The sequence below is a fragment of the Chenopodium quinoa genome, unplaced genomic scaffold (assembly GCF_001683475.1).
Source record: "Chenopodium quinoa cultivar QQ74 unplaced genomic scaffold, ASM168347v1, whole genome shotgun sequence".
Taxonomy (NCBI): Eukaryota; Viridiplantae; Streptophyta; class Magnoliopsida; order Caryophyllales; family Amaranthaceae; genus Chenopodium; species Chenopodium quinoa.
Genome location: NW_018742616.1, coordinates 2,211,485 through 2,344,889, shown reverse-complemented (window position 1 = coordinate 2,344,889; position 133,405 = coordinate 2,211,485). Strand labels below are relative to the sequence as shown.

The window sequence follows — 133,405 nt, the reverse complement described above, 5'->3', positions numbered from 1 at the left end:
TTCAATCAAACATTCCACTTCTCCATGCTTTGTCTCAAATGCCTACATACGCAAAGTTTTTGAAAAATATTCTTTCTAACAAGAGTAGGCTTGAGGAGAGTGATTCTATCTCTCTTCCAACGGAGATAAGTGCTATTCCTCAAAATGAGCTTCCCGAGAAGTTTGGTGACCCCGGTAGTTTTGCTATACCGGTTAAGGTTGGAGATCTTGAATCAACAAATGCTTTGTGTGATCTTGGGGCTAGTGTTAGCCTTATGCCTCTCTCTATGGCAAAAAGATTAAATCTTGGGGAGATTAGCCCCACCAAAATGTCAATCCAACTAGCCGACCGCTCGGTTAAAGTCCCATTGGGAGTCTTGAAGGACATCCCAATTCAAGTGGGGAAGGTTCTTGTGCCTTGTGATTTTGTAATCATGGAGATGGATGAGGATTTCAAAATTCCTATCATATTGGGTAGGCCCTTTTTGAAAACCGCGGGTGTTAATATTGACATGAAACAAGGGCGACTTACCTTACATGTTAGGCATGAAAGAATCTCTTTCTCATTTCCGGAAACGTTGAATGACCCCATGGTTAAACAAGTTCATCGGGTTGATGTTTTGGTTAAAATTTTGAAAGAAGACATGGAGGAGTCACAAGATGAATCGACTCATGCTCCGGAGGTGAAAAAGCAAGAGAGGGCCAAGAAGAAAAAGAAAAACAAGATCAAGTTGATAGACAAGATGTTTGGTTGCATTTCTAGTGATGATAGCAATGTGATTATTTTGCCTAAGGAAAATGGCAAGTGTGTGGGAACAATGAGATGGGTCAAAAAGGTGTGCCTTGACCCTCCCTAATTTTGGATAGCGCAATTTCGTCAAGCTAGTGACGTTAAAGAAGCGCTTCCGGGAGGCAACCCGAATATTTTTGTAGTGGATTAACTAAAAAAAAAAAAAAGAAAAAAACAAAAGAAGAAAAAAAAAAAAAAAAACAGCACAAAGTGCATGTCTTCCAACAACAACCAACAGGAACAAAGGTACCAAGGAGGTTCAAGCGTCGAAGAAGACCCGATCCTTGAGTTAGTCTTCTTTCTCCTTTTTTTTTTTTTATGAGCTTTTATTGCTTAACATTGAGGACAATGTTTATGATAACTTGGGGGGAGTCATTTGCATGCCTTCTTGACATGTTGGTTTGTTTGGTTGCGTTTGTTTTGGTTGTTTCATTTCCCTAATATGCAAAACCCTTAATCCAATTTAGCTTCCTTGAAATCCAAATCTCTTGTCATGTGAATATTAGTGTTCCCTCTCTAGTTAGTAATGTGAATATTTTCGCTTTCTCTTCAAAAAAAAAAAATGATGAAAAAATTGAAAAATGAAAAAAATTTCCCAAGGTTGAGACTCAAATGACAATGCTTATATGTTTTTCTTGCTTGACTCTTGAGCGATGAGTACTAGTTTTCTTAGAAGGGTGTATGCAAGAGATGGGGTCATTTAGAGGTCTATTAATCTTGATTGCATTAGTGTATATGAAATGAAAGCCAATGAATGCTCAATTGCACACCCAGTATAGGATATTGTCTAATTCGCTCAAGTAGGATATGTTTGAATTGAATTGCGGTCCCTTGTGCCCTTAATGTGCCTCCCTTCCTCCCCGAAATGAAACTCTATTAGGGAATTGGTTATACTTGTATTATGTGTAATAAGTGGCATAATAAGCCACACGTTTCGAATAAAGAAAGAGCCGCTCACAGTTAAAAGAGGCGAGGGCAATAATGTAAAAAAAAATTGAGAAAAAAAAAATAAAAAAAAATAAATAGAAAAGAAGGGAGAACAAAAAAAAAAAAAAACTCCCCCAAAAATTCTCAAAATTTTGATTTTCTTTTCTTTAGAGGTCAACTTGTGGATGCCTCCCACACATTGTCGAATTTGTTGCTTATTGTTTCTTGTGAAATTCCTGAGTTAGAGTGTAATTAAGGGGCCTTGGGTGTGCATTTTGGGAGGTGGACTAGCATTTTGAGATTTTATAACCGAAAGAGGGCTCATTACAACCTTGGAATATCTAGGTGTGCTCTAATGAACCAGTAAAAGGCCAAAGGAAGTATCCTAGTGCAACCTTCTTTAGTTTTCCTCTCTACCCCCAACTCATGTGTACATTTGTATGATCGGTAATTCTTGAAAGTCGTTCACTTGTCTTGCTTGTGTCTCATATCCCGATGAGTTGACTTGGGCGAAAAATTGAACTTGTGCGATTTTTGGCGATGTGCTGTGGACTGCGTGAGTTGTGGGGCAAACTCATTGGAAACCCTCACGAGATAAAAACTCGTCCTCTAAGGCGACTTAGAGGTTTAAATTGCTTCTCACTTGTGCTAAAAGTGATGATGGTTGTCACCATGCGGATTTGTTTATGTATGCTTCCCCCTTGTTGCCTCTCCTTGGATTGATGATTAGCAAGTTGTTTTCCTCCTTTGGTTTGACATTTTTGTTTTGCTCGAGGACGAGCAAAAGCTTAGCTTGGGGGGATTTGATAACTTGCTATTTGATACGATTTTAGGGTGTTTTGAACCTAGTTTACTTGATATAAATTGCGTTTTGGTTCATTTTTACTCTATTATTATGCAATTTTTGTGTATCCTATGCTTCACGGGTTGTTGGTGTTTTTGTTGAGATTTTAGGTTCAAAAGAACGACCAAATGGAGCCCATGGATACAAAGCCGAGGTTAGAAGCAAGAAGATGGATGAAAGAAGCCAAGGAAAGGAGCATTATAGAAGAAAAGATGAAAAAAAGGGGTTTAGAAGACCCTGCACGGCCGTGCCAGACCTTGCACGTCCGTGCAAGGGGTTCCAGAAAGCTTCAGCAAGCTGCCAAGGCCTGCACGGCCGTGCCAGACTTTGCACGTCCGTGCAGAAGTGCTCCAGAAACTCAGAACATTCTGCCAAGGCCTGCACGGACGTGCCAAATTAAGCACGTCCGTGCAGATGTAGCTGCACGTCCGTGCCAATATATGCACGTCCGTGCGGAACTGCTCGATTCTTAGCAGTACGTTCTGCCTCATTTCTGCCCCCTCTGCACGTCCGTGCCAAACTTGGCACGGCCGTGCTTAGCCTTGCACGTCCGTGCCAAATCTGGCACGTCCGTGCAGACCTGCAGTCGAACTCCTTCCTTGTTTTCTCCGTCCTTTTTATTTGGGGGTCATATAAATACCCCTTTAGAGCTCATTTGTATGGAGAGGCAGTTTTTCAGAGCTTTTCTCTTAGTTTGTAGTCTTAGAACATTAAATTCTCAAATCATTAGTTAGTTCTCAATTATTAGCTTGGAATTATTCAAATTCAATCATTGTAGAAGACAAATTCCACCATTGTTGCTCACCTTGAAGCTTCATAGTAACCATTTCTTACTCATCTTTTCTACTTCTCTTTACTTTGTTGTTGATTATTTGCTAGTTCTTGCATGTTTTGGATTGTTAATTAGCTTAATCTTTAGTTTGAATTTGTTCATGAATTGCTTGAAAACTTTAATTGCTTTAACCCCCATGGATTGTGAGTAGTCTAAATTCTAGGGTTTGGGCAAAACCCTCAATGTAGTCACTAATTACTTGTTGCATGTGCTAATTTGGTTGTTGTGGGATGTTAATTAGTTGAGCTTAAGTGGTTTAATTGCTTAGTTCTTGTATATGGCCATTGCTAGAACTATTTATCCAAGCTTTCTCAACGAAGGATCGAGAGATGAACTTGAGTTAGCTCCCTTATGCTTAATTGACCCGAAATGCCATGAGAATAGGGATTACCGGTCAAGGGAATGTTTATGTCATCGTGATTATGCTTTAACACTTGTTTTATGCTATGTAACCACGAGAGTAGGTTGTATTCATGATTCAAGTAATCCCTCTAGCTTGAGAGAGTAGTTGGGTGCTTTAGATGACCTCCCCTAATTTATCCCATTAATTTACCTTGATTGTTGCATGCTAATTGTGATTTGTGATGAAGTTGAGTGGTATAACCCAAGCCCTAGATTCCTCTTAATATTGTTAACCTCCTCTTAGCTTAGTTGAATTGTGTTAGAAGAAGTTACTAAAAACCAACCCAATTTAGAATTCGTTTAGCTTATTAAACGGTAGTACTCGGTGGTTGATTCAACGCCTCTCTTGGGTTCGACCCTTTCTTACCCTTACTATTGTTAGTGAGACCAAGATAGGAAATATTATCTTTGGTAGGCTCGACGACGGCCTATCAATTACATCCTTCGGGAGATCCACTTCGGCATCTGTGGAAACCACATTGGGGGGAGGACCCTGGCCCATAAGGCACTACGGGCAGGATACTATTGGCCAACTATGATCCAAGATGCCAAGGACTTGGTGCGGAAATGCGAAAAATGTCAAAAATTCGCACCCGTCATTCACAGGCCTTCAAGGGACCTTCAGCCGATACTGAATCCACTCCCCTTTGCTCAATGGGGGTTGGATATTTTAGGACCGTTCCCCGAGGCTCCCTACCAGAAAAAATGGCTGATAGTTTGAATCGACTACTTCAGCAAATGGATAGAAGCCGAAGCAGCTTCGAACATAACTGAGCAAACTGTTAGGAAATTTATCTGGCAAAATATCATCACGCGCTTCGGCATTCCAAAAGTACTTGTCTTCGATCATGGAAGACAATTTGACAATCTACCGCTGAGGCGGTACACAGATCAGTTTGGCATAAAACTGGCATATTCAGTAGTCTGCCATCCTCAAAGTAATGGCCAGGCCGAAGCTGCAAATAAACAGATACTCAACGCTCTAAAAAAGAGAGCTGAAGATCAAAAGTCCAAGTGGATGGAAGAACTTCCCGGAACTCTATGGTCACTTCGGACAACTGAAAAAGAGGCCACGGGGCATTCACCTTTTGAATTGGTGTATGGGTCCGAAGCCGTTCTGCCAGTGGAAATTGGCTCAGAAAGCCTCCGAGTCAATCAATTCTCGGCCGAAGAAAATGAGCATCTCATGAAAGAGTCCCTCGATTTCTTAGACGAGATCCGAGATTCGGCTAGGGACAGAATGGCAGCATGCAAGCAGAGAATTAGCAAGTTCTACAACCGAAGAGTCCAGTCAAGACTCCTTAAAGTTGGGGACTTGGTTCTTCGAAATGTCGCCGTTATTCAGAAAAGCCGCATCCATGGGAAACTCTCAGCTAATTGGGAAGGGCCTTATGAAATATATGATGAGCTCCAACCAGGAACTTATTGTCTTCGGCAGTTAGATGGAACTGAGTTGAAGAACCACTGGAACGCAGATGTACTTAGAAAATTTCATGTTTGAAAAAATCTGTCTAAGTGCACTTCCTTCAGATTAATGAAAGGCCTTTGAGCCACAATTATTCATAATTTTATTCTGCTTTCATTATTTCTGTCGTTGCCGATGTTTGAAAAAACTCAAGGTTTACACCCGGTGCTGTCCGAAGTATTGCATCGTGATGCACTGTGCTTCGGCAAGCCGGAGAACCTGCCAATATGAGTGGTAAATAGAACCTCGAGGTATTGCATAATGATGCACTGTACCTCGGACGGATTTGCTGCTCTCGGCGAAGAGGCCATAGGCTCATCTAGGACATAGCCGAAAATAGGAATTGATAAAATGCCCGAAGCATTGCATAGTGATGCCTTGTGCTTCGGCAAGTCAATTCCGGGAGGTGATTACACCACTAAAGTATTGCATAATTATGCCTTGTACTTCAGATGATTATTGCCCTGACATTACGTCTAAGGTAGTCGTTCCCTCGGATGGATTAAAATCAAGCAAAATACAAGGAATAAGTATATATGTGCAAGCTATAACAAAGCTTCAGCCGCATCAGAATAATCAAGAGCAGTAGCACTCAGCACCCCGAAGACATCATCTTCAAAGTTCTGGGGGAGCAGAAGGTACTCACATACTGAGCTCTTGTCCGAAGCCCTTAACACTTGGAAAAATTCCATAAAAAACCAAGTGAAGTGGACAAAACATTATCAGCTGAAGACTTCTAAGCTCCTGTCAGAAAAAAGCAATCAAGTACAAAGCTGGAAAAGCAGGCAGAAGAAGAGGAAAACAGCTAAAACTCTACTTCATCTACTCATAAACACTAAAAAATTCCAAGCAGTGAGTATAAGTTACAGAAATCAGGTTCAGAATGTTTAACTACGGAAATTCAAAGTCGGCAGCCGCCCACATAGCGGAAAACACAGCTGCCGAAAGTACACAAAAACAAATAATAAAGTTTGTACAAGGCAAGCTGAAACAAAAGAACAGGCAAAAGCTGATGCGCCGTTTACAAGTTAAGCGCATGTCGATCCGCAAGACTCAGAAGACGGCTGCCCGAGTTCCTATGCTTCAGCATTTTCTGGAACTCCAGATAGACCAGCCACAGCAGAAGAAGAGGCAGGACCAGTAGCTTCAGCTTCTCTAGCAGCTTCCTCAGCTTCTTTGGCTTCAGCTTCGGCCTGGCGGACTAGGAAGTCAATCTCAGCTTGGATAGCCTCGTTAATTCGAGGGTTGTTAGCATCCATTGACCAAGCCTCAACCTGGTCCCAGTTCATATCAGGAGCAGCGTGCAGAGCCAAACGCCGAGCTGTCTTCCAGCCATTCTCAAACCCTTCACCGTATTCAGCTTATGTGTAAACTTGGGTTTTGAGTAGTTCTTTGGCGTCCTGCAGCTCGATCTTCTGAGCCTCCAAGTCATCCTTCAGCTTTTGGTTGGCAGCACGCAGATCATCCTTTTCCTTCTTAGCTTCCTCTCGGACCTGGGTCAGCTGCTCTTCATGGGCAGAGACGAGGAGTTGTCGAGCATCGGCGTCTTCCTTTGCCTTAGCCTCGAGCCGAGCCCGGAACTCAGCAAGGGTATCAGCTTCGAACTCCTTCATGAGAGTTTTGCCCTCCTCGATCCAAGGGAAGACAATCTGCTCCAGATTTCGGGTGAAGGTGCGGAAGTTCTCTTCCATTCGCTGCATCTCTCGCTTGGTAGCTGAAGCATTGTCTTCAGCCTTTGCCTGCTTCAGTCCGGCCAGCCGCGCCAAAGCTTCAGCCTCTTCGACTTTGGCTCCTTGGCTCTAAAGCTCTTCAAACATTTCCACAGTAAGGAAATGGTTTTACACAGCCTGCAAAATAAAAACAACAGTTGCAGCTCATGTAGTTAGCCGAAGTCCGACACTTGGCAGAATTCTCAAAAAAAAAAAAAAAAAAAAAGAAAGAAAGAAGAAGCAAGTGTTGGAAAGTCACCTGCATCAGAACCCTTTGGTTCTCGAGAAGAGGATGGGGCACGCTCTCCAAAGATTCGGCAGCCCCAGCAGCGGCGCCTTACATCCATGCCTTGGCCCTTTCAACAGCCGAAAGGTTGCCCAAATTGCCGAAATAAGATAGGGCAGAATCGCGCCTATCTTCAATAATTGCGCGGGCATGCCCGGGAACAGGGACCAGAGGCGCTGAGCCGAACCCCATCGTAGCTGACTGAAATGTCCGGAACGAGGTGGCAGCTGAGCTAGAAGGGACATTTGTATGCGCATACACAGTGGCATCGTTCAGCTGCGGCTCATTCTCCATCTCAGCTAACCTAGGATCCTCATCCTGGATACCTAACACTTCCACCTCGTGCCGATCCTCCTCAGAAAATGGTTCAGATACGTGACGAGGAGGTGAAGGGTCGACCTGCAAATCGACCACTTCGATGAAAACTTCCCGAGAGGGGGAATTAACCTCAGCTGCCTTTTCCTGAGCCTCTCCTAGCCGAGGCCTCTTAACAGGAAGCTCTGGCGCCTTGAATTGACCAGGAAGAACCAGAGGCCTTCTCCTTCCGCCAGCCATATCCTCGGCAGCAGGTTCAGATGGGGAAAGGTCTTCTTTCTCTACTTCCTCTTCCTCTTCGGACTGCAGAAGCAGAGAAAGAGGGGGCAGGAAGACGAGTAAGAGGTCAAAGAAGCAAAAAAAAAAAAAAAAAAAAAAAAAAAACCAAACAACAACAACAAAGCAAACAGGTTCAAAGCGGGAGCACATAGATGTTTCAGCCGAGGCCACATACTTAACAGTTTTGGCAAAATAAACTGCAACAGTTACGCATCCGAAGATCTACACAGCAAAATAGTCATACAAATTCAAGGAAAGCTACATGTAACATGCATACTCAAGAGCTGAAGCCTATATATCTACAAGGTCAGAGAAATACTTCACAGGCTAAAAAATCAAAATGTTGAAGCCCTATACTTAGAAAATTACTAAGTGAAGAACTTACCAAAGGACCGAACAACTCTTCGGTATCTTCTGAATCTGAATCTTCCTCCCTGATAGGCTCGGAAGAAGGGGGTGGTGGTTGTACAGCGTCACCTCCTTCAGCGGCTTCAGCAGCAGCGGCAACAACAACCTCTTCTTCGGCTGAGTGCAGGAAGAAAGGGTCGAGTTTCTTGTACCAAGGCTTCTGCGCTAAGTACTCAAAAGCGCTGACCACTTCCAGCCTCCTCGGCTGCAGCGCCAATGGCCGATCCTTAACAGCTGTGATTGGAGGGGTATTGGTGATCGGCTCCCTGGTCTGGCTGATCCCCAACACCTCGTAATTGATACCAGAGTTCTCTTCGCAGATCGCTGAAAAAGTGTCATAACAAAGCATTAGCTCAGACAAAAAGCTTCGGACTATGAAAACTTAAAAACAAAAGGCAAAGGCTTCGGCCCCAGCCGAATCACTTACCACCTTGGTATCTTCGGCTGAGGCCGACAACTGCCAACATCTTCTCTTGAAAGATGTAATGGCAGCATGGCAGCTAGATAGTTGGCACAATTGCCATTCGGCCAGTTACGCCAGGGTTCGAGGATCTGCCAAATAGCTCCATCTGCAGGCGATCCGCTTCGGTGAAATCGTCATCACTGATACTTAACATAGACGGGTCTGGCTTCCTAACATAGCGAGGCCCCCGAAGTAATTAGGGTGGTCCTCATCCGAAGGAGCTCGCACCCAGATCCATTGATCCCTTCAAAATTTATCCGAGGTATCATTCGGATAGGAGGTCAGATAACCCCTCTCGTCCTCTATGTACCACCAGCCTCGACCATGTATTTTACTGGATTGGGTGTTCGGCGACAGCTTGTGTGTGCACCGAAAACAGTGAACGCTCGGCTGCAACCCATAGAAAATGCACACCCAGAGATAAGTCATGATTCTCTTGATGCTGACTAGGGTTAGCTGAGCCAAGGAAATGTTGTACCCGTTCAGAACTTTGATGACGAATGGGTGCACGGGAAACCGCAGCCCGTTCTGCAGCTGCCTAACATAAACCCCAATACCAGGAGGGGCCCGATAGATTCTCTCCAGCACTGTGGGCATTCGGCACCAATACCCATCTGCTTCCATTATGCCGTAATAAACTTCTATTTGCTCGGCAAAGCGGTACCGAGCATTATTTGCAAGCCACCATTCGGCTGGCTCGGTCTTCAGCAGACCAGAATTCTCGTACTCATCGGTCCACTCCCTCTCTTCAGGGGTCAAAGGCCGAGATCTAGAGAAAGCCCTTCGGCCAGAGGTGCTGGCTTCGACTGGCTCTCTAGGAGGGGCACTGTTTAGAGGAACAACCCTTAATCCCTCTTCACTCGAAGGCGAACCAACCATGATTCGGGCATTGGGGTTACGGCCGCTCAGAAACGGCATTACTGGCAGAGGACGGGTACGCTTCAGAATCAGCTGCAGCGCTTCTTCTTCAGAAACCTCGTCTTCAGGCTCCATTGGCCTTTTTCCAGGGTTGCCGGCCATTGTGAAATCAGCGGTGACACGAAAAAAGCAAGAAAAGGGGAATAACTAAAAGGAAGGGGAAATCCAGATGAAATTCGGAGAAAATTACCTCTATCTGACTCGGAATTCGCCGATTCAGTGATTCGGAGCAACGAATTTTACTAAGAAGCTTCGGAAAATGCGGAAATTGGTGAAGGAGAAAAGAAAATTAGCGCGAGTTCGCTGGAAAAGTGAGAGTAAAATGCGAAAAGTGTTTAATTTGGGAATGCCGGATATGATTATGCGAAATGCAAGTTGAATACCTGGTAAAATGAAACCCACTCACTTGATTTTAGCTTACAAACTCTTCAAATTCTTCTCAAACCAATTGCGAACCGCCGAAAATTAATTTTCCACTAAGTCCACTCCACTTCCCCATTATCATTAGTTAACCGTCATTAAGGTTAATTAATCATTATTAACAGTTATTATAACTGTAAAAACTCTCAAAAACATTTAAATTATTTTCATTTATTTCCCTCCAAATCTTTCAGCTGCCGAAACCCGACCCGTTATTCTCATGAATCGGGTTTGGGGGACAAGTTGTTTGGGGTCCAAATAACTTATATTTGGGCCCAGTCCATAATGAAAATAATAGAGGCCCAAAGGGCAAGGTTCAACCCTCCAATAAATTTTCCAAGTCAGGTATAGCGAGGCCCAATCAAATGGCAGCCCATTTGATTGCCCAAGCCCAGTCTAGCTAATGGGAACAAGGTATAAAAGCTTTCATTTTTATACAATTACATTCATTCACACGAAATGCCTCAAGCAACAAATACTTTCGCATAGCTTTTCTCTCATCATATCGCATCCGTACAGACTTCGGCATCGGAGGGGCCTTCCTCGGCGCACCCCCCGAGGCTAGTTTACGTTTGTTTCGCTGTGCAGGAAATCCCCAATTCGGTCATCACTCGAATTGTGCTTCATCTCCATTCATCCGAAGGGCCTGTTGAGGGCCCATTGTTTTCTAACCGAAACAATTATAATAAGCAAAAAAAAGTATAGGTGCTAATGGCACTCTAATAAATCAACCCCGTAACTATAAAAAAAAAGGACATAATTTTATGTTTTCTGTCAACACCAATTAAAAAAATTAACCGAAAACTTTGATTTGTGATAGCTTAGCTTATTAGTTGAAGACAACCAATTGCTCTTATAATAAAAATTCATGATAAGATAAACACGTCCGATAATTGACTATAGTCACTATACACCTCCCTTCCTTCCCCTAAAGCTTAGGTTTAATTTGCTGATTACAAATTGATAGAACAATGTATCCTACAAGAGGGGGGGTGAATTGTAGTCTATGTAAAATTTTGCGGAATTAAAACTTCTAGACACTCAAGATAGGCAATGAATAAATTCACTATGTATCACTAATACACTGCCTAGACTCAAGTTCCGTGAGGAACTCAAGTTTCCCAAACTACGATCCCTCAATCGTAGTTCCTCTCTTTTTGTGATTCTACTCCGAATCACTTGTACAGTATGAAGTACTCTCTCAAACCTCACACTTTACAACTCTCACAACCCCAATCCCAATTACACAGTAATTACAAGGATTTCCTAAAGAACTCAAGAGACTAAAGGATGGAAGGAACTTCTCTTTTAAACACTTTGAAACTCTATGCTCAGAATACTTAAGATTGTTTTTCCACACTTTCAAAACTTAACGTTGATCTGTTTTTATAAGGAGTTAAACCAAGCTTCCATCAAGTTCCCACTTCCCCCTTAATCCCACGTTCTCTTTGACTGAGAAGTTGGGATGTAGGCAGAGGAAATTTAGGAACATGATTTCCCTAGCTTGACTCCTAAATTCAACGTGCTCCTTAATTTAAGAAGCCAATATTTACCAAGTTAAAAATCAGTTAAAGACTTATTCAAAAGATAATTATTATTTGTTAAAAAAATAATTATTTATTTATTAATTAAAAGATAAATAATTAATTAATTTAAAACTTATCTTTTTAAATTAATGAATTATTTATTTATTTATAAAAATCTTTTTAAATCTTTTTCAAAACTGATTTTTATCACTTCCTTAAATTAAGGGTTTTGAAAACCGTTTTAAAACTTTCGTTTAAAACTTTCTGAGTCATTCGTCAAGTTCCTTCAGGAACTTCAGGTTCCTTCAGGAACTTCAGGTTCCTTCAGGAACTTCGAGTTTCTTCTTAATTCCTTCCAACACTTTTGTTTCTTAAGTTCGTACACTGAGTAACTAAGAATATAGAGTTGTGAGGACATCTTGAAAGCTTGCATTCATCATCAAGCCTTCCAAACTTTGTTGTTCCTACTCCGGAACATATTACTTCAAACCTGAATCTTCTGTATTAACCAAGACTCATAAACGTCGTTAGTCAAAGTTTGTTTTATGTAAGTCAATCATCAAAATATAAGGTGGTCAATTCAACAATATTCCCCCCTTTTGATGATGACAAACAAAAACAAACTCGGTTAAACAAAATAAACATCCAGGCAATTATAGTAACCATTAACAAAGCAAACTAATTAAATAAACAAAACGGTAAAATAAACTAAGTAGTAAGAAGTCTGCATCATTCATGAAATTAATAAATTATGAAATTTATACCTTTACTTAAATGATGAAGACTTGAAGGGAATCGGTTTGAGTCCGGCTTTCTGAGTTTGTTCTTCTCTTCCCCCTTTTGACATTATCAAAATGATAGAAAGAGCATGCTATATATAGTACTGAACTACGGAGGGAGTAGTGAATCTGAATTCATGAACGATTAAGCATGCTCACACAGTTCGTATGCAACCAGAATGAGAATATCAAATTCAAAGACAAACTTAGCCAGTTTAACACAAACCGAGTCAAAACAAAACGAAATGTGTAAAACAACCAAAAAATCCAAAATAAACTAAAGAAAACTAAACAATAAGAACATTGTTCATAAATCACAAGAAACAGTGGGGTAGGTGTGTTTGGCAAAGGCTAGGAAATGGTAGTAGCTTCATGGTAAGGGAACATCCTTGATCGCATCAAGAATGGTCTTGTAACAACTTTGCTTCACCTTAGCTTTGAATTCCTGAGTCGAGGAGTCCATATGAGCGTTTACTTTATCTTCCAGAGAAAGCATCTGAGTTTGCAGCCCCTCAACTTTAGCATCCAGGTTATCCACTTTAGAAGAAAGGTTATTTATACTCTGTGTAAGTGTAGTGGACAAAAGTTGAAGTTCCTCCTGGATTTGCAAGGAACTTGGACCAGAGCTAAAAGCACTGAAGCCGAAACCAGAAGTACGAGGCTGTGAAGCAGGTGGAGAAGGTGTGGTTTGGTGAACAGAGGAAGGAATAGGGGGTGGTGATGGAGTTCCTTCATAAACAAGGGAAGACGGACCCTGAGGAACTTGGGTGGAAGTTCCTTCAGAAACTTTAGATGTATCATCATCCAATTCAACAATAATAACAGGCTGAGATCTCAGTGTTCTGGGTTTAGAAGAAGCAAGTCTAACGCTTCTCCTTTTTCTACCTGTTACAGGGACAGTTTGTTTAACAGAGCCTCCAATTTCCTTGAGTAGCTCTTTCACTAACTCCTCTTTGTCATCTTTTTCCTCCTTCTCACTCTCTATTTCTTTCTCTTCTTCTGTTTCCCTCTCTACTGCACTTTTTCTCTCTTTTTCACTCTCTTTTTCCTCTTCTTTTTCACTCTCTGTTTCCTCTTCTTTTTCATCATTTTTCTCACTGTCTTTCTCTTTCTTTTCTTTTTCTTTCTCACTGTTTTCTTCCTCTTTTACTTCTTCCTTCTCACTGTCTTCCTCTTTTACTTCTTCCTTCTCACTGTCTTCCTCCTCATCAATGCTTTCCCTCTCATTCAGTTCCCCCTCACGTTGATCTCCCTCTTCCTCAGATTCCGAGTGTACATCGGTAATAAAACAAACTTTTCCATGAACAACTTTAAGGCTTAATTTTGAGAGGGATTTTTCATGGAGTATGTTTTCTAGTTTCAAGGGGTGGGTTTCTTCATTGGTTAGAGGAACTTTGAAGGTTGGAAGTGGCGGTTGGTGTTTTGGGGTTTTTTGAGGTGAGTGGGTGCGTGTGGTAAGTGAGGTGACAAGATAGGTGACGGTTGAGAGTTTAGTGGGATAGAGAAAAGGTTGTGATTTATTTTGACAATGATAAAAATTAAAAAAAAAATAAGATAAAATCTAATTGAGAAAAAAAAAATCTTTTTGTTGTTTTTAAATTTATAAGATAACAAAAATAATAAAAAGATAAAAATAAAAATTGAAAAATAAAGAAAAATAAAAATTACGAAAGAAAAAAAATTCCAGTATGTTACTTCAAAGTAAAATACTGGTTGACATGTACAGAGCTTTACAAAAAGGAACTTGGAAAATAATATGGCTTAATTTGTCTTCTGCATCAACATAATCATATGATCACATACTCATTAGAATTACACACTCTTTCATTGCAAGATTCGAGATTATGTTTTTCACACCAAGGTTATATATAGCAATGCTCAGTCGTTTCACTAAGACATACCTTGGGGTTCCAAGAAGAACTGCTCAATTCAGCCTTATCATTCCGAGTTCCAATCGCATCTTTTCGAATTTTTCTCTACTCAAAGGCTTTGTTAGAATGTCAGCAATTTAATATTCAGTTTGTACAAATTCTAATTTAATAGAGCCTTTTTCCACATTGTCTTTTAGAAAATGATGCCTAACATGAATATGCTTTACACGTGAATGATGTACTGGATCTTTTGATATGCAAATAGCACTTGTATTATCACAGTATATTGGAACACATTCAAGAACTATGCCAAAATCACGTAATTGTTGTTTTATCCACAACAGTTGTGAGCAACATGCAGCGGCTGCTACGTATTCTGCCTCTGCTGTGGATAGAGCAACTGTATTCTGTTTCTTGGAACTCCAAGAAACTAAACATGAACCTAGGAATTGGACCATACCTGATGTACTTTTTCTATTCACCAAATCCCCATCATAGTCGGCATCGGCAAACCCAGTAAGATCATATGTGTCACTTCTTGGGTAGAATAAACTCAAGTCGTCAGTTCCTTTGAGATATCTCAGTATTCTCTTGACGGCTGTTAGATGCGATTCTTTGGGGTTTGATTGGAACCTAGCACACAGACCAACACTAAAAGAAATGTCAGGTCTACTTGCAGTTAAGTATAGTAAGGAACCAATCATACCTCTGTACTTTTTCTGGTCCACACAAGTTCCTGAGGGATCTTCGTCTAATCTAGAGTTAGTTCCCATAGGAGTGTGGTTAGTCTTTGTGCTGTCAAGGTTATACTTTTTCAGGAGTTCCTTGACATATTTTTGCTGATGTATAAATATTCCTGATTCTGTTTGTTTGATCTGCAGTCCTAAAAAGAAATTGAGTTCCCCCATCATGCTCATTTGGAACTCACTGCACATCAAGTCAGCAAAGTACTTGCACAAAGATTCGTTAGTTGCACAAAATATAATATCATCAACATAGATCTGTACAACTAAGAGATGAGTTCCTTTAGATTTTAAAAACAAAGTTTTATCAATTTTTCCTCGTTTAAAATCATTTTCCAAAAGGAACTTAGACAATCTTTCATACCATGCTCTTGGAGCCTGTTTTAGCCCGTAGAGAGCCTTATCAAGTTTAAAAACATGGTTTGGAAAGTTTGGATTCTCGAATCCAGGGGGTTGATCGACGTAAACTGTTTCTTTTAATAAACCATTCAAAAATGCACACTTTACGTCCATCTGATACAGTTTAAAACCCATAAAAGCAGCAAAAGATATTAAATTTCTAATAGCCTCAAGTCTAGAAACAGGAGCAAATGTTTCCTCAAAATCAATGCCTTCCTGTTGGTTATATCCCTTTACAACCAACCTAGCCTTATTTCTTACAATTGTACCATATTCATCAAGTTTGTTTCGAAAGACCCATTTTAAACCTATGACCTTTTTATCTAGTGGCTTAGGTTCAAGATGTCATACCTGATTTCTTTCGAATTCATTAAGTTCCTCTTGCATGGCTATAATCCAGTCAGGGTCTTCTAAGGGTTCTTTATGGTTGCGAGGTTCCAAGGTAAATAGAAAAGCATTGAAGGCACAGAAGTTCCTCATTTGCGATCTAGTCTGAGTTCCTTTGCAAAAGTCACTGATAATTTTGTCCAGTGCGTGTGACTTTTGGTGCTTCCAAGGTTTGGCTGGAAGGTTTGGATAGTAACTCGACTATTCTGATTTTCTGAGCCAGTTGCTTCTTCTTCAGTGATTTCCTCTTGTGTTATTGGTTCCTCGGCGGGTTCTTCAATCTGAGGCTGTTCTGTCGAAGGAACTTCAGTCAGTATGTCGAGTTCCTTCTCCGGATTTTCATGATTTTCATTTACTGGAGTTGGCTGCTTATTTGGAATTACTGCATCTTCTTCTTGTTCTTGAGAACGTACTAGACCAATTTCAAAGTCATAGTCCTCATGTTCCTGTGTACATGGAAATGGATTAGTTTCATCAAATATAACATGCACACTTTCCTCAACACACATAGTACGTTTATTGTAAACTCTATACGTTTTACTGTTAGTAGCATATCCAAGAAATACAGCTTCATCACTCCTTTCATCGAATTTCCCTATGTTTCTTTTACCATTATTATGTACAAAACATTTACAACCAAATGCTCTCAGATGAGATATATTCGGTTTTCTGCCTTTCATAAGTTCATAGGGTGTCTTATTTAAAATAGGTCTTAGCATGACACGATTGATTATATAACAGGCTATATTTACGGCTTCTGCCCAGAAGTTCCTTGGAAGATCGCTGGCTATTAACATAGTTCGAGCCATGTCTTCTAAGGTCCTGTTCTTCCTTTCTACAACTCCATTTTGCTGTGGAGTTCTTGGAGCTGAGAAATTATGACTTAAGCCTTGTTCCCTGCATAAATCATCAAATTTATAATTTTCAAACTCAGTGCCATGATCGGATCTAAGATGTATCAGTTGATGACCTGTGGACTTTTGAATTCTCCTGGAAAATGTAACAAACTCGTCAAAAGTCTCATCCTTACTAGACATAAAAATAACCCATGTGAATCTAGAATAATCATCAACAATTACTAAGACATATTTCTTTCCACTTCTACTTTGAATTCTCATAGGACCACATAAATCCATATGAATTAACTCTAAAGGTTTTGTGGAACTCACCATCTTCTTGGATTTACAAAATTTCCTGACCTGCTTTCCTTTCACACAAGCATCACAAATTTTGTCACATAGGAACTTGATTGAAGGAAGTCCCTCTACCAAGTTCCTTGTTCTTATCTTATCAATCAAAGAGAAACTTGCATGACCAAAACGTTTATACCACAGTAAAGGATCATCCTCAATAATACTGAGGCAAGTTAAGTTATTCCTCGGAACTGTATTGAGATCCACTGTATAAGTGTTTCCTTTCCGAGTTCCTTCCAGCAAAACTTTCCCAGTGTCATTCTGAATGATGCTACAGTTTTCATAATCAAAACTTACAGAGTTTCCTTTATCACAAAATTGTGATATGCTTAATAAGCTGTGTTTGAGGCCCTCGACTAAAAAAACGTTATCAATAGCTTGGGAACTTGACCTTCCAACTTTTCCTATGGCAACAATGCTGCCTTTCTTATTATCACCAAAGGTCACAGTTCCTCCTGTATAGGCCGTTAGTGAGAGAAATCTTGATTCATCTCCTGTCATGTGCTTGGAACAACCACTATCGAGGTACCATTGGTTGTTCCCCCTCACTACGACTTGCAAAAGAAACTAAGGGTTAGATTCAGGAACCCCGTCTTTCATGGGTTCCTTCGTTGATACAGCAGACTCATTTTTCTTTTGCCATGCATAAGCTATATTTTTAGTGGACTTAAGTTCCTTTCTTTTGCATTCAGTATCTTTGTGTCCTGACTTGCCACAGAAGGAACACACAGTCTCACTAGGGAGTTCCACGTACTTTTTCTTTTTACCACTATTCTTCTTTTTGTGGTTGAAACCCAAACCCTCTGTCCTTCTGGTTTGAGCTTCGGATATCCACTTTGGAACTCCCATGTGGATTGCACTTTTGTTGTTTCTAGCTCTTTCTAAATCCTTTTCAAGGGATTCATTTTTGTGTTTAGTAACCTGCAATTCTTTTTTCAAATTTTCAAGATCATCATTAAAGGTTACTAAAGGCAATTGAAGAGCACTATTAGAATCAATGTTAGTGCATAACAATTTATACTGAGTCAATTCAACATTTAACATGATATTTTCATTTTTTACTCTTTCTAGTGTTTCTTTAAGCATAGTGTTTCTATCTAGCAAATCAAAGAATCTTCCCTGAACATCTGTTCTTGAACTATTCAAATATTTCATATGATCCTTATAGATTTCTAGAGCTTTTTCATTTTGTCCAAGTTTAAGACATATTTCTTTATATTCATCCAATGTTTCTATGAGCAAAGAAATTAATTTGTCTTTTGACAGGGATTTCAGAAATTTAGGTTCCAGATTTACCTCCTCTGACTTTTTAGCAGACTCACTGTGTTTAGCCATCAAACATAGGTTTGCCGTCTCTTCTTCCGTGGATTCTTCTTCATCCTCGGAACTTGTGTCTCCCCACGCAGCTATCATGGCTTTCCTGTAATCAGATTTTGAAAAGTTAGGAGTATAAGATTTTCCGTGTTCCTTCATTTTGCCTTTTCCTTTTTCTGATTCCCAGAGAGGGAATTCCTTGATGAAGTGGTCTGTGTTCCCACATTTGTGGCATCCTCCTGTTTCCTTGGAATATTGGTTCTTCTTGAAGTTCCTTTTCTTTTGGTCACCAAACCTTTTGTTGCGGTACAACCTTTTTAGCTTCTTGACTAGCATAGCAGCTTCTTCCTCTCCAGATTCGAAATCCTCTTCACTTGGTTGGGCAACTTTTAAAGCAATTCCTCGGCTCTTTGAGCTTTCTTGACTTTTGTTTGATAGGTGAAGCTCATGAGTTATCAAGGAACCTGCAAGTTGTTCAAGGTTAAAAGTTGTAAAGTCCTTTGATTCCTACAAAGCTGCCACTTTGGATCTCCACTGTTCATCTTCAGGAAGACTCCTTAGAATTTTGCGTACCTGTTCATCCATAGGAACAACTCTACCAAGAGAAACTAATTCATTAGTAATATTTTTAAAACGAGTAAACATTTCTTGAATAGTTTCTTTTGAACCCATTTCAAAACGTTCATATTTAGAAAGCAGTATATCAATTTTAGAACGTTTGAATTCATGAGTTCCTTCGTGGGTTATTTCTAGTAAATCCCATATTTCTTTTGTTGTTTTACATCCCATAACACGAGTGTGTTCATCTGGTCCTAAACCCCAAACTAGGAGTTTTTTAGCAGTAGCATTAATCTCTTTCTTCTCAAAGTCGCTTCTATCATATTCAGAGATAGGTTTAGGAATTACCTCATTTTCTGCATTTGTCTTTGTTACCTCATAATCTCCTACTTCGATAGCTCGCCAGACTTGATAATTCTCGGATTGTATGAACATCTCCATCCTCGTCTTCCAATAGGCGTAGTACTTCCCATTGAAGAGTGGAGGTCTTTGTGTAGAATAACCTTCAGCTAGTCTCTCGTCCTTAGACATTGTTCCTCCAGGAACTTGACTCGACAGGTCTTCCTGCTTTTCCGAGTTCCTTGCTCTGATACCAATTGATAGAACAATGTATCCTACAAGAGGGGGGGGGTGAATTGTAGTCTATGTAAAATTTTGCGAAATTAAAACTTCTAGACAATCAAGATAGGCAATGAATAAATTCACTATGTAAAAATGATTTACATTCACTAATACACTGCCTAGACTCAAGTTCCGTGAGGAACTCAAGTTTCCCAAACTACGATCCCTCAATCGTAGTTCCTCTCTTTTTGTGATTCTACTCCGAATCACTTGTACAGTATGAAGTACTCTCTCAAACCTCACACTTTACAACTCTCACAACCCAATCCCAATTACACAGTAATTACAAGGATTTCCTAAAGAACTCAAGAGACTAAAGGATGGAAGGAACTTCTCTTTTAAACACTTTGAAACTCTATGCTCAGAATACTTAAGATTGTTTTTCCACACTTTCAAAACTTAACGTTGATCTGTTTTTATAAGGAGTTAAACCAAGCTTCCATCAAGTTCCCACTTCCCCCTTAATCCCACGTTCTCTTTGACTGAGAAGTTGGGTTGTAGACAGAGGAAATTTAGGAACATGATTTCCCTAGCTTGACTCCTAAATTCAACGTGCTCCTTAATTTAAGCAGCCAATATTTACCAAGTTAAAAATCAGTTAAAGACTTATTCAAAAGATAATTATTATTTGTTAAAAAAAATAATTATTTATTTATTAATTAAAAGATAAATAATTAATTAATTTAAAACTTATCTTTTTAAATTAATGAATTATTTATTTATTTATAAAAATCTTTTTAAATCTTTTTCAAAACTGATTTTTATCACTTCCTTAAATTAAGGGTTTTGAAAACCGTTTTAAAACTTTCGTTTAAAACTTTCTGAGTCATTCGTCAAGTTCCTTCAGGAACTTCAGGTTCCTTCAGGAACTTCGAGTTTCTTCTTAATTCCTTCCAACACTTTTGTTTCTTAAGTTCGTACACTGAGTAACTAAGAATATAGAGTTGTGAGGACATCTTGAAAGCTTGCATTCATCATCAAGCCTTCCAAACTTTGTTGTTCCTACTCCGGAACATATTACTTCAAACCTGAATCTTCTGTATTAACCAAGACTCATAAACGTTGTTAGTCAAAGTTTGTTTTATGTAAGTCAATCATCAAAATATAAGGTGGTCAATTCAACAATACAAATTTACAATAACTCACAAATTAAATTCTAAATTAATGTGCAATTTGAAGATATAATGCCAAGAATACTAACCTACCCATTTGGAAGCTATAGTCTTTAGTTTGTTTAAAATAATACAAGTTGTGGCATATGCACACTTTAAACATTTGTTGACTACTATTTGCACATGCAAAAACTTGTACTCCGTAATTGATGAGCTTATTGTTCATTGTACTTAAATTATGTTTAATTTTCACCTTTAGCTTGTTTTAGAAAATTATTATTTATTTTGAGAATGTCTCATTTCATTCTATCTTGTCTTTGAATAAAATTTAATCTTATTTCTCTAACTTTTTTTTTTTTTTACTTTTGAATAACTAAATTTCATTATGTTATATTTATTTATTTATTTTTAAATTCACTTCTAATTTAACCGACCATACTCCAAAATCTTGTGTTAGTTTTCATATCCACCTTTTATAATCATTCTAATTAACCCTTTTTTTTTATTATTAAAATTAGATCAAATTCAAACTTGACCAAAGCAAATGTTTATTGTAGAACTTATTACGTACTATAGTGCAACTTCAAACTAGACTAGAAAAATTAGAGGAGACAACTAAAATATTCATATCAGTGCTTAGACTAGACAATCAAAATTTTTACGAATTTTCATACATAAACTCCTTATTTCATGTGAAGAAAATAATTCATTAGGATTGTCAACCACCCATGCAAATAATTTTAATAGTTAGAAATATAAAAGAAAAAAATGCTATTGATTTGAGAGAGAAGTTAATAATTAATTCTTTAAAATTAATATATAATATTACAATTTACTTCGTACTTTATATTGGAAATGTCAGAATTATCTTATGTGAAGCATAAGCTAGTAGGTTTGTAAACGTTTTTAATCACCAACTGATCAATATATAAATAAGTAAGATGGTAAGGACATTGTGTATACAGTGTTTTGTGGTACGACTTAAATTATTACAGTGACATACAATTGGTAACATGTTATAGGTTTGATATGGTTGGCCAATTTAGAAAATATCTATGAATAATCAACTAATAAAAAATGACTTATAGAGTAGTAATTAATCAAATTTCTACACCCTCTATTGTTAGATAAACAATTCAACCAAAAGTTTGAGAGCTTATGATTGATTTTTATACGCTATCACGTCCATATTATTCGGGGCTAAACATATTTCGAAGTAGGAGGCACAGTTTTACATAAGTTATCCTTATTCCTTATTTCATGGACTAGAAGCCAAAAGGAGCGACGAAAAAATGATATGGCGTGGGCAAAAGGTCGGGGAAGTTGCCTAGGCGAGATGGGCTGGCAGTGAAAAGTGGGCCGGGGTGCCGGATGGCCATAAATTGACGACGTTGGACTAATTGTGGTGGCGGTGGTAGAGGGGAAGGTGGAGTTGAGGTGATTGTGTTGTTGGCATGGAGTGTAGCTTAGGGAGAGAACGTATGAACGATTAAAGTGTACCTAGGGTAAATTAATTATTTAGATTATATTAAGGGATAACTTTTTTTTAACAGCGAGATTAACGGTAGCTTTATAATTAGATATGATCAAAATTAGAGTGTCATTTTATAATTTGGCGAAAAACATTTTTCCCAAATAAAATTTGCAAAAATAAGAGATTATCATATAGAATTTCGCAAAAAAAATGTGAGTTATGTGACATTAAAATGATAGAGGAATCTACGACAAACTTTATTAAAGGTGTGAAAGGATACTTAAAATAAAAATACGGGGTACGTTTTATTAGGAGGAAAGGACACTTTTGCTCTGGTAAGGAAAAGATAGCTAACGTAAAGGATTGTGTCATTTCTATGTTTGTCAAAAAATGCGTTAAAGATAACCAGATTCTCTTATACAAATCGGTGATAAGTGATATGGAAAAGACATTTGTTGACGTCCTCAAATTGATTACTTATCATTATTCCAGCTGTTGTTTTCATAAAGTACTTAAAAGTCAGTTGAAAATAAAATATTATTGAAGCTGGAACGCAAGAACTAATTGGACAAACTGGTTGTGAAAGTGCACCAATTAAAATCAAGCAATTTTTTTTTTTACACGATAAGATACAGGGGATGGGAGTGTCTCTCCTAATCTTCTATCAAAGGAGGGGTGGGGTGAGGATCGAATCTATAGGTCACTCTTAGGGGAGATGAAAGGACTAATTGTCCCTTCACTCCTTGATCTTCATGTATTTCCTTTCTTTAGCTCTACTTTTAATGTTTAATCTTGCAAAAAAAAAATATATTAAGGTCACAAGTTCGAGCTTCAAGCCACCAACTACATATGTTTGGGGATTAGGCCTGGGGGGTGGAGGTAAATCCCCCTCTACTTTCAAGCGATAATTTATGTACGGCTAAATTTGTTAGAAGTACTGATTCAATATTAATAGTCCCTATATATTTGCCTTTGAGTTTGATCTGTTAAATTGAATATAATTGATAGAGTACGAAAATATACGAAAGATGGTATCGATTAATCGATTCACATCTTTCTCCAAACCTACTTTAAAAATGTACGACTATATTGAGATACATTTATGAATTAGTATTACTTATGGAAAAAATTTAGTATTATGTTGCATTACTACTCTTTTCACTATGAATATTGAATAGTGAATAGGATTTTGAAATAAAATATGAGGATAAGACTGCTAATGACTAGCAACAGCTATGTTTAGTAAAATCCAAAAAATTTCATGGACTATAATATTTACTCGTACAATTGAAAATCAGATTGTCTGTAAACCAAACGTCAACTTTCACAATGCTTAGTCATTAGCGCATGGACAATTTGTATGGTTGATGAGTTAATGAAATCTTGCAACAAAATTATATTGCTTTGAATTGATAACAAGTTGCATATATGGTGACGAATAGTATATATACAAGCTTGGCGATATTTACTTCATCTTATTCCAACAACTTATGAATTAAAAATAGATAAGATTAAGACCTTATTTAGTGGTAGGATTATTTTAGTAATGGTTAGTATTTTTGGCTAGGCTACAATATTACTGGGAAAAAGTAGGAGTGTTTGAAAATAATATTTAGCTAGACATGGATATGGGTTAGGCTGGCACGAAAACCGGTTAGGCATGAGACTATAATGGTCCAACTTGACACGAGTCTATCATAAGTCCGATAAGATGATCAACAAGACATACAAAGAAGCATGTTGGTGGGTCATGACTATGCATGGACATCATTTCAAATTTGGCATGAACCTGGCCAACATGAGCACAAAGGGGCATGGGTTGGTCGTGCCAATGTCGTCCGCTTATTTTTAACCAAATTAACAAAAATAAACCAATTTTTTAAGGGGCCCACCGGTATAACACATGTGAGCGAGTTGGGTGGGCTCTAATTTTAAAAGACAAGTACGAGTCCAATACAACACGACATGACTAGTTCTTGGCTCGTCTAGGGACAACCTACTTGAATACAAGCCACGTTGACACGACATTACCCGTACCCACCTTTAACAATAATATAACACTTAACCGTAAGTAATAGTCTAATAGAGATAGCGTTTCTCAAACATCAAATATATTATCATACCAAATCCATTGCTACTTTATGCAGAGGCGAAGAATTGTTGTTGGTGAGCGCATGTGTGGTCGTAGCTTCTAAATCGACGGCTACAAGGGGGATGTTTTAAGATCGTTACAGGAAAGCCAGAAAAGGTGAACGTTGTGCTTTCTAACAACTTAACAAGGTGCATATTTTGGTGCCATGTTAAATTCATATTGATGTGAAGTTTGATTTTAACTGTTGTCAATCAGATGCATAAGGAACCTACATATGAAATAAAGTTAACATAAGAACACTTCTCAAAGGCTACTAAAAGGCTATAAGAAGCTAATTAAGAACAATCTTTGTAATACTTTTCTTTTTAAGATAGGGAGTAATTGATACGGAGTATTACGTACATGAGTTTAATTTGAGTTTGTCGAACTATTCCTAATTATTATCATCATATTCTTTCCTCATTTGCTAACATAACATATACTACATATATACTTGCGGTGTAAAAAGTTATGATTAAAATTTAATACATTTCGACTACAAAAATTAGATGATCTAACGTTTGAAGATGTCACAAAAACACATTCAAAAATCTGAAAAAAGAATAAAAAATTACCATCATCTCAGGTTTGCAACCTATTACTTGTAAATGAGAACTAGTAATGCCCATCATATGAATACATAAATATATTTATGCAATTAATAATTTAAAATTTTATTGGGGTTGTAAATTAGCATTACAATATTACATCTTGAATAATCTCAATCCTGTATCTAAATGAAGGGTACGGTTCAGGTTTTCCTCACCAGGCATGCACCAGCAAGTCAGCAACACATCACTCTCTTAGCACGAGTGCACGATTACCACTCTTTGCTACCGTCTAAATTAATATTGTCACTTAATTTGTCCCAAGAATTATAATCCCATTTAGCCAAATTTAGCATTCTATTTCACATAAAATGATGATTTTTTTTTTTTATTTATGGATTATATGTAACCATTATTCCAATATATGGTACAAATTAAAGGTCAAACCAAACTAAGGCCAAGTGTTTCCAGGTATCACGCGACACTTCAATCCCTTATTAGTGGTATTCAACATAACCAAGGGTACGGTTCAGGCCACGTACGCTCATATATTGTACCAGTGTGTCTCGTGCTTAAATGAGTCGTGTCTAAACAAGCTAAGAAATAGTCGTGTTATATTAGGTTTGCGTCGATCTTTCAAAATCGAAAGTTGGGTCTTGTCGTGCCAGCGAATCCTTTTAATATTTTTATATTTTTGTTAAATTGTTCGAAATAAAGGTGCTTGTGAAGTACATGTACAACCCATGGTCCATCAACGTATCTCTCATGTCATGCTGAACCGGTAATAAGCTCGTGTTGGATCAAATCATTTTCGTATTGTACCTAACTGACCTTCGTACTGGTCCAATCCATGTCCGTCTCTAATTCAACGTCTAATTAATCACTCTTAAACAACCTTCTCATTTCCTCGTGTAAATAATTTCCAATCATGTTATAGAATGAAGTACAAACAAATTAAAGAGGATGGCTATTACATCAAAGTAACAAAAAGTTAAACCGACATAATTATATAAGCAAAGAAAATGACAACAACACACTTGACCATTATTTTTTTTACGAGTTTGCTGTACTTTTGATAATATTCACCTTATTTAATTAAAGGTACCTTTTTTTTCATTTAATTTTACTGATGCATAACAAATCTATTAAGTAATACTAAAACAAAACGTTGCTCACATCATGTCTTCTCCAAATTGTGCACATGTTACTCTGACATAAATTTTTTTCCCGCCAATTTACTATGATGATGTCATTAGTTTTTTTTTTTTTTTTACTTATACCTTTTTTTATTTATCTAATAAACCTTTCGTATGCTTTATCCTTTGTCTCTACTCACTCCTTTTTTTTTATTAGTATGTTAATATTTCAATGTTCAAAAGTGTTCATTGTAATTTTTATTTTTTTTTATTTTACAAGTAATATGTTATAGTAGAAATTACTTATCATGTATACAAAAAATTAACAAAGTATAAAACTTTCTTTCTCCGTATTATAAACAAATCTCACAATATGTTTGCTTAAAATCGTGCATCGCACGGAAACTTAAACTAGTTATATGTATAATTATGTATTTATAAATATTAGATTTTAATATAGTAGATATTAAAATAAATTTAACAAGATTTTAGATGACTATATATTTTTCTTTAGATATAAATCACAAAGTGTTATTAAGTTGAATTTGTGAATAATGTACACTACTAAAATGTTGGTAGTACATAAAAAGTTAAAAACAGAGAGTGTACTTACTAAAGATAAACACATCCTCTTATAGTAAAATAGTCCATTTATAACAGATGTTACAAAGTAATGTTAATACATTAATGAAAGACGTCTTAGAATTGACTAGTGATGATTATAACCAAGATTTAATTATAATCCCCAGCTGTAATTATCATAAAAATTTTAATAAAGCTTGAAAATTAATTAGTAAAAAGGAAAGAAGCTGGAATGCAGGAAGTGTAGTGAAATACCAACCAAATTGGGAGTTTATATGCTACTTGGGGAGACAAGATGTGACCCCCAAGTCCCAATTCTTTGTTCTAACTTTTATGGGTTGGCTATGGTTGTGTTAGATGAAGACCTATTTATGGACCAATTAATTAATTAAGGTTTAGATGCAGTAATTAATTTTTGTATTTTATTCATGAACAAGAATTTAAATGGATAAGTTTTACGAGTATATTTAAAATTGTGAATAACGGAAGAAGTAGTTGATAGGTTTTTATTTGAATGTATTTAGTTCATCTATAATTATATATTGTCTGAAATTAGTCAAAATAAGTTAAGTATGTAGCTAACCTAAGGTCCTAATCCGCTCATTTTAACTAAAAGAATTGTTATTTAGTTAAAAATAAGTTTTATTAGATCGATAAATAAAATTTGGATTGATTACGTATATATCAGTTGGACTTATACACCTCATATCAGTGGGGTGTAAATTAAACTCCTTTTTCCGTCAACAAATAGGAGATCTAATTTGTAATATACAGACTAATTGATTAGACTTGTCCAAATAGTGTTAAGTTATCAACTTGTTGTAGTTTAAGAATGGATCGGAGTCCAGACAGTTCATATACATAAGAACTTATACAAAGTGTGAAATTATTGCAATTCTTTCTCCATAAAATTAAATAAAATGATTTTTTTACATTAAAAAAGAACAAAACCTAACTGTATATGACACGTGCCAAATAGCTAACCCATACTAAATCCCATTATTACTTTATCAAAATTCAATTAGGCTCCCTAATTATTTTGGGATCATAACTAAAAGACATCAATACTTGTACCACCTTCCAACATTATACGAGTACCATACATACATGCATGATATATACATCTAAGTAAATATCTAACTATCTACATGAGCTTATTAAGTAATTACTTAAAGTTATTAAAAACCCATAATCAAGCCAACAAAATGCTTAATGTGGCAAATAGTTTGTTAAAAATGTCATAATCAATACAGCCTAAACACACCTACTTTTAATTTAGCCAAAGTTGACAAAAAGAGAAATGAACAAGTTGTAAATAAAATTGATCCCAGGTAATCAAATCCAATAAAAACACGTCTCTTTTATTTTTTTGTGCTTCATTTAAGCATGCACAACAAATTTTCTGCTTTTTCCTCCTATCTTCCCGTGAAACTATTTGTTTCCACTAAAAGTAACCTTTTTTTTTGTTAAATTTTTTACGTCATCTAATTGAGTAGTGTCCATTAATCCTCTTTTTTTTCCCTCTATATATACCAAACTTTGCTCACTCTTTTAAGTGCACTCTTACAAGCAAACTTGTAAAGCTATTAGTTTAATTCATTCAACTTTAATCTTTTATTCATCTTCTTGTTCTTCTTCTTCAACAATACACTCAATCCCTAAATTTTGCATACATTCGATCATATACCTTTGTTCGTTTTGCATATATAACTTCTCAGACGACACCACCACCACCAACATCAACAACAATAGCAACAACAACAACGTAACAACTATGGCGTGTTTGAACGTTTGTCAAAAGGTGTGTACATGATGTTCTTAATTTCTTGATCATATCAACATATGAAAAATTATAGTACTGGTATGGTTTATTAAAAATAATTTCAATTTCGTATTGATGACTATATATGGAATTGAAGTTGATTAGGTTGGCGACGTCGTCTACTACACTTAGGCTTGTGCATGCATTTGGACGAGGTTGCGTCGTCGTCGCTCGCCAACAAATAGAGTGTTCCAAGCCTAATACACCATTCCATGCATGATGATGCCTTCCTCAAATGGATAACCATAAAACAACCTAACTTTTGATTTAAATTTGAGTTGTACTTGGTGACAAATTATGTATGTATTGTATAACCAAAAATAAATAAATAAAAATTATATCTATATATAAATAAATAAAGAGGAAAATAACTAATTTGTACACGCAAATAAATATCTCCACCAACAGCCAACAATGCTACCTCTTGATTCTTCAACTTTACATTTAAATTCAACTTGGAAATTTCCTGTACACAATCAATTCCATCGTAAACTTTTTTTTTTATCTAAATCAATTTCATTATTATCGTGATTTTTTTTTATTAATTATCAATTATCATGAATTACCCATGAATATCTTCTCAATCTTCAAATTTAAATGTGATTTAAAGCTTTGATTTTACTTATAAATAATAATCTTCCTTCCCATTGTTCTTCACATAACAATTTTCCCTATTACTATGTTATTTTAATGAGATTGGTTGCAAATTCCTTTTTTTTTTTTTTTCTTTTCGTATTTTTGTTCTTCAATTATTTTTCCTTTTAAAAAATTTGTTCCCAATTTTTAGTTTTTATCTATGAAAATACATAATTTATACTTCATCCATCCACAAATAATTAAATGTCGTGTATTCTTTTTTATGACATATATTATACCTGTTCTCGTTATAGCAAGTCGTTATTGTTAGATATATATATATATAATACGATGATGAAGTATAGTTAACCTTTTTAATGATGATTTTCAGGATAAAATAATAGACGAAAGTGAAGAAATAGAATATACTCTTGATCGAACCGTTGATCGATATGGTAAACCAGCAATACGTAACAAAACTGGAAGATGGGGGCCTGCTACTTTAATCCTAGGTATATAATTATATTATTATATATCCCTTCATATTCCTTTTTATTTAATGCATCATTTATATTTAGATATATAATTTGTGATTAATATTTTTACTAAGGTTTTTATTGCTTGATTTGGTTAATTACACAGTTAATCAAGGGCTAGCTACGTTAGCATTTTTTGGCGTAGGTGTAAACCTTGTGTTGTTCTTGACAAGAGTGGTAGGACAAAGCAACGCTGATGCTGCAAATAACGTTAGCAAATGGACAGGAACCGTGTATCTTTTCTCACTTTTTGGTGCCTTTCTTAGTGATTCGTACTGGGGTCGTTACAAAACTTGTACTATTTTTCAAGCAATTTTTGTCGTGGTAAGTTTCTAACATCATTTGAATTACTGTAACACTTTAAAAACAATTACTTTATTTTTAAAAGGTGTATTTGATTTATTACTTATGCATATATTTAACTTTGATGTTGTAGGGCTTGGCATTGTTATCACTATCATCATACTTGTTCTTACTTAAGCCTAGAGGTTGTGGAGATGAGCTAACTCCGTGCACCTCTCACTCCGGCTTCCATGTCCCGTTGTTCTACATCTCGTTATACATGGTGGCTCTAGGCAACGGCGGATACCAGCCAAACATCGCGACATTTGGGGCAGATCAATTTGATGTAGAACATCCTAAGGAAAGAGGGTCCAAAATCTCCTTCTTTAGTTTTTTCTACTTGGCTTTCAACTTAGGGTCATTATTTTCCAACACTTTATTGGCCTACTATGAAAATGATGGAAAGTGGGCAATTGGGTTCTTTGCATCAGCTATTACTGCCCTTTTGGCTTTGGCACTTTTTCTTGGTGGTACGCCTCATTATAGGCACTTTAAGTCCTTAGGAAACCCGATTTCGAGGGTTGGCAAAGTAGTTGTTGTTACTTTAAAGAAATGGAAGGTTCGTGTACCGCCTCAAGGGGATGGTTTGTATGAATTGGATGCTAACACTTACGCTAAAAATGGAAGGAAAAAGATCTTACACACCGAAGGACTAACGTAAGTTTTAACACCACATAACTTCATAAAAGTAATTGGACCTATATATATATAACAAGCACATAATTTTTTGAATTAAGTAACTAATCTTGATATGTGTTCATGATATGCCACAGGATCTTGGATAAAGCTGCGGTTATCACCTCATCGTCTTCAAACTACGACGAAAAGAGGTTATGTACCGTTACACAAGTTGAGGAAGTTAAATGCATATTAAGGCTCCTTCCGATATGGGTTTGTACAATCATGTACTCTGTAGTCTTCACTCAAATGGCCTCTCTCTTTGTGGAGCAAGGTGCCGCGATGAAAGTAACCATTGGAAGTCGTGGCTTCCGTATTCCACCAGCTAGCATGTCTGTTTTCGACATTCTTAGTGTTGCGTCTTTCATCTTCATCTATCGTCGTGTTTTAAACCCTATAGTCATTCAAATAAGGAAGAGAGGTCTTACTGAGTTGGAGAGAATGGGCATTGGCCTTATCCTTGCGTTTTTAGCCATGGTAACGGCGGGTGTTGTAGAGGTTTACAGGCTAAAGTACGCGAAAATGGACTGTAATAATGATTGTGACGAGGCTAGTTCTCTAAGCATCTTTTGGCAAATACCCCAATTCATGTTTATTGGTGCATCTGAGGTATTCATGTATGTTGGTCAGCTAGAGTTCTTCAATGGACAAGCACCCAAAGGATTAAAGAGCTTTGGAAGTGCACTATGTATGTTGTCAATGTCGTTCGGGAACTACATGAGTAGTATCATAGTTACCATACTTATGAAGATAACTGCTCGAGGTAGCAATCCAGGGTGGATACCGGAAGACCTAAACAAGGGTCATCTAGAGAGGTTTTACTTCTTGTTGGCAATTCTTACCACAATTGATTTCATGCTGTATTTGTACTTTGCTTCAACATACAAATATGTTCAATGTCAAGATCCACTACAAGGAGAAAATGATGATGATGATGAAGAAAGTGCCAAAATTCAAGTCTAGGGGATCTTTTGATATGGAGTACTATACTATCTAATGAAATGATTTTCTCCGTCAAGATAAATACTTACAAAAAAAAGGTCGTGATGGCTAACATTTAGCGAACTAACAGGGCATGAAATTACCGTCTCTTTGTTGATATTGACAACAGGCCGGGTGATGATTTCGTTCCCTGTTAGTTGGCTACTTTTTAGCCATTGGGCCCACTGCCATCGAGCCACTCTAGATCGAGAAATGATCCTAAAGATGAAGGTGTATTTGTTTGTCAATTAAAACATTGTACAACTATCGTACATGTAGAGTTGTTTTTCTCAACTGACCCGAGTATGAGATTTTGTAAAAGGGCCTTAGTAGATCAACTTGTGTAACATACTTTATGAAATAAAATTGGCTTCCTTAAATTCTTTTGTTATCCCTTTACAATAACTCCTCCAATCTATTAATAGTGCATCATTTTTTGTATTTGGTTAATTAGATTAAATGTCCTTTGGCAATCGATCAGCACCAATTTACAATAAGATAAGATAAAGACAAAAGCTAAGCTTGACCAGAATGCATTTTCTTCTTTGAATAATGTCATTGATATTTCAATCTGGCTATAAGCTCCTCGACTCGACTGTACTGTATGATATACAACTATAAGAGTACGAGTCGCATATACTACCGTGTTTACTCTTTTATCCGTCTGTTTTAGAATTCATATACTATATTTTATATTATAAAACACACTTTTTGTTTCCTACCTTTAAAACTTCAACCATACTTTGTATATATTAAGTTTTGGGTGGATGGACTCGTGATAAAATGAAATCTTCAATAATTTGTGTTTTATAGAGTTATGACTCATGAGCAACCGTCAGTTGTCAATTCTAACTTGGACTTCTTTAATAATTGTAAATTTGTACGAGTAATTGTGAATCTTATTATTTGCTTATCGCTTTACGACTGACAATTGATTTTGTTAGGATTTACAGTGGTTTCAATCAAGGAAACACTTAAAACAATGTGTGGGAACAAATCCTAAAATACGATTACAATATAATTGTAAATATCAAATACAACACAATGTATTTCAATCAAGTATAATCCAAGTCTAAGAGATTACAAAAATTTACAAAGACTATACTAATGTGAAGTTAATCAAACTTGCCTTTCCTCCAAGCCGAGAACAACCAACATGAACATTAGAATCCCGATGTCCCGTAAGACTAGTTCCTTGATACACTGTCAAAGGCGTGTATACACTTTCCTAAAGAGGTTTATTTCCCCCACACGGTACTTGGGTTAAACCGGAAATCCTCTTTGAGATACAATTGACAGTAATTTTGTTCTTAATACTAGAATCGAAATCAAGATGATCAATTCACCAAAATTGGATTAATTGCAAGAGTTTTCTCACAAAATTTTGCAAGAAATTTGAGAGAAAATTGTGGAGAAATACTTTTTGGGAGATGAAGAATAATACTTCTATATATTCTGCTTTTACGAAAATAAGCCTTTTAATAAAAGACTCAACCGTCAGGAAAAACCGCAAAACAGGGTGGTGCGGGCGCTACACCAGGAGGCGCTGGCGCGCCTCAAGGTGGAGCGGGCGCTCCTCACCAAAACTGCGAAATTATTACAAGAAGGCAGTCAGGGGCGCGGTTTATGTGCGACCAGCAGCGCGGGCGCGCCATCTCACCATTTCAATTTGCCAATTTTCAGAGAGGTGCGCGGTTTAGGCGCGCTCTATGCGCGGCCGCGCCTAACTTGCACGGGCGCTCCTTCATGGTCGCGAACGCGCAACTATCAACACTCTAAATATTCAACAGATTTTTCGCACTCCATACATATAAACGACCTTTTTCGTATCCCTTTATTTTTGTGGTTACTTTTACAAAGGCCAGGATACACTGTAAACAACTGTAGACTATATATGTAGAAAATCAAAACTAACAAATAATTCATTCATTTAAAGTGGACAACATATGATTTGGGTATAGTGAACATACATAGTTTTGTAGAACTACATATAATTTCATCAAATCTACAACACTTAGCTTGTAACTTCACAGTAATAGTGAGCTATTTAGCTCCAACTATTTAAAATTTACAAGTAATAATCTACTTACAACTACTGTGGATACTTTTTATCCGGACTTTACCAACCTATTGATAGGCTAATCATAATTCCAAACCAAAAAATTTACTTCAATTTTGGAATTTTATTATTTGCTCGAAAGCAAGATCATGACGACGAGGTCCAAAAATAAATGAGGTCGATGTGCTTTATATGGATCCCACGTGAATCTAAAGGCCAAATTAATTTGGTGCTTGCATCAATCCATTTTGCTTCTGCATGTATACTGCGGCCCTTCGCCCATTGCCACCACAAGCCTTTATGTCACTTAGCTTATTAATTGTCGTAGTATGTGATTCCAATCAACACTACATAACAATTGCGATGCATCTCTTACGTACCTTCACTTTGTCTATAAGCCTTCAAATTAGTCATCCGGATAACATTTTCGAACTTGACAAAGCTAGGCATCAAAGTGCTAGTTTCCAGAGGTTCACAAAAGACCAAGAGGTCTACTTGGTATCAAGACTAGGCCATCTAATTCATACCTTGGTCTTTCACTCTCCGACTCCCCATAACCATGTCTTAAGATATCTTGCCTAGCTTGGCACTGGCGCACTGCCCCTAAGGCAAGTCAACACGTTACCTTTTATTGTCATAAACATAAGTGTTATTTAAAGATGATGTTTTTAAAAGAGGGAAAGGATAATTTAGGATAAGATTACAATCATTACACGCTAGTATAAGTGGTATTACGATAGTAAGACAGTCTTATACTAATATTTCTCCTCATTAAGATGTTGAGAATCTATTATTGGAACGTCAAACTCAAACCCGCCCATTACTATATATATATATATATATATATATATATATATATATAAGCCCATTACTATATTTTTGGAGTATATATGGATTTTTAATATTGGTGTTACACACCTCATTATAATTGTTAATTTTGATTGTCTACAGTTGTTTACAGTAAAATAGTAAATCCTTCGGGAACCAAAAAATAATAGGCCCGAATCCCGAAATATGTCTTATTTAGTTACTCATTTATATTTACATTAAAAAATAGTGAAGGGACTTAAGGAGCCCTAGAGTCCTAGCTAGAATTGACAACTACTAATGGTTGTTCAATGACCTCAACAAAAAAAAAAAAAAAAAAAAAAAAAAAAACCTCTTTAAAATTATAAATAAAGTGTTTAAAGTACCGCAAAAAATTATCATACGAGTAACGTTTAACTCAATTGCACTGTAAAAATATTTTTAATATCAATTAAAGACAAAATCAGTTGTAAAGTTGAGGTTATGTCAATATTGGCCTTTGAGATTATCAAGAGTTGCGATTCGCTATAATAACATCCTTCTCAATTGATTTTCAGCCGACGAGCTGTTATTCTGCGTATCACCTTTATAACTTTGACTACTTCTATCATTTCAGACTTTCAGTAAAATAAGGAGTAGTAATCATCAGAAAACCTCAAAAATATCTCCCCTCTCTTATGATAGTAATATCTATCTCAATAACGGTAATATTAATTGTTTTAGTCATCATAGGTAAATTATAAAAAAAAAAAAAAGCGGTGTTTTTTCAATTTTTACTTAAGGCTATAATTTAAGGGTAATGATACATACAACTTAAAGGATTATAATAAGCATTTAATATTTTTCCTAATTTTATATAGTACAAAGTATTATAGTATAGATGTCATTTTCCAGAATTTAATACGAAGTACATTGCCTAGTACGAGTATTATTAATTTAGGCTAGAATATCACGTTGTTATTAATGCTTATTTCATGCTCAGATTATCATCGCTTTCAATTTTTTTTTTTTTTTTTTTTTTGTGTGTGTGTTTAGAGTAGGTCTGTACAAAACTATATGAGAATCCGATAATTTGTTCCGCAATCGATCCGAATTTTTGGATATCTGATCCAAGTTTCATATTCGATTCGAAAAAGCAGATATCGGATGCGGATTTGGATATTGATTTTCAAAATTTCGGATATTCGGCCGATATCCGAAATATAAAGGCTGAAATAGTGAAATATATATAAATTTTTTAAATTGTTCATATAAAATTGAACCTGTATTATTAACTTATTATAATATTCTTAATATATTTGATGAAAATATTTATTGCAAAAAGACTACTATTTTGTTAATATATATTGTACAACTTAGCGATAAAAAAGCGGTAAAATTAGTAAAATTTAGAAAGTAAACAAAATCAATTTTACTTAATATTGGATAATGGATATCCGAAGCAGATGATATTCAAGTATTCAGATATCCAATCCGTGAACATACCTAGTTTAGAGAGCCACAAGAGAGAATGATGAGAATCGATCCCAGGATCCCCAAGAATCGTAAGGAAAGCTCTAACCACTTGAGCTATCCCTCACTCTTTCGAAACTCTTAGCTTATACATACCGTAACAAGTAACATACACATATAATTAACGTATACAATCATCCTTCATTAGAATAATTATTTGGCTTGGCTTGTTGATCGCAGCTAAAGTATGTTTCTAATAATGTCGATGTTTAAACTGCTTGGAGAGGTGGCAAAAATGTCATTTACTTTAAGTTTTTTATAGGCCATTTTCATGTAGTGAGTCATTTGACTTACTTTATCAAAGAAAAAAAAATACCTAGATCATTTGCAAATTACTAGCTAATTAGTTTTGATAATTAATAATTTTGATCATTAATTTTCAGATAGTGTTGATTTCCATTTACATATTTCTAAATTCTCTATTTTTTCAATATATGGTTCTCTCCGTCTCTACAAGTAATTTTATCACGTAAAGATATAGTTAAAAGTGTCAAAATCCGACATAATCGGAAAATAACCAACTTTAAATTTTAATTTGTATAGACATAATAACAGAGCATGACAAAAATTGAAAATAACGACTCAACCCGATCTGATGACTTAACCGAATCCGACTCAAACACCCGAATCAACAACTCTAGATATGGTGAACAAGTTAAATATTTAATTTACTGGTCGAATTTAGCTCACATGAATCTTGCAAAAATTGGTGAATAGTTAGTTTTAACCTTTTCTTATGTCATCATCAAAACAACCTAGACACCTACTTTAATTATTGCCAAATTGACCTAATAATGAACAACATCTTATAAAAAAAGTTGGTTCAAATTTCTAGGTATTCAAACCAAAGAGATCCACGTTTTTTTATCACTGCACAATGTCTGCTCCTATTAAGCATGCACCACAACAAACTTCAACTATTTTTTCCTATTATCTATTTATTTTATTTTTATTTTTAAATTAATTTTTTACCCACGTCATATAAGTAGCGGTGCATTCAATAATTAATGAATTAATTAATTATTTAATTAACAATTCTAAAAAATAAAAAATAAATAAAAATTAATTAATTAACAACTTTTCTCTATATATATGGGAGGTTTTGTTCACTCTTTCAACTACACTCTCACATAATAACAGCGCAAACAAATTTACAAATTTGTTTTAAAATCTTCCTTTTTCTCTAACACCTTATTTGTAACTTTTCATCAATTTCCTTGCCTGAATAATTCGCAAGTATACATAAATTTGTTTATGTAGTTTCTTAGACGACGACAACAATATCGTAGCGTAACAATGACTTGGTTCAAGATTTTCCAAAAGGTACGGTACATGAGTTTCTTGATTTTTATGCATGATAAAGTTTTTCGTTTGGATTTAAAGCATGCATGTTTATTAATTTGATTTTGTATGGATAAAGTAATTACCTTTCTTGTTTGTTTAATGATCATTCGGAGTTTAAAGGTGCACTTTAATTTGTTTGAACTACTAGCTACTTTTGGACCGATTTTATAAGAAAAGTCGTGGAGTTTTGAAAAAGAGGTAGAACATGTGGCTACATTGAATTATAATTGTAAAAGAAGTTTATAAGTTGCGAGGATGACGTAAATTCTTTCGGTTAAGAATATGTTTTGTGAAGACAATTATCGTCTAATTAGAAATTAAATTTAAAGATAGAAGGAATAAAACCCTAAAAAAAGAGATCACATGACGCTAAGGTTTATTTAAAAAATCAAAAATAAATAAAACCCCTAGGAAAGGAAAAGATAAAAGGAATTGTGACCCGTGATGCCAGTAATTTAAGTATTTGGATATAGATATAATTTTTTGTTGTTTTCTTTTTAACATCGGAAATTTCATAGGATGGTAGAAGGTTATAGACCTTCCACGGAGATAGGACTCTGGAACACAATTCATGGACACCCTTTTTCTCCCTAAATTTCTCCAATTTTATTATGGAGTATCAAAATATCAAGCATTTTACCCTTTTAGCTTATTCTTCTATTTGGCATAAATATGGAAAAAGGACACACCCACAAACATCAACAAATATAGCTAAACTGAACAATTTTTTGTTGTATATCTCTAGCTAGGTTATGTACTTTATGAGTAATGTATCAAATGTTTAGCTAACCTTGTACTTGATGTATGTACGTCAATCAAATTTCAAGAGTGATGGTTGTTTGATGGACATAGAAAGAATTGAACCTAATTGATAGTGGTCTAGAGGTGTCAATTCGAATATTCAGGTTGTTCGGTGAAGTAGGATCAGATTTATTTAAAATAGATTCATGTTAAATTATTGTGTTCAAACAATTCGAAATCTGAATTTGATTTTTTCCCGGATCGAATCGGTATTTAACACTGCCTATCGGTCTCGAACAGAAGTCGCAGATCAACGTCTTTACTCTTTATCCTAACTTGGCAAAAAAACTTCAATAACATTTACCTTTGTTACTTAAAAATTGATTTATTCGAAGTTTTACAATCTTTAAAAATCAAATTAAACGTAAAAATCTCAATTTCTAGATATTTAAATATCGTAAGGTGTTATGACTAACCTTTTTTTTTTATAGGGTGTTATGACTAATTAAATACTCGTAGATCATACGTGAGTACGTGACTACATTATCTATAACATTAATGAATATTCATAATCAAAGTTACTAATTTTGACCCAATAAAAATAGTGTGCAATCTTTTGGGGATTTGAGGGAGTGTATTTATTTGATGAAAGTACCAAAAAAAAAAAAAAAAAAAAAAAAAAAAAGAAAAAAAAAGCAACCAATCCAAAGTACAAGTCCAAATAAATACGGAGTAATCCTAACTACCAACCATATAACTCAGTAGAAGGCTGTAATTTAATGTATGTACCTAATATTTACCTCAAATTCATCAACAAACTTTGTTCCACGTGTACTACTCAAATTGAAAAGAAGAGAATTGTTGGCCACTTGGCTTATACAATTCAACACGTTGCATATTATAAGTGTGTCGTCCTAGACTTGGTAAAAAAATATGATGTATAATAAAGGAGTTGGTTACAATACTCCATAAAACAGAGTCGAACCAAACTTAAAACTAGATACAAATTCAAAACGAATCCAACAACATTTATATGATATGATTTTGATTTTTATAGCGTTATGTATTATAGATAAAGTTATTAAACGTTGATCATCATAATAAATACTCCGTATGTAACCATAGAAAAAAGACGGATGTAGTAACTCGAAAAAGAAAAAAAAGAAAGGAAAAAGAAAAAAGACGGATGTAGTAACTCAAAAGTAATGCTAATCAAAGATATACATTGCATGTGGACATTTAGTGAATCAGTTAAAACTTAAAAGACTAACATCTCGCCAAATTAAAGATTACCCAAATTTGTTAAAAACAATATTTATGTACGAGTACCCTTTTGTATTTTTGATAGGTTTTAAAACAAAATTAAGAAGTTTAATTCTACAATCTTCCTTCGTTCTTAGCCTAGCTAGTAAATTGTCAATTTATAATCTACCTATATTTCAGTGCACAAAGAATATGCAAATAATTTAAATATAGTGGATATGTAATACCTCCGTTCCTAAAAGTTTGACTCACTTTGTATTTGTGCGGTCTCCTATGAACCTCTTTGACCATAAATATCTTCAGCTTAAGTGAAAATTATAAAAAGTTGATATTTAAAATGTTTATAATAAGGGGAATCTAATAAGATCCCTAATGCTAATTTATTTTTATTGTATAAATCATAACATGTGGTCAAAGTTATTTTATTTTGACCACATAAATAGTAATTGAATCGAAATTTCAGGAACGGATGTAGGACATATATAGGCGCATAAATCTGTGTTCCCACGGTTGTTAGATTGTTTTAATTAACCTCTAATATTGCCCGGTTCAATTATTGTATGCCTTATTTTTTTTATCTTCAAATTGATTATAACAAGTTTATTAAGAGTTAAACGGGGTCAATTGACCCTCATTTATTAAGGACGAATTCACTTATCGTAGCATATAGAATAATTTTCCACAATTAATGTCATCACATACGATGTTTCCGTATTTGTAAGTTTATGTCCGTAGACTATAATAACTCGTATTTATGTTGTTTTTGTTTATCAGGAAAAGATAAGAGATGAAAGTGAAACAGTAGAATACACTCTTGATGGAACTGTTGATTTATACGGCAAAGCAGCAGTACGTGCTAAAACTGGAAGATGGACCCTTGGTATCCTAATCTTAGGTATTATTTTTGCCATTGAGTGTTCATTTTCGCGGTCATTTAGGTGTCATATTACTAAGCTAAGATTTTTGAACGTGTGATGATTATAATTACAGTGAATCAAGGGCTTGCTACATTGGCATTTTTCGGCATAGGAGTAAACCTAGTGTTGTTTTTGACAAGAGTGGTAGGACAAAGTAATGCAGATGCAGCAAACAACGTTAGCAAATGGACTGGAACTGTTTATCTATTTTCCCTTCTTGGTGCCTTCCTTAGTGATTCCTATTGGGGTCGATACAAAACATGCACGATTTTTCAAGCAATCTTTGTCCTTGTAAGTTTCTATTGTTATATTGCACAACATACATATTGTAACACATTTAAAGATCCTTTCGTTGTTAGATGATGGTACTCAATTAAGTTCCTTTCGTTGTTAGATGAGATGGTACACAAGTATATACTGATGATGCTTTAAACTTTTATGTTGCAGGGCTTGGCATTATTGTCACTATCATCGTACTTATTTTTACTAAAGCCTAGAGGTTGTGGAGATGAGCTAACTCCATGCAACTCCCACTCTGGCTTCCATGTCGCGTTGTTCTACATCTCATTATACATGGTGGCCCTTGGGAATGGAGGATACCAGCCAAATATCGCGTCATTTGGGGCTGATCAATTTGATGTAGAACATCCTAAGGAAAGACACTCGAAAATCTCCTTCTTTAGTTATTTCTACTTGGCTTTCAACTTAGGATCTCTATTTTCTAACACTTTATTGGCCTACTATGAAGATCATGGAAAGTGGGCACTTGGGTTCTTTGTATCTGCTATTATTGCCCTTATTGCTTTGATACTTTTCCTTGGTGGTACGCCTCGTTATAGACACTACAAGTCTCTAGGAAACCCTGTTTCGAGGTTTGGCAGAGTTCTTGTGGCTTCCTTAAAGAAATGGAAAGTTCCTGTACCGGCGGAAGGGGATGGTTTGTATGAATTGGATGCAAAAACATACGCTAAAAATGGAAGGAAAAAGATAATGCACACCAAAGGATTATCGTAAGTTTTAAACCTTTACTCATTGTTATATATGCAACACCTAGAACAATTAGAGTTTGCCTGTAATCTATTTTTAGCAAATTGAACGTTTATGATTGATTCCTTGTAATGTCACAGGATCTTGGATAAAGCTGCGGTTCCCACCTCATCCAACAACGAAAGGAACTTGTGTACTGTCACTCAAGTCGAAGAAGTTAAATGCATATTAAGGCTTCTCCCAATATGGGTTTGCACTATTATGTACTCTGTAGTCTTCACTCAAATGGCTTCCCTCTTTGTGGAGCAAGGTGCCATGATGAAAGCAACCATCAAAGGTGGCTTCCGCATTCCACCAGCTAGCATGTCTGTTTTCGACATCCTAAGTGTTGCATCCTTTATCTTTATCTTTCGTCGTGTTTTGAACCCTCTTGCCATTCGATTGAGGAGTAGAGGTCTTACTGAACTTCAAAGAATGGGGATTGGCCTCATCTTTGCAATTTTATCTATGGTAGCTGCTGGCACTGTAGAGGTTTACAGGCTGAAATATGCGATAAAGGATTGTCAGGATTGTGGAGAGGCTAGTACTCTAAGCATCTTTTGGCAAATACCTCAATTCATGCTTGTTGGTGCATCCGAGGTTTTCATGTACGTCGGTCAGTTGGAATTCTTCAATGGACAAGCACCCAAAGCATTAAAGAGCTTTGGGAGTGCGCTTTGCATGTTGTCAATGTCGTTCGGGAATTACATGAGTAGCATCATAGTTACTTTACTTATGAAAATAAGTGCAAGAGGTAGCAATCCAGGGTGGATTCCGGAAGATCTAAATAAGGGTCATCTAGATAGGTTTTACTTCTTGTTGGCCATTCTTACCTTAATAGATTTCATGGTGTACTTGTACTTCGCTTCATCATACAAATATGTTCAATGTGAAGAGCCAGGAGAAAGTGATGGTGATGAAGACGGTGTCAAAATTGATGTCTAGGAGAACTTTGATGTTAACAAAAAGTGAAATGACTTTCTTCATCTGAAAACAGAAGAAATGATCAGAAGATTTTAGCACATTTCAGACTGTCATCAAGATGAAGGGAAGCAGCAGAAAGGCATGCAAAATAATGTAGAGTTGGTTTCCTGATCGATGCGTCGTTAGCTTTTGTACATAGGGTCTCTCGTGTTCTGTATGTAATCAATAAATTTGTTGTTAATGTGGACTGAAATATGGTAGGATTGTTGTGTTTAGCATAGTGCAAAATTTAATGCAATGCTTAAATCTAATCAATTCAAAATCTGCTGGCAATAGACAATGTGATTGCTTCCTTATTTTATGCATGATCAATGTCAAGTATTATCAGACATTGCAAACATGGAAAACGCAGTTCCTTGCGTATAGCTCACGATTAGGAAGATCCTTTCATATAGCTCGCAGTTAGGAAGATTGGCGGCAATCTGAGCAGTACCACCCACCCTACCACTTATAGGCAGCCTTGAATTAATACGTAATGTATTGTGTTATGAATTCATTATCGATAAAGATCTTTAATTTCAATTAAATTGCATATTCATATTCATTCACCAGGAACACCATGCACATTAGGCTCTTACGAGCACCATATCATCTTCGACAAAATAACTATTGTCTACCTCAGGCTACAACGTAAACGATTTTTTGAAGAGCACAAATGGCTTAAAAATGAATCAAGCAAAAATTTCATAAATGAATGATATCAATCTGATTATCTAAACAGGTAAATACATCAACTCTTGACACTACTTACAAAGCATCCAGTTCCAGGACTTGTGAGCCTCAATAAAACAACTCACTTGTCCAAAGAGAGAGAGAGAGAGAGAGAGAGAGAGAGAGAGAGAGAGAGAGAGAGAGAGGGGGGAGGAAGCCCAAAGCTTCCAGGGTAAATTTAAGTCGAAAGCTAACAATGCCTCACAATATGCCATCTCAAAGCTAGGCTGAGAGATGGGGGGATCTACATACATGCTCATTACAACATTCAACGGACAAGCAAAACACCTATCTTAAGAAAGGTTCTCACAGTTCACTCACAGGGGCGGGCGGGCAATGAACTACGAGAAAACTAAAGGCAACTGATAAACATTAATTTTGGTAGTGTAGATTTATAAATCTATCAACAGAGGCCGAATAAACACCCATTACTTACTGACGCCAAAATTTACAACAGGCCACATCAATGCTTGCTATTATGGACTTCAACTCTTCGAGTGTTTTCTTTGAAAAGAGACGGCAGTATATTCATGGACATACCAGATATCTTCTGGTTGTCACTTAGCTAGAAATCCATTCCAACAGAGTCTGCAAGGGTCTAACTCAAAATGTCTGATACTCTATCTTGTGCACCAGCAGGAATCTCTCTGCCTGGGACTTCGATTTTTAAAAGATTGGAATACCTGTCAAATAAATTTTATGGTCAGATACTGCAGACTTATCAGGCATCATTAAACTAGTAATAGTAGCAACATATATTTTGATCACACTTACTCCTCTGGTGTAAACAAGTTCTCGTGTTCAGTAATAAAAGCCAGCAGAGCCTGTAATGAGACCCAAAAGTCATCTTCAGGTGATTAGCACATTCAATAAATTGTTTTAAAAGAAAGAGAGGGTGAGGTGAACACCTATAATCACAAAGTTTTTTTTTTTTTTTTTTTTGATGGGTATGAATGTATGATCACAAAGATTATACAATTAAATGCAACTAATGTTAAACCCATAACTATAATGCGCTAAGAGTCTAAGACATTGTGGCAACAATTTCCAGACGGGGGAATAATTGTAATAGCAATAATCAAAGGCAAGCACCTCAAATGGCATATTTAGGAGCTCAAAGTAAGTCCGCACACGGTCCAATCTCAGTTGCACGGCTTCACTGTCAATTGATGGTATAGCTGCTAGTGCCTGCACCAAGAAATTCAGGCTATAAAGGCTTTCAGAGGAATAATAGTACATCAAATTTTTAAAAAGGTCTGTCTTCAAGGGTATTAAAACAGGATATGATCATATCTCAATTAAGCAAAAAGCTAGGAATTGCAATAGCTAGAGAGAAAGCAAAGAAAAAAATTTGATGTTAAGTTTATGGATTGAGGCCAGCTAAAAGATAATGTTAACGAAAAATCCATGTCAAATTAAAATGAAAGTTAAAATTTTGTAAGGTCAAGAAACATGATATTATGATCCCATAAGCACAGAATAAATTAAACACCACATTGTGAATAGTTGGACCTACCTGTTCCAAGGCAATCGAATTTCGGCATATCTGTTGGACTCCAAAAAGATTAATTGATTTCATATCAGCCAAAGCCTGGATAATCAATACACTAATCAGACAGAGAAACCAAGAAATGGATGGCAGGTTCAAGCAAATTAAACAATAATTAGCAATTAGGAAAAGCTGTAATCACCTTGATTGAAGTGTTTGATGTAACGCCACAAATTCCACCAAAAATGTAATTCTGCTTTATCCCCGAGACGAAGGGAGCAATTGCTTCATCTCTGCGTGTTATCTGTTAGGGTATCCAATAAGAAAATGCTGTAGAATTAGGTCAGGACTACATAATCTCATAGTCTAAGCATTTCCACACACACACACACACACCCCTCTTTTTTTTTTTTTTTCCTTATTATTCAGTCCGAGACTCTGACTCTCTGAGCATATATTTCCAGGGAAATCCAACACAATGAAGTACTGGGGGCTAGCAGAAAAGCAATCCAACCTCATAGCATCACCACATGGGATTCTTTCCCTTCCAGTGCCTTGATAAATTAAGTTTTGAACCTTTTAAACAAGACAAACCAATTCCATTGATTTTTACTGAAGAGACCAAATGTAAATCATTTTATAGTACATGATACAAAATGCCAATATGTCACATCATTGCCTATCTTTAGTTTTCTCAAAGGAACAAAAACAACTAACATATTACTTCACGAGAAAATCAGAATTCAAAAAGATATATTGCATCTAAAACAGTAAATTGTCATTGACACAATGAAAAGTAAAATAATTTGTCAAGAGAATAGTGAAAAGACACAAGATTATTATTAATCCACCTCAATCTGCTACCTAAAATACTGTGCATGTAAAATTATAAAACAAGTTTTCTCTAGTAAAAATGTCCAGGAAAAGAATTTTTCAGCCAGAAAGAGATTCAAATTATATGCCTGAAAATGACTTAAGGTGATCCCGCAATAACTTAATAGCAAGACTAGACAGAAACACACCTGAGCAGTGAGGGATATGATAAAGTCATCAGGTTCTTCTGCATCTAAGTCATCCAGATATTCTCTATTAGTCATCTCCTGTTCACAGTTTAAAATTGTCAACAAGGTCAACTACATACAGCATAAACAATTTCATATTTTCATGAGCTTTTAAATCAAACTTAAGATAAGTGAAAATATAAAGTCCTTAAGTTAAATTTATGACATGCCTGCATATGGAAGACTGTTTCCAATTGCATTTCTACACGCAAGACTTTGAGGCAATCAATAGCCAATTTTCTGTAATCATCAGCAAATGATACCAGATCCTTTGAAGGGGAGCTACTAACTTCACTACGACGGGGTGTTCTCTGGTTCTTTCCCTTCTCTTCCACTTGATTACATGCAGTGGAGAATGTTTTTCCAAGTCTGCATAACACGTGATAATTTATTAAGAATATTATTTTTCATGCTGCAACTTCTGACAATGATATCTGGGAACCACCATACGAAAATGACCAACATACACAATTCTCATTAAGCTGTTCTTGAATAAATTATAACCACAATAAAAATGAAAAAAATAATAAAAATAATAAATAAAAAAATAAAAAGATAAACAATTATAAAATGGGAATTTTTAGAGAACCATCTGTTGGAACATGTACATCATATTAAGTACATATATAATGTATATGTACATATTCCAACACAGGCAATACCATCACTTATGACGACATCTTATGAAATTATTACAATCTATAAGAAAATCACGAGAATACAAATGTGAGAGATCTTTCTAGTAATAAGTCTCAGTCTGAAAAAGATCTGCTTACACATTGGTTCCAACTCTTTTGCAAATAGCCATTATAAAACAGTCTATTGCAACTTATTTTTATACAATGCCAGAAAAAAAGGACTTGCCTTTCAATTGAATCTGCAACATACTCCAGTGAATCACTTAAAGAAGCCAGTAGAATAAGTTTATTATCATCACGAATTAGATTTTCCTGCATGAGAAAATTAATAGCAAGGGCAACTTTATCAGCAAATCTTCTAAAGACCTCTCAAAACCTATGCCAACTTCGCAAACAGATCAACAACGAACGAATTCATTCTATTTATTTATTTTTATCTTTTTACTTGAGGCTGGAGCAGTATGAGACAAAATGGGGATAGAAATGGACATAGGTTCATTACAATGCCAAGAACACAACATAGCAAAGTAGCAAACACAGAACAGCTTTTAAATAACACGATACCTGCTTGATTGGTCGCAAGCCAAGTAGCACTTCACTCATTTGTTTTTCGACTTCAATCCCATATGCATCAGAAGGATTATCATTCAGACGATTTTGAAGACATGAACTAGCAGGATCAAGCTTCATCAAGCTTTCAATATCATGCCTTCCAATCAGCATATAACTCTGTTTCTCAAGAACTGCCTGAAACAAAAGCAATAAGATAATAAGATGAGGAATGGTTGCATATATATATATATATATATATATATATATATATATATATATATATATATATATATATATATATATATATATATATATATATATATATATATATATATATAAACTGTTTTGTTGGCATTGTAAAACAATATGACAATTGACAAGAATATAGCAAGAGAAAAACAAGGGTACAAGGTGTTCACCTCCATGTATGAAGTACGACATCTTTCATATGCTCGCTCAAGGAAAGTTTGCACATATTTCACAAATTCCGCAGCAAACTTTGGCATAGCTTGAGCCCAGCCAAGTATCTAGTGGACAACACCATATATCAGAATTTACTTTACATACAATTTTATGAGTGTTTTGATTTTTTAGCTATTAGAACCAGACTAAAGAACGAGCAAGTCAAATGATCCAACCAAGAATAACAAGAACTTACAGTCTGGTTCAGCTTACTGATAGGTCTTCTAAGCCAACCACAACTACAGTTAAGTAGTGGTTTACTGTAGGGTTCATGTTTAAAAGAGCCCCCTTTGAGTTATACTCCCTCTGTCCCTATATAATAGTCCCATTTGCTTGGTTGATTGATGGTGAATTAAAAAAGAAGAAAGTGGGGTTTGGTAGATTGAAGGTAAATAAAAATAAATAAATAGAAGAGTGTGGTTTACTATAGGTGAATAAAAAAATAAGATAGTAGAGTTTCGTTGATTAAGGATGAACAAAAAGAAGATAGTGGAGAAATGAGAGATTGAAATAGGGACAGGATTTTGTAGTGAAATGGGACTTTTATTAAGGGCAAAGGGGGTATCATTATTTCATTATTTTTGAAGAATTTTCTTGGGAATGAAAAGTATTTCATGCCTTCCAAGTTCCAACACATCATCAACAGTATACATATTCTGTAAAGATCTTAGTTCTATAACTTCAAGACACATTAACCTTATATGGCTATTTTCACAGGACAAAGGAATAGCTAGTTAGTCATTGATCAACTATTGATACAAACATTCCTCATTTTTCATAACCATGTGATTTGATTAATGATAGGCCTAGGCCTCACTAGTCAAAAGCATAGAAAAATTGAAGCTAACATTACCTCTTTTGTCAAAAGATCTATAGCCAGAAGTCCCTGCAAGACTGGTCGACCCTTCTCAACAGAGGGTGTATATGAAGCAGCAGCATGTGTCCGAGGACGAAATGCAGCTGGACCTGGAACAGCACTAATACCATAAGGTTTCCATCACCAAAAGTAGCAAATGCAAACCAAGTAGCTTATGAAATGGACAAAGAAAACACATACATCCAAAAATAAAAAAAATATATATTTTAGGCACCCCCCCCCCCTTTTCTTCAATCTTACCCCTCTCACCCCACAATAATTTCACCTTTTCACACTCTTACTTTATTCACCTTTTCTTACACCCACCTTTTTACATTTTCTTACACACTCTCACCTTTTTCTAATTTTCTAAAACCATGTATCTTACAATAACCGAGTAGCACATATAAGAACAGAGGGAGTGTAACAGGGTAATAACAGCTCTCTTTCATTATTTTACACCAAAGATGAGGCTTCGAACTTATCAATGATCATACATAATAAAGATCATATCAGACAATGACAGTCTACACTCATCAATCTTAAATCCTTTTACTCCAAATGCTAATTAAGACATGGAAAAGCATAATAATCTCCATACCTGAACAATTGATTAGTACTTAATATTATCTGAAACTTATCTTACTTATCAATTATCATACATAATACAGATCAGTATCCGACACTAGCAGTCAGAGCACACATTAATCTTGAACCATTTTACTTTAGATGTTTATTAAGACTCAAAAATAGCAGCAACAATCTTCATTACTGAACAATTAAATAGCACGACGAAAAATTTAGAAAAATGCATGAACACAAGTTAAGTGTATATTTTCTAAGAAATTATTTAACAAAGATCACATCACATGAATACAATTACAGAACCATGCCAAAATCAATCTTGACTACTTCACAACCCTCATTTTATCTGGCACATCTAAAAAGCATCCAACATAGAATATTAATATTGCACAATATAACAGATAAAAATAAAACTAATAAAACAAAATAGCATTCACTGCAATGAAGTTTCTATCGCTATCAATCATTTGAGTTACTGTTAAGTCATGGAACTTGCTTGATATAGCCTGCTGTACACTTTTTCGGTAGTCCACAAACATCGTAGGTAAGAAATGTTCCTTCACAAAATTTTCAACAAAAACCAGCAATCCATCATTCCTGCACACAAAGAAAGATCAAGGCAATTATATCGTTAGACAAATAGGGAAGAAAAATGGGAAGAGCAAGAAAATGAAAGAGAGATTTTGGAAATTAAAAGAAAAGATATAGCTATGTAAAATTTGAGTACAGAATAGTAAAAGAAAAAATCTTTTAAGAAAAGACCAAAGATGAAACTTGCACGTTCGCACCCACAAAACACCCTCACTATTTAGCCAGCCCCGTCAAGAGGGGAAGAAAGGGGTGCGAATACTTAGACTTCTCTTGATAGGGAGAGGCAGTTAATAACACAACAAATTGATGTGCATCATTTTCTAGCATCACAACAGTCGAGGAAGAATCAACAAGCATTAAAAATATTAAATGATGTCTCTGATAAAGCAATCAATAAGTCAGCTTACCAGCACCAAATATCAAAGACAAATTGGTCCATACACCATAAAGTCAAGCTGGTCTACCATAAATACTGACACCATTTACATCACCTTCCAAATTACTCACAAATTAGACAACATATTCACTCATATATTACTTGTATAATGGATGATATCAAGGGATCACAATAGCTAAAATCATTTTTATAGCTTCATGCAAGCTAAGGGCTTCACAACATACCCCATTCCCCAGCCATGATCTGCATATACTGTACACGCTTTAAGTACGAGAATTTACTAAAGTATGCAAGGATTTAAGCAAGATAGGGCAGTGTACGAGAAAAAGGATACATGCATCTTTTTTGGTGGAATGAAAACTTTCAACTAATTTTGACCGACTCAAGAGAGATAAAGTCTTGGATGGTAAGCGGATAATAGGATATGTATAATACAATGAGTGATTTTCAATGTTTTCCTATGCTCTAGCTTTAATATATCAGACAAATTTTTAATAAATCAACAGAAAAGAGGTATTTAAGCCTCAAATTATATCGGACCTTCAGGAAACGCTGTTAATCTAAAATCAAATTTAAAAGATTATAGGAAAGTGAAATAACAGAAATTCCTGATGGGTAGGGGGGGGTGCTAGGGCCAATAATATAGCAAAACCTATTCATATCCTAGTGTTTTATTACACGCGTAAATTAAGTATATGATATAAATAAAGAAAAGAAAAGAGGAAAATTAAATCCTTGACATACCCAGATTGGGAATAATTCTCTGGCAACATCGAAGCAACCTTGTCTGTAAACTGCAGAGAAAATTTCATGAGAGAAAATAAAATTAACAGTATGCATTTGTCAACAGACAAAAAAAATACCAATTACCACAAACCTGAAGAACAGGACGATAAACAGCTGCTGCTAAATACATGCCTTCCTCAGGTAAGACAGCTGCAGAACCATATCCCTCTTGTGACATGCCTTGGGCCTTCTTATTCCAGCTTTGGCCTATTAAAATAGTCAATTCCAATGAGAGAAATCTAAGGTAAAAAAAAAATAAAAAAGGGTACAAAATTTCATCAACAAATCAAACTGCAAAAACCATTAAAAAAAAATAGCATTAAATCTATTCCCATTTATTAATAATTCTCACTATGGTAGATAAAATCTGGAAAAAAAATGTCAACTTTTACTAATATAACAAGGTCAAAAGGCTATATAATAACTACATGTGTCAAATTTTAAGATTAACCTTCTGCAGGTAAGGAGTAGCATGCAGAAAGAAGAGAAAAGGTGAGCCTTCTAAAGCACAAGAGAAACGAACAGATACAAAGGAACATAATACTATAAAAGACTAAAATCTATAACCCAACTAAAACATGAAGGAAGTGGACACATACTAAAAAGGATTCCTTGGTAACATTTGAGTTCTGTTAGGGCGTACAACTTAATTGCCAGATTTTGATTTAAGATTTTGAGATCAAAAGTTTGAATGCAAGAATTTGGTTAACTAACTTGAGGTAAATTACTCTAGTTCCTATTAATTGAGAACTAAAACTGACTATAATACCAACAAGCATTTAGGTCCTATTGCTTTCTCCATGCAATATTGACAAACACAAAATTGACTAAATATAACATCACATGGGTTCACAGCAACTCAATTTCTATCCAATTTATTGATATAGAAAAGAAAAATCTAATATTTAGGTCACACCTTGGTTAGGAACGGACAATGTAGCATCAGAGAAGCGAAAAGCAAATGTGAGACCATCATCTGACCCATCCCTGAGAAAAAATAGCATCAATAAGATATTTTTAAACAAATTCTATTTAAAAAAAAAAAAAAAAAAAAAAAAAAAAAAAAAAAAGATACACTGGAAAAAGATGCAGGTTTAAGTGTTAACATGCATTTGTAACATCCATGTACATGCAAATATGCAATGATGCAAGGCACCTAAGCATCCTATCCTAGAGCCATAGACCCCTTGTACAATAGCATACTCAAACTTTAGAAAGGAGGTGAGAAGCTTCTCATAACCATATAGTTGACAGCTCAACATTAACGCAGACTTAAACATATGACGTACAAAAGATAACAATTAAAAATAAATAAATAACTAAATAATAACAATAATAATATAAAAGTAAATAAATTGTCAGGCTTAATCACTCAGACTCTTAAGTTCACTATCGTATTCTTGCCAAAAATTCAAGGCATCAACTTAGATATGAACACTGGAGCAAGAAACACTTCAAATTGAGTAAAAAAACTTATAACGCTTTTATATACTAGCCAAGAACAACTATGACACCCTGTCGCATACATATGGAGGACTAGTAGCCAAATCTGAAAATATACATAGTTGACAAGAAGCAGGTATTTGCAGCCAGCCAACCACATAATTTTTACCTAGTTCAAGTACAAGGTGAACGAGGAAAATAGGATAATTTCCTTCTCTCTCATTAAAGCCAGATATAAACTCTAAGGACTTAAGGAGAAATAATTTTCATATCTGAATTAAACAATCAATCTCTTATGGACCGAGATCATAAATTGTATCAGCACCCTATCCTAAATATTTGGAAAATATATATGCCCTCGGCAGAAAACATCATTGGTATATATATATATATATATAATATATATATAATATATATATATATATATATATATATATATATATATAATATATATATATATATATATATATTGCCCTCGGCAACACTTCATACACGCATAGAAGTAAAGTGCTTGATAAAGTTTGGTAAAAATTGGCTTGCCTCTTTTCTTTTGAAGGAACCTTGCCCGCAAGTCTAGCTGTTTGAACTGCAGCATCAGCTGATGCAGCTTCAGGAGTTGCTCGCAGAATCTCACATATGAGTTGTTGGCATTCACTCTTTTACACAACCAACAAATAAACAATCAGTAATAGTTTAAAAACATTGCTCAAAACTAGGTGAGTCAGCTTCTCTCCCTAAACAGGGGCCTAAATCTTCAAAAAGTACAGAAACATGAAGTTGGATCAATACACACAAAAAGCTCATACCTGTAAAACTGTCAGAGAAAACCCAATAGAGTAGCCACCAGTCACATCAGATTCAGTGTTAAAACTTACATCCACCAAAGACCTGGGTGTATTGATGTCAGCTTGCTGACTGGCTTTTGCTTCAAGAAGCTCTCCAACAATAACATGATTCTCTGAACATTAATGATGAAAATTATGTTTCAGATTCATATATAGATACACTTTTCTATACTCTCTAGTTTTGTTTAAGATTGTAACTTGATTTCTTTGATTACAGTGACCTGGTTCTACATCTTATATTTCTGAAAAGATCTCTTATTTTCCTAAGATGAGAATAAAGGCTGCTATTTTTAGATACAGGCTATTGACAACAAAGAAAGGGTTGTGCCTCACCAAATATTTTAATGATTGCATCAAGAATTGAATTTAGAAGTTCTCTTGCAGCAGCCTGTGCTGTCCCCATAGGCGCCATCACTGGTGTTACAGGGCTAACGGCTAACAAAGTTCCACTGAGTGATACCCCATTTGCACGTTTCTGTTTGGATAACTGGTATGTTTCCAGTTGTCCCTTCAAAGTATGTAGAGTCGAAGAATATGCCGTCAAACCACTTCCAGGCCTGGATGAGCTCATGTTTTCTGCATGAGCTTTTATCTTAGAGGAAATGATCTCATGAATTGTCGATCTCAACCTCTGGCTATCACCATTTTAAGTTGCAATCCCAGAATGAAATGAAAAAACAAGTCAAGAAATTTGAAAAAGCAAAGTTCAAAAGCAACCAGATTATACATGCATTAAATTTCTGATAAAGTTGCAATCAGAACAGCAGCCAAAATCCTCATACAGTGAATATAGTAATTTCAATAAACTCTAGAGTCTAGAGTCTTGCTCACTTACAAAAATCCTTGGGAAAAACAAATATTGTCATGCAGCACAAAGATGTGGAACAAAGGTTATTACAATTTCTAAAAAATAAGGTAATCTTTATAACCATACTACAACAAGGACCAGAAATCCTGTAGAAGAAAACTGAAACTACCACAGCAAGGCAATTACACTGCATATAAAATGAAAATTTCCTAGAAAGAAACATACATAGGAGGCTAAAAACACAGCTCCATCACTATCCAATTCATTAAAGCCTTCATTTCATATCTTACACAGGCTACCATCATTCCTTACCACAAAAAAAATTTCATTCCTTTACATAATCTCCAAAGAATACTAACCACCCCCCCCCCCAAAAAAAAAAAAAAAAAAAAAAAAAAAAGCACCAAAGGAGATTAGAAACACAACCCTCTCCCACAATTTTATTTTATTTTTCCCTAATTAGCAGCTGAATTGAAAAATCATTATTTTCCAGTCAAAACCATGATGATCACCAAATTAATGTAGTGCAGGAGGATGAAACATTTCACCATAATTCCGTATCCTCCAAAATATAACACAACCAGCCGGAGTTGAAATTATATAGATAATTTACATTCACACTAACTTCAATTTATTTAGAAAATGCGCCGCCTCTTCTCTCTCCTCTCACCTCTCTCATCTAGGGTTTTAGTTTTCTTGGCCGTTTAGACCGAAGAACTAGACTATTTCCGACCCTTTTTCTTTAATTTAATTCAGTTCTTTGCTTAGTTTTGTTTTGTTTTGTTCTCTCCATTTTTGAGAATCTGTCCCAATTTCTCGGGTTTTTCCCAATTTTCTGGGATATTGATTCTCGTCTATATATGAGAATTTGATTTTTAGGGTTCTAATAATATTTGGGAAGATGATTTGGATTCATATGGGTTTAGGGTTTGTCGTCAACTCTACGATCAAAACAGTAGCACAGATTGCGAAGGTCTCCACTTGGAGAGATGCGAATACATCAAAAATCACTAATCACTGCTCGCGGTGGAGTGTGAGCTATGCCAAATGTGCAAAATAGTTATGGTTTTGATTGTAAAAGTTATGTTATTTTCTCTAGATTTGTGGTTTACAAATCTCTATTATTATTGTAGATGTCGTATGGCTATTCATTAATAATATTATTTTTCTTCCCGTCAAAAAAAAAAAAAACTTCAATTTATTTAATGTTGTGATCTATCAACTAATCTAGGTGTTTTGGACCAAGTCCAACTGCAGCACATGGAAGGATATTTTTACACTATTTTGACAATTTGATTTCTACATCCTTCCGTGTTACTAGGGTCATTACAATGTTGAAGACCAAAACCAAGCATGTACCTAGCCAGTAAGAGAAGGCTAGTTTCAGAACTTAACATCAATTGACAATACAAACAGCAACAAGTAGGTTTATCCTTATTATATGTGTTACAGTGTATAATTTAGTTTAAACAAAACAAGCCTTACATCAGAAATAATAAGCTTGTCAATGGACTTGCATAAATGACGAATTTTATATGGAAACGGAAAAGGAAAAAAGGTAAGGATAAACCTACCCGTCCTACACATATATTCATATGCAAGTACCCTAAAGTTCCTTCCCCTCTCCTCTCCCCTTAATCCCTATAGTTGGGATTGACTTCATGCCAATACAATTCAGTAACCTTTTCTAGGATATTGGTTTGCTACAAATTTACTACACTGTAGTGCATGGTCTCTGGTAGAGAATCCACTTCTCTTCTTGATACAATTCTTTCAAAAAAATAAAATAAAAATAAAGGCAAAAACAGATTCTGGAAAAACTTAAGTCAAATATATACCATATCATAGCACCAGCAGCAGCAACTTTGCCGAGCTTGCACAAGCATTCTACCATGGTCTGGAGGTACTTCACATGTAGAGGAGCATCACTCTTTTGCACAGCTTCCTGTTATTAAATGCATGATCAAATAATAAACATCATAGACCTGGAAAATATGTCAAAAATTAGATCTTAAAATGGCGTACAAGAAACTCATCAGGTGTAGCAGAAGAAAGCCACGGAGGAAGTTGGCTTGAAAAAAATCCACCCTTTTTAAGGCCATAATCCCCTCCGTTGGCCCTGACATGACCATCAACTTCTTCACCTCTCAATCCACCCTCTTCATCATGCCCATCATAAGAACTACAGAGCATATAGAAACAAAAAAACAGTAACTATAATGCTAATATGAAAGAAGGGAGCGGGGGACATTCCAGGGTACACAAAACTAAGAAGATAAAACATTCTGCTTCCCACATAAAACAAAACATCTAAAGCTACACAGATTCACTGAGACATTATGTTCACTACATAACTAGAGAATGCATTCACTGACTTCAGCAGAAAACGCATGGAAGATTAAAAGTAACAGCTCAGACAGTGTTGGTCGTTGTTTTACCCTCCATCAACTTGGTAATCAGATTTAGATGACCTTGTGCGTCGAGATACAGGTTGTGAAATACTCATAGACAATGAAAGAGTCGCTGACATTATAACTTCATCATCCTTTTCAAGCAGGCTTGAAGAGACTGAGCTGCATAGAACATAAACCTTCATGAAAATTCAATTATGTAAAAATAACCCAGAAGGTAAAAGGTACCAAAATTTATAAGAAAAGATCATTAAAACAAGCAGTAGTACAATTTTACTTGAGAGAATGATAGGAATTGGATAATAAATATATATAACCACAAAGTTGACATAAGCTCGCTAAAAAAATATACTTTGTATAAACTAAAATAGAAGAAACAAGCCCTTTCATTGTAAGGTGTAAGCTTCCAACCAGATAGCAAAATAGCAAGGAGACGAAAAAGTCTATACCTATAATCACCTTTGTTATAAAGGTGGGCATGCAAGTCTTCCAAAATCTTGTAGAAAAGGACTCCACGCAACTTGGTTAACTCAGATTTAACATCTTGGAGAGCGCCAACCTGATCAGAAAATATAATTTATGTCATGTGTGAACCAAATTAAGAACTGATAATAGGACCTAAAAACAAGATGAAATACACTTGAAAAGGAAAGAAAAACAATGGAAAACACAACAAAGAGAAGAAATATAGAAACAACATTACCAAAAGTCCAGAAACACCCAAAACTTAAGGGGAAGAAGATAAAGCACCAAAAATGTATCACCCACATCCCCAAAGAAGATCTGGTCCACTAAGGTTAAGACTTTAGACCAGATTGCCTCTTCCTGGCGTGTAAACTGTAAAAACTAAAAAGAACCCAAGTAGGCTCAAGTGTTGTACTGATGTCCTCATTCAATGATTTTGATGGCAGAAATTGGATTTGTGGAGGGCAGAAGAAGCTTAATAGATGATCTTGATGGCCGTAAAGGTGGTTTGTGATGCTAGATACAGAGGCTTAAAGACTTAAAGTGCAGCATTTTGAATTAGGTCATCATTTTTTAGCAGTTTCAAATAATGCGAGGAGTATACAGGCTTTGGCCCCACGTGGGTAAGGTGGTAGCAGAGCTTTCTGGTCAGTCTATTCCTTGGCTGTAGTGATTGGGCAGCCTAGAAGATGATAAATAGACACTTCCCTGTTTTCAAATAGGTGGTTTTTCATAGTCTCTGTCATACTTAAGAGACTATTGGTTAAAGAAATTTTTACTTTGTGATTTAGTCTATTGCAAAAGGTGAAAAATTATCTTGGTCTCCCTCAGGGCTTTGTGTTCAACTAAGAGCCAGAGATTAACCTAGGAAAGTTGAGTGTAATATAAGAAAATATATGATTCTTATTCTCTCAATAAACTTTCTCTTGCAGCAACCCATAGGCTTCTGCTTACTTATCCTGGTGTTCACCTCACTACCTCAGGTCCTCGAGACAAATTCCTCAAGGGGTCCACTGATACAATTTCTCAGCAAAACTTGAGAAGCGAATAAAAGACTATTCACTGAAGGCTACTCAACAAGTTTGTCTATAATTCTACACTATCCCTCCTCAAAAATTGTTAGAACTTCGAATACAAGAATAAGGTTTATAATTTTCAAGAGAAAAAAAGTTGTCCTAGAAATCCAAGCAATACAAAGCAAGGAAGAAAAAAGATAATAGTATAAAAACAATCCTATCATTAAAAAGAACGTGTCCTTGAAATCCAAGTGATATGAAGCACAAAAGGCATGATATAATTTACAAATAATCCTTATTGAAAAGTCTTACTTATCAAAAATAAAATATCATTGAGAAAGCTCTTAACTTACTGAGCTCAGTATTTCAATGACTGATTCTTGTTTGCATTCACGATTACAAGCCACACGCAAAATAAAGGCACTGGACATTTTCCCTGAATGGATCTAACTGAAAAGACACTATTTTTTTCCACCAAGCCTCACAGAAACTCTATCGTTCCAATTTTGTTACAGCCTCTAGAGAGAGAAGTTTGTAGGTCTCCGCCCTTTCTACTTTCTCCAAACCCTTTTCGTCAAGGAAGCCATCTCCCTTCCTGTTCCTTGACCACTCCAAAACTTGTAACCACCAAAGATGCTAAAGAGATATGAGAGTCAATTTTACTCCAATTTAAATCGTAGGGTACGTAGCACTTTTTCAATTCATTGGACTGTATGCCAACATTTCCAAGGATAGTGGAGGCTCACATATCTCAGTGTCTCACTCTCCTCAGCTCAAGGAACAAATATATCAATTATCACCATCTGTTGATATTGACATCAAATCTAGATGAAGATATTTCATTACTTTGAGAACCATAACTTTTGATATTATAGTGCCAGCAATCTAGATCGGAGGCAGCATTAAAAGTACCAGTGAATGATACAAAAGTTTGGCAACTCATGAAATTGAAATTCGATGCAACCTTCTTTTCTTTATTGAACCTTATCTAATTAAAACAAGACTCTACATTGCAAATATTGCAACCATGAACCTTTTTTTGGGGGGTGGGGGTGGGGGAGGGGGACTAAAAACAAAGGACTGATCAGTTCAGCAAAACTATAAAAGGATTACAAGTGAAAAGAAAGGAGATAAAATTGAAAGGAGCTACCGACCGTTTGGAGACCCTCTCTTTCAAGCATCAATGTAGATTGCACATGCAGTTGGACAGCAGCATAAAACTGCTTCTCAGCGATAAGCTTTTCCATGCGCGCTGGAACCTAGGTTGTGTCAAAAAATCGGAAAATACTTCACCATTCAATAGTAGAGTTCACTTTGTAAAGTGCACACAATGCCCAATTTATAAAGCATCACACAATTGCAAAATGTTTGTTTAATGCCTAAAGAAAAGGTCATGAATATTTAATTGTTCATGTGGACAATCAATCAAGATGGTGGAAAAGGGTATTGCTTTAGTGAGATTGGTCCTTTTAGGTCAACAAACAAACTTTTGAGAAACTAAAAAAGTTTATGGTGCTGGGCCTTGCACTCCAGATTTACATTCAAACGAGCAAGCATATTTTTTAACCAAATCATAAGGAAAGCACCCAATCAATTCTTTATAGATACCCTGTAATATAAAGCATAGTTCAAAAATGCAAGCTAAGACACTAAAATACGTGCACAAAAAAAACTTACACAATACAAACCATACACAAGAAGCATAATCCATCAAAGTTCACCATAAGAATATATGATAGTAAAATGTATAAAACTATCCTAATACCTAAACAATTAAGAAGAAGCTCCAAAAGTATCAAGCAAATAATGTGATCTTAACTGTATATACCTTAGATATTCCCTCAATCTGGTCCAAAAGGGAGATTATATGGCGTAGTGTAACAGAACGGTACCAGAACTGATGCAACTGCTTGTTACGAGCACCCAGGCGTTTCTTTGCCTCAGCCAAATCAACTTTTAAGACAGAAATGCTTTCTTCAGATTCACTAAATAACCGCAAGATCTGATTAAATAAAGATAAATGAAAGAGAGATTATTAAAAATTCTATTGATGATTGTGAACACATTCCAAATGACACTACAAAGAACTGCACTCCTTAATAAATAAGATCCTGAAAAATTGGGTCAGATGACTCAAATCAGTAAGGAAGAAAAACCTAGTATGGCTATCAGAAATCAGTATTTGGCTATCTAACTAAAGCTTTATGCTGTAGAATTTTGTCTTCTATTCTAGATAGTTTGAGGCCAAACCGCCAAAGGCAACCTTGCTCTCTCTAGTTAACAAAGACAATATGCCTTAGATACTAGGGAAGAAGTGCTTCAAATGACAGGACACACTAATTTTCAAAGTGTAGAGTTGGATCTAGGATGATGCACTCATTAGTGCTGTGGTCTACATTAAACTGGTTTTTTAGGCCTCTTATACTATAACTAGTAACCCAGCTTATTCATCAAATCAATATATAGGTTCAATTTTCTACTTTTGTTGATTCAAAATCCTCTTCCTTACAAAAATAAAAGGTAGGGGAAATACTCTTTTTTTTTTTTGACATATAATATGGGCTTCAATTAGATGTTCATACAAACCTGAGAGATTTTTAAATAGTTGGTTCAACCTTGCTTCATCTAGCCATTTTGTATGCACTATGGAAGTACACCCTGATTTCAACATCCATGTATAAACTGACATGAGTTGACACAACAAGTCCTCTGGCCCTTTTTTCACCAGAGCTTGGCATCTGCTAAAATTACCAAGGTAGGGATAATCCTATGGAACTGGACACAAGCCTGTTATTTCTTTTTCTTTGAGTAACAGTGACAGCGGTTGGATCTTTCTAATTGAACTTCCAAGTGGCTCTTAGTAATTCATTAAACAATAAAACAATTTTTAAAGCGAGCCAGAGAAGATGTTTTAACATCCTCTGAGGTTATGAGATACTGCTCTCAAGTAAAAACATACATGCATAGGAAGCATAGCTAACTAGACTTTGACCAGTTACACACATACACCCATTCCCCAAGCCAAATCACCCAAATTGAGAAGGAATAGGAGAGAAAGAAGGGATCACACCAGTAAAATTTTAAATCACTTCATAATGTTGGGAGTCTTGGGACAATCAACAAAAGCTCACTTTAGCTTTGCAAAAAGAGTCTCGGCATGGCAATTGGACATCTTTCCAATTCACAGTCGACTCATGCTGATAATACATCATTGACTTACATATCCAGTATCCACTTTTTAACATTCAATGTCAGATTGTTTCAGAAATTTCAAACTTGAAAGTAATATACGGTACCTGGGAATAATTTTGAATTGCTCTATTGAAGCCACTGTGATAGGCATGTACAACTTCATCAACAACATCCTCGATAACCTCACTCTGCTCCTTCAGAGCTTGTAATTCATCTTTTGCAGTCAACAAGCGGACCACATGAGGCAATGAATCAAATCGTGCTGCAGCCCAGCTTTCATCTATTCGTGCTAAATCCTCTCTTAAATGCTGCAAAACCATTGAACTAAACGTAAATGCACATAACAAATTTGGCATATTAACTCATTGTTACAAAAAATTCCGCCTTCCACGAATCCATGTACATCAGTGAAAGCCATTAAGACAAACTACATTCCAAACTTAGAAGTCTACTAGCTCAAGGAAATTTTTTTTCGTATTACAAACATTTTACTAGAAAGTAATACAAAGTGTGTCAAAGCTTTTCCGATACAAAATACGGACAGTAGCATCATCAGTCATCACATCACATTCACCGAGTAACATAAACATGAACAATAAAAAAACCAACATTCAAAACAAGGGGAAAAAAATCCAGCTCAATAAAATGTTGTATACTTACAGCTTTATCAGATGGGACAGGGAGCCCATCAAAAAGTCCCATCCTGAGCTCGAAATTTCCTCAATTGCAACTGCAAAAACGTCGAAACACCGTGAATTCAGGTACAAAATCATATTCACATCTCCAAACAAAAGCAATCCAACCAAAAAACAAACGCAAATACGAAATACGCATAATTAGAATTATTGATTAACCCCAATAAACTTTCAATTCATCCACTCCCGAAATTAGCGGTGACAAGAAATTCAATTGTATACAAAAATCAAAAAGAAAGAGTTCCAATTCATCATACAACATTCAAAATCATGATTGCTGATAAAAATTGAATCGAATTGAAAGTATAGTCATAAGAAACAGATCAAGATAATTGTTAAATAAATGCAGAAAATGAGATCGAGAAATGTACCTAGAAATCAGCAGCTGGCAAAATTGGAGAGAGAAAGAGTAGATTTTTCTCGTGAAATTATTCAATTGAGGAGAAAATTAGGGTATAGGGAATTGAAGAATTTGATTGAGAGCAAAGAAATTGAGGAATTTGACTATTGATTGAGGAGAAGCTTCATACTGTAAAATGTCGATTTAGTAGTTTTTTTTTTTTTTTTCGTGTTGAATAATATTCACTGTAATTTTATTGGATTGTTTCAACCTGAGGAACACGATTTGTAACAATAATAAACAGAAATTCTAATTCATTAATCCGCAAACTCTTGATAAAATGCAAGCTTATGAATTATGATCTAGATAAACACGACTCAATTGGCAAATTGATGTTAGCGATTTTACCCAATTTTAACAAAAAAAAAAATCAAAAATTACAATTTTAGTCTTTGATAAACCGGGACTCCTTCAAAATCTTGTAAGTTGAATCTGCGACCATTATAAATTTTTCATCCGGTCTTTTTGTTTTATCCAAATGCAGTTGAGTTACGGATTTTTTTGGTATTGATAGAATTCGAGTTGTATATTTTTTTGTTTTCTTTTAAGTGCAACATACCTCCTTCTTGGCATGCACTTTGAGGAAGAGATTAAGCAATGTAAACGGACTAATTAATACACGTAGTACCTAACCCATCTCTAATCATAGTGTTCAAACTATTTTGTTAAATTCGCTTGTTTACTTACTCTACTCAACTCCTAAAAAAACGTGTCAAAAAGAGGTGTTGCATTTAAAAGAAAATAGAGAAAATATTATACATAAATATACAGAGTAATGACTATTAATACGGAGTACTATAAGTTTGCACAATCTGATTCATAAGGTTATTCGTGGGCCAGTTGACTCCTATGCCAAACTAAACAAACAACAACACAAAGTAACATTACTATCAAATTAAGATGTAGTAACTATCATTGTTTTAGGCCAATATAGTAGTGTCTAGGTTAGCAATTAGCCAAGTTTACATTAGTTTGTAAATATGAAGTTGCCATCATTTTTATTTTGACTCATCAATATTTTTTAGATCCACCATTAGGTCATTGAAAACATCCTCACATCCAACTATATAACGTCATTTTAAATAAGTGATGCTATTCACTTTCATAAATTAAAAAATGAACCTTAGTCGAAAATAACAATTTGGTCAAAATCTAGAAGAATCATTAAAATGTTAAAACAAACAGATTGATTTAATGTTTAGGGCGCACTCTAAACAAGTGGTAATTATTCTAATCAACTCTAACGAGGTTAGCTATGTTTCGATTTGGGTTTAGGGATGACATGCTGGAGGTTTAAAAGCAGATATCTTCTTCCCCACATCCGCCTAAAATTTCTATATCCACCACTACCTACCCGCTACTCATGGAGAGTATGATCTAAATCTTCATCAATTCCACCACTTGAGAAGATATCCATTTCCCAGCTATTTTCCGCATATAATCTTCTATTATTTGCCTACTACCCATCTGAACAATTTATTTAGTTACAAAACATACAAGCATGTATATAAATTAGTTGTGATGTTGTGAATACAAAGTGGGGATTGAAGTATTGGATGGACGGGTAGATCCGAGAAAGGTTGAATGGGAATATGGGATATTCAGATTTGAAGCAAATATGATTTCAAATCCACCACCTATCCACTATTTATAACGGATATGACTTTTGATATCCATATCCATTTCCATCATACTCATACCCGCTTCAATCAAATGAATCTGGTATCCAGTGTAAATCCAAGAAAGTATACCCCATCATACTCATACCCGCTTCAATCGGATGGATCCGATGTAAGTCCATGAAAGTATACCCACATATGTAGCTATCACTACTATTTTGGCTCGTAGGACTTGGTACCCATACCACGAAGAAGTGCCAAATCTAATCTGATATATGTATATAAATAAAGTAGACATTTTTGGAGAGCATTCAGAGAGCCACGTAAGAAATATAATTATTTCGACCAATAAGAAAAAATATTTGTATTTCATTTTTGAATTAAAAAATTATATCGCCACCTAGATAAAAGTAATGAATTAGATTTGAAATATCTAAAATTTTAATGTCACGTAGATTATAATCCACGAATTAAATTATTTTAATGAAAAAAATAAAGTAAAAATATAGGAAAAGATAAATTCATTAAATCAATACTACGAGTATATAGGAATCCAAAAAAATATAGAAAAAGATAAATCTCCAAAAAGATATTTAATTGGGTTCAAATTATGAAAATATCCTACTATCCAAAAATTATCTCCACGTAACTGTACTTGGTGGAGAAATATGGTGGGTTCAAATATTAATTTTTTAAAAAATTTATGATATGGTGAAAATTATCTTCACATAACTAAGCTTGGTGGAGAAATATGGTGGTTTCAAATATTAATTTTTTTAATTTATGATATGGTGGAGAAATATGGTAGATTCAAATAGAAAAATACGTAACTATAATATGATAATTTATGAGTACATGTAGATATACATGGAATGAGAATATGACTTCATGATAACCCAATAAAATAAATAAAAAATATTCAAATGATAAACGATTATAATAAAGTTTGATACCTAACAAGATAAATTTTAATAGTATTTATGATAAGAAATAAAAATTGTTCGTTAATTATAATTAAATCAAAATTTGTGATACCTACCATTATAAATTGACACATCGTATGACATAAACAAGATTTCGTATCAATACAAAACCCCATCAAGTGAATTTTGTGTTAGTAATTTTATGTTAGTTTTTGGTCATCAGTGATTGGGTAAATTTCTAAAATCCTATGTTTAAATTTGTATTTGTAATTATTACTTACATTGTGTCGATTTGGGATACTTAACGATTATATGTTTTTGTTTTATTTCCTAAATTTTGTTTTTACATGCAGATCTAACGCATCATACAACACCAACAAAATTTCGTATCAATACAAAACCCCATCAAGCGAATTTTGTGTTATTTTTAGGTCATTAATGTCCGGGTAATTTTTAAAATCCTATGTTTAAATTTATATTTGTAACTATTACTTACATTGTATTTATTTGGGATACTTAACGATTATCTGTTTTTGTTTTGTTTACTGAATTTTGTTTTTACATGCAGATCTAATTTAATTAGAGAATTAAATTCGAGCAAAAATGATTGGAAAATCAAAGTACAAGTTTCTCGCCTATTTGACATACTAAATTTCTATAAACAACATAGCTTAATAGTTTGGATATGGTCCTAATGGAAGAGGAGATTTTTTTAATTTTTTTTTCCTTTAAACTGTTTAATTTACATTTATTATATATTTTTAGTTTTTTTATTAATTAGTTTTATTTAAAGAAATAAAATTTGTAATTTAAGTGGCTGAATTAAGATATTAAAACTTAATTTCTTATTTTTAATTATAGGGTGATTACGTTCATGCCTCAATTAACACAAGCTTTGTTCAACACTTTCATCCAAAATTGATTGAAGAAAAAATTTACTTCTTTAGATACTTTTCAATCATTCCAATCCAATGCCTTGGTTTTTGTCATGATATTGATTTAATAAAAATTCCATGCATGAATAAACACAGGGATGGACTACATTTTAATTGCAATTAGTGGTCTTGATCTCATTGATACAATTCATATCATACTACTTTTGATTAAAGATGTAATGAATGTATATTCTCCACGACATTGTAGACAAAATATAACAATGTGGAAGCTAGCTAGTTGTTGACTAACTTAGTTTAGTTACTAAGAAATTTTATGTTGAGCATTGTCAAGCATATATGGTTGAAATTAATTTGTAAAGTACTCGATTTGATGCAACTATTCAAGTTAATTTTTTTGGCTTTTATACATATATTTAATGCAACTATTTCAAATTATTTTAAAAATTGTAAGAAGAAGCTAAGGCAAATGGCACACGATTTGATGTTGTATACTTATTATATGGATGACTTTCGTTATTATTGGTGATGATGAAAAAATTCCAATGCATAGATTTGATTTTAAACAATTACAATTTTTTTTGATCAATTTCTCATTTATTAGTAAATATATTGATTTACTATATATATATATATATATATATATATATATATATATATATATATATATGTAAAGGTTTAATTTATATCAATTTTATTTTTGCTAACATAAACCATGAATAATTATTTAGGATTTAAATTATTTAAAAAATTAATTTTGTCATTGCATGTGCTTCATATAGTTTATGCTAAACTAGTCGAAGTAAAACCAATGCTCTCAAATTGACTGATCAAAGCCTCAAACAATGGCTAAACTGCTAAGAACTCTCCCTATCTTCACCCTTCGCCCCAATGTCAAACCTTTCTTCTTCTTCCCCACAACTTCTACTCTTATCCCCTTTTCTCTCTCCTCCCTCAAATTCAATCCTCACCCTTCAATTTCTCATAGAACACACTGCAATTGTGCTAATGTATCAGCTACTTTACAAGGTACAGAACAGCAAACCCGGGTACCCGACCCGTTTCAAGCGTCAAAAGATACAAACTTGGAGTGGGTTAATCGGACTGCTTTATGTGGGCATTTGGGTGAGGATGATGTGGGTAAACGGGTCACTCTTTGTGGGTGGGTCGCTCTTCATCGGGTTCATGGTGGAGTCACTTTTGTTAATCTTAGAGATCATTCTGGCATTGTTCAGGTATAATTTATCAAATTGTTAAATTTTGGTTATAATTTGGTAATAATTATGTGATATTATATGATATGTTAATCAGGTTAAATTTTGTTATATATCTATGGGAGTTGTGTTGAATAATTATGTTAGGTAGTGTGAGGAGTGAATCCTATGTAGGAGGATTATGGTGAATTGCTCTACTATGTAACCCACTTGTTTACTGATTAACTTTGTCTTCATAAATCTGAAGTGTGATGGAAGATAGGAAGCTAAGGAAACATCCTTGTGTTATTACTTATTAGTGCTCCTTATTTATCTCTTTTCAAAGAGTTATGCTAGAGTTTTGTTCAGCTTAGGCGCGCCTAGTTGAAAGACAATGTTGGTTGTTTAGGCTCTAGTTTTCACTTTTCAGTATTTCGGCCCGTTGGTGGACTTTTTGCCTATTTGGGTTTATTGGTAGTTCTCTAGAACATTGGTTGTAAGCCTTAGTTAATGTTGTAATAAGATATATACCAAAAAAAAAATGTTGTAATATGATATCGTTAAAGGATCAACTCAACCAAAAGCTTAGGCTAATGGTTTTGGCTTAAGAATATGTTTTATACTCTATCACACCCCCTCACATGAGAGCCGTTGGGCTTAAAATATGGATGCAACATGGGCCCTCCGCATACCCTGTGCAAAATATTCCACTTGAAAGTGAGGGGTGGATGAGATTTGAACCCGGTTGGCTCCGTACCATGTTAAGGACCAACTTAACAAAAAACTTAAGCTAATGGTTGAGGTCAGGAATATGTTTTATCAGTTATGTTGTAATAAGTTTTTTTGGAGTAATGAGTGTGAGTTATTACACACCAAGGCCATCATCAATTAGTTTGGGGCTGAAATCGTACTGTTTACTATATGCTTTTGTTTGTGCAAGAAACTTTCCTTTAATTTCAGCTGGTTTTTGTGCTTCAATGAACCAAGGAGGGATTAAGTTTTCTTTCTAAATTCGAGAATTGGTATGCATGCAAATTGGTTCATTCTTTATTTTAAAATGAGTCATATCTTGAAAGGAATGCTATTGGTTCATTTTGAGCAGATTACAACACTTCCCAATGATTTCCCTGAGGCACATTCTTTGGTGAACAATGTGAGGCTCGAATATGTGATTGCTGTTGAAGGAGTAGTGCGTTTAAGACCGGGAGAAGCTGCTAATAAAAAGATGAAAACTGGAATGGTGGAGGTATGTTTATGTTGTTTGTAACTTTGTAAGTAATCTTGTGCCTAAGGCTGTGATCCTCTTGAATGAATGATGTAATGAAAATCGTAATCCCTCAAAAATATAAAAAAGCTCTCATTCCTCACTCACCAGTTTGTCTGTTGCCTGAAAGGCTTGAACTTTGGTGAACTTTAAATGGAAATGACTTTTGGAAGATATTGGAACGTTGTTGACTATGAAAAGTCACCCTTGGGTACTTGTGCTCTCATATGTACGTAGAGTATAATGCACTATTTGTGTTCCAAATGTTTTACTTGATTTACTCTTCATTTGAATGTCTCAAGTTGTTTATCTTGCCAACTTCAAAATGCCAATTCATGCACTCAATGGCACTATCATTATTTGCAGGTTACTGCAGAGCATGTCAATGTTTTAAATTCTGTCAAGGTCAAATTGCCCTTTTTGGTTACTACTTCAGATGATGTGAAAGACTCGGTGAAGGAGGATATACGTTTAAGGTAGCTCTTTATGATTTGATATTACTTTGATAGGATATTGTGGTGGATGAGAAGATCTCGATAGAGTCAATACTCTGTGATTTTACCAAGCTGCTTTGTTTTAGTTGACTGTTTGATTTTGCAATTGTTGTCAGAGAAGTGAACATATTTACTGAATGTCAATTTTGAATTTCTACTTGTTAATTATTTTATATTCCTATGAGTTTGATTGATTATACCTGTTTGAACCTTGTATTGCAAGGTTCTTGTTAAGCCAAAACAGATATATACCATATTGTAGTTGTTCTAGTGAAGATAAAAATGTTTAATGCTTGACAATAATTTAATTACATACAATTTAGAGTTGTTTATCTTGTTCAGCAATACTGGGCAGAGCCTGTGTGGAAAATCAACATGTTCTGAACCCAACGATGTGTCTGTTGTTCAGGACCTACCCTAACCATCCAATTCCTCTAACCAATAGAAATAGTGAACCGCAGATCAACTCCAAAAAAGTCAAAGGAAGCTATTTGTGGCTTGATAAAAGTTTTTTCCTGGGTGAGTCAATAGAAGGAAAAAAAATAGGAAAGAGGGAAGAGATAATTATGGTTTCTGTAGTCCTCTAATACCGTGGGATGATATTTAATTTATTTTATAGAGTGATATTGGCTGGCTCAGATGTCTTTCTATTCAAGTATACAAATGTGAGGGACTCCTAGAATTTATTTTAGGGTGGTACGAAGTCACTCGTGATTCAAACCAAGACCTTGATTTTTCGTCTGGAAAATGAAGATTTCAGAGATGACCAATTCACTAAATACTTATGTTTTTCTAGATACCGGTGCTTAGATTTGCGTCGACATCAAATGAATTCAAACATATTTTTGCGGCATAGAGTGATGAAACTCATACGAAGATACCTGGAAGATGCACTTGGCTTCGTGGAGGTCTGTGCTTGCTGTCATTGTTCATATTGTAGGCTGTATCTTGCATTGTTAATTTTCACTGATGTTTACCTTATTTATCGAGCAGATTGAGACTCCAATGCTTTCTAGGTCTACCCCAGAGGGTGCTCGAGATTATTTAGTGCCTTCAAGAGTTCAGGTATTGGCTTGTTGTTTTTCTACTCTTTTTCACCTTTTGGTTATCTGATATATTCTGTTGGACTAGTTTAAGACTATGATGTATTAACTACTGGTCAACTGTGACTTAGAACTGTTTGATAACATGCAATGTATTTGTAGAATTCTTGGCTCATCTGAAGTCAAAATTTGAGAAGATGAGATCCTATGAATTTCTGTAACATTTTTCATTGTAGATGTTCTACAGTTCTACACCCCTTTGTTATAATTTGGTATGTGATACATTGATAGGTGGCTTTGTCCTACTGGTATATTCTGTTGGACTAGTTTAAGACTATGATGTATTAACTACTGGTCAACTGTGACTTAGAACTGTTTGATAACATGCAATGTATTTGTAGAATTCTTGGCTCATCTGAAGTCAAAATTTGAGAAGATGAGATCCTATGAATTTCTGTAACATTTTTCATTGTAGATGCTCTACACTTCTACACCCCTTTGTTATAATTTGGTATGTGATACATTGATAGGTGGCTTTGTCCTCCCCTACCCCCTTCCCCTCTCCCCCAAATCTCCACGAGAAACTTAGTAATATTAGTATCAACATGTTTATGCTCTTGTGATATGTCCAATGGGAGAATACAAAAATATCGGATATGAAAGTATATATATCTAGTTGAGCGATTTTAGACCTGTCCTGTTGCACATTGTATCTTTTACTGCTTATACTCACCCATATGCGTATATGAAGCCAGGAATGTTTTATGCCTTGCCTCAAAGTCCTCAGTTATTCAAGCAAATGCTAATGGTTTCAGGCTTCGACAGATATTATCAAGTAGCAAGGTAATACAGTTCTTAACTGCGGATCTTTACTTGTGTTGTTGTGATTGTGTTTAACAGTAGACTTTGTTACCTGGTTGATGTTTTAACTTGTTTCCATCTGTTACGAATTCCAGTTGTTCCCAAAATTTTGCATATCCTTTCCTCTCTCCTACAGAAGTAAAAGAGACATATATTGCAAAGAGAGAAAGATAGATTTATACTGAAAAAGATATATAATTTGAACTAATCTAGGAGATACTTTCTGGATTCTCTTGCAGATGCTTTCGGGATGAGGATCTGAGAGCTGACAGGCAGCCTGAGTTCACCCAACTAGATATGGAACTGGCATTTACTCCTTTGGAAGAAATGCTAAAGCTAAATGAAGATTTGATTAGGAAGGTCTGTATGTTGATAGAAATAGTAATAGTTCTAAAGGCTAATATCTGAAGCAAATATTAAGAATTTGAGGACGAAATTATACAATTAATGTGCACAACTCCATGCTTTCATTGTAAATCAATAAATTGCTCTCTCTCTCTTTCCTCACTTATTACTATACTGTCATAATGTCATCTACTCATGCTAAACCCTCAAATGTTAGATTCGGAAAGCTGTAAATGTTAAGTAGTTTAGGAGTTATTTTTAGGAATATAGGCAAGTTGATTACGCTAGAAATTCTGGGTATATTATCTTTCAAACTCTCTGTTCATAGGCAGAGTGAAATGTTTCATGTTCTCTTCATGTCTAAGTTGGTTTATGCTCCAAATGTTTATCTTTACTCTCAAATTTTCTCAAGGTGCCATGTAGAAGTACAAAGCTTGTAAAGCTGTAAGTCTTCTTGAAATGGGAAGATGGTGCTTTTGCCATTTGTTTACGTGTTGCATTTGTTTGTGCGAAACCTTTTTGCAATTGCATATTAAGATATTTCTTTGTTGTTTCTTTTGTTTTACTAGATTTGCTTTAATTTTTTAATTTTCTTTGTGGGGTTTAGGGCCATTAAGGGGGATAGTGGATTTTGATTGGGTGTGAATAATAATAGGCTACTTCTTGCAAATTGTGCTCATCAACAATAATTGAAGATTTCATTTTTCTTGCTTTATGATCTGATTGTTTCTTGAAGGTTAAAGCTTCCTAGGACATTTGACTGAGCTATTATTGTCTTTAGGTTTTCCGGGAAATCCAAGGTATTGAGCTTTCCAACCCTTTCCCCAGGCTTACTTATGCTGAAGCAATGAATCGATATGGAACAGACAGACCAGATCTTCGTTTTGGTCTTGAGCTAAGAGATGTAAGATTTTCTACTCCGTTAGAATTATATTGTTGGTCATCCACAGATATACCATTCACTTCATTGTAAGTTAATTACAAAAGTTGATTAAGTTGAAGGTTTTCTTAATGTAGGTCTCTGATGTATTTTCTGGGTCTACATTCAAAGTTTTTGGAGATGCATTGGCTAGTGGAGGTGTGATAAAGGCATTATGTGTACCCGCAGCTGCAAGTGTTTATTCTAACACAGCACTGAAGAAGGGTGATATCTATAAGGAAGCATTTAAATCTGGGGCTAAAGGTTTGCCTTTCCTGAAGGTCACAAGTGATGGTACGTTCGTATATGTTTTTATTAATAGTTTACATATTTAACATTAAGAATTCAGAATATATTCACTCTTCAGACTTTAACATTTTTATGGTTCTTCAGGGGAGCTTGAAGGAATTCCTTCTTTAGCATCAAGTTTGAATCAACAAAATAAAGAAAAACTATTGAGCCTCTGCTCTGCTCAATCTGGTGACCTTATCTTGTTTGCTGTGGGTATGGAGAAGTCTGTGAACAAAACTCTTGATCGACTTAGGTTACATGTGGCACATGAACTGGGTATGGCTGACCATGTAAGTTTTGTGCTTTATTTTACTCATTATGATTTTGTGATGTCCATCTATATCAGTTCGTCACCTGCTTTATCTCTCCGCCTCAGTCCAAGCATTCAATTCTTTGGGTGACTGATTTCCCGATGTTCGAGTGGAATGATGATGAACAGAGGCTTGAGGTTCGTTGCAGTATCATATTTATTTCTCTTCTATTCTGCTCAGAATAATGATGGTCTTTCTTTGTTATAATACAAACTGCACTATGGTCATACAAAATTACATACCTTTTTTTGACAAGTTCCTGATATTTTGGCGAGGGCTTCCAATCCAAGTTCTTCATTTGGCATTTGATTAACTTTTTTCATTTCTGGCAATTACATTTAAAAGCTTTAACAGTTGTCACATTGTTAATATGATCATTATACATTCAGTAAGAAGGTTCTTGGTGTATACTTTTGCGGATTATTTCATAGCTGGTATCCTGTGTCCTGGATTCTAGCTGTTTCCTGTAAAGAATTTATATCATAATGGAACTGCATGGATAATGCTAAACATTTGGGAGGAATATGGGTTATGTTCCCAAAAAACAACTAAGTGTGACAACTAACATCAATTCAAGGGGTCCTGCTGAGTGATATTCCTACTATTTCATACAAGCTCAATACCATTTCACTCTGGTAGTACCTTTGATGTTGATTGTCTGGTATGGAGGAGAAAAAAGAACCACCTTCTATCTTACTAGTCTTTTTGTGCTCCATGCTATTTCAGATGCATATGTTCTCATGAATGTACTTGTTTGCAGGCTTTGCATCATCCGTTTACTGCTCCAAACCCTGAAGACATGAAGGATCTTTCCTCTGCCCGAGCTTTGGCATATGACATGGTTTACAATGGCGTAGAGGTGCACTTTGTATTCTATCATTACATACTTTCTGCTATCTTTACCACTGATAGGAGTTTTTTTCCCTCATTTTTTCAGATTGGCGGAGGAAGTTTAAGAATATATAAGCGAGAGGTGCAAGAAAAGGTTCTGGAAATTGTAGGCATCTCATCAGAACAGGTAAGTGTTTGCCACTGCTATTAATTTGGATTTAACTATCTTTAAAGGACTTCTTGCAGTGATTAATTTTTTTTCAGTTGTTTGTGGGTGCTCCTTTTGTTTCGAGATTTGATCATGATATCTACTCTGTATTTTAGATCTGTTCAAAAGACTCCCATTAGGTTTTGATTCTGTTGTCAATTGTCACAGAGGCCTTTAGGAAGTTTATAATATATATTATCATCATTGTCTTTCTGTTCTGCATTGTAAGATTGATCCTGTAAAGTTATTCCATTGTGAACTGTACTCGTGGTCTGCTTCCTTAATAGAAATAGTTCTGCTTCTATCAAGTCCAGAAAGAAGTTGAGGTTGGCACCCATATTTATAAACTGGGAATGCAATAACAAAATACAAATATCGAAGTATGTAACTAATCTAGCAACTCTTTCTATTTTACTTGGAGTGGTGTTATTATCAAATTCTTTGAAATGGATAGATTCGTAACAAACAATTGAAAAAGTACCTGAACGTGGTCAATTGAATTATGACTATACATCCATACCCACTATTCTGATATTACAAAGTATCATGTTGGAACAGTAGATACAAGTATTATATTGGAACAGTAGATCTTCTTTACTAGTATTTCTTTGAATTCAGCATGAGTTTGTCGATTCATCCGAATAAATCTCTGTTCTTAGTTTTTCCTTTGTAAAAGGGTTAGTCTCTTTCTGCTAGAGGGGGGAAAACATTTCACTTTTATTTGATTTCAAAAGCTGTATGCAAGTATAATTTTTTCAATTAAAGGCATATTTCTTTGTGATTTTTAAGGTTAATTAAACAAGAACTTTATCAAATTTCTCATGGTCCACAGGCTGAAGCAAAATTTGGCTATCTTTTGGAGGCTTTTGACATGGGTGCTCCTCCACATGGTTTGTATAACTTCCTCAAATTATGTAGATTCAATTCTTGTTTTAACAGTACTAAAGCTAAATTCTGCATTTGCCCTCCTATGAATTGCATCTTGCTGGTTATTTGTTTTCTTCAAATTACTTTATGAATATCTTGTATTAAATGCAGGAGGCATAGCCTATGGCCTAGATAGGCTAGTGATGCTGTTGGCTGGATCAAATTCTATCAGAGATGTGATTGCTTTTCCTAAGACCTCCACCGCTCAGTGTGCCCTTACGCGAGCGCCTTCTGAAGTAGATCCTCAGCAGCTCAAAGACCTTGTCATTTCAACATAGTACTATAGTAACTAGTGCCCTGTTCAATTTTGTTCGTCAAGAGGGAGCACATACTTATAGTATGCGAACCAATGCGGTAGCTGGATCTCGTATGGTGGTGCAATAGCAAATTCTTTACCAAGGTTTATACAATTATACCTGGTGATAGAGAGATAGAGAGAGTATCCTGACCTAGAATTATTTTTTAAAAATTTTACTGTTTAATTTGTTCTATTTTTCTTCTCTTCCCCTATTTCCTTTTGTGGCAGAGAAAGGCTGGCCTTAAAACCAGTTTGGACAACAAGTATTTGTGATCAATCGGTCTTAGAAGAATAATTGAGGTCAAACGTACGGTGAAGGTTGTTCGAAATTTCAATATAATCTACTCGTATATGTTCATAGATTTAGGATGGGTTGTTAAGACTTTGCAGCAGTCATGTAGATTTTTATGTACATTAACTTTCAAGCATATTATACATTTTTTTTTAATAACCTAGACTGGCTGATAAACTATACTCCATCTCATTGGCATGTAATAATGGTTATGTATTGTTGGTGTCGTACTAAATGATGCTAAAACACTCTTAGATCACTGACACACTGAGGTACTAGTCAGTCTTTAAAGCTATACCGATGCGGCACAATGCCACGACAATATGCTGCAGCAAATTGAATTAGAACACATGCATTGTCTCATAGTAAAAAGAATTGCTTTAGTTATACAAAATCCAAAGACATAATCTGTACATACAAAACTCCAAGGAGCACCTGTAAGCGGGCAAAATGCAAACACAATACTAAGTACTAACCAAGTAATTGCCTTACAGTTATACGTGGGTGAGCTCCCAAAAAAACAGGGAGAAGAGGTAAATTCTATGAAGTTCCTGATATCTATTTCTTATTCTACCATCACATGGATAATGAGTACTCACAATTGTATTACAAGCTTTACAACTGCACATGGAAGGGAGAGCACGAGAGAGGAGGAGCCCTAGAATGCTTCAATACAGTAGGCATATGACATTAGCTTCGAGTGGCAAGATGGTGACAACTATTAATCCGAGAACGCATTAATCAATCCCCAAGCTTGAGTAAGGTTCAAATCCGACCTGAAAACCAAGGCCAGTGAGCAAAGGCAGAGGATATCTTTTTCACAAGCTATACCAATATTAAACAAAAAATAGAAAAAAAAAAAAAAAAAAAAAAAAAAAAACAGAAAGCCGACATTCAAGAAAGATTGTTTTTTGCATCATTCGTTGCAGCATGTACAGGCAACAGAAAAATTTTACAAACAGTAAGCAATCTTCATGGTGAATTCATAAATTGTCCAAGACAGTACATCAGTACCAGCCTCGAGGTATACTTAATACAAGACACCATAGTGATCACAAAAAATAAGTGAATATATTGTGCTACTGCTGCTATAATGAGACATATACAACAATGTACACAGTAATTTACTGAAATATACTACTCACTGAACAGTCATCATGTACGCGCCAAATGGTCTCGCCCAAAAGGTTTGCAACTGACAATATCGTAAGCTGAGGGAAGTAATTTTTCTCCAAGACGGGAATAGTATTTGTGATTATTACTTCTTGAAACAAACCACTGGATAACCTCTCGATTGCAGGGGGGCTGCACACGTGAAATCAACAAAGATTTTTAAGGCCTCAATCAAGAACTCAAAACCCACATATCAGTAACATAAAATAACATATATAAATACATAAATACCACATATCAGTAACATAGATTAAGCCATCAAAAACAAGTTGTAATTCCTGTCAATGGTTTTACAAACAAAGTAAATAAGTTATCATTTACCTGAAGACAGCATGTGTACTACATGCATAGACTTCCCTTGCTCCTTCTTGGTGCAAGAGGGCTGCTCCTTTGGAAATTGTACCTATAAGCCACATCAAGAGGAAAATATCAATTCCAAACTCTAATGCCAATTTCTATGATTGACATGGCGGAGGTCTAAGTAGGTTTAAGTAGGCGAGGTCAGTCCACATAAGCCCCAATAAGAGAGTGCCAACAGAAAAACAAATCATGCAGCGTCTTTGCTTACCAAGATCTAAGAATTAGAATTGCAAGAAACAGAAGAACTAACCAGCTGTGTCTATCATATCATCCACCATAACAGCCACTTTTCCCTTAACATCACCGATCAAATTCATTACCTGCAAATCTTTTAGAATATTATGAGGGGCAAAGTAGATGCATTATACAGAGTCAACAGAAGTAGAATGTGACTGCATCGTTACTATTCATTATTCCAACTGCAAATTGTTCACAGGCTTTCTAGTTGTACCAATAAAGTGAGTCAATCAACTAAGCCCAAGACCAACAATATGGAAGTACTGAAATTTCCATCTCTTAATTACCCTTTCACAAAAACAGATATTTTTTTCCCAAGGTTCAGATGAAGAAATAATGGCCACAAAGATTTACCTCCGCAACATTGTGCCCATGGCGCCTCTTATCCACTATGGCAAGTGGTGCATCAGATAATTTCTTTGCAAAAGCACGAGCTCTGGCAACTCCACCAACATCTGGTGAAACGACAACTAAGTCATCCGAGCATATGGTCTTGCTTGCCAGGTAATCAAGAATCACAGGCTGGTAAAGCAGAAATAGAGAAGCAATTAGTGTTTATAATGTTTTCCTGACAAATTTTCTATTGGTTTTGGATTCTCCCCAATTTTAAAGAGAGGTAAATCTGTGATTCATTCATTTATTGTAATGCTTATATCCCTACATCCTATAATTAACCTCCCAATGTCATTATAGGACACCCCAACACCCCCCTCCCTCCCTCTACACACACACACACAAAAATAAAAAAAAAACTACAGCATTATTCACTCTCTCAATTCCCATATAACTATTTTATCACGATCCACTACTAAGTTTTTCATTTTACCTGTAACAAATTTTCTTAAGCTACATCCCCCTCAGGTGGAAAGTTAAATTTGGGATGAAGTAATATCTTTTAAAAATAATAAAGTAATTTGGGATCTGCCATTTTACTAAACAGCTGATCTCTAATCCTTCAAAAAAAAAAAAAAAAAACAGCAGATCTCTAACAAACTTTTAGACCAATTCACATACACCCACTTCCCTCCTGCAGCTCAGGAAGGGAAAAAGAAGAAAATACTCAAAGAGACACACATCTTACCTGACCATATACATGATCTACTGGTATATCAAAATAGCCCATTGACTGCCCAGAATGAAGATCACAAGCAAGAACTCGATTGGCACCTGCTTCCGTTATCAGGTTGGCGACAAGTTTGGCTGCTATTGATTCACGTCCTTGAGTCTGAATTAGAGAAGTGTAGAAATGTAATGTAATGCAAGCAGAAATAGAGAAAGTGTAGACATGTAATGTAATGCAAGCAGTATCATGGGAGGACATTCTCGAACATCTAATAAGTTTGGATTAGTTCAAGGCTCAAGAAAGCAGTTTTTCCTTACAAAAATTAATCAGGCCAGAATGGATCTGAAATTTTAAGTATCATGATTAGCAGCAGTTCGACGATAATCCAACCAGAAACAAGAATCGTACCATAGACCAAGAGCTCAGTGTGAGAACAATAATTTTGAGATGAGAAGGACATGAACCACATTTACAAATATCTAATCTTAACATTACAGGAAAAAGACAGATCCCTTTTTTTCTTTTTCAAATATATGAGATGCTTTTCGACTGTTCATTATAAGAGCTGCCCTTTGTTCCATAAGGTTAACTAAGTTTATGGTCCTCTTAGTCCAATAAACAAGGATGTATTTCTAACCAGCGTAGAAGTCCAATACCCTCAAAACACTAAAACTAATGCTCATCAGATTAGGCAACTTACCTTTCGATCAGCCCTAGCATATCCAAAATAAGGTATAACTGCAGTGATATTTTTGGCTGATGCTCTTCGGCAAGCATCAATCATTATCAAAAGTTCCATAAGATTCTCATTAGCAGGTGGACATGTGGGTTGAACAAGAAAGACGTCACAACCTCTGACACTCTCTTGCAGTTGAACATAAATCTCACCATCAGCAAAACGTTTAATTTTTATTTTCCCAAGCTGGAGACCCATGTAACATGCAATTTCCTGTTGAGCACAACAGTCTGTCATCAAGTGCTTCAAAATCATAAAATATGGAAACAAAATGATATATAGGAGGCAGCTGAGTACACATATAAAACAAAAGGAAGAAAAGGGCATTCTGTTCATAACATACTGAGACTAATTTGGTAAAAAAAAAAAATCCTATAACAGATCGGGAGAGGGGCTTATATGTATGCAGCCTAACCCTCGAGCAATCCTGATTCCTGACCAGTAGACTAACCCTTCACTGTTAAGGGAATTAAAAAGTAAGTTGTTCTTGGAAACGAATACCTATATCATTCTCCTTGGTAGACCAGTGTAGATTAGTGTGTTTTGCTTTAAATTTCAGCATTTCATTAAACACATTTTAGCATAATTTTCTTGACAAAGAACTTCCAGTCAACCAAAACAAAGCCAAATAATCCAAGTTCTATAAAATTTTATTCATTATTAACATCATGTATCCTTGAATCAGATTTTCACCATCTGCTCCCCCAGCCTTGAAAATCCTCTACTTGAACAAATGAGAGCAAAAATCTAAAACTAAAGTATATTTAATCCAGTTGTTTATAAAGATTGGCACAGCTATATTCAAACCAACACACACTTACAAACCAAGAAATCAAACAAATTAACCCCCTCAATCGGAAAATCGAAATGTATAGACTTGATCGATAGCAATCAGTGAAAAACTAAGTTCGATTAAGCAATATACTCGCTCAGTTCAACTTTATGAATAACTTTCTGAATATATGCTTTTAATCGTATCAACTAACATTAAACAATATAAGCTAGGAATAATCAAACATTGATCCTAAACATCTTATAGACCACAGAAATTTTAATAAGAGATATTAAATAGTAGGAAAAGGGAGTATTACATACACAAAGCAAATATTCATTCAACATCATTCGCAGTCTAATTTAAGATATAAACCCAAACCCAATTCATAAAACCCAAATATTAATTCAGCATCATCATTCTTGAATTAAGCTAGAAGGGAAATGGAACCAAATTACCTGAGCAAGAGCAGGATTCGCGGTACCGGAGAAAATCCGAAGCCGCGTATCATTCCGATTGAAAGTACTATCCAAATTGGTAGAAGCCATAAAAGAAGGGTATGATTGCTGCTCCACTCCAGAAGTACGGGAATAGAGGGAAGAAGAGGGTTTCCCATTCTCCACCACTCTCAATTGCTCAGCCAAATCACATTTCTGTAAACAACAATCAAAACCCAGAAATTAAATTACAGATAAATTCAAGAAAGCAGAAGAAATGATTCAAAAATGAAAGAAAATGGAAAGAAATGAAGAATTACAATGGAGTTTCGAGCTGGGAATTTTGGAGAAGATGAATTAAAGAAGGGTATTGAAGGGGTTTGTGAGAGAGGGAGGAAAGAAGAGGAAGTTGTAGGACATGGGCACCTTAGTAAAGACGCCATTGTTGTGTTTAGAGAGAGAAAGGAGAGAGGAGTAGGGTTTAACGTGGGAAAAAATGAAGTCAATTTTTTTCTGCGACTTTGGATTGGGAGGTAATAATTTGCTAAAAAAAAAAAAAGGAAAAAATGGTAAGAGGCAAATCTTTGATTGTTATCCTAAATGAAATTATCCTAAAGTGGAAGGAAAAAAGTTATTCTCGATTGTATTCGGTTTTATCGAGTAACAATTCTGTAATAAAAATTATTTTGTGAGTCTGTTAGAGCAAAAATAAAAAAAAATAAAAATCTTCTTTTGTATTTTAACATAATTTTCACTCAATGGAAAGATGCTCATTCATTAAATGACGATAATATATTTTTAGGTCAATTCACAACATCAATATTGATATATGCAAATAGGTGTCCTATTTCTTTCCGTTTCAAACTTTCAAAGTCTTTTAATCACTGCTTTCAAGAGGCAAATTAGGCAACAGATTTTTATGGTGAATCTTGGCATGACTTATTTGTTCAATTCTTGTAAAAGTCTTCTCCTCTTTCATCCAAAAGGATGTACTTCGTAGTTCGTACTAAGATAACCTTGTAAGAAAATGTGGCCATAGAGTATGAAAAAAAGTCCCAGCCCAGAACCAGCCGAGTTCTATTGATCATGTCCTCTTCCCAACAGTTGTACTTTGTCTTTAAGTTATAAGATCACAAAGATTCAAAAACAACTTACACAAAGTGCACAACAATTGTATAATGCTTAAATTACTTTGAGCATGTTTATAAGGACTGTTGGTGTCTATGGAGTATTGCTTAAATTACCCTGAATGAGAACAAAAAATACACAAGATGTATATATTGCTCTCAGATGACAAGCATTAAGAAAGTTTTTGATTTAAAACAATGAGCTCCGTATATATATGTACAGCTGAGATTACCACCCGAACAAATAGAGCAATTTACACTATATTACTATTCTGCTTCTGAGGGTGTATGTGAAAAACGCAAATCTGCAGCAGTTAGATGCTCAGCGTTTCCATCAGTCTGATGCTTTGTAGGCTTCAGAGGGTGGTTAGATTCCCTTTTCAAGAAGTGAAAGCCCATTACATCCCTGTATTTTCCCGTTCCAAGGCAACGAGAGCAGTATCCAAGCCCACTGCCACCACATGTCTTGCACCTATAAAAAGACACTCTTTTTTCTTCAAATCAATCATTGCAAGGAAATGTCAAGGAGATGATCTGATCTACAGGAATGGGAAGAGTAAGGCAGCTCACCAATTTGGCCATTCCCCTTTTGGAAGCATGATTAAATCAGTGAAGTTTGTCCTGCCTGTACATCAAACGAAAATTAGTTCGTTAGCCAATAACCATTATTCTGGCAATATACCTACAAAATGAATGAAGTAATGGCTTTAGCAGCTTTTAGTAAGGCTCATACCAAATTTTAGCCTCAACCCATCTTACAAAATTGATACCTGGCATATTATCTCATTTAACAATAATCTCCAAGAAGCTTAATCTTCTACCTAATTGACAACAAGTCTAAGCTAATGCTCAAAAATAGTAAGATAATATAGCGTTTCTTGAATTGGAGTTCTATGGAGCAATTTGTTTTATCACAGTAAGAATATGGAGTAGATTGGTACCAAACTTAATACTCCTAAGATCTAAAATTATATCAATCACGAACACAAACATGTTACTCTGACATACCAGACAGCAAATTTTTGCACCAGTCACATGAAATGAGTTTTTTTGGCTGTGTTTAACTTTAAAAAGTACTTTGAAATATCTAAGCTACATATTGAGCTTGGGTAGCCCTGACGAGGACTAAATTTTTCTAGCTGACAAGAACAAAGTCTCATTACCTGCGCACCATTCTTTTCTTACCACGAAACGGCAAAAAGATGTAAAATTCGACTATTCTAAGCAGGCATTGTAGTACGGTACTGCCTAGCCACAGCCTTATCAAATGCCCAGAAATCAGGAAATATGCTTACCATTTATCAATAACAGCAAGCGAGGCAAAAGGCTACAGAGTATCATAAGTGCTTCTATATTGCTATTGAGTGAAAGTTTATACTAGTGTTTACCAAAAAAGAGTTACTTGTCAGCTGTTATAAGAATTCGTGTTCTAATCTATCTATGTACATCCAGCGGCCCGAAATTTCTGCTTCTAAGATTCTAGCTACTGACAATGCTGAACAATTTAATGCTTATTCAGCTCTAGATGATGATGTTCTGATTGTTCTATGATATTATCTTCATATTGACTAAAACTTAGTGTTCTTTTCATCTTAAGTCTTGTTCTCTCTCTTTCAAGTTTCAACAGCATAACAATCTTAAACTAATGTATTACATCCATCCAGATATAGTCGCAAATCAATGATTCAAATTACACTATTAACATTACAATTAACTCTGGGCAAAAGGAGCATGCTACAATCATAGGCCACTCATGAGAGAAATGTAAGGTACCTCTTCCATGACATTGATTACAACCAACTCTTCCACTTCCACCACAAACAACACACGACGGCTCCGGTTTTCTTCTTTTCTCTATCCGAACATTCGACTGCGAAACAACAACAGGGGTTTTCTCAGTCAATTCCATGATTAATTTATCTATCCACAGCCAATTAGAACCAAAAAAAGCTCATACTAATTCAATTCATCCAATATCAAATACAAAATCAACAATATAGTCTAAGTTAGTCTCATCAATTGCATTTCAACTGGGTATATTAATATGGTACAATTTTATTATTATTTTTTTAAAAAAATGGGAAAATCTAACGAAGGGTCCAAAACCCAGAAATTAAATATTAATTCTGTTAAGATTATCAATTAACAACATCATGTTCATTCAGAAAATATTACACGAATCAAGAAACTTCAAATCTAAAATTGAGTAAACTGCATAAAATACAAACTGAAATGAACCCAGAAAACAGATAGAGAGTGAAAAGGGGTTGACCTGGGTGCGGACGATGAGGGAAGGTTTGGGGATGGAAAGAAGATGGGGGTTTGCAGAGCTAGATTGTGATTTTCGAAGAAGAAAATCGTCTGAGTTTCCAGATGTTGAACTTGAAGAAGAAGAAGCTGATATCGCTACAAGCATTATTCTTGGCATTTGAAATGCACCCACCATTCTTTCTCACTCCACTCGTCAACTGCTATTACTCATTCTGCTGCATCTAATTTGTTTTTGGTTATAGCCCTTATAGGGCTCATCCCATCGTAGTTTGTTTCGGTAGAGCCGTAGCGGGATATACTTGATTACTTGCACTCCAGACATATTGAGATCTTACGTCCAAGCAAAGCTCGGCTTGTAAAAAATTTACCTTTAATTTTCGAGGGGTTTATGTTTCGAAACTGAGAATACTGAAAGGGAGGAATCCTCTAACCTCACCCTCTACTTTCAAGTATTTGACCCGCAAATATTAAGCTAAAAAAATCATGAGGGTTCAGGTATGAGTCGTATGGCTTGTAATGAAAAATTAACAGTTTGACTAGGGCATTCTTGTTAGAGTCATAGATTTGACTATCGTATGTTAGTAGGTTCAAAATTGTCTTAAAGGGCCACAATACATGCAACGATGTACAAATCGTCAAATCATGATAGTCTGTCTCACACCCTCGTGAAGAATTACATGAAAGTTTACTCAATTAGGCAAAGGAGAGTTGTGTGTTGCCAAAATTGAATTAGAATTAGTTTTAATAGTGCTCTCTCATTTTGAATTAGGTTTTCTCGGAATAACTTATCATCTTATTGGCTTATTCAACTAGTTTTCGTGTATAGGGGCAAATTGATTTTTCTTTCCCATTGAAAAGTCTAATAAATCAATTAATTCCTTCGTTTTTATTTAGTTGTATCACTTTTGTAATTGCGGACTTCTAACCCATGTGATAGGAGAGAGAATTAATTAAGAAGGGAAATTGACGCATCTAATACAAAACATGAAGGAAGTAATTTGGAAAGATATTAAAAGGTCAAGTGAACCAAAACGGCAAAACCAACTGTTAATCCATTGTCATATGCTAAAAATGACATTTTCCTTTCTTATTGCCATTTGCCATCACAAGAACTCATCTTCCTCCCCAGTCAGTAAGTCACGACCCCAAACCCCAGAAGCCCGCTGGTTTTCCTCAATTATCAGACCAATTTTTTGAAGGTAAAAGTTACCAATTTATTACAATTAAACAAATTCGCTTCATAATTTCATTCATATATAATTCTTTGGGTAGCATTCCATTTTCTTGTATTATGATTTATGTATGTCCAGTTGAAGCAACTAATTGTTATCCAAATTATGACCCCTGCTCTTTCACTGAATTATTAGTTCTTCAATTTTATACTTTGGTTAATTGCTGTTGCGTATATGTTCTCTGGTTTGAGTTTGAATTATATATTCATGAGATTGTTTAGGATGAGGTTTAGGAGGGCACTTGGGCAGCTAATTGGTTGAGAGCATTGCCCCCATTAATCCCCCGGTAGCGGGTTCGAGTTTCGTTACCCCCCTTCCCGTAAATCAATTAATTTCGAAAGATAAGGAAGAGAACCTAAAATTTTCATGCTAATTTGATTAATTCAATGTTTGCTAAAATGGCTCATTGTTAATATATCTAAGATGCAAGTTGCTTGATTATATGATATGCTAGTATGTTATGAGGTTTAACAGTGTAACCCTACATAGTTAAGTGACTGGAAAGCTTAGTCGAAAGCGCGAGCTCTTACATAGAGGCTCTTAGAGTGTATCTTAGTACAATTTTCTAGGAATGCTATATAAGGGTAGTTAAGCACGTCGAGGGAGGCACATATGATGCATCACTTCTCTTGCTACCGACCTACCATCATACTACGGATGAACACGCTAGTGCCCAGAGATGCAAGGATGGTGAACCCTGAGAGATTGTTGTATTGAACGATTGTCTTAGCAGTCTTGTTTTCCTTAGGTTGCCCTTTGGTCTCAGTATCTTGCTAGATTTGTCGTTAACTTCGTCGCTTATGAATTATGATGATTTACTTCATGGTTTCAGCCTTAAAGTTCTGCTCAGTTGTTGAAAGTCTGTGATCTTGTATAGTCCCTAACCAAGCGTGAGAAAAATGAATCTTCTCTCTCTAGGAGCTTTGATGGTGAATCATATTCTGCAATCCTTCCTGTTTTTGCCAAAACAAACTTTCTTTAATTATCTTGGTATTTTTAGCCTCAAAGAATTTCAAAAAAATCTGATGTCAAAAATAAATTTTTAAAAAAGGGGCCTTGAAAAATACCATCACTGAGGACAAGGACTAAATCACTATCAACAACTGTGTGTATTCTATGAGCTACTGTGACAATTGTTTGTTCTATGAATTCTTGGTTGATAATTTTCTGAATTACACCATCAGTAGCAGAATCGACTGATGCAGTTGCTTCATCTAAAATCAAGATACTACTGTGCTTTAGTAGTGCCCTTCCTAAGCAGAACAATTGTCTCTGTCCAACACTCCAATTTTCACCATTTTCAATCACTGAATATCACATACAATAAGTTAGATTTTTTAGCAAAAACAATATTTAACTCCATTTTTCTGAAAAAGTTTGATGTTTTCACCTGTGGAGTCCAATCTTCCTTCCTTAGCCCGTACAAGGTCTCCTAGTTGGCATTTGTCTAGTGCCTTAGAATTGCAGAACGGGGTTTTACTGATTAGTTTTCATATTTACCTATGAAAACAAAACGATAAAGCAATTTATTAAATTATATTACCTCCCATATATCATTGTCGGAATGCTGTTGGAGTGGGTCAAGGTTTATTCGAACTGTACCATCAAACATTGTTGGATCCTGTGGAATGATGCTGAGCCTTGATCTCAAGTCATGAAGACCTATCTTGCAGATATCTACATCATCAATTATAATGCTCCCTTCCGTTGGCTCCACAATGCGGAATAAAGCTTGTATTAGTGTTGATTTTCCGCTGCCTGTCCTTCCTACCACACCAATCTTCTTCTTCCCAGGTAATGTGCATGTTATGTTTTTCAGGACAGAGGGAAGATGTTCAGCATAACGTATCTGCAGCATCATGAAATTGGGCTTGACATTATTATCAAAGTAAATTGTAAAGTGCTGGCTTTAAGCTAGAGTGGGTGGGTAGAGAAAAAAAAACTAAGAGAAAGTGACTTGAGAAATAAATAGTACTCGTACTAAGAACAAGCAGCTAGAGAGAAAATGCCATAGATAGAAAGTGCAATTTGTATTCTGGGACATTCAATTAGAAACCATACAAGTTTTTGTGGGGCAGAGGAAATTTAGACTTTTAGCTACTTAATCAAACCTGCTGCAGCTTACCTGTAAATTCTGGAAAGTGATTGTTCCAGTAGTTGGCCAGTTGTTTGGTGGTCTGCAATCGTCAATGATCAGAGGTGCCTCACTATTAAGCTCTGTGTACTGAAGAACCCTTTCCACTGAAATCATCTTATTTTCCACATTGCATATATTCCATATGACTGAAGCTTGCATAACATTCAAATTTATTCCATATGTCACTGCCAGACCTGCAATGCCTGCAAAAGATTCCAAAACACATTAGCTTTTCTTCAATAATAATTTGGTGTACCTCATGTAGTTAGCTGTATAGGATGTTGTTATTTTTAACAAACAGTTAAAGTAGATCTTATTTGTCAATTCCCAATTTCTAATTAATTTGGTAAAGCGGAAGCACACTGGTAAATTGAACGAGTTTCAGATTGAGATCTCAGGTAAAGCTTCCTAGAGGCTTTTTCCTAGTATGTTATATTGCCATGCATATAAAAAAAGTCTTAATCAGCGGACAATGCAAATTTTGTATTCATCCTAGATTTGCTTATCAGATTGATCAAGAATGCTTACTTGGATTTATAATTCCATCTGGAAGAGACACTAGCAGAACCAACGAAAATGCAAACACAAAGTTAGATAATTGATTGAGTCTGAATGAAAGCCACTCCATTGCTGATACATTGTGAAACCATGCTCTTGTATATCCATCCACTAATACGAGGTTTGCATTAATAAATCGCTCCTTATGGTCAAATGCACGTATGGTTGCTGCCCCTGAAAGTGATTCTCCAAAATGATGTAGGATTGGAGCCTTCTGTATTTCAGATAATCGTGCTAACTCCCTTGCAGTTGGTATGTAGTATTGCTGCACGAAATATCATTACATTCATGATTGTAATCATCTTCTTAAGATCATCTTTGTAAATATTCTGTATTAGGTTTTAAGCATTGCTTACCTTATACCATATGCAGATTGCTGTTACTGGAATGAAGATGAGAAAGACCTCCCATGCAACCTGTGACATGACTGCAATGGTGCCAAGGAGCTGGATCATTGAGAAAGCTGCCGAAAACAATCTTTGTGCCATTTCCAAGTCCAATACACTTTGGTCAGATGATGCCTGCATATGAAAGTAAGTTTTATATTTAACATATAATTGCGTTTTTTCTTTTTGATATACAATTGCCCTTGATTGTGTTTGAACATTAATCTCTTAGTTGAATTTCATAACACAGAAGGTGGAAATGGATCAAGTAAAATGCTTATTTCATTTAATATTATAATTTTTTTTCGTATCAGTATAATTATTTGTAAACATGAGTATTCAGAATAATATTCTTGATCTGAATGATAAAGAAACATACTTTCTCTGTTTTTTTTTTTTAATCGCACCATTTAGTATAGGCACAAGATTTAAGAAAAAGAGATATAGGTGGGGGAATGTTAAATTTGCCCATGTGATACAAACTAATGAGAAAAAGAAAAGGAGGGGTAATAATGGTTGTTATCACGTGAACTAGGGTAGTTAGGGCATTTTGTGTGTGAACACAAGAAAAAGGTGAATAAAGCATACCAAATAAGGAAATGGTGCAATTAATATGCAATTTCCCAAAAAGGAAAATGGTGCACTTTAAAAAAATAAACACAGGAAGTATTTCTCAAATGATTTGAGTGCCTTCTGTTTGACAGAAGTGGGAGGTGTGTATCCAATATGTCGCTAGGGTTCATCCTTTGATAAATGTTAGCACTGTTTATGAAAAATATTTAGGTGATTGTATTGCAGCTATGAAATCACAACTGTTTAGAGTATGTAGATTAATTCTTACCCTATTCAGTATTCTTCCTGTTGGAGTTGAATCAAAAAATGACATTGGAGCTCGGAATACACTGTGTAGCATATTCTCAAAGAGTTTTTGTGCAGTAGAAAGGCCGGCGTATGCTGATACTGATGCCCGTACTAAGACAAAAAACGAGCTTACAATAGAAAGAAGGGCATACACAAGTAAGACATAGTCCATCTCAGCTATAGGTGCAGCATCACCTGAAGTTGGACAAGCCCATGCCATCCAGTAATTACTTGCTATTTGCAACACTTGAAAAGATGACTGGGCTAAAATTATCACCGGAACCAAAATACCATGTTTCACTGTGGTAAGATATGCCCAATACACTTCCTTCCCTATACTTCCTACCTTTCTTTCTTCATCCTGTATCAACCTCCCTCTCTTCTCTTTCATTTCTGGAGAAAGGTTATCCTCTTCTTCATCCCTTGTTTGAATTTGTTCAGCACTTGAATGTCCATCTTGTGGTAAAGGGCTTTGAGTTCTATCAGAAGCACCTTCAACAGTAAGAACAGATTCTAGAGCTTGACTATGAGCTCCAACCAGAACTTCAAACCCGATATTCTGTTTCAAGAGTTCCTTAAAACTTCCTGCTTCTGCAATTCTTCCATCTTGCATCACCTATTCATAAGTAATTCCCTCATGAATTGATATATCTAGCTGAGATAGTGCATAAAACATTGCTGTGATAGCGTACCAGAATGAGGTCTGCTGCTGGTAGAAATTCGACTTGGTGGGTCACATAAAATATTGTCTTGTCTCCGAGAACCTCCATCAGACATTCCTGTTTATTGGAAATCAGAACATTGTAAGAGAATGAAGTAATCCCTACGTAAGACTCAAAGAGTTAAACAGTATGTGACATTATAGTCTTACAAGTGCTTACCTGAAAAAGTTGTGTGCCTGTATGTGCGTCAACTGCACTAAAAGGGTCGTCAAGCAAATATATATCTGCATCCTGGTATACTGCACGAGCGATTTGTATCCTTTGTTTCTGGCCTCCGCTCATATTAATACCTCTTTCTCCGATATCTGTTAAGTCACCTTGTGGGAAAAGCTCAAAATCTTTTAATAAAGCACATGCTTTGACTGTTCTGTCATACTTGGCTGCATCATAATGATTCCCAAAGAGTATGTTCTCTTTAATATTTCCTGACAGTATCCACGGGGTTTGAGGAACATAAGCCTTGGAACCACTGATCTTCACCGTCCCGGAGATCTTAGGAATTTCTCCAATTAAGCCAGATAGCAAACTGGATTTTCCTGATCCCACAGTTCCACATATTGCTACTTTCTTTCCCCTTGTGACCTGCAAGTTTATTTTATCTAGGGTGGGAGTTCCTGAAGTAGGATCCCAGCTGAATTTCCCCCCTTCTAAGTCTATGGCATAGGGTGTTTTATCTTTTGAAACAAGCTCGATTGCAGCTTGCTGAATTTCTTCTCCTTGGAGGTAAGAAGAAACCCTATCTGCCGATACTTTAGCTTGTGCTACAACAATGAGCAAGTCAGGCAGACTATATATGGGATCTTGCAACATACGAAAGGTTGCTAATGCTGATAAAACGCTACCTGCTGTGAGAGGAATTCCCATTAGAAGACAAGCTCCAAAAGTTATTATAGATATAAAGGTAGGTGAACCCCAGAAAATGAAGGCTCCAACCGCCCCTAGTCGCAATGACTTCCATATACAAGAAGACTCTATATTTCGTAAGCTTTCTAGCTTATGAAGAAATTGATTGTCCCATGCTTGAAGTTTTATTGATTTTATGTTAAACAGGATTTCTGAAGTGGCTTTCATCCGAGCATCTTTTGCATCCATGATCTTTAACTGGTACTTTTTCTGTGTTTTTGTTAGAGGTATGTTGCAAGACATAACAACTAAAGTCGCAGCTAATCCTGCAAATGACCCCAACCCTAGACTTGTATGCAGAACATAGATGGCTAACGATATTTGTACCGGTAACATCCATATTGTGTTTACATGCCATGCAAAATCTGCGATTCTTTGTACGTCAACACTCATGTAGTTGATTATCTCTCCACTGGTGTGACTCTGTCTTGCTTGACATGACAAGACTAAGCCCTTTTGGTATATCTGAGTTATCAAAGCATTTCTAAGTTGAAGCCCTAGTTGACGAGCCCCAAAGATCCATTGCCTTTGTGATATTGTCTCCACCACTTTGGCCCCAAGAAAGCCTAGAGCAAGGAGATAGCCAGTTTTAAGGCTGCTGTGTTTCTTGTCACTGAGGAAAACCACAAAATCGTTGATTAGGTATGGACCAACATATGAAGAAAACGCACTTATTATCGCAAATAAGGCATTTACAGCTGCTTTTTTCCATGCTAATCGGAAAATTGCCTTATACACTGATGTGCTATTTGTGATTCCTTCTTCCTCTTTGGCTTGTTTTAGGTTTTCATCGAAGCAATGCGAGAGAAAGGCAGCAGAGTCTTTCACATCAACATCTGGGATCTCATCCTGCTCAAGTGGCTTCTTTTTCCCAATGACAAACAATGGATTGAGCCATGAGAAAGTAACAAGATCAAGAAGAGTTGCTTTGCTGTAAAGTGACTCGCCTTTTCCTTCAAATTTTTTTCCAGTTTCTCCATTGAGAAGTGGTTCAGTCAAATTGCTTCTTGCATTGTCATGCGCTATTTTCATCTTCCCTTGAATGGAAATTACCAACAGGCTGACTGATGCAAAAAAACGGAGAAAATCTGCATACTCTTGGATCCTAAGCTGCCCATGATTGTCCATTATAAAATTGAAATCAATGGCAATATGACAAGCTGAGATCAAGAAACTGCAAACCCACCAGAATCTTAGAATTCCGGGAAAAATGAGGTAATTCTTGGTTAAAATCCTGCACAATACAATTATTGCGATTATCCATGATATAACCTGCATAATTTCAGCTGAGAGACCAGGAAGATAGTGACTGCACGGAGTCTTGTTTCCTTTTACCAACAAGATTAAAGAAGCCAAGTGCAAAACCAAGAGCAAAGTGGAAGAAACAATGCTAGCTTTCGAGCAAAGGCTTAATCTTGCATTATCAGGGTACATTTCTGCATCCTTTTCTGTTTCTTTTGTAGTGTTCATGTGTACTGCATTTCCCTTTTTTCTGATGAAGTATAACAGTAGAATCCCATAGAAACCCAGCAGCAAAAATATGCTGCTCTCTTCCCACAAGCAGGGAGACTTCAGCTGTTCCCATGCTGTTGGTTTCAAGAGCTTTAACTCTGTCATACAAAACAAAAACAATTCATTGATTATGCTTGAGAATTATACTCTGAAAAGCAGTATAAATGCCTGTGAGTTAGTAACTTTGTGCTCCCCCTGTTACATAATTTAGGACATTTTAGACTGTGATGCGAGTACTTAAATTTTGAAAAAGAGAAGGTCAATTGACTATGATATACTTAGGGGCCGTTTGGTTGGGGTTAATAATCAAAGGGAATCGGAATGAACTGATATCATTCCCTTTGTTGTTGTTTGTTTGACACTTTTTTGATTCCCTTTACCCATTTTTATTTTTGAGTTCACCCATTTTTAGTCTACATTGATTCCCCACCCCCCCAGACTTTCCCATTCCCTTTCCCTAGCCACCATACCCACCACCATTGTACTTGCCGGAACTAGCCCAACCACCTCGCCACGGACCTAGTCCCCACCGCCGGACTCGCCGCACTTCCCCCACAACTCGCCGGAGCCCGCGCACCTCCCCCACCTCTCCCCTCGAAAACACCTCCCCTCCCCGGAAAAACTTCCACCACCAAGCAAAAACCCTAGAAAACACCATCCCTCCCCTTAAAAACGCCGGCCGACCTTCCCCCCACCCTCGAAACCCTAGCGGCTAGGGTTTCGAGGGCGGGGGAAGGTTGGCCGGCGTTTTTAAGGGGAGGGATGGTGTTTTCTAGGGTTTTTGCGTGGTGGTGGAAGTTTTTTCCGGGGAGGTTAGGGGCTGCGAGGGGTGGGGGAGGTGCGCCCAGGGCTGCCGATTTCCGTCGACGTTGTGGCTGGGCGATGGGGTGGCTCCTGGTGGCTGGAAAAGTGAAGAAAGGGGATGTGTGGTGGTGATGGTGATTCCCTTTGTTTATTGAAAACCAAACAACACAGTACTTGGAAAGGGTTTCATTCCATTCTCCTACATTCCCTTTGTTCATTCCATTCCGATTCCCCCGCGCGAACCAAACGGCCCCTTAGTATATACTGTATATACCTACATATTAAGGCATTGAATTTTGTATTATGCCTTAATACTCCCTCCATTTCATATTATCACATAACTTTAATGTTTTTTTATCCGGCCTCTACCATTCAACTTGAACAGAAATTTCTACCCCGACGAAACCACAAGCTGAGCACCTATTATCACCTCATCTCCAAGGAATTACTTGTGTCAACTGTTGATCCAACAGGCAATACAGCTATAAAATTTGTCACCAAACTTACATCAATTGCCAAACAATGATGCTTAAAATGACAACCTCTGTCCAGAAGTAGTTGTTAATTAGGTTGTAGTTCACCTTACACAATCAGAAACACTATCAACGTGACAATTAATTGCCAAATGAGGGATTTATTTTATCATTCCTCTGATATCTTTTTTTGAAGTTTTGCCATTTTCTATACGTATGATATATTGCCTATGTTGCAAGCAGTGGTTAAAGTGTTTATAAAAGATAGTACTCCATAATAATGATGCAAAAGATGCTTATTTGCATCTAACTTGATAAGTGATAATAAACTGTACTGACGCTATGTTATACTTGTATATTGTACCTAGAACTACTTTTAGTAGGAAAACTTATCAAATCTTTAGTGTGCTACTAGAATTAGTTTTGATAAGTATTGCTTTTTTTCCTCTTAGTTACGTTTGTTCCTTCTTTTCCATTTCATTTACCCAATTACTCCTAGATTACCATATTAAGATCAATTTTTGTTTATTTCAGGCTATCGAAAATACATGTAACCATTCGCATTATGGTGTTTCAGATAAGTATTGCTTTTGTTCCTCTTAATTACGTTTGTTCCTTCTTTTCCATTTCATTTACCCAATTACTCCTAGATTACCATATTAAGATCAATTTTTGTTTATTTCAGGCTATCGAAAATACATGTAACCATTCGCATTAAGGTGTTTCAGATGAAGGGAGTTACTCCATCAGGTAGCGCGAATCCAATTATATGAAGAGAAGTCCTCCCAACTTTGAACAATGTAGCTTGAGATGAAGTCTAACCTTTTATGGATATTAATATAATGTTTTAACCGTACTGTATATATTTTTTTTATGTACAAGCACCCTTACATACATATCATAATACAGTTTTTTGGCCACATTATCAATCAAGCAGGATGTTCGTGTTAATTCATTATCTATATTTCAGTGTTTGGCTTCTTAATCAGCGCTTTAAAGCTTTACTTAAAGACCCTTTACCATTAGAGGGAAAGCATGGATCCAAAAGCAACTGTTCTACAATTATTTTGAATATTACTTCGTATAAAGTTTTTTTTTTAAAAATAATTATTAAACAGTGATTGTGTTACAAAAACAGTTAAAATAAGAACTTTTAGAGATGAAGGGAAATTTACTTCAATACAAACGTCTGGCCTTGCCATAGTTATAACATAATAAAAGGAAGCAATTCAATGCATTCGGCAAAATTACTCAGTTTGATCACCACAAAATAACACAACTTAAAAGAGCAATAAATATAATCAATGAGAACTTACTTGCTGCAAGAAAAGAGTAGGGCATGATTTTCCCTCTCTAATTTTTCAGGCCTTTTTTGTATGTTTGCTGCAAATATTTGAATGAATGTTATAGATAGTCCTAATTCAAAGGACTAGAGAGAAGCTCAAGAGCATAGTATTGTAAGCAATATATGGTGGAAATTGGAAAGAAAAAGAAAAAAAAAAAAGGAGAGAAATTTTATATGATCAAGTGGAATCCATGTGGTATATTTATTCAATAAATGGTGGGAGTAAGTGTGTAATTAACTATGACTCCATTTTCTTTTGCTTGTCCCATTTAGAATCTTGAGAGATTCCAATGAAAATATAATAATAAAAAAAAAACTTTTAAGGTAAAATATAGTCTTGTGATATCTTGTTAGCTATTTAGCTTCGTTTTGATTACTAAATTATTTGCAATTTATATATTTTTGTAACACGTAATTTGAATAATTATGATTACAATATTTCATTGGAAAACATGAATATACCAAATGAGATAAACATTTAGAGATCGAGGTGATAAAAATAAATTCATATACTTGGTCAACTTAGGTGATTACATTAATATTCTTAGGTAATATTTTGCGTCTTCTTTATTTATCATGCTAACATTCTTAGGTGATTACGTTAATATTCTTTCTTAGTTTATAGTTTGTTATCTTTTTATAAAATAGAATCATATCAAGGATATGATTTGCTTGCATGTATATATAATATTCTCTGTGTACTCCTTGTAATCTTTTAATACAAAAATATTTTCCTTCATTCTAACTTTCATAACTAATTAATAAATGGTTTGTGTTAAATTGTTATATAATAATTAGTGCGTAATTGACCTATTGTAGTCTTATTTTGTTCAATAATTAATTAGTGTGTAATTAATTAGTGTGTAATACACTAATACGAGCACTACGTATATGGATCATTAGAGAACAAAAACTGGGCTTTGGTGGATTTCACGTGATGCAAGTAACTGTATGTGTTTGGGGTTTTATTCTTTTGTGTTTGTGTTTGGTTTTTATACTATCCTATATACTGCATTAAAATATAACCACTATACATGTTCTACTCATTTATTATTTACGGTGTCAAACTAAAGAAATTTGACTGTATTTTAGTTATATATACGGGGAGATTTCGCTGAAAATAGAGCTTATAGTGAAAACTAAAAATAGAAAATCTCAACCATCCATTATTACTAACAAGATCTAACGGTTTAGAAAAAAAAATAATGTAGAGTCACTATATATAATTATAACGTAACTATATACAAAAATAGGGTAACTATATCAATTTTTACAACATTTACATCAAGGTCACTATATACAAAAATAGGGTAACTATATCAATTTTGATCATATTCTCATAGAAGTCACTATATACAAAAATAGGGTAACTATATCAATTTTGACCACATTTACATAAATGTCACTATATACAAAGATAAGATAACTATATTAATTATAGCTTGCAATGTTGCTGAAAATCCATGAAACAGAGGCATCATCCTGCATATTCATACCGCAATTGGTCATCAACAGTTTCACACACCAAAACACTATGACTTGATAGATTAATTAACAAAGCCAAAACATTAATGAATTTCTTCCCATGCTTGATATATATATATATTCTTATTAAAATCGTTTTAAAGTGTATTAGAGACCGTGTAAAATGCAAGTGAGTAAAATAAAAAAATTAAAAAAAATTAAAAAAGGACAACTCCGTATATCACAACTCACAAGCTACGTATTACCAAAAATACATAACTTACTTATTTGGTTTATGTGTATCAACAATACTTCGCTTTATGAAATTATGAGTACTCCTCTAGATTTGTTTTATGACATTTTCTTTTGTAATACTTCCTCCTACTATGTATGTTTTTATAGATAAATCCCTTTTATTTTCACACTTATTAATGCATAACTCCAACCAATAATATCTTTATTACTTTATATTAGTACTCGTAAATATTAATGTCTTGAATATATAAATTGCAAAGAATTGTATTGTAGAGAATTTAACAAGGCCTCACGTAATTATGAATTATATTCCGTATTAGCTTTGTACAAATTAAAGCTAGTGTTTCATTTAGAAATTAGAGAAAGTAAGAGTGTTTTCTAATTTTTTGGATTTATTTGAAGTTAACCGATTATATCTAATTAATCCTAAATTCCTAATTCATTGCATATTTACACATAATTGGTCTCGAATTTAATTTAACTTAGCCACAAAACTTATTTTTATTAGGTGAACTAGGTTAGAACCCGTGCAATGCACGGTTTATATAAAATCCATATAAGAACTATGCATCTTGTACGAAAAAAAATGAGTAATTTTAAAATTTTAGATTTTCATCAAAATTATGATATAGAATCAGTTCAACGTCACCTAATACATATTTCAATGTATGAGGCAATTTATGAGTATAATGTTGAAAATTATTTCAATTTCCTGGGATAAAGTGATAGGTTTCAGTAGTAATGTAAAAGCTTCCAATATTTAAATTTCAAAAATGCTAAATATGATAGCTCTCCAAAAAAAAAAAAAAGATGACATCATCCTAGCACTTAGGCGGGATTTTTTTTTATTAAGAGAGTGATATGTAGGTAGTGGTGACGTCAGCATACTCTGTTTTAGTAATAGTTAATAGATATCACTGAAATAGAACACACTCTAATAAATAAACGAGCTAATTAGAATTTATGTGTAGATATAATAAACAAAAGGATGGTAGTAAAAATTCGAAAAAAAATTGGGCGAGTCGGACTTACGGTGATTTCAATATATTTGACATTAATAATTTAATATCTAACATTTGATTATTAGATTATTAATGTCAGATATTAGATTTCTCATGTCAAATAATAGATTTCTCATGTTAAATATTAGATTATTCACAAACTAAATTTCGTTCAACGGAGAAGATGACGATGATGACGACGACGATGCCGATGGGTGGTGTGCCGATGGTGGAGGAGGTGGTGGTGGAGTGTCGAAAAATGGATCTTGCAGGCTGCTGATGGTGGAGTGTTGATCGGAGTCCTTGGCCATGGCTGATTGGTGGTCGAACTTATGAGTTCTCGAAATGCGCAGCTTAGTGAGGTAAATGCAATTGATAAAAGTCAAAAAGAAGAACTAGAGCACTATTGGTTGTGCATGAATTCGGTGAGGAAAACAAGAAATTAGAGAAGAATAATTAATACATGAATTAATTATAACTAGTAGAAATTAAAAAATTTGCGGAAATTAGATCGAAAAACTAAGTTAGATGATATCATCTATAAGTTGGATGATATCTTTTATAACTGAATGTGATATCATATGTGTATATCAACCAACAACATATACATATAAGCCTACGGGACATAACAAACTTTAATAAAAACGTATTAGTCAATACAAGGAACATATCAGCCAACAAATGAAAATATCGGCCAACAGAAGGAACATATTAGCCAGCAAATAAAGCATATAAGCCAACAAAAGGATGAAATCAGCAAACAAAAGCAACAAGTAAGCCAACAAAATAAACATATCAGTCAACAAAATGAAACATATAAGCCAACAATTAAAATATACATATAAGTCAACAAGACAAAGATATCAGCCAACTAAAAATATATATAAGCCAACTGATGTCTGGTAGCCGCCAACAAAAGGAACATGTAAAAAAAATAAAAATAAATAAATAAATCAACCAACAAAAGGAATATATTAGCCAACACAAAAATCATATCAGCCACCAAATGAAATATATCAGCCAACACATAAAACATATCAGTTAACTAGTAAAATATATCAGCCAGCCTTTGCGTGCGGCAGTCCGCATCCAATACCTTTTCTAAATTATTAATGTCAAATATTAGATTATTAATATCAGATATATTGGACTCACGGTGAATCCGGTCTTACGCAAAACATTTTCTTAAAAATTACATATAGGGTTAAACACTCTTAAATCATTACATGAAGGTGTAACATTACACGCATCAATCACTATGCATGGTAGTTTATCTCATACCTTCACGAAGATTTACATGAAAGTTTCTTTGGTTAGGCAGGTTAGGCGTAGTAGAGGCACGTGTTTCAACGACAGAATTAGGACTCGATTTTCATAGTGTTCTCTTCTCTTGGGTTAGATTTCTCTTTTTCCTTTTTTTCTTTCTTTTTTTTTTTTTAAAGTCAAGTTTTATTCTACAAGTTAATTCAAACTTGTGTTATGTATTTCTTGTCTAGACACAACTTAAGTTTGCTTTCCTACCGTATAGAAAGAGATTTATCAAGTTTCTGAACGCAAGAAAGAAACTATATTTCTCAAATAGCAAAGTCGTATAAATACATGTATTTTTTTTTTCAGTTTATCGGCAAAATTGCCTTAACCTTTACTTCTAGTGACGCTGTAGCAGGTTTGTACGGAGTTAGGCCATTTTTTTTTAAAATTATATTTGCACGAACTAAAATTATTTTTTACTAAACTGAAGTTATTTTTGTTGAACTTAAATTATTTTTAGTGGACTGAAATTATTTTTACTGATTTTCTATTATGTTTCTCTTTAAAGTTACTAATGTTTACTAAACTGAATTTATTTTTACTGAACTTAACTTATTTTTACTGAAATGAATATTATTTTTTTAAGGAGATGTGAACAGAGCCTAAGGCCATGTTCACTTCACCTTTAAAAAAAATTCAGTAGAAATAATTTTAGTTCAGTAAAAATAAGTTTAGTACAGTAAAAATAAGTTCAGTTCAGCAAAAATAATTTCAGTTCTGTAAAAATCAGTAACTTTGAAGAAGAAATATAACATAGAATCAGTAAAAATAATTCCAGTTCAGCATAAATAATTTCAGTTCAGTATAATTAATTTCAGTTCAATAAAAATAATTTAAGTTCAGCAAAAATAATTTCAGTTCAGTAAAAATAATTTCAGTTCAGCAAAAATGAAATAAAGTGAACGGAGCCTTAAATAAGTCAAATGAATCAAAACCATACTACTCCCTCAGTCCCTAATTGTTTGCCCTAAACCAAAAAATTTACTTTATTAAGGCTTGGGCAAAAAATGGTTCACATAGATTGACACAAATATCAATGAGGAGAGAGATAGAGAGAGCACAAGTGGGACAATCTTTTGGGGACAACTAAAAAAGACAAGTGGAGTAAACAATTGATGACGGATGGAGTAATACGCAACTCATTGCCATTTGCCAAACATGACATCTCTCTCATCACAAATTCTCAAGAAATCATCTTCCTCCAAGTTACTCAAAAAGTCACAACCTGAAATCCCAAAAGCCCGCAAATTTTCCACAATTATCAGACCAATTTATTGAGGTAAGCCACCAATTTCTTTACAGTTAACTAAATTCGTTTTATACTTTCATGATTTCATACATATAATTCTTTAAGTAGCATGCCATTTTCTTGTATTATGTCCACTTAAAGTAACTAATTTAATGATTTTTTCCTTAAAAAAAAAAATAATAATTTTATCCAAAATTACGAGACCCCAGTTTTTTCCTATGAAAAATTAGCTATTCAATTATATGTTTGATTAACATCAAATTTTGATGTATAACTATGTTCACTGGATTTTGAGTTTGATTATATACTTATATTTATATAATTAAAAGGATGAGATTGGGAGGGTACTGGGCAGCTAATGGGTTAGAGTTTGCCCCTTGTAGGTTGGAAAACTGTAAAATCAGAAAAGAAATTGTAATGTAGGCTGAGTTTGTTTAATGTATGTATAACGCTGTTACGTGTTAGGAACACTGTCTTAGAAGCAAAATTTGCCCCGACCGACTATGGTGCAATCGGAGATGGCGTTGCCCCTTAAGATTTAACACAGCGATCTCCCTTAATGTGCACTCAAAAAGGGAGATTAGGAACTCACAACAATGCTCAGAACAATCGCAGAGGAAAACTGAAACAAAAGAGGAAGAAGATGAAAGAATGTTTTCTGTGTTTCAAAAGCCACGAAAAACCAGAATATATAGAAGAAGTAATCTGTAACTGCCGCAAATAACCGTGGAGGAAAGTAGGCACACCACACCGCACACGTGCCACGAACACGAACCGGATGGCGGCGCTGCGCGTGGGGATGCCCCCTTCTAGCCCACAACAATAAGAAAAACACTTCAAACATCAAAGTAATAACTCTCACATTTAAACTATGTAAAATATACCTTTCCCACCAACGTGGGGCAAAACACTTTTCCTCCAATATATAAACAAGTAAATCCTTCCTTATCCCACCAATGTGGGACAAGGGTTTTCCTCCAAAACAACAAAACAATTTTCCTAAGCATTAAATTCCAACACCCCTTTGATCCCCGGTCTCGGGTTTGAGTTTCGTAACCCCACTTACCCCTTATACAAGAAGGGAGAGCCCAAATCTTAATTTAGTTTGTTCATTTCAATGTTAGGGAAGAGAACCCAAAATTTCCATACAAATTTGATTATTTCAATGTTTGCCAAAATGGCTCATTGAGTCATTGTTATCTAAGATGCAAGTTGATTGATTATATGTTTTGCTAGTATGCTGAGAGGCCTAATAGTGTAACCCTACATAGTTAAGTGACCGGAAGAGCTGAAAGTGTAAGCTCTTACAATAGGGCTCATAGAGTGTATCTTAGTACAATTTTCTAGGGATGCTATATAAGGGTAGTTGAGCATGGCGAGGGAGGCACATATGATGTATCACTTCTCTTGTTGCTGTCGTACTATGGATGGACACACTAGTGCCCGGAGATGCAAGGATGGAGAACCTTGAGATTGTTGTATTACATGACTAGCAGTCTTGTTTTCCTTAGGTTGCTCTTTGGTTTATACATCTTGCTAGATGTGTCGCCAACTCCATTGCTTATGCTTATTTACTTCATGGTTTCAACCTTCAAGTTTTGCTGAGCTGTTGAAAGTCTGTGATCTTGTAGAGTACTCCCTAACCAAGCGTGAGAAAAATGAATCTTCTCTCTCTAGGAGCTTTGATGGTGAATCATATTCTGCAATCCTTCCTGTTTTTGCCAAACAAACTTTCTAGTTAATAATCTCAGTATTTTTAGCTTCAAAGAATTCTACAAAATCTGGTGTCAAATTTTTAAAAAAAAAAAATAGCATTTGAAAAAGGGGCCTTCAAAAATACCATCACTGAGGACAAGGACTAGATCACTATCAACAACTGTGTGTATTCTGTGAGCTATTGTGACAATTGTTCGTTCTCGAAATTCCTGGTTAATAATTTTCTGAATTACACCATCAGTAGCAGAATCGACTGATGCAGTTGCTTCGTCTAAAACCAAGATACTACTGTGCTTTAGTAGTGCCCTTCCTAAGCAGAACAATTGTCTTTGTCCAACACTCCAATTTTCACCATTTTCAACCACTACATATCACATACAATAAGTTAGATTCTTTAGCAAAAACAATCTTACTCCATATTTCTGAAAAAGTTTTGATGTATTCACCTGTGGATTCCATTCTTCCTTCCTTGGCTCGTACAAGGTCTCCTAGTTGGCATTTGTCTAATGCCTAAAAAATGCAAAGCAGTGTATTACTGATTTGTTTTCATTTCTAGCTACAAAAAAGCAATGGTATAGTAATTAATTAAATTATTTTACCTCCCATATATCATTGTCAGAATGCTGTTGGAGTGGGTCAAGGTTTATTCGAACTGTACCATCAAACATTGTTGGATCCTGTGGAATGATGCTGAGCCGTGATCTCAAGTCATGAAGACCTATCTTGCAGATATCTACATCATCAATTATAATGCTCCCCTCCCTTGGCTCCACAATGCGGAATAGAGCTTGTATAAGTGTTGATTTTCCGCTGCCTGTCCTTCCTACCACACCAATCTTTTTCTTCCCAGGTAATGTGCATGTTATGTTTTTCAGGACGGAGGGAAGATGTTCAGCATAACGTATCTGCAGAATCATGAAATTAAGACTGACATTATTATCAGAGTCCTTTGTTTTCTGCTAATTATTGCCATAAGAATGTCAATGAAGTGTGATAGTTGCTCCTTTTGTTTCGCAACTCTTGCATGATTGCTTTTGACCCAGAGATTAAGATTTGAACATTGAAAGTTGGGTTAGAAACAAACAAAAGTATTTGAAAGTGTTGGCTTAAAGTTAGGGTGGGTAGAGCCGTAGAGAAAAATATAGTAAGAGAAAGTGGATTGAGATATAAATAGTACTCGACTACTCGTACTAAGAAAAAGCAGGTAGAGAGAAAATGCCATAGTTGGAAAGTGCAATGTGTATTTTGGAACATTTAATTAAAAAAACATTCAAGTTTTTGTGGGGCAGAGGTTTAGAATTTTAGCTTCTTATTAATCAAAGCTGCAGCTGCTTACCTGTAAATTCTGGAAAGTAATTGTTCCAGTAGTTGGCCAGTTGTTTGGTGGTCTACAATCGTCAATGATAAGAGGTGCCTCACTATTAAGCTCTGTGTACTGAAGAACCCTTTCCACTGAAATCATCTTATTTTCCGCATTGCAAATATTCCATATAACTGAAGCTTGCAAAACATTCAAATTAATTCCATATGTCACTGCCAGACCTGCAATGCCTGCAAAAGATTCGAAACACATTAGGTTTCTTCAACAATAATTCGGTGTGCCTAAGGCTATAGTAAGCTGTATAGAATGATGATGACAATGCAAATATTGTATTCATTCTAGTTTTACTCATCAGTTCTAGAGAGCTTACTTGGATTTATAATTCCATCTGGAAGAGACACTAACAGAACCAATGAAAATGCAAACACAAAGTTTGATAATTGATTGAGTCTGAATGAAAGCCACTCCATTGCTGATACATTGTGAAACCACGGTCTTGAAAATCCATCTACTAATACAAGGTTTGCATTGATAAATCGATCCTTTTGGTCAAATGCACGTATTGTTGCTGCCCCTGAAAGTGATTCTCCAAAATGATGTAGGATTGGAGCCTTCTGTATTTCAGATAATCGTGCTAGCTCCCTTGCAGTTGGTATGTAGTATTGCTGCGCGAAATATCATTATATTCATGATTGTAATTTTCTTCTTTAAATCTTCTTTACAATGATCCTTAAGTAGGTTTGAAGCACAATTTGCTTACCTTATACCATATGCAGATTGCTGTTACTGGAATGAAGATGAGAAAGACCTCCCATGCGACCTGTGACATGACTGCAATGGTGCCGAGAAGCTGGATCATTGAGAAAGCTGCCCAGCCCAATCTTTGTGCCATTTCCAAGTCCAATACACTTTGGTCAGATGATGCCTGTATATGAAGTAAGTGTTTAATTTAACTTATTATTGCGTTTTTTTTCTTTTTTATATACAAATTCCCTTGATTGTTTTTGAAGTGTAGAAGCTGGGAAATTCTTTCCCTGAAACATAAATCTTTCTTACTTGCATTTCGTAACACAGGTGGAAATGGATTAAGTAAATTGCTTAATGAATTTAGTGTTTAGAAAGTCTTTTATGCCGAGATGAGTACTCTGATTAATATTCTTGATCTGACTGATAAATTAACATAAATCTCAGATGATTTGAGTGCCTTCTGTAGTTCTGTTTGACAGAAGTGGGAAGTATGTTTCTGATATGTAGATAGGGTTCATCCTTAGATATGTTTATGAAATTATGAGTTATATTTAGATGATTGTATTGCACATATGGAATTACTGCAGTTTAAAGTATTTAGACTAACTCTTACCCGATTCAGTATTCTTCCAGTTGGAGTTGAATCAAAAAATGACATTGGAGCTCGTAATACACTGTGTAGCATATTCTCAAAGAGTTTTTGTGCAGTAGAAAGGCCGGCGTATGCTAATACTGATGCCCGTACTAAGACACAAAGTGAGCTTATGATAGAAAGAAGGGCATATACAAGTAAGACATAGTCCATCTCAGCTATAGGTGCTGCATCACCTGAAGTTGGACAAGCCCATGCCATCCAGTAATTACTTGCTATTTGTAACACTTGAAATGATGATTGGGCTAAAACTATCACCGGAACCAAAATACCACGTTTCACTATGGTAAGATAAGCCCAATATACTTCCTTCCCTATACTTCCTTTCTCTCTTTCTTCATCTTGTATCAACCTCCCTTCCTTCTCTTTCATTTCAGGAGAAAGTTTTTCCTCTTCTTCATCTCTTGTTTGAATTTGTTCAGCACTTGATTGGACATTTTGTGGTAAGGAACTTTTAGAAGTTCTACCAGAAGCACCTTCAACTTTAAGAACAGAATCTAGAGCTTGACTATGAGCTCCAACCAGAACTTCAAACCCAATATTCTGCTTCAAAAGTTCATTAAAAGTCCCTGCTTCTGATATATTCCCATCTTGCATAACCTGTTTATAAGAAGTTCCCTCATGAATGATATATCTAGCTAAGCTAGTGCATAAAACATTGCTGTGAATTTGTGATTACATACCAGAATGAGGTCTGCTGCTGGTAGAAATTCTACTTGGTGGGTCACATAAAAGATTGTCTTGTCTCCGAGAACCTCCATCAGACATTCCTGTTTATTGGAAATCAGAACATTGTAAGAGAATGAACTATGTAAGACTCAGAGTTTAATATGACATTTAAGTCTTAAAAGTTACAAGTGCTTACCTGAAATAGTTGTGTGCCTGTATGTGCATCAACTGCACTAAAAGGATCATCGAGCAAATATATATCTGCGTCCTGGTATACTGCACGAGCAATTTGTATCCTTTGTTTCTGGCCTCCACTCATATTAATACCTCTTTCTCCGATCTCTGTTAAGTCACCTTGTGGGAAAAGTTCAAAATCTTTCAATAAAGCACATGCTTTAACTGTTCTATCATACTTTGCTGCATCATAAGGGCTCCCAAAGAGTATATTCTCTTTAATATTTCCTGTCAGTATCCACGGGGTTTGAGGAACATAAGCCTTAGAACCGCTAATCTTCACAGTCCCGGAATTCTTAGGAATTTCTCCAATTAAGCCAGAAAGCAAACTGGATTTTCCTGATCCCACAGTTCCACATATTGCCACCTTCATTCCCCTTGTGACCTGCAAGTTTATTTTATCTAAGGTGGGAGTTCCTGAATTAGGATCCCAGCTGAATTTCCCCCCTTCTATGTCTATGGCATAGGGTGTATCATCTTTTGAAACAAACTCGACTGCATCTTGCTGAATTTCTTCTCCTTGTAGGTAAGAAGAAACCCTATCAGCCGATACTTTAGCTTGTGCTACAACGTTGAGTAAGTCTGGCAGACTAAATATGGGATCCTGCAACATACGAAAGGTTGCTAACGCAGATAATACACTACCTGCTGTGAGCGGAATTCCCATTAGAAGACAAGCTCCAAATGTTATTATAGAAATAAAGGTAGGTGAGCCCCAGAAAATGAAGGCTCCAACAGCCCCTAGTCTCAATGACTTCCATATCCAAGAAGACTCTGTATTTCTTAAACTTTCTAACTTATGTCGAAACTGATCGTCCCATGCTTGAAGTTTTATCGACTTCATGTTACGCAGGATTTCTGAGGTGGCTTTCATCCGAGCATCTTTAGCATCCATGATCTTTGACTGGTATTTTTTCTGCGTTCTTGTTAGAGGTATATTGCAAGACATAACAACTAAAGTGGCAGCTAATCCTGCAAGTGATCCCAAACCTAGACTTGTATGCAGAACATAGATTGCTAACGATATTTGTACCGGTAACATCCATAGTGTATTTACATACCATACAAAATCTGAGATTCTTTGAACATCTACACTCATGTAGTTCATTATCTCTCCGCTGGTGTGACTCTGTCTTGCTTGACATGACAACATTAAGCCCTTTCGATATATCTGAGATATCATAGCAGCTCTGAGGCGGAGCCCTAATTGACGAGCCCCAAAGATCCATTGCCTTTGTGCAATTGTTTCAACCACTTTGGCCCCTAGAAATCCAAGAGCAAGGAGGTAGCCAGTTTTTAGGCTGCTGTGTTTCTTTTCACTGAGGAAAACCACAAAATCGTTGATTAGATACGGACCAACATATGAAGAAATCGCACTTATTACTGCAAATAATGCATTTACAGCTGCTTTTTTCCATGCTAATTGGAAAATTGCCTTATACACTGATGTGCTATTTGTTATTCCTTCTTCCTCTTTGGCTTGTTTTAGGTTTTCATCGAAGCAATGCGAGAGAAAGGCAGCAGAGTCTTTCACATCAACATCTGGGATCTCTTCCTGCTCAAGTGGCTTCTTTTTCCCAATGACAAACAATGGATTGAGCCATGAGAAAGTAACGAGATCAAGAAGAGTTGCTTTGCTGTAAAGTGACTCGCCTTTTCCTTTAATTTTTTTTCCAGTTTCTCCATTGAGAAGTGGTTCAGTCATATTGCTTCTTGCATTGTCATGCGCTATTTTCATCTTCCCTTGAATGGAAATTACCAACAGGCTGACTGATGCAAAAAAACCGAGAAAATCTGCATACTCTTGGATCCTAAGCTGCCCATGATTGTCCATTATAAAGTTAAAAGCAATGGCAATATGACAAGCTGTGATCAAGAAGCTGCAAACCCACCAGAATCTTAGAATTCCGGGGAAAATGAGGTAATTCTTGGTTAGAATTCTGCACAATACAATTATCGTGATCATCCATGACATAACCTGCATAATTTCAGCTGAGAGAGCAGGAACATAGTGATCGCACGAAATCTTGTTTCCTTTTACCAGCAAGCATAAAGAAGTCAAATGCACACTCAAAAGCAAAGTGGAAGAAACAATGCTGACTTTCGAGCAAAGGCTTAATCTTGCACTATCAGGGTACATTTCTGCATCCTTTTCTGTTGCTTTTGTAGTGTACATGTGTACTGCATATGCCATTTTTCTGATGAAGTATAACAGTAGAATCCCATAGAACCCCAGCAGCAAAAATATGCTGATCTCTTCCCACAAGCAGGGAGACTTCAGCTGTTCCCATGCTGTTGGTTTCAATAGCTTTATATCTGCCATACGAAACAAAAACAATTCAATGATTATACTTGAACAATATAATTTGAAAACGAGCTTAATTGCCTGCGAGTTAGGAGGACAATTTAAGTTGTAGCAATAGACTGATCATGAGTTCACAGATTGACTACTATATACAGTGCACAGTATGGCATCGACTTTTGTACAATGCCATGATACTCCCTCCGTTCCATACTAAACTTATTTATTCAACCTTATCTGTCATTTAACATATCTGTACACTACTATTTGTCACTTTAGATGCCATTGCAACAACATTTATTTTCTTAATCTGTATGTTGATGAAAGTAGTTTTCATACTGAACATATCTCCAAGTCCTAACTCAGCAAAAATTTCAACCCCGCTGAAACAACAAGCTTAGCATCTATTGTGAATAAGGTGACATTATCACCTCATCTCCAAGAAATTTTGTGTCAACTGTATCAAACAGGCAATATAGCTATAGCTTTGTCACCAAACAAACATTAATTGCCGAACAACGAAGCCTTGGAATGACTACCTCTGTCCAGAATTAGTTGTCGATATAGTTAGTAGTTCAGCTAACACTATCAACACACTATCAACATGACAATTGATTGCAGACTGAGGGAATTATTTTATCTGATATCTTTTTCGAAGTTTTGCCATGTTGAAAATTGTAAGATATAGCCTACGGCGCAAGTAATGATGAAAGTGTTCATAAAAGATACTCCTAGTAATAAAGATGGCAAGGAGATGCTTTTTGTATATAACTTGATAAATGATAATAGAATATACTGATGCTACTTTCTATTGTAGAGCCATTTTTAGTAGGAAAGCTTGTCAATTTTTTTAACAGTGTGCCACTAGAATTAATGTTAATGAAAGGTATTGCTTTTGTTCTTCAGAGTTATGTTTATTCCTTCTTTTCCATTACATATACCCAAATACTCCTAGATTACTATAAAATGATCGACTTTTGTTTATTTCAGGCTATTAAACATGTTACTTCTTGCTGTTTTACATGAATAATGTTACCTCATCACATACCGTGAAGTCAAGAATATGAAGAGCAGTACTCCCCACTTCAAACAATGTAGCAAGAGATGAAGTTTAAGGAAATCTTTAAAATGTTTTAATCTAATTGTAAACGGTACAAATTATGATATACACGTATCCGTCCATACATATCATAATGCAGTTTTCAGGCCTTATTCATCGTCTTTATTTTTAGCTTCATCATCGGCGTGTTAAACCTTACTTAAAACCATTAGATATGAAACAAATAGCATTAACCCAGCTAAGTCAGTTTGACCATTGTGTTTAACGCTTTGGTAATGTAAAGTACAACAACGCAGTCTTAGAGGGTGCTTAAATACAACCTCCCGGCCTTGCCATAACATAATCATAGGAAACAATATAATGCATTTAGCAAAACTACCAAAAACACAACATAAAAGAGCAATCAACATAATTTAATTTAAAGAGAACTTACTTGCTGCAAGAAAAGAATAGGGCATGATTATCCCCCTCCAATTTTCAGCCCTTTTTTTGTATGTTTGTTGAAAATATGTGAATAAATAGTCCTAATACAAAGGACTACAGAGAAGCTCAAAAGCATAGTATTGTAGGCAATATATAATAGTGGAGAAAAACAGAGAAATCTATCTGATCAAGTGGGACCCACATATATATTATAAGATAATTGGTGGGGGTGTTAAACTGTTAATTATGAATTAGTGTGTAATTAACTTTTTCTTGGCTTAAACAGGGTTTTATTAGAGAACAAAAACTGGGTTTTGAAGAATTTCACGTGATGCAAGTAAAGGTTAAATTTGCAGGGGATTGATTCTTTTTTGGATTTTAGGGCATTTGTTTGTGTTCGTGGTTTTATGATAATAAAAATAATTATGAAATGTTTTTTTTTTTTTCTTGGAGATTATAATTGAGAGATAGAAAAGATTAGAAATAGTGAATTTAAGGTAGGCCTCAACAACCCCTAGTATTTTGGCTGTGTTGTTTTTTTGGGGTTTCTGACGTTTTAAATGATGGGGCTTTAAAAGGAGAGAAATTTACAAATTACAATAGGATTATTTCAATCAATTGTATAAAAGTGTGAAATAAATAATTAAGAATATACAAATGGTATTCGAACGGCCCATAAATTAGCGATTATATATATTAACTTCCCTAAAGTAGTGTGGTATTGAAAAATCGCAACAATCTATGATTTTTAATCTTCCTTGAGACAATTCACTATATTTGTGCTAACAACATAAAAATAGCTAGATTGCCCCCAATACCATTAATGAACTGATTTTCGGACTTTTCCAATGTTTTGATCATAAATTTACTTGTCTTTCTAATTGCTCTAAGCATTTACTTGCCCTCTTAAACTCTTTAAAAAAATTGAGGTTGTTCTTTTGGAATATCAAGAACCATTGATTTTTTAAAGGTTAATGACTTGTAAAAAACTTGAATGTGCATTTTGGTTTGTTCTCAAATTCGGGAAATGGGGTATATTTTTAAGAGTTATGGCTTTATGGATGTCTATTTAGATTGCGTGATACAAATTTTAACTATAGACCATTCTAATCACATTACTTTCACTTATTTTAGAAAAAATAAACTACGAAGTAATAAAATAAGTTTAGTATACGACTTAAATAAGTTTGAACAATTTATATGAGTTTACATATATTTAATTGGCAAAATCTAACAAGCGCCTCGGGGATTTAGATAGGTAAACTAAAAGTGCAAATAAGAAATTAACATTAATTACACCGATTGACGCGTGTTTTTGTCATGTATTCTTAACTTAATACTCCGTGCTATTTTAAGTAATCAATATATTATTTACTTATCTAACGATCCGAGATGCTCGTCAGCAAGATCCTTTTTAATTAAGTGAAAATCAAAAAATTAGAACATACATTGAAATCTTTACAGTGATTTGCGGTAATTTTTAGCCACTATAGAATCCTTCAAAGTACAAATGATCCCCCTATTCCCTAAATGGACCATATACCAAAAGGAAAGGAAAAAAGAAAGTGAGCAATTTGGTTTTGTTAGTTTAGAATGCAAGCAAAAGTCCCTTTCAAGTTTTGAGGCTTTCCAGGCCATTAAACAAAGATCTTGCCAAAGTTGAAGAAGTGATCCCAAATGGCATTTGCCCACCCATTTCAGCAAGGTGTTTCCCACTCTAGGATAGCAACATACATCATACTTAAACAAAGATCTTGCCAAAGTTGAAGAAGTGATCCCAAATGGCATTTGCCCACCCATTTCAGCAAGGTGTTTCCCACTCTAGGGATAGCAACATACATCATACTAGTGGTGTCAACATTGAATATACATCATAATGCTTTATTGTTTTTTTTTTCTTTCAATTGTTAAAAATTTACAATATGCCTTGAATATGTTTGCTCCACACAAATAAAGTGATAACACACCTATGATTCTAAATTCGGGCTTATTTTTAAGGCTTTTTCCGTTTATGTTTTGAGAGTACGTATTATGTCAACCCCTTAAATTTTCTCTAATTATTTTTAAACGTAACTAACATATTGTACTTAAACCACGTAAATCTGCGTGCTCTGATTTGATGTCCATGAATTTTTTTTATTTTATAAATTATTGACATGATATTGCTCACATATAAGTTCGTCAAAAGGCAAAAAGTTGCTAGCCAAATTATTAGCTTTATAAGCGGCTATGAAAAAAACTTATAAAATGGTATAGATCATCATCAACTTATAAGCGGCTATGGTGGTAAAGTTGTCAATAAAGTTAGTGGCTCTACTAGAGTGTGAGTTGCGGAGTGTCCTTTTGTTGTTGAGACTATTGTATTTGTAAATGGTTTTGTCAATCATTTATTAATAATTGATTACCTAAAAGAAAATTTTAGTGGCCGATAAATATCATTAATAGTTAGATGGACTTGAGCCGCACCTATTATTAATAAAAAGAAAATGTTATACATAGTCCTTATGGCTACATTTAAGCATTATATACACACTAGAAAATCGTATAAATTTAAGAAATTATAAAAATATAAACACTAATTATACTGATTCACGCGTGTTTTTGTTATAAATTCCTAAATTTGTACAATTTTCAAGAGTGTATTTAATGCTTATATGTTGCCCTTAGAACTACATGTAGTATTATCCTTAATAAAAAGTGAAATAACAATAAGAATTAAACTACATACAAACATCAAATATATTTCATCTTAAAACCAATAGGTAACAGAACAAGCTATTTGAATATGCGGTTTGAATGTTTGATCCTATCTCATTGTCCAAATTATTCTTCCCATGGGTCTCGAGTGTTCTTAATTATGAAAGCAAATGCACTCTTTTGACTTCTAGTTTCCCACTCTGTTGATGAATCTGTTATCTTTGTCTTTTGCTCTTATAAAAGTCCCGCACATTAGTGGTACTCTGTTTTTCCAATTCACCATTTTGTAAATGTAGACATAGTACAGCGTACTTGTTAAAATGATCTAGAATAATAGTTTCCCAAACCATCAACTATTTATATTTATACTTATATTGATAATTGAATACGAAGTTCTACATATATTATTGGTCAACATCTCGCATTGACATAAGTATTGTTAAAATGGGGCATATAAAAGAATAAAGGAAATACATAGCGCTATTTAAGCTGGTTAAATGAGTTCAGTTTAGGGCATGCTTGGATTGAGGATAATATATTAAGGGGGTAATAAAAGTTAAACTTGAAAAAATATAAGTAATTAGTGGTGTTGTTGTAGGAGGTATGGTGTCTGCAAATGAAATAAGATGGTTGTGTCATGAGGAAAAGAGAGAGATGAAAGAATTATTACCCTCATAATGAAAGTAATAATTACCCACCCTCCCCTAGTGTAACTATTATCCCTAAAATGAGGGAATTAGTTCTTCTTTCTTTACCTCATACCTCACCATCACTACATAATTTTTCTTACAAGCACACAATCACTATCTCTTCCTTCCCTATTTACTTTCATTTTGCTTAGTTTGACTTTTATTACCCTAATAATACATTTCCCTCAATCCAACATGAACGGATGAACCTGACTCGAAAAGTTTTACGGACTGGGTGGATTAACTCTAAGTTAAGGTTTCCAATATTAGCCTAACGGCCTAACCCTTTTATGTTTTAGGTCGGGTTTTAAAAAAAAAAATCCACTTTTTAAGCGTATTGAAAATTACAATTAATTTTGTTTGTTTTGAGTTAAATTCAAGTTAGATTATTGAGTCTAGTTAGGCTTAATTTGAAAGTGGAAAACCTAATTTGTTCGAGTTAAGAACCAAGCATAATCATTACCTCGTCATGTACATGTCGTAAAGATTGAATTGCATTGTACATTCAAGGTGAATCTAGAGATGATTGGGCCAAAAACCTAGCTAAGGCAACTAGCTACTTTTAATAATGATCATTTACGCTTTTGGGAAGATCATATGTGGAGCGGCTTTCCAATTGAACAAAAAGTAGCACTATCCCTTACCCTTGGTAGGTTCAAGTTTATTGTGAAAATCTAATGCAAGAAGCACCCAAATATATAAAAGAGTTTAATTCACGATGAAATATCAATAGTGCTTTTTTTTTTTTTTAATAAATGGGAAAGACATTGCTAACTTATAGTGTTTGGCAAAGTAAAGGAAAACAATAGGTATTAACCTTAATTTTGAGGTACTTTTCTTATTGTTACAAATCAAAGCTACTAAAATTAATAAGCTTTAAAAATAGTACTCTAAAGACTAAACACATGTGCTCTCTTTTGTCCAAAAAAAAAAAACAAGAAAAAAAAAACATGTGCTCTCATTAATGCATATTTTCAGCCATATAAATCTTTAATTATCAATAAATATAAATTGATTTAAATTTAACAAGATTTTATATAATTGTAAGTTGTAAATAAGTACATTAAAAAAAATCAAAGTGTTTCATCTAAAAAAAGGAATTATAACAATTAATTAACGAGGTTTTTTTTTATTAGTATTTATCAGTAGACTTAATAATTAAAAGAATGGTGTTTTAAGATTAAAAATAGGGTTAAACACTCAAAAATCATAATGATAGGATTGGACCACATACAAAAAGCTATAAGGATTTGATGATTGATTCTTAAAATTGATAGCAAGAGTTTTTATGATCACCACATGTTTTAATTTGGTTGATTACATACAAAATGGAAATTGTTTTGATTTTGACAACAATTTGTTGGTGACATGCATTTCAAGAAATAAATGCCCTTTTATTTTGTTTATTGTTCTATTGATACCATTACTTTTTAGCTTTTTGTCCCTTTCAATTCTATGGCGTGACGACCATCTTTAATCATTAAGTACTAGTCCTTGAAATATATAGATCATTCATTAATAAATAATAGAAATAATTAATTAGGACATGATAGTTATTGATTGAGATTTGAGCTTACACATCTTTTATTTGTTTGTTCTCTATGATAAGAATCATTGTCAATTTTAGTAAGCAAGCTTTATCAAGGCTACATAAACATATACGAAGTACTAGAAGGGAGAAATTACCCGATAATAAAAATGGACGTGAAGAAACTAGGTAGGAAGAAATTACCCGATAATAAAAATGGACGTGAAGAAACTAGGTATGTGGGGTGTTTTCGTCGGAAATTTTCATTTAAGGCACGCGTCGCACCTAACACCATAATCGGTGGTGTTTTGGCTACTATGCATAGTTCAGGGTGCTCAATGCACCTAAGCCATACTTCAGGATGTTGCGGCCAATTTTGCCTTTAAGATATTTGAATATTTGATTAACCGTTAGTAAAAGGAAAACAAGAATCAAGCACATCACTAAAAACGAATAGTGATGATGATCATGCGAGTAAGTGACCTTTACGTACCAAAAGCAATTAATTTAGATCGCGTAAACAAAACTTTACTCGTACTAAGTAAGAGTTTCCAATTAAGGGGTAGGATATCAAATACACTTCAAGGGATATAAAGAATGCTTAAAAAGCCATTTAATCCAAGAAAATTGTACCGATTTGCAGGTTTGAAGATCAAGAAACCAAGTCCAATCCTAATTTTCTTTTTCATCATATCGTCATACTAAATTACGAGGAACAACAATCTACATTGAAAAATATAAATTGTCATCAGTGATAAATCCGTGATATAGGATTACACAATTAGTACGACTATGACTTTGACTCGTGATGATCAGAAGGATCCGAGTAATTTCTATAAGGAATTCTAGTATTCTACGACCTCAATTAAAGAACCGTTTTGATGGATCGATCTTATTGTCCTTATGTGATGTGTTACATGCGTAGGGACATGGGGGGACTCCTAATTTTAACATTTTCTACTTAAACGTCAACTTTTTTTACTTAGTGCTCAAGGACAACTTTAAAAGTGATGAGCTACTCTTTCACTGACATCTCCTCTCACTTTACTAGTAGCATGCAATATATCTAGCCCCTCAATAGCATGTTGGGACATTGTAATATTGTGTCATCAACTTATGTACAACATATATGTCATTTTCATATGACCAGGCCATAATATGCCAAAAAATAAAAAATAAAATAAATAAATAAATAAAAAAGAAGTCATGAATACTTGTATTATGAATTACCTTTGTGACCAATAGATGAAGTTCATGGAAAATTCTCAACCTCTAGAGTGGTTACCAAAAGGTGTGAGGAGTTGTTATATTGGACCATGTATAACATTATATAATGAATTTTCATTGACGTTTAACATGTTATTTAGAATTGGTTTAATCGAAAGAATGGATTACGTAAGAGAGAAAGTCCATTTTACACACTTAGGGATGTATTTCATCCCAAAACCATATAACAATATATATGAGAATTCATATCACCTTAGTATTATAAAGTGTTTAACCATATCTCCTTTTATCAATGTAAAATACTCACATTAGCTGTTTGATAAGGCTTAACTTAGTCCTAAAATCAAGAGGATACAACCATAAGTAGAGTCATAAATTAAATACTCTCGTAAGTAGAGACTAGAGAGTCATAAAAGACAAAGTGATTTATTTGAAATTTGAGCTCATCTTTTAGTATTATCGATCCTTTTTTTTTTTAATATTTTACAATTAATTAAGATAAATGACAATTGATAATCCAACGACATCCACATTAAACCATATATATATATATATATATATATATATATAGACATTATACACACTATTGTCTATTGTCCATATATATAGACATTATACACACTATTGTCTATTGTCCATGCATAGTGGTTGGAAGAGGACTTGTCGAGCATGCCTAAGTAAGGTACCAAAAGGTCCAAATAAAAAAAGCTCCCACAATGCTTATTGCTTATAGTCAATAAAATGGTTTGTCTCATAATTAAAAACACAAAAAACTCAGAAAATACAGATAACTATGACTCAATCCAACGTTTCTAGGAGTAATTTTTAAAATTCCATTTTGATTGGATGTAAGGTGTCAGTCTTAGTCAGCAAGATCAACTATCAAGTCAATTGCTAATCAACTCTGAAGTAAACATCTCAAGGTTGATTGATTATAAACGAAGTAATTGTTGCATGGACAGCATGGTGCATGGTATTTTTACGGTGTCAATTGGGATGATAGGATCGGATCTAATGAGGTCGGGTCGAGTCGGGTCAATTTTTAAAATTAAGTCATATTAGAGTGTCCACACGGATTGAAAACAGAATCAGATCTTTTTTGAGTCGGTTTCAGATCGGATCAGGTCGGGTGTGGTTTTAACACCTCTAATTTTTACTACAAGATTTGAATATTATTAATTACAGTATATGTTATCTTCTTCCAGCAAATCATTTGTTTTAATTTGGGTACTACTGTACCAACCAAAGACAACCATATGTTACCAAAACTAGAGCCTCGGATCAGTAAATTTTGAGCTTGTCAAATTGGCCTGGATCTCCCTTTTGGTCTGCCTACACAACTTGTAAGTCAGTGTGATCAATTTGACAATTTGCAATTGACCAACAAGCAGTGTCGTCCTAAATATTTTGGAGTGCCTATTTTATATTTAAAAATTAGACCCGGATTTAAATAAATGTAAGAGATTATTATCATTTATTTACCAAATTAAGTACTAAAACTCAAATAACTTGTAACACTCTGCAAGAAATTTCAACCATCTAGGGGCCCTGCCAACAAGTACTTTGTAATATTATAATTAGCTTAGTTGGTTAAAGTATTGAATAGTAGTACTCGAATTCGATCTTAAATAACATATTATCTACACTATAATTAAGTAAAGACGCATCTAGTTTGTTTATCTATGTTTAATTTGAGATAAATTCAAATTGGGTCATATTCGAGATAATAATCAATAACTTCCAATCTTATAATTAAACTTGTAATTGTTACTAACCTATTGTAAACTAAACTGCAGGAACGAAAACAGTAAGAACAATGTTACCGGAATGAGATTGAGTCGCGGACTATGTCGCTCTCTTTAGAACATTCACGGTACTGCCTCGAAGTTGTGCAAGCAGCTCTACGTAACCGGATGTCCCCCAGGATAAAACAGTGTCTGAAAACTATAAATTATCGGTGGATTTGCACTGAACCACCGGGCAACTAAACACCGAAAAATGTATGAAACTGGTCGAATATTTTAAGAAGAAGAGAGATTAAAAAATTCTGTTATTTTTGTTGTGTAAAAAACCGAGAACAAAGAGGCCTTTTATAGGCAAAAATTGCAGCATAACGGTTCAGCCATTAAATCCGCCCATGACCAACATTTACCAAAACCGAAAATTAAACGGCTATGGTGTTTAATAAACCCGACCCGACCCAACTCTGCCCGGCGCGCGTGTGTGGGTGATAGGTAAGTCCTCCCTCTCCACAAAATGTGGGTAGCCCGAGGGCCACACCCAAATATTCCACACTCTACTTTATAAAAGAGGAAAACCTTGCATTTCTCATCAATGTGGGACTTTTGTTTTTCACAAAATTCACACACCAAAGCACTTTGTTCCAACATAACCTTACGGTGTTTGATTGATTATAATAATGTAAAAAACAAGTAAAAAGGACAAAGACATAAAGCTAAATGTTTGGACATATAATACTCACAAAAAATTGGAATCAACCAAAGGCATCAAAATGTAATTCCAAGAGTGGGTAGTAAAAGGGAATTTTGGTTTTGCATATTCCCAAGGAGAATCCACTATCTTACTGCACTCTCTTGGATCTCATCCCATGTTTATTAAATCAAGGAGAATGTATAGGTTGGAGGAAGAAGACATGCTAACTTTGCAGCAATCTGTATGTAAAATCAATTTTTAAATACGAGTAGGTAATTTGTTCTTAGTGTACAAGTGTATTTCCCAATGAGGAATAAGTAATTGATTGTATGAGTTTATGTAATGCTAAAAGATTTAACACGCGATGAATGATGTTCCGTTGAGTACGTTCCACTCTGTATGTGTTTTATAGGCTTTTTAAGTTGTCATTACTGAGTAGAGGTTTAGTCCATGTGTTTTTCCGGTTTTATCAGATTCCTTCAAAGAAACAAGCTTGAACTATGACTACATTGAAGATGAGTAACTTGTAAACAACCCAAGTCACTATTACTCCTGGACTCCTGGTTGAGCATCACTCAGACACTCAGAACCTCAGAAGTTTACCGCTGTTATGTTTGTACAAAAAATGTGAGCCATTTGAGTAAAGGGGGATCTTAAAATGAGGTAAAACACAATGACAATTGAATGATTAGATTTTAAATTAGCAAAGCTACTGTCATTTCTGAAATCTGACATCTTGATCTTATGATTCGCATCACCATGAAGCTTAAGATCCTGATAAAAAGGATTATGTTGCAGCAGATTTTGTTCTTCCTGTCTATATGAAGTTTACTTTGGTAAATCAAGAGGCACTTCAGGAAAACAAACAAAGTTAATACGTAGTAGTTGGAAGTTCATAGCAAAAAAAAATGCATTTCCTTATATTTCACTTCCAAAATTTAGTTTCAACTTGACTGTTGTTTCCTAATTACTATACACAATTTATTTGTTACAAAACACCGCTCCACTTCCCAATTCCTTATATGATACAAAATCTGGGACTGGAGGGTCTCTATACAGATTTCCAAAAATCATATAAAAAATTGGAAATTTCAATAACCTGTCAAAATTGATACATGCACGTGTGCTTAAATATGTACACTCATCTAATGTGAGAGCATCGCTTCAACTCTGTCTTGGGCTCAAAATCCTTCCTGGTGATACAAAAAATCCCTGACTGTTCTTCAACTTTCTCAATGAGAAGCTTTAGAAGTGGAACTGTTGAAAGAGTTTTGCACGAACCCACCATTATTAGCTTCTTCTGCAAAAACACAAACGTTGATAATTTTAGGATGAGTTATATGATGGCAAATCACAAGCTTGCAGGTATGCTGGGCATTGCCATAGGCCTAGCCGCCTAGGTTTTGAAGTCTGTATAAATCAGGAGTCCCTCTATAATGTAATATTAGCACAAAATAGTGTTGAACTCGGATATTTTACCATGTACTTGAGGTTAGTCCAGGTAAGATGAGTTTGCCTGCCTAATGCCTACACAATATCTTTCACTGGTAAGTGTATTTTCTAACATTGTTTACTTGCATATCAGGGTACATTTTAATGTAGTTAAGAGCATTTATGACGGCCTTTGCATATACCTTGATTCTTTAATGGGCAATGCTACTCCCTTAGGTTATATTGGGGTTTTTTATGCTATTGCAAGTCATTTGGATGCCCAAGAAAGACACAAGGATGAGATTTGATTTATTGGACTGTTGTAATTTGCAGCTATCTTCTACTGATCTCATTATGTCAGTTTAAAAACGAACTACTGTTGTCCACTCACTTAATGGCAGTACCCTCGTGAGATTTACTGGTGAACAAAACAAGAGTGGTATAATCACCAGATATTCAATGGATGTTTCTCCACAATCTCAGATGGAATCAATGGGTCATATAACAGGATGTCAAGGATTAGACCAAAGAAGACATACCTTAGCACGTGTCAAAGCCACGTTGATTCTATGCCAATCATCGAGTAGTGTTGATGAGCAGTTCCTTGGATTTCGAGATGACCGAACAAAGGATAATATTATGCAATCCTTATCTCTTCCCTAACAAACAGATAAGAAAGTTTAAGAAAACAAGTTGATATATGGCTTACTAATAACTAATCCTTGATGAATTGACAGGCCAGAATAATTCAAGGAGCTGCCAATCAACTGACATAAAATATACGAGTATAAAAATAACAGTTAACAACTTCATGAAGTTCATGAAGGATTTTTCATGCAACAAACCTTAGAATGAACAGACAGAAGCATATTAGTATTAAGGAACAAAGAAGGCCTAGACTGGAACAGCAATCTAGGAACATGATAACGTCTTTTTCATAAACAGAAATCCATCTACTTGTATATGATTAACAGTTCTTATGAACTGGGGACATATAGGAAAAGAACATGCAACTCAAACTTGAGTACGTGAGTTGGACACAGGTGCAAGTTTAAGTGATCGACTGAGCTATTTCTAAGTATAATCGTGAATTTGGTTCAAATGTTTGAGGTTCAACGAAAAGTCTAAGTACCATAGGACCAAAGATGCGACTGCTTTGACGTCATAACTATCTATTACACATGGTTATAGCAAATTCTAATATTGTTATCACACATGATTGATGGCTGTTGCTCCATCTTCTGTTTCTTGGCAATGCATATTCAATTATTCTTTGCCAAACCCAAAATATGCAAGCAACTTAAGACAATTGAAGGCATTTCAATAAGTCAAAATTATATAGATATCCAAAAGCATATAGTATTTGTAACCTGGTATTTATCGATTGTGTGGACCTCAACAGCTTCCATATTTAGAGCATGACGGATCAGAGTTGCTTGGGAGTTGTAAGGTGTAATGATCCCAATTTCCTCCTTTTCAACTCCATGATTAGTCAATGCCTCTGTAATCTACAATAAGTAGTTGAAAGTTAGAAAATTAAGAATCCCTAACTTGCAAAAAGGGAAATTTGCCGCTGAAGACACAGCCAGACAACTAACAAAATTCTGATTGTTTAACATATGATAGCCAGGGAAGACACCCTAAAACTCCTTACCTCTGCTACAAGATAAGCTTCAATTGGGTTATTTACAGTCTTCTTATCCTTTGTCTCGAAAGCAGGTAAAATATCTATCAGATGAAATCTCATTTTGTAAGAAATAGACACATCATCAGTATGTAACTGAAACTAGAATATAGTCAGCAGAGTAGAAGACCTGTGTTAATAAACATTACTGGTTTGTCTGCATCTAAAACCTGTTATTATCAGCAAAAGCCGTGAATGCAGTGAGAATGTAAATGATTGATAATAATATGTAGTTAACCCAAAAATATATTATAATCAATACCTCTTTCAACCATGGGGACATGGGACCTTTATTTGATAACTTAAGCTTTGCATTTTCCACATCTAGAGAACCACAACGCAGTTTTTCACCATATATAAGGGCATTTGACAGTTTCATGACACCTGCACACATACGATACTATACACGAGAACATGTACAAATTCAGTATTGTTGGTGATACATCAGAAATCTACAAGACATGTGAGCATATTTCATTCAGAATTCAAAGATTGACCTGACTTTGCAATGCTGATATTGCTTGAGGATGTCCTTCTGATAGCCTACGAAACAAACTTACTGACATTCCATTTTCTCGAGCCTCTGCACTCTATAAAGATTCAAAGTAATTCAGGCCTTCTGAGAGGGAAAACTGATACAGCTGAATTGAGAGTCAACTAGTGCATACCTTCACTAATGGTGGCAACTGATAATGATCGCCAACAAGGACAAACTTGGATGAAAACATCAATGGCCCTAATGATACCTAACATCATAAAAAAGTTAGTGAAAACAGCTTTTTTTTCTGCGTGACCAGTTATTTTACTCAAAATGCAACCCAAGGATAGAGATCCTCTTCTTTCCATGATTAAAAAATCCAGAAAACTCTAAAGTGGCAATTCATACATAGAAATGTGTTACTCTACCCTGAGCCTCAGCAAGGCATCAGAAGCAGTTGCTTTTACAAATTTTAACCTTCAGTTTCCTATTCCCTACCCCCCTCCCCTCCGGAAAGAAAAGAAAAACTCCCATACTGCAATCTTCAGCATACTTTGTATTAAAGAGGAAATTTATAATAAAGGTAATATTTGATTTACATTCTCATAAACAGCAGCATAAGTATCATGGTTTAGAGTTTTGAATTTTAAAGTAGAAAATATATAACATAATAAAAAAATAATAAGAAACAATGCAGTCTTCTTTAAGAGCAAGCTATGATACATGGTAGAAACCAGCAGCACATACCGGCAAGCTAGTCTGTCCAGCTTCATCGATTATGCAGACATCAAATTTTTTATTTACAAGCAAGGGACTGGTTATTCCTAGACAAGTAACTGCAACAACTTTGACTCGATCCAGCTTCAATTTGATTTCATCCACACTGTGAATGTCCATGTCTGTCAGAAAATAGATTCAGAAATTATCCTCCTGAGATTGAAGTCATCTTTACAAAATAAAATAGGAGTAAAGCAAAAACCTGACAGACAATGCCCTTGAACTTCTTTGTGCACAGCTTCACTTCGCCCAATACGTAAAAAGTCTATTTCCTGAGAAATCCACCTTCAGTTAGGGCTAAAAAAATAATAAAAAATCAACTACGGAGTATACTAGAAGCAATTGCCACATTATGGAGCTGTACTTCCAGTAATAGCTGATTTTGATTGTACATAAAAGATAAAGTGCTTAAGGTGATCATATAACTAGTAAAGACCATATAACTAGTAAACTTATGAATATGCTATGTATCAGACAAGACCCAGCAAAAACAAGCAGTAAACTGCTGCAGAATATATAAGAGTTCAAACATTGTGACTCGTGAGATCCCACAATAACACCACAGCAAATATCTTCAGAGACCTTGATGAGATCAAAATCCAACCAAAGTTGATAAGCAGGATGTCCAAGGACCAAGCCATTCCTAAAGAATTTGAGCTTGGTTCATCTCATATATATTATAACTACGTATTTAATGACATTCAGCTTGGAAACCATGTGGGTCACCTATTTAAAGGTTTTGTGTATGATTTAAAGGATCCTGATATTGGGAAAAGGCTTAAATTCAATCCAACATATGCCCAAGCTTAATTTTTGTGGCTCAAACTGTGATCATAACTCAAGACTTAAAGGACAAAACTTCATATCTGATTCCAAACTCTGCCAATGTGTAAAGTCATAATAACAAGAAATAACTCGAGGGGAAACAAAAAATATCTACAGCACAAATGGAGTTTTCTCAGAAGCTGGGTATACATGATAAGGAGAACTGTGAAATTATCAATAAGTTCAAGACCTTAAGGGCAACTCCCTCATCATGATACAGAAGAAATGTGATGCAACTTTTAAAATGAAACATAGTCCAGCTCCAAAAAAAAAAAAAATAAAAAAAAAAGAGCATAATCCGATATGATTTAGTGAGTACACACACAATGCACACAGAAGCATGAAACTGAGGCTAATAATTTCATTCTTTCGCTTCCTTTACAAGATGTAGTTAGAACAGAAATAACCTGAGCTTTGAGTTTGATAAGCAAATTATCAACAGCTGAGTTAGTGTATGATGTAAGCAAAATAGATGATCCTCTCATCAACAAAGCCTTGACAGCATATACCATAGTGGATGTTTTTCCAGTCCCAGGCATTCCCAGAATAAGAGCGTAATCTTTTGCTGTAAGTATCTGCATAAGAAACTAGGTTAACCACACTTACCAGAGAACAGCAACCAGAAACACATTAAATAAGCCAGTACATCAGAAAACAAAGGAGGGGGGAAGGGCGGGACGAATCATAAAATAAAATTTCACCTTGATGATTGCTCTGCGCTGATCAGCATTTAAATTTTTCTCAGACCAAATGTAGGATATAGCAGGATCTTGGCTAGGTATAGACCCACTGTCAAATCTAGGAGCCTAGGGAACAGCATTATAGAATTAAAACATAGACTATCTATATCAAACTGAGAAACTGTGAATGGAATTGAGACCTACCTCGAGATCCACAATTAGCTTCCTCAAACGATCACTTTGTGCACTTAACAGAAAAAGCTGTACCAGATTGAACCTTATAGGAAAAAGAAACACGCATTAAGTGTAATTTTTCAGCCAATATTTTGACACAACTTAAGAAAGTGTCAGCACTTCAGAGAGTCACCTCATAGTAGCAAAGGATGTAGCAAATTCATCCTTCTCTATCCGCCAGACCTCCTGATAAAGATCCTGTGACATTGAAGATATAGTACTTCTTGGAAGCCGCAAGCGCTTAGAACATGAGACCTAATTTTAAAATGAAGAAAAAAACAAATGAGTTCATTAGACATGGGGCACAATTAGAAACATTTACACCATGCCTGACAACAAAATGATAATGTAAATTATAAAAAAGAGAAAAAAAATATCTGCAGAGTCTGTCCTTACTGAAACACAAGAGCGACTGATATCTGTGATAATACCACTTGCAACAGCAAGATTGTTGGACTCAGTGCTCAAAATCTGTTTAAGGATACAAAGTAAGATTAGTTAACAAGCAACTGGAGAAAAATAAGTGATGATTTGTCTTAAAAAGTGAGGCTAACAGGTTCTGCAGAAAAGGGTAACAATTCAAACAGGACAGTACTTTCTGTGGTCCTTGACAAATAATCTTCCCTTCTCTTTACAAATAGCTAAGTAAACAAGGTGCACAGGTTGAAAGGCAGATCTCACTGATATAAGAAATAACTTGAGATTGGATTGTGTAGTCTACAGAAGACAAGAGTTGTATCATACAGCTAAACAATATACACTTTGCAAGGTATTAGGAAGAAAAATTAAACCAGATATGTGAGGGGGGAAAAATATTCACAAATTGATCAAGGGTGAGAAATTTATCAATCTGGCTTAAACCAGGCTTTAACACATTACTACTTTCAACAGATGCAATGACAAAATTTTCCAGATTCACTTGCTAAGGAATTTATGTGAATGTAATATATAATGAGCCAGGTACCCCCTCAGTCCTGTCCCTAAATCTTCAGTACACTTTGGAAATGGATAAAACTTGGAAACGCATATATTGAATTGTATCACCCTCATGGATATTTTTGATGTGGATGACTCCAGTGCAAGTTCAGCCATATTTTTGAGATATTAACTATGTTTTGGGGCAGCAAAATTTTGATAATTCTTATCTTTGTTAAAAATACAAATGATGAGACATACCACACGATCACCACTACGGAGACTAGAATGTAAGTCATTCTCTGCCGAATTAGAATCTTGGTTATCTTTCCTATTAGAAATGAGATTATCCTTGTGCACAAAGCGATAAACAAAGCGTTCATCTTTGGTACATGTTCGTAGATGAAGCTCATCAGAGGCATCAAGAACTATTGACGACAGGCAGTTAGAGAAGTTTTCACTCTTTGAATCATATGATCTCCCTCTCTCAAATTTGGGAAGCTGAAAAAAATAAAAATCACAAAAATTAATTCTGGAATTATAAACAGTGACTCGCCAGCTAATCATACTATGGATGAGTAGCACATACCTGCAACTCTTTAGCTTCTAGGTCAATTAACCGATCCCATTGTTTGAAGAAAACTTTATGAGTGGTTGTTAAATGATCAGTAAGTGACTCAAAAAGTTCTCCCAACCCACTGCTCTCAGCACTTCCACCATGCACCTGAGGCATCCAGCATTAGAGTTAGCATAGATGTTGCTGACAAGTTTCGATGTTATATCTGAAATGTGAATTATTTACTTTGTAAAGCTAAATGAACCAAACATTACCTTCCAAATAAAGATATAGATTTCTATAACCAGACAAAAATCTAGAGGCAATGAGACAAAGATCCAAACATTACATTGGGTTCCATCTAGCATATCTAATCTCCTAACAACTCAGATTCTTTGCTTGGCCTCGTTCTTTAATCTTTAACTCAGACCACCCCAACGAGTACCAGATACTTTGACATGATTATGAGCTTAAGAAACTTTGATATAAGTTATAAACAACTAAAGAAGGATAATGATCCAACACCTGGATACCATACTAATGATACATACTTGTAGCATGGTCCAAATAAAAGATATAGCCCCAGAAAAAAAATCAACAATTGGATAATGCTAATAGTGATAGTACTGATTTATAGATAACAAAGATTGACAGAGAGAAAGGAATCAGAAAGTATATCTAACCCTGGAATCATGGTTTACATACGTTACAATTATAACTCTACGAGTACTGAAGAATGAGATAATTGTGATATTGCTTCATATGTGTATGTTCATCATATTAAAAATGACAATAGTATCACATGTATGCACAATAAGTGACTTGATCTTAGTGTCTGACAAGAATATCTTACAAGAAAGACAACAAGGAGTTAATAAATGCTAATTGGACATGGTTATTCTGATTCAGAATATCTTGGTTTCAGATACTAATTCTGTATCTAATGTCAATAGTCAAAATCTGCATGTGAAATGACTAAATATAAAGGCACTGAAAACCATAATCACCATATAGTAATTTCTACTCAAATTGGAAGAAAGAACATGAAACACCCCTATGTTGAGCAAAATCATAACTCTATCATCAGGAGATAAGAGGTCACAATCATCTATAAACACCAAGGTGATCAAAGTATTGACCACAGAAAAAGAAATATCTGAGAACATTCCACTCCAGTATGTATACTTAACACACAAATATAATTTTCGGAGATACTGTTTAAGTAAAGAAATGATTAAGTCATCAAATACAACTGATTAAGGAATTAACTGTCTACCGGCTGAAAAGGTCAGAAATTTACCTTGTGATAAATGGAACAAGCATTGAGGTGGCGACAATTTCTACACATGTTTGGACTCTACAAGATTGAAATTCAAAGAATATGGATTACTAAATTAAGGAAAGTCAAATGAAGTTGCAAAGTTCTATCCACAGTAATAGCTGCAATACCTGGAGCATTGGTGGCAGTTGTTGCACCTTCGAAGCCTTAATGATGCTATGTGCTAGTTCATTGCGACGCATGATCAGTCCAATCAAGTCTGATCTCCGAACATTTGCTCCCTTTGCAAAATTTAAAGCATTTGCAAATTAGATTGTAAATATAGAATTTATATTTACTGAAAGAAATTTCCAAAGCTTACCAATGTCTGATCAGTCGACAGGTAATATAGAAGACCAGAATCAATCTTCTGCATATATCTTACAAACACAGGATACATCAACATATTTATTCTCACGTACCAAAACTCTTTTTAAACAGATAAAGAAAAGCAAAATACCCACCTCTCGGACAAGAGAAGAGTGTATAGAATTAGTTGTGCAGAGTGTTCTGTGAGAGACTGTAAAAAATCATTCAGCCAAGAGGATAAATAAATAGAAAAAGGAAAATATATTTTGATTGAAATTAGTTTTAAATTTCTAAGAATTAAAATTCGTCAGAAGGTAACTTGCCTGGCCACTAGTTGCTTTACCAGTTTTAAACTCCAGGGGTATTATCTTTTCATTAGTGTTTCTGGAATTTGAGAGAATTTGTACTCGGAGGGAAGCATCAATCACTCCTTTCAACCCATATTTTGGTGCCCATGCCATTTCCTCTATATCAACTACCTGCTCACAAAAAATTAAGTTTCTAAAGTAAGGATCAATATACAGCATGTAAATATCAGTTGCATTGTAAATCTGCAAATACTAGAATTCGAGCATCGAGATTTTAATAAGAAAAAAAAAATTAATTACTACAATGAGGCATGTTCCATAGTTGATTTAACAGTTGTAAAGAAAAATAAACACCTGCCACAAACTGATCCAGCAATTGTGACAACATATTCTACTGACGACAGCTTATAAAATTTACCCAGGTTTCATAACTACGCAGGTTGCAGAAAAGATGTAAAGTAGAAAACTGATGAAACACAAGTGAGAGCATTCAACAAAAATGTCTTACATCACATATGCTCATCCTTATCGGTCCATCATTGGGTCCAAAATCAACTGCAGGTGCACTGGATATCTGCAACAATTTAAAAACTAGATCAGGGATTTTCTGCCAAACACCAAAACAAATATTCAAATAAACATGGACCATACAAGGTCTGAGCACAGTGACAAGATGGAAACAACTCCAGAAATTTTGTTTCAGCACGAGCTCATTTCACATGGAGAACCCTATATATGCCAAAAGCAGCTGATGCATTTTGAGATAGCATTACGAAAAAGGATTTTTGACTACAGAGTACAGATTAAGAACTTCCCCAAGAGTTAAAGAGCTAACAATTCAACATTCTTAGTGATAAGGGAATGCTCAACCTGTGAATCCCGAAAGAGTCCTATCCAATTGCATATCCTTGGAATTGCATCATTTAAGGTTTCGCGCATATCTTTTTCATGTACTGCAAGTCCACCCAATAGATTGTATTATTAAATATAAGCAAAAGCTATGAGATTTACTCTTCAAGATGTTCAAAATGAAGAAAAATATTGTCAACGCTTTGAAAAAAGAGTAGGGAGAGACCTCAAAATTTTAAAGATCTCACCTCCACATGCATACAAGCCTTCGATATGTTTTTGAAGAACAATCTTTGCAAATTCCTGAAGCGATTCTATTGTGGGACTCTCCATCAGAAGCCCAGCCTAAAAATTACAGAGTTTCCTTAAAATCACAAGTGCTTACAGAATCTACTACTAAACTTTGCTTAGTATAGAAAGCCTAAACACAGAAACTGATACTGGGAGCAAGACCTGAAAGATTTGATGCAGCAAGGTGCCAGTTAATGCTGCAGTTGAAGATTCACCACATTTTAACCTCTCATCCAAAACTGCTCGCCTAGGACAGCTGAAACTACCCGCAACCTAAAGGAAAGTCAGTTTAACAGCTAATATAAAATCCTTTTCTAAGAAAATATTGAATAAATATAAAGCTTGAGACTACTATTCAAACCAAAGAGAAGTTTGGCCCAAAATAACACATGGGTTTGAATACTTTGAAATAAAAAGAAGAAATTTACCCGAGTTCCTGAAAGTAGTAGATTTGGTTGAATTACGAGAAGATTTTTGTCATGATTTATGTTGCAATTCCCCTGGTTATCAAATTCTCCAATAACTCTTATGGAGTCTCCAGGCTCAATCACACTGTAGAACCTGCATAAATAACAACAAAAATAACATTTAACTATTTTAGGCATAACACTTGCATTTCTTTCCATCTTATAGGATTAAGAATTCAACTATGTTAACTACTACGTATATATCATCGTCGAATAGCTAATGGCCACATACAGTAGCTCTGTGCTGACTTGGATAAGTGCAAAGGATATCAATTATAGGGTGATCAGTACGTTGGAGACAAAAGGAAATTCAAGTCACAAACAATCACACAATATCAGCAACTGATACACGGCTTTGTATCTTCAGATGGACATATATAAGTCAGCCTTTGTCAGCTACAAATGTCAACTTATAGCAGAGATAAATAAATTGATCGATAAAAATTCAGAACAGAAGTAAGAATATCAGCTGGCACTAACATACGTAATAATAATAAGCTACAAAGAAAGGCGGAATCAAATTCAAATTACATGCAACTTAATGGCAACTGGCAAGTATCAACTCATCAGGCATCACACAGATACAAACATGATAACAAATAAGGCAAGCGACTAAATGTCTACACAGTTGTAACCCAAAGGCGAAAATTATTTGCTTACCAGTCATCCCACAAATTTACACATTGTTCCTCCCCACTTCGCTCATTAAGCACACGAAGAACCTAAAGAAAGGACATTGATTGTGCTGTATTACCGTTTGATATTTAGTAGAAAACATAAGCATATTATCATGAAAATACCTTCAGTGAACACTGAGCTCCTTCTGACGTAGTAGCACATTTCTCATTGACCTACCAAACACAAAAAATGCAAAAGACCAACTAAATTCTCAAACAATGGCTTTAATGGAAACAACAAAGATAGGGGAAGGGTGAAGAAATGCAGTTCCCTTAATACTTAATAGAGCACTTGATGTTAGACACATACCTCTAAAACAAGAAAATATGGATCAGAAGGTTGCAAATTAGCCTCCTCTTGTGGCTTTATTGCCACTTTATTCACAGTAAAATTATCCTCTGCAGGTCTCTCGTCACTAATTTTATTGCAAACACCAGAAACATGTATTTGATGTTCAACCAAAACTGACCCTTCGACTGAAATTGCATTCTCTACTTGATCTAGAAGTTCAAGCAGGGCCTGAAAAAAGCCATGTATGTAGATTATGTAGATTTCTCCAAGACCACATGCATTTCCACATAAGATCAAAAAAAGAACCATAATTTTAGGCACCATAGATATACTTCAAGAAAATTACCTTTTTGTGATGCCGTAGTCCTGCCCATTCTCTTAGACTGTCTTTATTTGCAGCATTTTCAGTTGGCTGCGCTAGAAATATGAACCATCATAAAGATAGTCTCGTGAAAAACATTCAGGGTAAATGTAAATGCCACGGAAAGCTTGTTACCTTATCATGTCGATATGATAAGGAAGGTGGAGTTCTAAAAGGACTCTGAGAACAAATAGCATCTGAATTATTCAATTCTGCCGCATTGCCATGTTGGCCATTCATGTTTGTAGCATGACCATTACTTGCCCTGTTACACACAGTACCATTTGATACAGAGGTTGATTTTCCAAGTGTCTCAGTTCTAGGCATGACATGTTCTTCATAAACCTTTCCCTCCTTACAGTGCTGATTCTGAAATTTCCAACTTAAAATGCATTGACTAATGTTTAAAAAACTGATGAGAGGGTACTAACTATTAAAATCAATATTCTTACATCATTATCGGACAACTGCTGGAAGGAGCAAGAATTGAGCCTTGAAGCCTCAGCTAAAGCTTTCACCACATCAGGAGCAAGCTTAGAAATGGCTTGAAGGCGCTCATTCACAGGGGAAATCTTCCATGTTACCTCCTCCCTATCATCCTGACTTTGCTTTATTAACTACATCATCAATACACCACCACATATCAATTGCAGTCTGGAATCTACAACTATTCACATGACTCTCAATAACAACAGAAAAAATTACACCTTCTGTTCCAAAGTTACATATTTTCAAAGGTTACACGGACATACTAAGGATTGATTAGTATAACACTATAACATTGGTAATTTGGTAATCAAAACTGATGATAAAGGTAACATATAATAACACAAATTAGTTAAATGCACATAAACGAAGTATAATTTAGAATGGCAGTAATACTTAAAAAAAAAAAGGACTATAATGCATATTGTTTAAACATTAAGAACCCACAAAGAGGAAATTTTGGCAATCGGCTCACGAAAATCATTTCGACTTGATCACGATTCTTTGCTTCAAGTTGCAAAGCATTAAAGCAAATTAAGTAGGGGAGGAAAACCAGCATGTCTAAGGGCATTTTGACAAACAAAAGCTAGATAATATACAACAACATTACAATTATCAGACATCAAATTATAAAGTAACCTCACATTAGTATGCTGCAATTACTAAAAAATAAACAATTACCATTCCAGGAGAAAACTTGAAACGTTTTCTGGGCATGGACTTTGCAACTTCCGGCGAAACCTCGAAAGCATCATCCGAATTAGTCAAATCCACCAACAAATTTTCAGGCGGAGTATTATCAGATCCCAATTTCAACCCATTTTTAGGGTTTTGATCATCAACAGAAGATAAACCCAAATTCTTAGAAACCCTAATTTTCTCAGAAACTTCACTTCCATCCCTTTTCAATTCCGACCCATTTTTCGGGTTTTGATCAGAAGCAGCTAAACCCACTTCCTTTACATCCTTCTGAACCTTAATTTTCGGTACAACCCCATTTTTAACTCCCCCAATTGAACCCGAATTCGACCCATTTCCAATTTTCGATCCATTGGGTGGTTCCGAAATCTGGGAATTTGAACTGGGTTTGGGGTTTTGAGGGGATTCAGTAGATTTACTCTTACTAGGGTTTTGAGAAAGACGGCCAAAGAAGTGTTGTATACCATACTTAGCAGGCTGAGAGTTGGTGTTTTGAGTGGTTTTTTTGGATGCTGAAGAAGATGAAGCGTTTGATTTCTTCCTTGGTGGCATGCTTCTATGTTTCTCTCTCTAAAAATCTATGTTTCTCTCTCTAATGTCGGCTATGGCGGTCAGAACAGTGAATACCAGTTTAGTTACTGAGGAGAGAGATGATGGTTTGCGCGGGATGCTGGGTGTTTTTTTATGTTTTGAATTTTCGGTTTTCCAGTTTTTTTTTTTTTTTTTTTTTTTTTTTTTTTGCAATGAGAAATTGAAGAAGATTGAGCAATGAGCGTTATGAAAAAACCTAGGTCGCATTCTATATTTCTATGTAGGCTCGTTTGGTAAGTAGTTATCGATAGTGATTAAAGATTACTTCGTATGTGCTATAATGTATTTGTGCTAATGTACGGAATATATCAAACTTGTGAAGTAAAATGATGACAGGAGTTAGGGCGGGCTATTAGGCTGTGCAAACAAGGGCAGGGCAGATGGGGCGGCTTCCCTGGGCCCCTGATTAAAAAGCCCATATTCAATATAATACAAGGCCCCAAAATATATATGTATATTAAAAAAGAAAAAAAAAAGTGTGTACTCTACAACATTATAATAGTACGAGTACTATCTAATTGGCTAATTCTATAATGTCAAACTGTATTATCGGTCAACGTGCTTCCTCCCTAACTTTGGGCCCAAAATTATTCACTTTCCTAAGTGAATTTTATTAACCCCTCAATAAAAATAAAAATAAAAATAAACCGTCATTAATTCAATTATAATACAGTAATTTTTTTTCTTTTGACAAGTAATTCCATTATAATATTATATCCACTTCTTTCGGTAATTTTATTTTTCAAAATTTATCTCTTTTCTATTTTCAGTTAGATTAATTATCTCTTTTACGATTCAATTAAGATGAAAATTATGATAAACGATTCTTTTACTCTTCAATTTTCAACGGGATTTATCTAATTGCTTCAACGAGAGTTATAGGAATGTGATTATTTTTTTTTGTAAAATTTGATGTTTTTAAAGATTATTAATCATAATAAATATCCTATCAAAAAATAAGTCATAATAAAATATGTGTTTTTCTTTTTACATACCTAATTTTTTTTAATATTATATTCTATATGTGAATTAGGGCCCCAATTTATGTTTTTGCCCCAAGTCACCAAAACCACAGAAACGGGCCTGCCAACAGCATAGGGCCTCATTTTATTTGGGGCCCCAAATCTGAAATTTCAGATAGTGTATATATACTGTATTTCTTAAAGAGGTTAAATTGTAACAACAAATTGGCTTAATTGGTAGTGCATTTAATTTGTTAGGTGTCTCCCTTCCACCAAGTTATTGTTTGAATCCTTTCCTCTTCACTTTTTAGCTTAGTTTTTTTTTGACTATTATTTTTTTCCGTTTATACCCTAATTTTTCGATTATTATTATTTTATTTTTTTAATTTGGTGTTTTGATAAATGTTTTATTTTGTTAATGCTCTTTGATAATTTTAATCTCTTTGATAATTTTTCGATTTATTTTTTTTAATTTGGTGTTTTGATAAATGTTTTTTTAATTTTTTTTGTTGTTTATAGCCTTTGATAATTTTCACCTATTTATCCGTATTATTTTAAATTTTAAGTGGATAAAGATTTAACAATCAAAACTTCATTTTTTTATATAGCACAATGCCCCCAAAAAGTTTAAGACGGCCCTAACAGGAGTTACTAAAAGTTAAGAAAATTTATTAGACAAGACCTTTTATGTTGGTCATCTCTTTTAAAAAAGGTGTTACTTTGAGACAAAGTAATTTTCTTTGTTGATTGATATCTAGCAATCTAGATTTCGATCATTAATCACTGCTCTCAGCTTTAATTTGACTATCATGTGCAAAGCACGTATGAGTACCATCATTATTAAAAGGCTCGATTTTCACCCTTTCTTCTTCCTAATAACTACCATTTCACCACCATCCTAACTTTATGCATGCATCATAATGATTTTTAAGACCAAGTTTAAATTAACTCCAATTTCCTTGTATGGGCGATGAGTTAGAAGGTAGAATCAAAGAAGAATGAGAAGGGGGGTGTGGCCATGTGAGGCTACACTGGGTCCAGTAAAGAGAAATGAGTAGAACAATCGCGAAAGAAAGATCAACCTAGATAGTAAACTAGTATAGTGCCCATATGATATACGATTTATAAATCAAATTATTAATTATTAATCCCGTAGGAAAAAAAAAAACAAAAATAATTCAATTAGTAATAAAGGGCTCATTTACTAGTGGTCGATACAAAAATAAAGAAATGTAATTTGGATAGTATTTAAAGTTATTAGTATTTTTTTATAATTTCATTTTATTAATTGAAAAATAAATGAATATTGCTCCACATAATTATCTAAGAGAAGTATATTCATTCATTTTCTATCTCTCGTAGAAAAAAAAATTAAAATTTTCTTGTCATACCTTCCGCTTCAGTAGCTACAATCTAATACGAAGTATATGTTTTACCCGTCGTATTCACCAAAATCTTTAATTATTATTATTATTATTATTATTATTATTATTATAAATTTAGCATAAATTTTGCTTGGAAAATATTTTTTTTTTAACTTTTAGATGTATATTTTTTTATCTAAGTCAATTTAATTTTAATTTAGGTTTGTATATTAAAAATTTGGAAACTCTGTATTTATTTGAATTTACATTAGATAGTAGTCTAAACTTACATAGCTAGAATGGAAAATATTAATTACAGAAATGGAAAGCAAGTATATGAATCAAAATAATCATAATTATATTATATGATTTGGTGAATATTTTGTGTATAACTTATACTAAGTAAGTAATGGCATTGACTGAAAAACAAAAAATAAGGGGGGGGGGGGAGAGGATTTTGGAGGGAAAAAACAACACCAGAAAATGACATATGTCATTCCTGATGTATGTTTTAGTATTATATTGTTATTGATAAAGTAAGATCAACAAAGAGGCAATGCACAAGGGTTAATGGTTGGTGGTTAATTTTTGGGAAGAGGCCGAAGATTGAAAAGAGGGGCTGCATGTGAGCATAGAGATAAGATGTTGGT

The 133,405-nt window shown here is 35.0% G+C and overlaps 10 protein-coding genes and 3 long non-coding RNA genes across 15 annotated transcripts; 6 read left to right on the top strand and 7 right to left on the bottom strand.

Annotated features, from left to right (window-relative positions):
• Positions 1 to 17,502: 17,502 nt before the first annotated feature.
• LOC110721296 (coiled-coil domain-containing protein 186-like) lies at positions 17,503 to 19,338 on the bottom strand. Its single transcript, XM_021900434.1, has 2 exons — positions 18,849 to 19,338; positions 17,503 to 18,713 (listed from the first exon to the last, which is right to left on the bottom strand). The coding sequence occupies exons 1-2, from the start codon at positions 19,336 to 19,338 to the stop codon at positions 17,503 to 17,505; spliced, it is 1,701 nt and encodes a 566-aa protein (XP_021756126.1).
• An 8,543-nt stretch (positions 19,339 to 27,881) lies between these two features.
• On the top strand, positions 27,882 to 31,726 carry LOC110721608 (protein NRT1/ PTR FAMILY 7.3-like). The gene is made up of 5 exons (XM_021900786.1): positions 27,882 to 28,212; positions 29,201 to 29,321; positions 29,452 to 29,669; positions 29,782 to 30,344; positions 30,461 to 31,726. The coding sequence occupies exons 1-5, from the start codon at positions 28,186 to 28,188 to the stop codon at positions 31,326 to 31,328; spliced, it is 1,797 nt and encodes a 598-aa protein (XP_021756478.1). The 5' UTR covers positions 27,882 to 28,185; the 3' UTR covers positions 31,329 to 31,726.
• Positions 31,727 to 36,695: 4,969 nt separating this feature from the next.
• On the top strand, positions 36,696 to 41,999 carry LOC110721607 (protein NRT1/ PTR FAMILY 7.3-like). Its single transcript, XM_021900785.1, has 5 exons — positions 36,696 to 37,047; positions 39,847 to 39,967; positions 40,063 to 40,280; positions 40,437 to 40,999; positions 41,117 to 41,999. The coding sequence occupies exons 1-5, from the start codon at positions 37,021 to 37,023 to the stop codon at positions 41,958 to 41,960; spliced, it is 1,773 nt and encodes a 590-aa protein (XP_021756477.1). The 5' UTR covers positions 36,696 to 37,020; the 3' UTR covers positions 41,961 to 41,999.
• Positions 42,000 to 42,655: 656 nt separating this feature from the next.
• LOC110721605 (exocyst complex component SEC8-like) lies at positions 42,656 to 61,820 on the bottom strand. Its single transcript, XM_021900784.1, has 27 exons — positions 61,374 to 61,820; positions 60,968 to 61,037; positions 60,412 to 60,615; positions 58,944 to 59,117; positions 58,270 to 58,374; positions 56,084 to 56,193; positions 55,662 to 55,796; positions 55,249 to 55,405; positions 55,062 to 55,168; positions 52,749 to 53,050; positions 52,377 to 52,528; positions 52,111 to 52,226; positions 51,044 to 51,114; positions 50,219 to 50,334; positions 50,086 to 50,135; positions 48,850 to 48,950; positions 47,766 to 47,878; positions 46,870 to 46,977; positions 46,463 to 46,645; positions 46,125 to 46,210; positions 45,431 to 45,629; positions 45,222 to 45,299; positions 44,402 to 44,503; positions 44,227 to 44,301; positions 43,803 to 43,898; positions 43,485 to 43,534; positions 42,656 to 43,393 (listed from the first exon to the last, which is right to left on the bottom strand). Exons 2-27 carry the CDS (start codon positions 61,007 to 61,009, stop codon positions 43,309 to 43,311), a joined length of 3,117 nt encoding a protein of 1,038 aa, XP_021756476.1. The 5' UTR covers positions 61,010 to 61,037; positions 61,374 to 61,820; the 3' UTR covers positions 42,656 to 43,308.
• Positions 61,821 to 65,622: 3,802 nt separating this feature from the next.
• On the top strand, positions 65,623 to 74,294 carry LOC110721602 (aspartate--tRNA ligase, chloroplastic/mitochondrial-like). Its single transcript, XM_021900781.1, has 15 exons — positions 65,623 to 66,072; positions 67,133 to 67,276; positions 67,661 to 67,770; positions 68,585 to 68,696; positions 68,782 to 68,853; positions 69,583 to 69,674; positions 69,932 to 70,052; positions 70,819 to 70,941; positions 71,055 to 71,250; positions 71,350 to 71,537; positions 71,624 to 71,695; positions 72,319 to 72,417; positions 72,496 to 72,576; positions 73,430 to 73,487; positions 73,636 to 74,294. Exons 1-15 carry the CDS (start codon positions 65,683 to 65,685, stop codon positions 73,800 to 73,802), a joined length of 2,025 nt encoding a protein of 674 aa, XP_021756473.1. The 5' UTR covers positions 65,623 to 65,682; the 3' UTR covers positions 73,803 to 74,294.
• Positions 74,295 to 74,477: 183 nt separating this feature from the next.
• On the bottom strand, positions 74,478 to 79,494 carry LOC110721603 (ribose-phosphate pyrophosphokinase 1). The gene is made up of 9 exons (XM_021900782.1): positions 79,213 to 79,494; positions 78,914 to 79,108; positions 77,648 to 77,896; positions 76,966 to 77,109; positions 76,239 to 76,406; positions 75,898 to 75,967; positions 75,609 to 75,690; positions 75,260 to 75,419; positions 74,478 to 74,890 (listed from the first exon to the last, which is right to left on the bottom strand). The coding sequence occupies exons 1-9, from the start codon at positions 79,333 to 79,335 to the stop codon at positions 74,852 to 74,854; spliced, it is 1,230 nt and encodes a 409-aa protein (XP_021756474.1). The 5' UTR covers positions 79,336 to 79,494; the 3' UTR covers positions 74,478 to 74,851.
• A 537-nt stretch (positions 79,495 to 80,031) lies between these two features.
• Positions 80,032 to 82,587, bottom strand: LOC110721604. Its single transcript, XM_021900783.1, has 4 exons — positions 82,292 to 82,587; positions 81,793 to 81,889; positions 80,590 to 80,644; positions 80,032 to 80,491 (listed from the first exon to the last, which is right to left on the bottom strand). Exons 1-4 carry the CDS (start codon positions 82,463 to 82,465, stop codon positions 80,287 to 80,289), a joined length of 531 nt encoding a protein of 176 aa, XP_021756475.1. The 5' UTR covers positions 82,466 to 82,587; the 3' UTR covers positions 80,032 to 80,286.
• Positions 82,588 to 83,323: 736 nt separating this feature from the next.
• LOC110721601 lies at positions 83,324 to 89,404 on the top strand. The gene is made up of 5 exons (XR_002511438.1): positions 83,324 to 83,489; positions 86,169 to 86,338; positions 86,420 to 86,469; positions 86,590 to 86,750; positions 89,315 to 89,404. It is a non-coding gene; the product is annotated as an uncharacterized LOC110721601 (long non-coding RNA).
• Positions 84,032 to 93,475, bottom strand: LOC110721599 (putative ABC transporter C family member 15). Its single transcript, XM_021900780.1, has 11 exons — positions 93,195 to 93,475; positions 88,346 to 90,699; positions 88,157 to 88,243; positions 87,445 to 88,080; positions 86,574 to 86,738; positions 86,188 to 86,482; positions 85,648 to 85,862; positions 85,066 to 85,371; positions 84,913 to 84,976; positions 84,590 to 84,829; positions 84,032 to 84,475 (listed from the first exon to the last, which is right to left on the bottom strand). Exons 1-11 carry the CDS (start codon positions 93,217 to 93,219, stop codon positions 84,369 to 84,371), a joined length of 4,494 nt encoding a protein of 1,497 aa, XP_021756472.1. The 5' UTR covers positions 93,220 to 93,475; the 3' UTR covers positions 84,032 to 84,368.
• LOC110721600 lies at positions 90,174 to 92,829 on the top strand. Its single transcript, XR_002511437.1, has 3 exons — positions 90,174 to 90,304; positions 90,376 to 90,517; positions 92,413 to 92,829. It is a non-coding gene; the product is annotated as an uncharacterized LOC110721600 (long non-coding RNA).
• A 6,110-nt stretch (positions 93,476 to 99,585) lies between the features above and the next one.
• On the bottom strand, positions 99,586 to 108,013 carry LOC110721597 (putative ABC transporter C family member 15). Its single transcript, XM_021900778.1, has 11 exons — positions 107,638 to 108,013; positions 103,805 to 106,158; positions 103,623 to 103,709; positions 102,901 to 103,539; positions 102,301 to 102,465; positions 101,911 to 102,205; positions 101,556 to 101,770; positions 100,819 to 101,124; positions 100,666 to 100,729; positions 100,344 to 100,583; positions 99,586 to 100,215 (listed from the first exon to the last, which is right to left on the bottom strand). The coding sequence occupies exons 1-11, from the start codon at positions 107,660 to 107,662 to the stop codon at positions 100,088 to 100,090; spliced, it is 4,518 nt and encodes a 1,505-aa protein (XP_021756470.1). The 5' UTR covers positions 107,663 to 108,013; the 3' UTR covers positions 99,586 to 100,087.
• LOC110721598 lies at positions 101,929 to 107,356 on the top strand. Of its 3 annotated transcripts, XR_002511436.1 has the most exons (7): positions 101,929 to 102,061; positions 102,143 to 102,192; positions 102,317 to 102,476; positions 105,332 to 105,481; positions 105,608 to 105,763; positions 105,835 to 105,976; positions 107,135 to 107,356. It is a non-coding gene; the product is annotated as an uncharacterized LOC110721598 (long non-coding RNA). The 3 variants fall into 3 exon arrangements; XR_002511434.1 differs by having other exon boundaries at positions 102,059 to 102,192; XR_002511435.1 differs by lacking the exon at positions 101,929 to 102,061 and having other exon boundaries at positions 102,150 to 102,234.
• Positions 108,014 to 116,258: 8,245 nt separating the features above from the next.
• On the bottom strand, positions 116,259 to 130,572 carry LOC110721596 (DNA replication ATP-dependent helicase/nuclease DNA2-like). The gene is made up of 34 exons (XM_021900777.1): positions 129,821 to 130,572; positions 129,106 to 129,270; positions 128,789 to 129,022; positions 128,639 to 128,704; positions 128,311 to 128,520; positions 128,124 to 128,174; positions 127,984 to 128,045; positions 127,285 to 127,417; positions 127,019 to 127,129; positions 126,814 to 126,910; positions 126,587 to 126,669; positions 126,225 to 126,290; positions 125,732 to 125,887; positions 125,564 to 125,619; positions 125,422 to 125,479; positions 125,231 to 125,341; positions 125,082 to 125,138; positions 123,815 to 123,949; positions 123,487 to 123,726; positions 122,707 to 122,781; positions 122,444 to 122,565; positions 122,281 to 122,353; positions 122,098 to 122,202; positions 121,804 to 121,971; positions 120,774 to 120,843; positions 120,542 to 120,693; positions 119,985 to 120,062; positions 119,814 to 119,906; positions 119,579 to 119,716; positions 119,447 to 119,486; positions 119,287 to 119,360; positions 119,003 to 119,140; positions 118,172 to 118,291; positions 116,259 to 117,501 (listed from the first exon to the last, which is right to left on the bottom strand). The coding sequence occupies exons 1-34, from the start codon at positions 130,388 to 130,390 to the stop codon at positions 117,343 to 117,345; spliced, it is 4,266 nt and encodes a 1,421-aa protein (XP_021756469.1). The 5' UTR covers positions 130,391 to 130,572; the 3' UTR covers positions 116,259 to 117,342.
• Between the last annotated feature and the right edge of the window lie 2,833 nt (positions 130,573 to 133,405).

What these genes read in the sequence shown, in the direction of transcription:
- LOC110721605 (XM_021900784.1), bottom strand. Translation starts at nt 61,009, where the DNA reads ATGGGACTTTTTGATGGGCTCCCTGTCCCATCTGATAAAGCT. An exon ending in TGTACAGCAGGCTATATCAA is followed by an intron (nt 47,879 to 48,849) that starts GCAAGTTCCATG and finishes GTGCTGTTCCAG; the next exon opens with GTCCAGCTGCATTTCGTCCT. An exon ending in GTTGCAGATTCAATTGAAAG is followed by an intron (nt 45,630 to 46,124) that starts GCAAGTCCTTTT and finishes CGTGTTATGCAG; the next exon opens with ACTTGGAAAAACATTCTCCA.
- LOC110721296 (XM_021900434.1), bottom strand. Translation starts at nt 19,338, where the DNA reads ATGTCTAAGGACGAGAGACTAGCTGAAGGTTATTCTACACAAAGACCT. An exon ending in TAATGAATTAGTTTCTCTTG is followed by an intron (nt 18,714 to 18,848) that starts GTAGAGTTGTTC and finishes AACAACTTGCAG; the next exon opens with GTTCCTTGATAACTCATGAG.
- LOC110721603 (XM_021900782.1), bottom strand. Translation starts at nt 79,335, where the DNA reads ATGGCGTCTTTACTAAGGTGCCCATGTCCTACAACTTCCTCTTCTTTC. An exon ending in ATGCTAGGGCTGATCGAAAG is followed by an intron (nt 77,110 to 77,647) that starts GTAAGTTGCCTA and finishes TCTCTAATTCAG; the next exon opens with ACTCAAGGACGTGAATCAAT. An exon ending in GCGTACATGATGACTGTTCA is followed by an intron (nt 74,891 to 75,259) that starts GTGAGTAGTATA and finishes CTTGGTTTTCAG; the next exon opens with GTCGGATTTGAACCTTACTC.
- LOC110721608 (XM_021900786.1), top strand. Translation starts at nt 28,186, where the DNA reads ATGGCGTGTTTGAACGTTTGTCAAAAG. An exon ending in GCCTGCTACTTTAATCCTAG is followed by an intron (nt 29,322 to 29,451) that starts GTATATAATTAT and finishes TTAATTACACAG; the next exon opens with TTAATCAAGGGCTAGCTACG. An exon ending in TTACACACCGAAGGACTAAC is followed by an intron (nt 30,345 to 30,460) that starts GTAAGTTTTAAC and finishes GATATGCCACAG; the next exon opens with GATCTTGGATAAAGCTGCGG.
- LOC110721597 (XM_021900778.1), bottom strand. Translation starts at nt 107,662, where the DNA reads ATGCCCTATTCTTTTCTTGCAGCAA. An exon ending in CAGGCACACAACTATTTCAG is followed by an intron (nt 103,710 to 103,804) that starts GTAAGCACTTGT and finishes TCCAATAAACAG; the next exon opens with GAATGTCTGATGGAGGTTCT. An exon ending in AGTCCTTGTCCTCAGTGATG is followed by an intron (nt 100,216 to 100,343) that starts GTATTTTTGAAG and finishes TGGCAAAAACAG; the next exon opens with GAAGGATTGCAGAATATGAT.
- LOC110721596 (XM_021900777.1), bottom strand. Translation starts at nt 130,390, where the DNA reads ATGCCACCAAGGAAGAAATCAAACGCTTCATCTTCTTCAGCATCCAAA. An exon ending in TCCGTAGTGGTGATCGTGTG is followed by an intron (nt 122,782 to 123,486) that starts GTATGTCTCATC and finishes ATCCTTAAACAG; the next exon opens with ATTTTGAGCACTGAGTCCAA. An exon ending in AGTTGCCACCATTAGTGAAG is followed by an intron (nt 119,907 to 119,984) that starts GTATGCACTAGT and finishes GAATCTTTATAG; the next exon opens with AGTGCAGAGGCTCGAGAAAA.
- LOC110721604 (XM_021900783.1), bottom strand. Translation starts at nt 82,465, where the DNA reads ATGGTGGGTGCATTTCAAATGCCAAGAATAATGCTTGTAGCGATATCA. An exon ending in CCCTCATCGTCCGCACCCAG is followed by an intron (nt 81,890 to 82,291) that starts GTCAACCCCTTT and finishes GTTGTTTCGCAG; the next exon opens with TCGAATGTTCGGATAGAGAA. An exon ending in AAAGGGGAATGGCCAAATTG is followed by an intron (nt 80,492 to 80,589) that starts GTGAGCTGCCTT and finishes GTCTTTTTATAG; the next exon opens with GTGCAAGACATGTGGTGGCA.
- LOC110721607 (XM_021900785.1), top strand. Translation starts at nt 37,021, where the DNA reads ATGACTTGGTTCAAGATTTTCCAAAAG. An exon ending in GGTTCAAGATTTTCCAAAAG is followed by an intron (nt 37,048 to 39,846) that starts GTACGGTACATG and finishes TTTGTTTATCAG; the next exon opens with GAAAAGATAAGAGATGAAAG. An exon ending in TTCAAGCAATCTTTGTCCTT is followed by an intron (nt 40,281 to 40,436) that starts GTAAGTTTCTAT and finishes TTTATGTTGCAG; the next exon opens with GGCTTGGCATTATTGTCACT.
- LOC110721602 (XM_021900781.1), top strand. Translation starts at nt 65,683, where the DNA reads ATGGCTAAACTGCTAAGAACTCTCCCTATCTTCACCCTTCGCCCCAAT. An exon ending in TGAAAACTGGAATGGTGGAG is followed by an intron (nt 67,277 to 67,660) that starts GTATGTTTATGT and finishes CATTATTTGCAG; the next exon opens with GTTACTGCAGAGCATGTCAA. An exon ending in ATGAAGATTTGATTAGGAAG is followed by an intron (nt 70,053 to 70,818) that starts GTCTGTATGTTG and finishes TATTGTCTTTAG; the next exon opens with GTTTTCCGGGAAATCCAAGG.
- LOC110721599 (XM_021900780.1), bottom strand. Translation starts at nt 93,219, where the DNA reads ATGCCCTACTCTTTTCTTGCAGCAA. An exon ending in CAATCTGCATATGGTATAAG is followed by an intron (nt 86,483 to 86,573) that starts GTAAGCAATGCT and finishes TATTTCGTGCAG; the next exon opens with CAATACTACATACCAACTGC. An exon ending in TCACTTTCCAGAATTTACAG is followed by an intron (nt 85,372 to 85,647) that starts GTAAGCTGCAGC and finishes ATGATGCTGCAG; the next exon opens with ATACGTTATGCTGAACATCT.